General features: G+C 42.8%; 9 protein-coding genes and 1 long non-coding RNA gene across 14 annotated transcripts in view; 7 read left to right on the top strand and 3 right to left on the bottom strand.

Moving 5' to 3' along the window:
• Positions 1-2616: 2616 nt before the first annotated feature.
• Positions 2617-8897, top strand: bhmt (betaine-homocysteine methyltransferase). Of its 2 annotated transcripts, none has more exons than XM_062413437.1 (8): positions 2617-2799; positions 5018-5150; positions 5271-5383; positions 5951-6142; positions 6920-7067; positions 7732-7914; positions 8022-8250; positions 8333-8897. In XM_062413437.1, exons 1-8 carry the CDS (start codon positions 2740-2742, stop codon positions 8511-8513), a joined length of 1239 nt encoding a protein of 412 aa, XP_062269421.1. In that variant the 5' UTR covers positions 2617-2739; the 3' UTR covers positions 8514-8897. The 2 variants fall into 2 exon arrangements, with proteins under 2 accessions (XP_062269421.1, XP_062269422.1); XM_062413438.1 differs by lacking the exon at positions 2617-2799 and adding an exon at positions 4712-4854.
• A 6483-nt stretch (positions 8898-15380) lies between these two features.
• On the top strand, positions 15381-44518 carry jmy (junction mediating and regulatory protein, p53 cofactor). Its single transcript, XM_062412974.1, has 10 exons — positions 15381-16731; positions 24992-25165; positions 36033-36183; positions 36412-36581; positions 37074-37239; positions 37719-37909; positions 38016-38105; positions 39416-39511; positions 39598-40096; positions 40572-44518. Exons 1-10 carry the CDS (start codon positions 15871-15873, stop codon positions 40883-40885), a joined length of 2712 nt encoding a protein of 903 aa, XP_062268958.1. The 5' UTR covers positions 15381-15870; the 3' UTR covers positions 40886-44518.
• A 1472-nt stretch (positions 44519-45990) lies between these two features.
• LOC133975221 (homer protein homolog 1) lies at positions 45991-63664 on the bottom strand. Its single transcript, XM_062413123.1, has 9 exons — positions 62634-63664; positions 54153-54309; positions 52108-52239; positions 51379-51471; positions 48986-49134; positions 48366-48531; positions 48140-48250; positions 47968-48048; positions 45991-47113 (listed from the first exon to the last, which is right to left on the bottom strand). Exons 1-9 carry the CDS (start codon positions 62636-62638, stop codon positions 46925-46927), a joined length of 1083 nt encoding a protein of 360 aa, XP_062269107.1. The 5' UTR covers positions 62639-63664; the 3' UTR covers positions 45991-46924.
• A 1053-nt stretch (positions 63665-64717) lies between these two features.
• On the top strand, positions 64718-71398 carry si:ch1073-398f15.1 (cardiomyopathy-associated protein 5). The gene is made up of 2 exons (XM_062413122.1): positions 64718-65741; positions 67394-71398. Exons 1-2 carry the CDS (start codon positions 65617-65619, stop codon positions 69651-69653), a joined length of 2385 nt encoding a protein of 794 aa, XP_062269106.1. The 5' UTR covers positions 64718-65616; the 3' UTR covers positions 69654-71398.
• A 1731-nt stretch (positions 71399-73129) lies between these two features.
• Positions 73130-80437, top strand: tor1 (torsin family 1). 2 transcript variants are annotated; one of them, XM_062412937.1, is made up of 5 exons: positions 73130-73447; positions 75811-76076; positions 76188-76363; positions 78879-79006; positions 79094-80437. In XM_062412937.1, exons 1-5 carry the CDS (start codon positions 73204-73206, stop codon positions 79336-79338), a joined length of 1059 nt encoding a protein of 352 aa, XP_062268921.1. In that variant the 5' UTR covers positions 73130-73203; the 3' UTR covers positions 79339-80437. The 2 variants fall into 2 exon arrangements, with proteins under 2 accessions (XP_062268921.1, XP_062268922.1); XM_062412938.1 differs by lacking the exon at positions 73130-73447 and adding an exon at positions 73679-73980.
• Positions 80438-82291: 1854 nt separating this feature from the next.
• On the bottom strand, positions 82292-85403 carry nsa2 (NSA2 ribosome biogenesis homolog (S. cerevisiae)). Its single transcript, XM_062412660.1, has 6 exons — positions 85262-85403; positions 84045-84232; positions 83781-83931; positions 83442-83621; positions 83099-83291; positions 82292-82547 (listed from the first exon to the last, which is right to left on the bottom strand). The coding sequence occupies exons 1-6, from the start codon at positions 85262-85264 to the stop codon at positions 82480-82482; spliced, it is 783 nt and encodes a 260-aa protein (XP_062268644.1). The 5' UTR covers positions 85265-85403; the 3' UTR covers positions 82292-82479.
• LOC133974866 (uncharacterized) lies at positions 83459-84472 on the top strand. The gene is made up of 3 exons (XR_009924706.1): positions 83459-83599; positions 83715-83855; positions 84007-84472. It is a non-coding gene; the product is annotated as an uncharacterized LOC133974866 (long non-coding RNA).
• A 256-nt stretch (positions 85404-85659) lies between the features above and the next one.
• On the top strand, positions 85660-93800 carry gfm2 (GTP dependent ribosome recycling factor mitochondrial 2). Its single transcript, XM_062412373.1, has 20 exons — positions 85660-85911; positions 86004-86067; positions 88062-88107; positions 88183-88280; positions 88383-88508; positions 88599-88687; positions 88808-88896; positions 88976-89036; positions 89571-89756; positions 89847-89927; positions 90019-90167; positions 90966-91106; positions 91201-91300; positions 91383-91569; positions 91665-91741; positions 91833-91971; positions 92401-92586; positions 92998-93113; positions 93213-93395; positions 93478-93800. The coding sequence occupies exons 1-20, from the start codon at positions 85870-85872 to the stop codon at positions 93604-93606; spliced, it is 2289 nt and encodes a 762-aa protein (XP_062268357.1). The 5' UTR covers positions 85660-85869; the 3' UTR covers positions 93607-93800.
• Positions 93795-101404, bottom strand: hexb (hexosaminidase B (beta polypeptide)). Of its 2 annotated transcripts, none has more exons than XM_062412374.1 (14): positions 101094-101404; positions 100830-100981; positions 100200-100265; positions 99395-99441; positions 99180-99290; positions 98989-99090; positions 98771-98903; positions 98457-98637; positions 98286-98372; positions 98125-98197; positions 95308-95488; positions 94864-94954; positions 94244-94348; positions 93795-94140 (listed from the first exon to the last, which is right to left on the bottom strand). In XM_062412374.1, the coding sequence occupies exons 1-14, from the start codon at positions 101351-101353 to the stop codon at positions 94077-94079; spliced, it is 1653 nt and encodes a 550-aa protein (XP_062268358.1). In that variant the 5' UTR covers positions 101354-101404; the 3' UTR covers positions 93795-94076. The 2 variants fall into 2 exon arrangements, with proteins under 2 accessions (XP_062268358.1, XP_062268359.1); XM_062412375.1 differs by lacking the exon at positions 95308-95488 and adding an exon at positions 96003-96177 and having other exon boundaries at positions 101094-101401.
• Positions 101405-105896: 4492 nt separating this feature from the next.
• enc1 (ectodermal-neural cortex 1) overlaps positions 105897-114042 on the top strand; it is a 13832-nt gene continuing 5686 nt past the window's right edge. The window contains exons 1-2 of one of the 2 annotated variants that reach the window (XM_062412703.1): positions 105897-106031; positions 111942-113757. In XM_062412703.1, coding sequence (XP_062268687.1) covers positions 111948-113723 — 1776 coding nt within the window. In that variant the 5' untranslated portion in view covers positions 105897-106031; positions 111942-111947 and the 3' untranslated portion in view covers positions 113724-113757. Of the gene's footprint in view, positions 106032-106088; positions 106219-111941; positions 113758-114042 lie in introns of those variants that run through there. The other variant, XM_062412702.1, reaches the window with a different exon arrangement.

Raw genomic sequence — 114042 nt, 5'->3', positions numbered from 1 at the left:
CTGAACTATCCACACAGAAACATTTACCTCTGATTGGTCCTTGAGCATTTTATTGCAACACAGCCGCTAACCCCCCTGGATCAACTGCAGCAGGTTTGAACTGGACACTTATCCTGATAAGTGAAGTGCATTTCTAAATGCAAACTGAGAAAGTAAAAACGAACAACAACAAGGCTGGCAGGTTTGCCCACTGTTACAATGAGATTTTAATTAGAAATATTTTTAAAAAGGCCTGAAGAAATCAACACAGTACAAACCTGTAGCAGCGCTGAGATAAAGAGGCATCAGGTTATTGTCACTTCTGAAAAGTCTGTTGATTCTTTTTACTTTTACACAATTTTATTAGCATCATCACTTTTGTCATTTTATATATAAAATAATTTTATATTAGTTCCAAATTGAGTGTGTTAAAACAGCAAAGCTAATAGTTCAAACAAGTAATAAAGACGTAAACATGTGTTACACCATTTATCAGACAGGACTCCATCTGTGTTTGGAAACTTTATTCCCCCCGGTGCCCTATCATTTTTTTGTCATCTTTTCCAAACAAGTGCAGACAACATCAACGATGGTTTTTCAACACTGCCGTAAAGCGAGCTGTTGTCGGCCTGTGTCTCTCTAAACAACATTACAATTTGCCTGCATAAGCAACAGTAGAAATAAGAATATATGGGGCTCGACCAAGATAAATTGTTAAATAATGCATGATTTAAATTCAAGTGCATCTTCTGCTTCACAGCCTGACTTTTCATTTTCTTTGCACAAAGTCCATTGGTGTAAATGGTCAGCAGGTATGACGTATCCCTTGTATTTCTTGATGTCCATATTTTCTATCATGTGTGTGCGTGCGTGCTTGTGTGTGTGTGTGTGTGTATTTTCAAGTTGATGAAAACTTTCATATTTAATCTCATACTTTCAGGGCCACTATAGAATTGACCTGGGTGAAAACCAACAGGCTGATAACAACGTGTAAGACTGTGTTAAAATAATCTGGAAATCCTGGAAGAAATCTCAAATTATAAGTATTCATAATTCTATTCTGTTTACCATCAACATTACATTAACGTGGGCTGATTCATGCAGAACATCAGTGTTTCTATCCTGCCTTCTTCTTCCTCAGCTCATAAGGGACATCCTTCTCTGCCCCCACCCCCACCCAAATGTTACCCCAACTCTGACATACCAGTGGTTGCCTGTGTTGTTAATCTTGGCTGGATTACCAAAGAAGGAGGGTCATTGCCATCATAATCTGGGCTGAGACCAGGAAACAGAAGGATCTGCAATGCAAACTGTATTTCTGGACTTTTCTGAGTTGTCTGTTGATGATCAATTTGCATTTTATATGAACTGTGGGATGATTCCCCTGAACCAACACCATGGAGTTGCATCTAATGTTATCTGAAAGACTCAACAACTCAAACTACCTCCTCCTGGCTGTGTTCTATCTAGGACTCTCTTGAATAAAGGCCAATGATCTGAGTTAGACGGTTTAAAAAAATGATGAAAGCATTCAGAAGTGATTCATACCCTGCTTGCAGCCTGTATATTCTCCAATCAGACAAGGCTTTTTTCATTTTTCCTTTTTCATATTGTGATGGTGCCATTTCATAATGACATCATCATGATGCAATTTCAGGAATCAGGTTTTGTCTTTAAAGATATTGAATGTAAAAGTCAATGCATATTAGAACCCGTCATCTCCTGACTTCTGTGTGACGTCTTCGTGCCGTGACTTATCATCATATACGCATCATATGATGCAGAATAATTAAAGTGGAAATATTCAGACCAATCAGAGGTGATTTCAGCAAAACTGCTTTTTCTTTTCAAAAACACGACAGATTATGTCACATCAGTGAGTAATGGGTCTGGAGTCTGTGTTTTGGGAAGTTTTACATTACATTTCACCGTTCAGGATCATGCCATTGCGGTTGTGTGAGATATTTTTGTAAATGTGTTTTAAAGAGCGTTTTTGTCTGGAGTGAAATCCATCCCTACGTTGTTGACACAAAACCTTTAACCTGCTTCTGGCTACACCTGCATATGATGTGATTAAACATTCCTTCTCAAACTGGGTGGGAGGGAACACACTATCCCTGATTGATCGCTCAGGCTATCACCGCAGGAGACAGTCCATCGTTATCAGTCTACCTCCCTCGTGTGATTGCCAGCATATTCACTCACTTGGCAGTTTATTGGATTCATCAAGCTTCAATAGTCAAATACAACAGGCCTGCAATAAATCCTGCATTTAGAAGTTGTGTTGTCCAGTAGTTGTTTGAACTGTTTGTGATTGTGTTGTAGGATTTAGTGCGTGCTGCTGTTGAACTGAGTGAACCATCATTGATATAACAAGGGTGAAGCAAATACTTATACTGTCAGTGTAATGCAATACAGTTCTGCAGTGTTACAAGATGTTTTATCCTATAATACTATTTCTAACACTATTCCAACAGATAAAAGCCATACAGTACAGTACTGATAAACTGATAACTGCGTGTCTGCACGCCTCCAGCCTGAGCAGAGGTACATTTGTTTAACTTACTGGATTATTACAAATCACGTGGTAAAAAATAAACGAACTGTTGCCCCCGAAAGATTAAGAGACAGGCTGTGAACTGGTTCTGCTGTCAGACACACACCAGCAATTTCAAAAGGGCTTTTCAGACAGTGAAGTCTACAAACACAATAAAATATAAGCAGGAGAAAAACTCTGCTCGTGTTCACCTGAGGAGGTTCATGTGTGCGACAATGGGGACAACTGGTGGACAGGTGTGGAATGACAAGGTCTTTGAAAAGGTAAGGACAGATGAGACGTCATCGTTACATTTGTACATTCTGTTTGCAAAGATGAAAGAAATAACTTCGATAACTGCCAACAGACGTCACTCCTCCGGGTATTCATGTTCTTGGTGCAGGTTGCCCCATGGACGCATGATCCGTCACAGTTAGAAAGCTCCTCCAGCCTGTTCACAGACGCCTCTGGGCAGTGAGCGATACTCATCATTATTGAGTAACACTTCTACAACTGAAGCCATTCATTAAAAATCACTTCGAGGATTAACAGTGAATTCTTATGAAAAAAAGTGAATCATTGCTAAGATCTTGCCTCTAACCAATGACGATTTATTTTCCTTTTTTCAGTGCTTCTGTGACCTAACTTTAACTTCATTTATAACGCACCTTTCAAAGCAAAGTTACAAAGTGTAAACATGTAACAAGATAAAAAATTATAAGTCTACTTTAATTGTATGGTATTGAATGAATTTGAAAAAAGGAAAATCTCCATTCACTATCATCAGACAACTTTTGGTTAAATGACAAGAGGCAGAAAAAGTAGACGCAGGAAAAGGCATTTACAGCAGGTCTACTGAATCCATGAACAATAATAAAGGTTCAGATTTCGATATTCTCGAGTTTCCTTTAAAAAGTATTAAACTGATTTTTGTATATATTTGTGCAGCAGGCCAGAGCTGACATCTTCAGGGTGACACCACGAAGGGTTAAAGATACTACTCCAGACGTTATTCAAGACATTTAAAAATACTTTCCTTTGAATAATAACTGTTTGGCTTGTTCCCTTGTCAGAATTCCAACAAATCTCCTCCTTCTCCCTCATTCAAAAATCGGATGTTTCTAGGCGCCCTACATCCCTGTAACGCCCCTTTAGCCACTTGAGTCACGTGTTGCACGTTATCCTCACGAAAGATTGAACCAGACGTGGTTCTGACAAAAAGCTGAGAGGTCATTAAAGTCAGGCTCCACAGAACAAGCATGAAACTCGGATTTTAGTGGAGCATTGAGAAACTTTGTTCTTGCAGCAGATGGATGTGAAATCAGCCTGTAGAGTCAAGCTCTGTAAAGAGCATAATCGTTACTGAAACCTTACCCCCCCCCCCCCCCCCCCCCCACAGAATCTAATGATTTCCATTATGGAGACCTTTTTTATGTCCCCAAAAGGACGACAAGTCCACATAATGACACCATTTCAGCCGATTTAGGTTCATTCAACATGATGCAGTGAAGCTCAAACATCCAAGTGAAGTAACAAACAGCATCTTTGACTTAACACGACTTTACATTATATTATTCTATATTACATTATATAAATATATATATATATGTTTGTAGTCCATGTTATTCAAATGTTGTACGTGTGTATCTAAAGCCTCAGGTGTCTTATTTGTGTGACTTTAAGTCAACCAAACATCACCAATAAGCCACAATGTTGCAGTGGGTAATACATTCTGTTATTAACCATGAACACACGCACACACACACACACACAAACGTGTCCAATCAGTCCGCACAGTATAGCTCTGAACTCCATCACATCACTGCTACAGTCCCAGGGCTTGTACAGTATGTTCTCTCACTCACCACATTACATGGGTCTTTGGCATCATCCCAGAAAATAAAAAAAACAGCCACCCACAACACCATGGCTGCTACCGCCCCACATTTTCACCTGCAGGCCCGTAAACTGGAATATGCATTTAGTTATTTATTCAAACGATTCATATGTATATATGTCATATAGAGCCACTTCCACGCAAGTCAAATCATCTTCCCACATGTCGTACTGATTGATATCTTCAAAAGGCAATGTGCCAACAATCTAGCTCATCATTAGAGCTGACTCTTCATATTTCTGCTTGATGATGAACAGTGGGCTGCTCTGTGGAAACTTACAATGACTGCGAGGAGGGGGGGGAGGGGATTTGGACGTGACATCCAGGACGACCGCGCCCCTTTTTGGATTATAAATTGAGCATGGATGCCTTCACTGAGCTCTCTTCAAACTCAGAAGGACGCTGAAGCTGAAAAAACATGGCACCAGCCGGAGCAAAGCGGGTGAGTGACTGGATGGGACGTCTCGACTTCAGAGGACGAGTTCTCAGTCCATTGCGCTTGATTTTGTTCTCCTGCAGAATGAAAGTGGGTGTGCGCACTGCCTTGCGCCCTATAGCGGTAAAGTGTACCCAAACTTTGTGCGCCTTTCTGTGTTCTGACACAGGGTATTCTGGAGCGTCTGGATGCGGGAGAGGTCGTCATCGGGGACGGAGGCTTCGTCTTCGCCCTGGAGAAGAGGGGCTACGTGAAGGCAGGGCCGTGGACACCTGAGGCTGCAGCCGAGAACCCCGAGGCGGGTAAGGTCCCATCCTCTGTAATTGCGCACGACATTCTTGGTTGATGGCTGAGCCGCAAACCCCCTTTTTGTCAGGTACGCAATGAGCCACATCTGTGTCTCGCTTTCTCTCCTCCTGCAGTGCGCCAGCTGCACAGGGAGTTCCTGAGGGCAGGCTCCACTGTCATGCAGACATTCACCTTCTATGCAAGCGATGACAAACTGGTGAACAGAGGCCACACTCAGCGCTTCACTGTGAGTTGTGTTCATATTAAAGTTGTTATGTTATTTTATGGCATGAACTCCGGAGACTGTCCACACAATTGGGGGGTCTGGTCTCTCTCCGGAGTCTGCCTTTCACACATGAACCATGTAGCAGGAGATTATCCGGTCAAATGCATTCACGACAACACAGACATGTTGGGAGTGTGCAGGTGAGTGGGGGTGCAACATGCACAACGCAGGATGTAGAATAGCAACTCATGATCACTGGAGGATCTCCTGGTGATTTCTCACATGGGCTCATTGAGAAATCCTCTGTTTTTTTTGGGCCGAGAGAAGTTCTGGAGAATGTCTGGACCACACATTTGCATTCTCACATAGTGTCCCTCTTGAGAATGTCTGGAGTTTATCCAGAGTTCAGTGCATGTCGAAAAGCAGCTATAAAGTTTCCTCCAGCTGCTCAGAGCAGCTTGGCACCGGGGGTTTAATAGAACTCACACGCTGCCCACAGGCAAAGCACAGAAACAGAAGTAGCAATTCCATTTTCTCCTGATATGAAAAGTGAGCCTTCTTTTTCATTTTTTTTTTTTCCATCCACAGGGGCAGCAAATAAACGAAGCAGCATGTGACCTGGCCAGAGAGGTGGCCAATGAGGGGGATGCTCTGGTGGCAGGAGGCATCTCTCAGACTCCCGCTTACCTCAGCTGCAAGAATGAGATTGAAGTCAAGGCCATCTTCAAGAAGCAGAGCGACGTATTTGTCCAGAAAAATGTGGACTTCTTGATCGCAGAGGTACGTACAGGAAAGACTAAAGCTCAGTTTCTTTCACCCCATCGTAAAGTTGATGTCACATGAGATTAAATATCTGCAGATGACTCTTAGTCACAGTAAGGTTGCAAGGAGTCTTTTGTGTTATGGGCAAAATCTGTGAGGACAATGTCCCCATCAACTACCACAAGCTCCACAGGCGCTGCAGAAACTCCCATTTGCTAAATTGATGAAAACACCTTGTGACGTAGCTGGTGGAGACAAAATCTAAATACTCACTTGAAAGCCTCACTGCACACAACAATGACACCGACATGCGGGTCAGGTTTCAAACAGTCGTAATGACGTAATGCAATATGCATTACTTGTTCCTGGGCCAAGTTATGTAACATGTGAAACAAAGGACAAATGTGAATGTGTAGTGAATTGTCCGCGTGCCAAATGCAGCCAGAGGGACTTCCATCTGTCTCCACATTACAACTCATTAGAATGTCAATTTATCATTTTTCAGAGGGAAGTGATTGTTAATCTCCACCATCTTTTGGAGACAGTTATTATTCTGCAGTTTCACGCAAAATCTACAAATGCACTTGATCAAAATGTCACATCACAAATGTGTTTTGAAGGTGAATTCATAAATAATTGCATTTCCGAATAATCCTTTTCTTCCCCAATTTAGTTTTGATCTGATCTTTGACCTCCAAACTTTAGTTTTTATTTGATGTGAATGCAAAACGTATTTTTTCTTTAAGATGAATGATCCACTTGTTTCATTGACCTGGCTTGTCTTTTGCTCTGCAGTACTTTGAGCATGTGGAAGAGGCTGAGTGGGCAGTCCAGGTGTTGAGGACCACCGGCAAGCCAGTGGCCGCAACTCTCTGCATTGGACCCGATGGAGACATGAATGGAGTCAGCCCTGGAGACTGTGCCGTCAAACTTGTCAAAGCTGGTATGGCGAATCTAAATCCACTGCATTGCATGAGTCCCTGTCCTAGTGTGGAGACAAAGGTGAGAGGACATGTCAAGGACTGTCCCCGCAATAAGGAGAGTAAGGGGGGGGGGGGGACGCATCCTGACGATGCAGAAGTGAGGCCACTGTGCAGCAAGTAGAGAGATAATTCAATTTATTAGGTACATTGAGCTGAAACCATTGCAGTTGTCTAATACAACAGTTCGACAACAGTTCCTACTTTCATGGAGGATTTAATGATCAGTCCATCCCATTTATATCAATGAGAGTAGGCTGAATAGCTGCAATACAAACTAAAGCCTCCATTCAGTGTCTCTCTAACTGAACATTACAAAGTTGTGCAGAACTGTCATTAAACTGCACTATCTTTACCATTAACCTGAAAGTGAATCATTTTTAACTGTACAGCAGTTCAGATTTTATATACATGTGCAAATGCAAGACATTTTTTTTTCAAATTTAATGCAGCAGAGTCTGAGATTCTGTCTTTTATAATCTTTATAGTCTACAGTCTTTTTTATGAAGTCCATATCCAAAAAGTGCTGAATCCTTCAATTCCCACAATGCAACCTGGAGTCTTTTATATCGCCCCTGATGCATCCATTCTGATCCCTGATGATGACTTCCTGTTTCCTTTTCGTAGGAGCTCACATTGTGGGCATCAACTGCCACTTTGACCCGGAGACCTGCGTGAAGACTGTGAAGATGATGAAGGCCGGAGTGGAGAAGGCCGGCCTGAAGGCTCACTACATGAGCCAGCCGCTGGCCTTCCACACGCCTGACTGCAAGCGCCAGGGTTTCATCGATCTGCCCGAGTTCCCCTTCAGTACGCACACACTCTGACGACCGATGCGTCTCCACATTATTAGTAGTTTAACGGTTGTGATGGAAGATCATAATCCACACACTCCTCAACAACTGTTTTCCCCACAGGTCTGGAGCCGAGGATCCTGACCAGATGGGACATGCAGAAATACGCCCGGGAAGCGTACACTGCCGGCATCCGCTATATCGGAGGCTGCTGCGGATTTGAACCCTATCACGTCCGTGCCTTGGCCGAGGAGCTGGCGCCTGAGAGGGGTTTCCTGCCCGCTGCGTCCGAGAAGCACGGCCTCTGGGGAAGCGGACTGGAAATGCACACAAAGCCCTGGGTTAGAGCGAGGTAGGTTGAGGAGAGTCTTTGCCGCTCATTTATTTTTTTTAAGTTATTTTGTTTTTAAAAAGTACCTCATTCCTCTGCGCAGGGCTCGTCAGGACTACTGGGTGAAGCAGACCCCCGCGTCTGGCCGCCCCTACTGCCCGTCCATGTCCACACCTGACGGCTGGGGCGTCACCAAGGGCCACGCTGAGCTGATGCAGCAGAAGGAGGCCACCTCCAAGGAGCAGCTGAAGGTTCTCTTTGACAAGGCCAACAAATGCCACTGAGTCGTGTCTTCATCCCCCCCCCCCCCCCCCCCGCCCCCCAACCCTCCATCCCCACCACCCCCAGGCCCAATTTGAAAGGAAGAGGCCAAGGGGTGGGGGGGGAGTGTGAGGAGCCACACTCACACATTCCCTTCAAGTTTGCGTACCAAAATAATCCTGACATTGTTTCTCAATTAAGGGTTTATTCTTTTCTTCTTTTTTTTACTAACATTTCAGATTAGCTGTCCAGCCTTAACCAACGAGGAGTGTTTCAGTACGCGGTGAAATCGTGAAATTATAAAGCTCAAAAGAGCAGCTGTGATAACCTAACACTCCAAACCAGTGCTTCTTGTCTGAATTGAACTGAATTGTGTGTAGCAATAAACTTCCAATTGAACAAAACAAGCATGTGTGTGTGTGTGAGATGTTCTTCCTATTGATTTCGATGTTGATATATAAAGGGGAAACCAGTTTTATTTATCAAGCACATTTCCTTACACAGAGGTAGATTCATGACATGGCAAGTGTTAGGATTTCAATATTTTAGCTATATTCTGTGTCTGACTCAACTCTAAATGAATAAAGATAGAAGCAGTTTGAGCCAGATAAGGCCTTCACGCAAATGATTAATAATAACCTTTTCCTTCCAAGTGTTTAACCTTGAAATTAGAACGTGTGAGCGCCAGAATGTGTTTCGTTGTTTTGGTTAAATTTTTTTGAATGTCTGTACAAACAGAATATTGTTTTGATATAGCAAGAACACAATAATCTTTTCTCCAATTGTCAACACCATTGGCCCACATGCCATCAGCTGTGTCAAGGTCTTTCATGAAGAGAACATTTTGCTTAGCAACTATCAGAGTAGTAGCGTCACGGAGAGCGGCTTCTTGTCCCTTCCTGGATTCCTTGACAAGAGGCGGGGATCTACAACTGTGGACCAATAAGGGAGAACCAAATTGATTTGCGGTGACTCCCCTTCAATCTTTCATAACCAATCATATTAAATCTACTGTTATAACTATATCAAACCCCTTTGTTCGGGGCCATTATTAACTACCTATTGCTAACTAAATTAGCCTAGGCTGTGATAATTGTCCATAGCTATGTTGTTCAACTTTCATTGCATCTCAATAAATACTTAAATTGGACCAGTCCGGCTCTTCTCTTATTTAGGATAAACCAACACGCCTGACACAAGAGGAGTGATCTTCCACATTATCGAAACTGGTTTAACACCCTCACGGAAACTGCTTTCTATTATACGAGCTAAATATAACCTGGATGTGTTCTTGAAAATCTGGGAGCTATTCTGTCACATTCAAGAAAAAGTTAATAAATAACTTGACAAAACCATAGGTGAAGCCTAGAAGTGTAGACAGGTGTAACGTGTTCTGGTAAAATGGTTTTGGATTTAAATAACGCTTTTCTCCACTGACCACTCAAGACTCTTTACAGTACAGTTTTTATATTCACTCACACATGTATACGGTGCATCTATTAGCAGCACATTGTTCTATGAGAGCTGTGGTAAAATACCGTTTCCTGAATTTTATGTTGCAACTTTTCCTTTAGATTTTATTCTTATTTGTTTTTCTAAACTCTTAAGTGTATGTATTAAAATCATAAATTAAAAAAAAACTTATTTGAGGTGCTGCACTGAAAATTTAATTTTTAAGTTAAAACTCAAGGAACAATTTACAAATTTCTACCAACATTTCATAAGCAAGCACAAGGGGATCAAATAGAAAATGTAAAATAAGTTGGAGTGAAATAATACAAGTTAATGCTAACATGTGTAAAATATAAAATATTGAATACAATGATATATGACCCTGACCTTAAATGAAAATTAAAAGCTGAATGTGGCTTATCTTATCCCCCCCCATGAAGGACACATGCTAGCCTTTTATAGTAGATGACCAAAATAGTGGAAGATATTACCTCAACCATTTTACCTCAACTTTGATCTGATGTGTTTGATATGGAGGTTTCAACTTGTGAGATGTATTTGGATACTGTAACATTTTGGCCCTGTGCTTTAATTGTGGTTTACTTCAGGCTAAGATGCTGTGATCAGGTTAAATCAAACCTGTATCGTCTTATCCAGCTCATCTGATTGGTTGAATACGGTTCATTGATTGATTTTAATACTGGAGAACTATTCCCTTCAATTTTGTGTTCCTGCATATTCTTGGTGACATTTGTTCTGCTTTGTGCTCCACACTGTTTCCACTGATGATGACACTTGGATCACTGTTATAACAACGTGACATTTCCACTGAATAGGGTCAAATAGCGAATGATTTCAGATCCATCTCCTGCCATCGCTGACAATCACCAACTTTCTTAATCTCTTAAACAGCAGCTGTAATTGTGAGCTCTTCAGTTAGTATTTAAAACGTTTTGACGTAAACAAATTCTACTTTTAATGTCAAGTGGCTCCCTTGTTTTCAACAGAATATTTTATATTTGTTTGTCTTTTAACTCTCTGCAACATATATATTTTTTATTTTAGTACACTATTTTCTATATATTTTATTATATATAAGGGATAGCATATTTTCATTATAATTGTAATAACAGTAGCAACCGGTCAAAATAAGTCATCAATAACATTGTAACATATGATTGTACTCATATCTAATAATAATGTTGAAACTCTTTCATTAACAGAGATTTGCATGTGACAATGAACAATTTCCTATGTTGTGGATTATTCTGTCAATGTCGATTTAAAACAACTCGGTTGACTAAAACGCTTCACAAAGTAAGATATACAACAAGAGGACCGCAAAAAGTAATACATCAAAGATACCAACGGGGACAATAGAAGATAAAAGAAAATAGAATAAAACTAAATCTGCTAGGAAAAAAAAGTTCTCAGCTCCAAAGGAAGGGCAAATAGAAGAGATGGTGTTTTTAAACAATGATTTAAAGTGTGCTTGAGAGAGTGGGGCAGATCTAATACGGAATGGAAAGCTATTCTGTAATTCATATGAGAAGAACTGGGCCCCGGAGGCTTCCTCAGGTCAAAATGATCCTTATATTTTCTTTTATTCATCCAAATGTTCTGTTCTTTAGTACCACAAACACAAGGTGGCAGCATTGCACTACTTTAGGTCAGATAAGACTCTCGAGTCCAAATTGAAATTTGACCAAGAACTGCTGCCATCTAGTGGTCACAATAATAATGACAATATAAACATTGGGTTATAATGAAGTAATTCTATGAAATATTTATTTTAAATCATATCAGTGTGTAGAAGAAAGGTTTTTATCCCATACAGATGATTGTATGTTAAGCTCTAATGGATGACAGTATTAAAGTCACCAGGTGTTGTATTAGGCTGGACACAAAACCTGTAGCGTCCCAAGTCTTTGTGAATAAACCCAAACATGTCAGTTTAAAGTCTCGATTGTCTCTGCTCGATCTTTTATTTCCCAGAGATTAATTACTATGAGAACGATTTACTTGCATGTGTGTTTTTATACTGAAGGTCCAAAGGGACTTTTGATTTCCTGTGTTTCCTCAGCTGACGTCCTGCGTCTATACAAAGAGACATGGGAATATTACTATGTGGTATTACGCCCCTGGTGGACTTCATTAATACAAATAAAAGCATTACTTTCACCCTGGGAACAACATTTTAAACACTTTTCCTTATCTTCTTTTTACGTGCTCTCATGAGCCCTAGAGGCTCTGCGTCTTTATTTCTTATTCTTTTCATACACCGAAAGGGAAAAGCACTTCCTACCAGTGATTTGGATTCATGAATTAAATATAAACAGGCACAATATCTTCATCAGCCAGCCATCTATGAGTGAATAACAACACATAAGCCAAATTTATAGGCTCACATTATTCAGAGTGACTCACTAACATGACTAAAATGTACAAGAGAGAACTGAATAATCGACAGTAGCTGCTCTCTGCCTCCGTTTTGTAGATTTGATTAACGCAAAATACAATTCACTTATAAATTCTTGAAGCTAAATGTCTCTCATTGGTGCACATCCCTCCACAAGAAAAACCCAACAGTCAAGCTACACTAAATATCATCATATATACAAGTCATCGAAATGTGACTAGCTTTTTTTCATCAAGCATTCATCAGTCAAATTGTACCGACCTATAAATTTAACTGAAGGGAATTTGATCCTATGTATGATGTCAAACAAAAGGGTCAGATCATCATTGACGATATAGGCCATTAGTTCAAACTCAATGCAAGTGATTGTGCCTGTGGCTCCCAGTTAAGGTTAAAGGTTATAACATAACCTGTCAGTGCCACAGCTTCCTCCGTTTTGTCCTGGGTTTAGACTAGTGCAACATGGCTCCACGTGGTATGCAGCTCTCGGATAATGTAATTAACCAGGCTGAGGCTTCATGAAGACTGAAGAGGATAGGAGGACATCACGAGGCTACTGGTCATACTGTGGAAGTTATTGGAGATTGGACAGAAGCATTGCTCACAACCACCACATAACTGCAAGAAGAAAGTTCACCAAAGAAGTGAAAAGAGGCCTGCAGGATACTGGCAGCACATCCTCTGGTCAGAGGAAACCCAAAAATGAATTTGTCCAGATGAGACGGGTTCCAGTGTGTTTGGCTTGGATCTGAACAGGATCAGTGTGCCGACTGTGAAACATTACGGAGGGGCTGCATGACTGAAAGGGGTTTATAGATCTCCCTTTGAATGCAAGATGGCATGAAGAGATGCTGAATGAAGAGAGGGATTTTCCAACATCAGCGTGAGCCCAAACACACAGACACCAACAAAAGCCCCTCCAGGAGAGAGCAGCTGAAAAGACTCAGATGTTAAGAATGACAGAAGAAGATGTGAGCAAGGCTGCTGTCTTCCTCGTCCAGGAGGAATCAAAATAAAATAAAATAAGGGTGTTCGGGTTGTCTTTTTTTATTTGGCTTCATTCTTCTTGGACTGTGACTAAAAACAAATAAAATCCCACCTCCTGAACAGGATTGTATTTACTTAACATTTTATTGACACTAATCTTTCAAACAAGCACGTGGTCGTACACTTTCTTTTCCAGAGTAATATAAACATGGATATGAATACATATATATGTGTCGTTTCTTTATAGCGTGGTGTAGAGCGACATTTCTCCCTTTGTTTATGTCCAACAGTCTTTTGTCTCAGTCGGGTTTCCGTACAGCATCGTTCCCTGCGTGCTTGCGTCATGGATTTGCCCACGTGCAGATGTTTATGCTCCTCGTGCACGGCTGCGGGAACCAGAAGGACGAGAGTGAAACAAAGAAAGAGCCACAATGGAGGCAAATGAAGATATTATGCGATCATCAGTGTGAAATGACTGACAGAGAAAACACAATGTGGTTATTAACTTTGTCTGTTGTTTGCCTCAGGGACTGACGTTTGATTATTAAAGTCTGAAGTAAAGGGACTGTTGTGGTGCCTTCACGTCGTCTGGGAAACATGAGGATCATTCGGGAAAATATCAAAACACGCCATGACTCGAATTCCAAACCAGATTTTTGCGAGAAAATTAATGTACCTTCTAAAAGCCTATTTATAATATGCTGCTGGCTATAATCTTGCTACTCTGGCCTCACCCCTGCTAGTTCCAGCCACAATTAGATTTGCATACGACCTTTTAATACAAACGTGTCAAAAACATTCAACCACCTACAATCTTACACTTATAATAATAGTGACATATTACTCAGTTAGTTTCATGTGTAATATAACATATGTTTTTCCATCCTTTTATGTCAAATATAATTTGGAATATAAGTACTCATGTGTAATATGATCTTTTTTCCATCATATTATGTTTTTATTCCTTTTATCACTGCTCCTTTACTTTAAATTAGTTCACTGTCTCATACAACTTACTTTTTTTATTGTCATTTGTATTTTCACCTCTGTTAGGCTGATTCTGCATTTACTTCATGTAAACATCATAATTTTAGTTTTGACTTATAATCAATTTAATACTTTTTACTCTTATTTTCACTTAAATGATTTAGACTCAATTGTGTTATTCTCTTTACTCATTATTTGTTTTTATACTGGCACAATAATTTCCTTCATGGTTAATAAAATCTTGTCTTTTCTTATCTTATCTTGTCTTATCTTATGTTTCTGTTTTGTTTTGTCTTGTCCTGTCTTGTCCTGTCCTGTCTTGACCGGTCCTGTCCTGTCCTGTCCTGTCCTGTCCTGTCCGGTCCTATCTTGACTTGTCTTTTCTTTTCTTGTCTTGACCTGACCTGACCTGACCTGACCTGACCTGTCCTGTCTTGACCTGTCTTGTCTTGTCTTGCCTTGACCTATCCTGTATTGTCTTGTCTTGTCTTGCCTTGACCTATCCTGTATTATCTTGTCTTGTCTTGTCTTGTCTTGTCTTGTCTTGACCTGTCTTGTCTTGTCTTGTCTTGTCTTGTCTTGTCTTGTCTTGACCTGTCTAGTCCTGTCCTGTCCTGTCCTGTCTTGTCCCTTCTTGACTTGTCCTGTCTTGACCTATCTTGTCTTGTCTTGACCTGTCTAGTCCTGTCCTGTCCTGTCTTGTCCCTTCTTGACTTGTCCTGTCTTGACCTATCTTGTCTTGTCTTGTCTTTTCTTGTCTTGACCTGACCTGACCTGACCTGACCTGACCTGACCTGACCTGTCATGTCTTGACCTGTCTTGTCTTGTCTTGACCTATCTTTAATGTCTTGTTTATTCCTGTCTCGACCTGTCCTGTCTTGACCTGTCTTATTTAGTCTCACCTATTCAGCAAAGGACATTTTGAACAGTTCTCATTTTGTCTATTTTCATCATGTCAGTGAAGGCATCGTGTGGGAAGAGGAGGGGGGCTGCAGCGCTGAAATCCCTCCCCGGATTTGACACACGCGCACGCACGCACCTTGACTGCTTGTAAACACAGTCACACGTGACGGATCGCGGTCGCATTGTGAGCGAGCGGACAAAGGAACGATCCCGGTCCGCGACGTTGTTGTGACCGAGCCCCGGCGGCAGCGGCCAGGTGAGCGGACAAGCGTCATGACAACCGACCTCCTCTCAAGCGTCTGCCCCGAAATGAAGCCGAGTCGCCCGCTGCGTTCGCACCGCGGTGTCCGGTGAACTTCTCCCTCACGTCCGGACCCCGGAGCCTCCGGAGCGGACGGCGACGTCAGCTGCGCTCTCGGCCGCGCACACGCAGCTGGCAGCGGGTAAACAAAGCCCGAATCCCTTTGTGTGTCACCGCTTCATTTCAGCGGGTCTACTCGCCTACGCTCCGGTGCTGCTCTCCGGGCTGGCGCCTGTCGTTAGCTCGCTAGCCGAAGCCCTTTAGCCTCGACATTTTGTTCTGCCTGGATAACGTTTTAATCTGCTCGTCTCCTCTCCACTGGCTGGATGAGATGTCATTCACCATGGAGGACAACTTGGAGTCCGGGTGGGTGTCCGTCCGACCCCGGCTCTTCGACGAAAGAGAGAGGCACAAATTCGCTTTCATCGTGGCCTGGAACGACGTCGAAGGGAAGTTCGCCATAACCTGCCACAACAGAACCGTGCAGAGACGGGCCACTTTCCTGGACCCGCTCCTCGACTGCAGCCCCGGCGCCACTGTGCCTCCTGCCTCCGGCGCAGAACGACACGCTAAAAGTCCAGGCACCAAGAGGAGAGACGAGGCTAAAGTTAGACCCCACTCCGTCCCCAAAGGGAAGCCCACAACAAAGCCTGGTGCCGGGGACAAGAAGGCTTTAAAAGCCGGTGGCTCACAGACATTAGAGTGTATCAGCCACACGTTAGGGTCCTGGGACATCGTAACCCCCAAGGTGATAGACATCGAGATCCTGGAGCCCGTGGACGTCCTGCTGTCTCCGGATGACTCCGACCCGGGGGACCGTGACGCCAGCGGCCGCGAGGACTTCAGCTGGGCCGGGCTGTTCTCCTTCCAGGACCTGAAGGCAGCCCACCTCCTGCTGTGCTCCGTCAACTCCGACCTGGAGCCGTGTCTGCCGTGTTTCCCGGAGGAGCCGACCGGGGTTTGGACGGTGCTCTTCGGTTCCACCGGGGTGTCGCAGCGGGAGACGGAGGCCCTGTGCTACCAGCTGCAGGTGTACCTGGGCCATGCCCTGGACACCTGCGGCTGGAAGATCCTGTCGCAGGTGCTGTTCTCCGGGGGCGACGACACGGAGGAGTACTACGAGAGCCTGAGCGAGCTGAGGCAGAAGGGCTTCGAGGATGCGCAGGACCGGGCCAAAAGACGCATGCAAGAGGTGAGATCTGCATTTGAAAGTGCATCTAATGTGAGGAGAAGATGCTTAGTGTGGGAATCAAGGACGTGAATTATTTGGCCCATGATGTTGAGAGTTTCTAAAAGCCTTTATACACTAAGTAAAGTCGTTTAGGAAATGACAGGGGAACCACAGAAACCCTATAGATCTTTAAAAATAGGAAGCATCATAAAGGCACAAAGAGGTATTGAAAAAGATAAAAACATATCCTATTACCACAACCCTAACCCAAAACACAAGTTATAATAAATTAAAAACTAGAAAGTCTCCATTACCCTTGTCCCACACCTCTGACTCTGTTCAAAATCCATGTGTGAACACATCCATCCATTCATTCATCCGTTTTTTTGCTGCTCATCCGGATCGACTAGAGCAGAAACGATTTATTGATTTAGGCAATGGGCAGAAAGTAAATCTGCAAACAGTCTAGTATCAAATAAAGTATCAAACATTTGCTGGTTCTAGCTTCTTAAACATTAATATTTAGTTTTTCTTTGTTATATATGAGTTGAAACTCGATATATTTGGGTTTTGGATGTTAGACCAGTCAAAAAAAGTCAGTGGAAGTTGTCACCTTGGGATGAGAGGAACTTCAAATGGCACTTGCATTAAAATATATATATATAATTGACAAATTGTAGGAGAAAACAATCTGCAGAGTAATCAGTAATGAAATTAATCATTAGTTGAATCTCTTTTTTCAGTGATTAATACATAACATGAAGAATAATTCTTCAGAAGCACTGAAAGACAATGTGCACTTTAATTCTAGGTTGGTTCAACTGGTTTTCATTGATATCCTTCATGACTTGTTAGATGAGATTCTGTGTGACAATGATATGTAAGAAGTCTAAACTTTCACTTGGAGGAACCTGCAGATAACTGGTCCCGATGCAGTCTGTAGTTTTCAGGGCATAATTGTGCCTCTTGGTCAGCTCATTCTCCTCTTCCCTCCCCCCTCCTGTGTTAAACCATCTGTTGCTGCGAGTTCACAGGCCTGTAATATGATCGGCCCTGGCCAGACATCACACTCCAGTTGGCTGGGCAGTGTGAAGGGAGTCGCGCAGAAACCCGGGGGAGAACAATCAGAGGTGGAGTTACTGAAGTGACGTGTCAGCACAGCTGTTGGGACTGTTTCAGTTGTTGGTCCACAAAGCATTCAGCTCAGCCAGTGTACGACAAGCTGACAAATGTTTTAATCTATGCCCATTGTCGGGTTCTATTGACAAATCCTACCAGAGCAGAGGAGAAACTACTACTACTAATACTATGAAGTGTAAACACAAGCGGGGTCATGATGATCAGCAGGGAGGAGACTGAGCAGCAGGCAGAGTCTTTCACCTGCTCTGTGTTGTTTTTGTTCAGCAGATTAACACACAAAGAACAAACACCAGGGTAAGTAACCAGGAAGAGAGTGTTTAAAAAAATACACAATGTCTCACTTATACACTCAGAGGCCACTTCACTAGGTACACTGGTTAAATGTAGTTTAATCCCAGACAATAGCTCAGCCATCAATGTTCCCTTCGGGGAGATAATGATGCTCACTTTAATCTAACTTTATTCTTGTTGTTGAGGTTGCACTTTGTGGTGGTTTTTCTGAAGCCTTGCCAACACCCACAACAAACGTGTGGTTGCAAACTGTAACCTTCATAATAACTACACAGTTGTGTTCGGTGTAACAGAGCTCTTCTTGCACACGCATCTCAGAAGGAAATGGCCCCTGTTATTGTTGTTGAGTTTCCTGGATTCTCTGCGGAGAATTGGCCAGAACAAGGAGGAAATGGGAAGTTGAGTAATGTGTCTGTCTGGATGAGGACGACCCAGTGGAGTTGAAATGATACAGAGAAGAAGAGCTGATATGATCTGTTGATTAGTCGATTGGTTTTATCCACTGCAATTGTTTTTTTTTATGATAGATTATCCCAATTTTTTATAATGAAAAAGCTGAATATTCCAATTTCTCAAATGTGAGGTTTCTTCTGCTCAGTTTTATATCATTGGACATTAATTTTCTTTTAGTTTTGGACTGTTGGTCTGACAAAAAGTATCTTGAGTATCTTAATCTTCTGAAACGGCTTCCTATTGTTTGGAAATCTTGTTAGTTGCAGCCATAGTAAAACACAGATAATTGTCTCTGTATCTTGTCTCGTTGTTTATTAGATGTCTATTTTATATTTTTGTTTCACCATATACATCTGAACACAAAGTTAGAAACACATTGAAATCCCAGCCACTAACAACTACAGCCTCAGAAGTTACCACAGAGTTAATTAATTCCGCTCTGCTGAAGTGTGAACAACAACAGGACAGTTTTAAAAGAGTGCCTACATTTTCCAATTTCCTGGTCACGGAGTCCATTCTTGATAACCCTGGACTGTAGGTAATGTTATAAGCCCAACACTGACCTGGTGCCACTAGTTTGGAGGCCAGTGTCTAGATTTATTGGAATGTTGAAAAGGAAGAAATTAGGACACACACACACACACACACGTGTTACCTCTGGGAAGGTGGACTCAGGGTTTTTATACATTTGACCTGTGAGTTACAGAAATATGAGAGGTTACTCATTAATATAATGTTGAGCTGCATTGATTAATCTATACAAACCTAAATGGCAGGTACTTTTGATACTCAAACTAGAATGGTACAAACCTTGGCCAAGACCTAACTGTCCCCTTCTGAAACCGCATTGAAATCTGCTAGGTGCTGATCTTTATTTGTATCCAAAATCGAACGCACTCTTATATCATTCCCATTAATACGCCTGATGTCTTTCATCAAGATCCATTCATTTTCCCCGGTCAAAAACACTGTATCTCACAACGTTAAGAAAGGTGATGAAAACTTCCTGGTTCCTCCCCAAAGGGTATGGGGTTCTTTCTCTCTCTCTTTTGCCAATGTCTTATCCTTCCGCCAAGTTTTGTGAAATCTGTTCCATTGCTTTTGTGAAATCCTGCTGACAAATCAACCAACAAACATATTGACAGGGGTGAAAGTGTAAGGATTTGATGTCGTTCTTTCTCTAAATTAATCTTTTGCTATCGACTAGAACAAGCTGTCTGAAGCACATGAGTTGTGGGAAACCATGACAACCGTTTTATCTCCACAATGTTTCTGACATTTTCCAGGCAGTTATAGATCTTGCCTGGTCGTTGTGTGTGTGTGGAGCAGGTGGAGAACCACTGTTGTATCCTGACCACAACTTTTCACAAGATGCAGCCTCAGTCTCCTGACTCTGTGATGTGTGATAATGACTGGGGCCAAATATGCAGGAGGACGGATTGTGGAAAACAGTCATAAGATGTAGGGCATCTGTCTGTTAATCATTGACCACAGACACAGTTATTATCTGTGGCCTGTCTTTACACACAAACAGCACCCCTACAGTAAACCGGACATGCTGCAAGCTCTTTGTTGGTAATGGCCATGTAAAGCGTAATGAAAAATGATGAAACATTAACTAAACTGTTATGCAGGTGGGATAAAGTTGAACAGCATGATTCAAACAGGCTTGATGGTTTACACTGTGTTTGGCATCAAACACAAGACTGTTAATGTCAAGTTGGCCAGTAACAGCTTTCAAAGCACTTCAGGGCTTCAACGACTTGTTTTCATTATAGATTGATCTGCTGATTATTTTCGGGATTGATCAATTTGGTCTATAAGACGCAAGACAACAGAACATATTATTAGTTTCTAGACTTTAAGTTGACATGTTTAAATGCACATACCTTATTGTTTACCTCATCCCTCATGACAAAGGCTGCAGTGTGAGGTGATGTTGAATTGTGTTGCATTAGACCCAGACTTGGTTCTAATATTTAGCTCGCCCCATTTATATAAATTATCAGAAACACCTCAGGATAATGCAGTTTAGTTGAGCAGCACAATAAACTGCATCCTCTAAAGAAATCACACACTGGAATCAATGCCTCTCTAAAACAGTATCAACTAAAACCAAACATTATCCCCTCCATACAGTGAGGATGTATTGCAGTGCATTAGACTGCAGTGATAGTTTCCAAGTGGTGTCGTAAACCATCACCTGAGGGTATCTTTGAGCTGTCATCTACAGGTACTATTATTACCATTGTACTTGATCTGCACCTGCAAGAATACCAACAGTACAACAATGAGCCGAAACATTATGCCCACTAACAGATAAAGGGATTCATGTCGATTTTCCTCTTTGGGTTTCACATCTCAAGGTGTGGGCATATATTCAAATTTAAGGGAACAGTCGCCATAAGCCAGTTTGGCAAGATGGTTATTGTGGTTATATGACTCAGATAAAGCATCCCCCAAAACAGCAAATGCTTGTGGAGTGCTGGCGGTCGATGGTGGCGAGTACCTGCTGACAGTGATCCAAGGCAGAACAAACCACAAACCAGTGAGGCCGATAGCTGTGACACAAGTCGCAGAAGAGCTTCCTGACGTTTATTGGAGGGATGTGTGCAGAGTGCGTTGCATGCTCCTGCGCCTGGTGCTGTACTGACTGATCTCTCTGGTCCACTCTGATCATTACATGTTGGACAGAAATAAACCACGTTGCTGAAAGAATCTGTGGCAGCAGTTCTGAGCTCAGTTGATTCTCCATTGGCATTAGTCCTGTAAATAACCTGGCCACTGAGCGCTATTGGTGGAAAAGGTAACTGGCATTCCATTGTAGACTTACTTTGCTTTTGTCGACCCTTCGCATTCAGTTTCAAAAGAGCTTTTTGTGTCTGCTCGGATCACAGGGGAGGCGTGTTCCTCCTGTGAGATGTTTCAATTAAAAGCCAGAGAGAAAAGTGCTCCAGCAAGGCAGAGCAGATTTAGCTGCGACAAACTGGAAGAGTGAGTTCTGATGACAGGGCTGTACTGGCTACACTGTAGCTCAAATCACTCACAACATCCTGTAATTACCATCTCATTGCACATTGGAGAGCAATCTGTAGACTTAGCTAAATTTAGCACATGAACATTTGTGTATTTCCGTGACATCTTTCAAATAAGTTGGAAAGTTATAAATAAGTACATACACTCACTGCTTTAATTCAGCAGTTCTGGTCTGTATTTGTTTGGGATACCATCGGTGATTTATCAGCAACAACAATGAAAGACTTGAATTAGCATACTACTAAGAGATAATATGCTGCTATACTGGGTCGGTTGACATGGCTTGGCCTTGTGTTGTGCGTTTACACAGTGCATGAAGCAGTTAAAGTCACATCCTGTTGAGATGTGCATCCTGTTGCTAGTTGGTAGTGCGATGATTATGTTGAATATTAACATATAAATATGGTCACGCCAGGTCATCAAACGCGTTTAATCTTGTTTATTGTTTCATGGCAATATGGCGATGGGCATGCTGTTGAAGGAAATCACACGATTAGCACAACTTTATATTGTCGAGGTTGTTCTCTAGGGGGACTTCTTTAAAGTAGAACGTCTGCAAATAGCGAATAACAAGCAAAAACGACTTAATCCAAATGGGGTCAATAATGACCCTATAGCGGTAGCTGCTCTGACCCTGTAAAACACCAGACTGACGATTTTCATTTATATAAACTGGGTGACATTTTTCTAGTGTAATCGCCCTCTCAAAGCGTTTTTCACAAAAAAATCACCTTACCCATTTACACACGCATTCATACAGCGCTTCTATGTGCAGCACTTTTTGTATCACACTATCACACACTGTGTGAACAGCTGTCGGGGGCCTTTGACTACATTTACAAGAGTTTCAACAACATAAACAACGTTAGAGGCTATTAAAAGAGAACGATGTTGAAGAGCCTGTGTAGTGCCTTTGGCTGCAGATTGGAGGCCAATGGTGCCTCATATTGTGCTGCAAGTCTCTAGTAATAAACTGTGAACATTCAATGAACTATTATTTTATTAGTGTTTAATGACAGTTTGCTTGGAAACCATTATTTTGTGAAATAACATATAATTTCACCTTAATTTCACTGAAAAGCAATAAATAAGGTTGTTAAATGAACTTCGAGGTAACCTTCCATGATAAACACTCATCATGATTGATGAACCTGATGGTTATTATGTCTTTATTTTCTTTACCTTGAACATAATGAAAAATTGCCTATCACAACTTGTTGTGGCCCAAACTGACTTATTGAAATGACTGTTTGTCCTCCTAATCACAGTCCAGAACAAGTAAATGTTTAGTTAATATTCACTTGGGACAAAGAAAAGCAGAAATCCTCTGCACTGGGAAGCTGGGACTAAAGAATGTTTGGCATTTTTGCTTTTGATTAATCGACTAATAGTTTTGGCTCGAATTAAGACGTGTAATCCCGCTGGCTCAGCAGCTCAACACACTAAGCAGTCGCAGGCCTTCTGGCCCTCTTCAACAAACAGATTTGAACTTGTAAATTTACAGTTAAAGTATAATGTGCCATTATATAAAAATAATCTGCAAGGAACTGTCAAATTAATGACAGTTATTGATTCTAATTGATTCTAATTATTTCAAAGAGTTAGTTTGAATCCAAGTTGATAAAGAGAAAAGCCCTCTTTCGCTGGTGCCCAGGCCGGCGTCGACTCCATTATCCCAGGGGTTTTCCTGGCTGGCGTGGACTGCAGGGGCAGGGAGTCGGTGGACGTTGGGTCAGCGGTTACCACGGAGACGCAGGCCCAAGGTAAACAGTAGGAGCAGTGTTCGAGCTGAATAGCGCTGTGTCTAGCCGGCTCCCCAGCATGGAGGGCCTTGGAAAAGCAGCCTGGAGTTAACATAAGAGTGTCTATTCATATCTATAGAGAGAAGAGCACTTCATTCACTGCTCTGGACGAAGATTGGGTGGTGGTACATTTCAATATCAGACGAGGCAGACGTGAAGGAGGTGTATTGTGCTGTGTGACTCGGGTGCAGTGTGACTCGGGAGCTGCATTGTGTTTGTGTGTGTACAATAGCTGTTTTAATGGCGCTTATCTCATCAACAATGCACAGTCTGTGGATCGCTGGACATATGGTATGAATCAGCAACAGTTGGGGCCAATTCATTCTCATTGAACTGCACTCAAACAATGTATTTAATGGTATCACTCCTGACCACAATCACACACACACACACGTGCCAATGTGCCTGCACTCTCATACTCTTTACTGTTGACCATTGAAAATTACTTTAATCAGTAACTACTCTCTCTATTAATTATGTCTTAAAATTGTAATATATTATTAAATAAACAAAAATCTCTTGGTAATATCCTGGAGCACGAGTTGATATGTTGATGTCTTGTTTGGCTTAACCAAAACCCAAATTGTTTTCAGTTAACTGTTATAGACATTTCATAAAACCTTCAAACATTCACACACCGGAGAAGATGGAGCCAATAGACTTTAGAAAGTTTCTGCTTTTCAATCATTAAATCGTTCAATAGGAATCACAGGTCACATATAGGCTGAAAGTGATGAGAGACTGACTGATTAATCAATAAGTTGCTTGTCAACATTTTAAATTGATTTAAGTGTTTCAATCATTTTTTAAGCAAAAATAGTGAAACGATGCCAATTACTTGCAGTTTATTCTCATCAGAGTCAGGATTTGTTGTTAATCTTTGTCATATATCGTAAACTGAAAGTTTTGGGGTTTTGGACTACGCAATTGCATCGACGGACTCTTTTTGGTTTATGGTTCCCCAAGGGTTGAGCGTGTTGCAAAGCAATTCCCCGCCAGAACACTAGATGGAGTAACGTGTTTTGTCGAAGACGACCTTAGAGACGTCTTCTTTCTTCTTCGTTGACTGTTTATTTACATCCGCCAGTCAGTGACGGGTTATACAAGTGGTCATACTTTCGGATCTCGTCTGCCAAATGCTTTTCTATTTGGTCCATATACATTCTTCTAAATCTTCCGTGGTTTCTGCCGGTATTATGGGGAAGGAGACCGGAAACTAGACTCCAGACGGGATGTAGTAAGCAGACCAATCACAGCGTGAGGCTCTCGTCACTTTGTCGTATAGTTAGAAAAATTGGCCGACGCACGCAAGCATGCAAGGGGCTCTTGCGTGCTTGCGCGCCTGCGAAAAATCCAACTATAAATCGGCCTTAACTCTGCAATGTTGTGATGGAGAAGTACTGGAGGTCTAGTCCTAATCTTTGGTTTTTGTCATCTGTTTTATTGGATTTGTAGACAGACAAATATGAAACGACCCCAACCTTGTCAGGTTTGAAGTGGTTCTTTGTCTGCACCAATTTCCCAACCGTGTCTTTTGGTCTCTGTTCGTCTTGTCCCAGGTGTTAGACAAGCACAAAGCCATCGACAGCATGGTGGAGCTGCTGCAGGTGTACCCCGAGGAGGACGAGGCGTATGCAGAGCTGCTGGAGGCAACGACTCAGCTATACCACTACCTGCTTCAGCCTTTCAGGGACATGAGGGAGCTGGCAATGCTGCGCAGACAGCAGATAAAGGTAACACACACACACAGACGCACACACACACACACACACTACCATCTGTTTTAAGGCTTGATTTAAGTAGGTTTAGACCTCGCTGTAGCCTGGTTACTGGTGTGTCCTGGAACGCACTTTGACTTGTGTCATGCTGCCTCTCCGCTACACTGCACTCCACCAGTCACAATGCCGTCTCTTGTGGTTCGAAAAAGCCAAGGTTGGCGCTGGAGAGCGAGCCCTGAACCACTGCACGATGAAGTCCTCCATTGAGCCTGCCCTTCTAAGCCCACTTTAATGACATTAGCATTAGTTGCTGAGGCTACATGTGGTAGAGATGGTGTAGTGGCCGATCCGTGCTTCCATCTAGCTTTGCATCTGGGGGCTGTGGAGGGCAGAGGATCAGCCGGAGAGGCTTTCCCCCCACCCTGCCCAGAGCGGCTTAACAACCAGCATAAGTATTATTACAGCAGCCACTAAACCACTCAGTAATTCTGCAGCCTCAGCACACTCTTCTGTTTTCCACACTCTTTCTCCCCTCCATCGTTGTGGTTTTACTTCATTAGAGGCTTGAAAAGGGAAGTAAATCTGCAGCCTAATCTCTACTGTCTCTGAGCCTTCATAGAGCTGGGTTCAGTGTGAACAATTGCCTGGTCGGGGTCAACAGGTTACAGTCCTGCTTGATTAACGGCCCAGCAGGAGGGAGTGACATACTGCTCATCAAGGTGGTTTCTGAACAAATGCATGTAATGACATTAAAGTACAGTCTGAGAATGGATGGATATTTTCTAGCTACAGATACAAACAACTTATCCAACTGCAAAAATAGACTAAATTATTAAATCAGCATTATTTATATGTTACCCAGAACTCATGGATAATCAAATTACCAGTTTTAGTAGGAGTGGATGTCATTTTTTGTGTTTTAATAAAAAAAAAATTCTAAAAACTAGGAAAACCAGGGATGACATTTCAGAGATGGAAATTCTAAGAAGTTATTTTACCATATAATACTGTTACAAATGCGTTGACGTCTGTTTATTTTATATAATGAAGCCTGCCGAAATGTGGTTAGTCTTTAAACTTTAGCCCATTCATCATATTTGTTTACCTTTATTCCAAAATCCAAAATATCATTCAAGCTATTGCAGCACAGCAGCAGCAACTTTCTAACTGCTGCTGTTTATTTTTTTGGTGCCTTTGTTTCCATTTTGGCAAACATGCAGCATTAACAGATGCCAAATTAGCTTCAAGCAGTTTGTGTTAGCAGATGTACAGACAACTGTCACTGTAATGATTTTACGTAAAAGGATATCTTGAAAACCTGCTGATTATCAGATAAGTTGTGATGATTTGTCTTTTAAGCAAATTTACGGAGGTTTTTTTGCAGTGAACACCAGTACTATCCCTGGATCGGTGATCAAAAACAAATTTACATCAAGTGTGTTCATGTTTGACTTTGTGTTGACTCTGGGAAGACGCAAACTGTGGCCAAGGCATAAGTCTGTGTCCTGTGAGCAGCGATGTTACTGAGCGATGACTGGACACATGTTGTCCATATCTCTGCCACTGTGTCTGTCTTAGACTCGCTGTCATTTGCCCTCTGCTGTGCTGCGAGTACTTTCCCTTCTCTGAGATGCTTTGCTCACACAACATGCTTATCCAGCATTGTGTCACTAACCCGCACAACTGACTGCGTGGGCGTGTTAATGACTGTGTATTATGATGGAATTTGGATTCTTGGGCGGGTGCTGATCTAAGTTTAGAAATATAACACAATGACCAAAATGCATGTAGAACTTTCCCCTGATATCATATGTATACAAAAATCTTGTTATTGTCTATGAATCTCCAACAATGAATTGATCTTACTAACAAGGATTACGTGTGTGTCCAAAGCTTGATATATGTTACTCCTCTGTGCCAGAGCTCCATTGTTTTCCAAAAACTATTAAAAACAGATTAGTGGGCCAAGCTGTTGCTAAATGCTGTATTGGTCTTCCTCAGAATTTGAACTCTGCTCGAGGCCCAAGTTTCAAGATTTACCACCTGCTCCCCTCAGGCCGATCCAACGACTGAAAACAAAGCTGTATGCAAATGAATCCCTGATGCCGGCGGAGGCTGGTGGTTGCTCCCAAACTGATGAGTCAGGGAATCATGAGGGAGACTCTCGGTATGGGACTCAGGACGCAGGATTCTGAAATTTACATGCAGTTTGCATCTTACTTGATGAGGCAAAGTAAAGCTGTGGAAACAAAGTGAGCAGCCGCTGAGTATCAGTTGGTTGCTGTGGAATTACAGCCTGTTCTGTGTTTATCTGTGAGTGCACGTGACACCAAATGAACTGGAGTTAAGGTTAAGTCATCGTTTAGAGGGGTTCACTGTGGACTGAATGTACAAAAATATCTTTGTATCAGGAGTTCATGAAGTGTTTCATAGCTGTGGTAAATTTCAACCCTTTCAGGTTAACCGAGGCTTCACAGTCCACTGTTAGTTATGGCTATAATTAATAGTTATATTCAGTATTGGATCGTCTTCCGATTATTTTCTCTTTTAAATAGCTCATCAATTAATCTTTTGGTCTATAAAATGTCAAATTGAGGTGAAAAATGTCAATATCATAATCAAATTACCTCAACGTTTCAGAAAAGGAAAGAAATTCAGCTTTAAATAGATACAAATTGCAAATTCTCCCACATGAGACTTCTCAGAGGACAAGGTAACGTCTAAAACAACCTGTTTTGTCAGACCAGCTGTTGAAAAATAGAAAAATAAAAAAAGGAGCATGTCATAACAATACAAGATTGGCAGCTACTGATCATTGGGGAGTTTGGCTTTAAAAAATATATCAATTATCAATATAGTTACAAGTTTGATGAAGTGATCAGTTTCTTGTCTGATCTTTGCAGCATTATGGTGATAATTCAGCTGTGTCTTCCTGCAGAGAGGCAGCTTTCTGCTTGACTCGGTTTCAGACATCTCTCTTTAACTGAATCAGTCAATGACCCGGCAGATGGACGGATGAATGAATGAACACCTGAATGAGTCATCAACAAAGGGTGTCAGGTATTTGGTGAATGGTGCATTGTGGGACAGTCCTATTGCATGTCGGTGCGCCGCAGCACCGGTGTCCTGTTGCCTGACGGGTCTGAGTTCTGTCATGAATAAAAAATGTGGTTTCTCTGTGCGAGTCAGTTTGTAACACAGTGAGCTCCAGTTACTGTTTCACATCAACTCCATTATTAAACGGCAGCGGTCGCCATGGTGATCACGTGTGCTATTTTAACATACCCAAGGTGACTTTCTGTTATCAGGCTTCACTGAACCTAACATTGGTCAACCTGGATAAACTGTTCAACGACGCTGGTTGTCGACTCTCTCAGTTAACTCTACTACGAGCACATTCATGTGGAAGAGGCAGCCACATTGTCTGAACCCTGAATCAAGTGTGTTATACAAGTGTGTTATATATGAGAACAAACACTAATATCTGCTGGTAAGTTTGATTACAGAAACAGAAAAAAGGGACATTCAACATGGTGAGATCATCATATGATAAGAGTAAAAAGAAACACATCTTATTAAGTTAAACAAAACTGTTACGAGCTTGTGATACAGAAGTTGTGCAGGATAGACCACTAGTACTTTTTCATTCAGATCCATGAATCAGTCCCTGGGAAATCTTCAAAAATATTAACAGACACTTACATCTACAATGTTGAACAAAAGGAAAACTCCCCTTTGTCTGGAGTCATGCCAAAGTTTAATGGGTTCTTTCTTGGCCCATGTCCCGTCCTTTTACCAAATTTCCTGACAAACCGTTCAATTGTTTCTGTGTCATCCTACTGACAAACAAATAAACAAATGGACAGGGTGAAAAAAATGACCTCCTTGGCAGAGGTACAAAGCAGAAGAAAACAGGAAGAGAATTAATTATCTGTGATAAGTTCAGTGTGACTGAATTAATTTATACTCGTTGGAAACATTAAACAGTGTATGGATCATCTTTCTAATAAAATACATCAGCGGGTTTAGTTTTTATTTCAAATTATCATCACATCAAGTCTCAGGAGTTCTGTTGAGAATCAAAGAATTTGTTCAATGAAATCATTATGAATTTATTTAGTGTTATGAACTCTCCCTAAATTTGTTAGAAGCTTTGTTTAAAAAAAAAAAAAAAAAATCGACACATTGAAAGAAAAGTTATCAAAAAAGACATATCTGCTGCTCCTTATTATTTGTCACTTTATTGTAAACTCTTTTCTTGCTGTCAGGATCCTGTAGATCGATGACTCTGTTTTTCCAGTGATCTAAATGGTCACCATGTGCTGTGTCTTGAAGTTAACCTGCTCTGGAGCAAGTAAACTGTTCAGCATAAGTTACAATGGTGATTTACATCAGTAAGAAGTGCAACAGCTTTGTAGGAATGAAAACCCTGAGTTAAACCCGTATTTATCTGGCTAATCACAAAGCCTGCTTCGTACAGGCCCCGGTAGTGTACGTTCAGCTATGAAGAAAATGTGATTCCTTGTATCACAGGCAGTCTTTCAGACACGCACTGAACTCCAGATAATCTCCCGACATTCTCCAGAGGGACCGTATAGCTGTTTTTCGACCTGTCCTGTGGAGGAACTCTGAAGAATTGGGTCCACACTTTCCCTACAGTCCTCCTCTCACACATGCACAGCGGGAGATTCTCCACTAAGATGTGTTCACAACAGCAAAACGTTTTCAGGTGAGGGATGCTGCAGCAGACAAAGGCGGGATGGAACGTATAATTCCACTACAGAGATCACATGATTTAGTTCACAGCACATCGTCGGCTACTCTCGCAACAACCCTATTGACATCCTCATCTATGACTTCTACTCAATTCACAGAGGTGCTTTAAAACAAATGTCCATCTCAGTTTTGAGTCTATCGCTCATCAACCCCCCCGCTTGCGGACAATCCAGTGGGGATCCCCTGCTGTGTGTTCAAATCGGCCGAGTGGGTGTGATGACGTTTCTAACTCTCCACGCAGGCAAACCAAAAAAACTAAAAAGGCTACAAATATCTTACAAAAGGCTCTGTGCCATACACGTATTTAACACAGAAGAAGATGTCAGGAGAGATTTTGGTGATGAGGTGTGCTGTAAACAAATCCACATGTGATCTCTGCAGCAGAATGAATATGTTACATCCTTCCTCTGTCTCTGCCTCTGCACCACCCCTCATGTGAACGCTCCAGAGATTTCTGTGTTAGCGAAGAATCTCCTGCTGCGTTGTTCATGTGCGAAAGGTAAAACTCCCGGATAAAGTCTGAACCCAATTCTGCGGATACTTTTTAAAACTCTGATACAAGTATAGGGTTGAACCTTTCCATTTTTTGTCAACAAACCTCATTAAAAACCAAAGCCATCAAGGTGTTTTACTTTCCGACTCCTCTTCTCTGTCTGTGGCTCTCACTCCCCTGTCCACTGATTCCTACTAAATAATAAAAAAGTTAATAAGAGATGGTTAAAACTAACATGGTTTTATTTCTTAAAAAGACACAATAATTTCCTTTAGCAGATGGGCACTATTGTTTTCAGGAAACAATGCTCAAAACAAGGAAATGTGGCATCTTTTTCTGCAGTGGATTAATACTCATTTGGTGCAGTGATTAGCTCCACGAGCAGGATGTTATTTTCAGACTCAAGAAAAAGCACAGTGCCAATGTAACCAAGTGTTTATAGATGTTGGAGAACAATGGAGCTCGATGGAACAAGCCGTAGCTATGCGTCAATGGTTTTAACTTGAATCAAGTTATTGGACAACAAGAAAAATTGAGTTTTTTGAAATGTTTCTCACCACCGTTTCTATTTTCAGCTCTGTAGACTCATGGCAGTCGGCTGTTGCAGCTGCCTGATAAAGACTGCCTAGTATCTAAAACTGTGTTACTCACAAAAAGGCTTTTACAGGCTATTTTAACCAAATGAGATAAGGGCCACCATGACGGTGTCCTTGCTGTAATCCCAGCACTTTACCACGGGAACTTGCGTCACTTCTATTCTCAGTGAGTCTGTCACGTCTGTGTTTTGTCACCGGCAGCTGTTAAGCAGAGGTGCTAAAGGAAGTCATTCAATCACTTCTTCAATGCTGCCTCGCGATGAGGAGTCAATAAACAAGCTGCGGGAAAACCTGAAAACACATGTGATGCTTTATTATCCCAAACATTAAGAAAACATGAGGATTCTCCAGTTACCACGCAGATCGGTGTCTCAGCTAAAATACACTTTGAACATGTAGTGTTGTCAGTGACACTTCTCCCTCTTGAGTCTGTCTCACACTGTATGTTAATGAGCAGTAAGGAATGAACAGTGTTTACATTGTGCGGGTCGGGATCAGGTCAGGTTACCAGGTGCCATCAGGAGGCTGCAGCCGAGAGGGAAAGTGACCGATTAGAGACGATAGAGTTCTAAAGATGTTTCTCCATCGTGTCCTTCTGCCTCTAAGGAAGTGACTCACCCACCAGCTTCTTTATCTGTATCTCTCTGAAAGGTGTTCTGCTAAGCAACTAGCTGCGTAGACAATTAGGATAATTACATGTGTTTCCAGCCACTGTGTAATGTATACAAATGTGAAGTGTCACGTTCCAACTAGCTTTAGGCTACTGAACTTTGACAGGAGATGTATATTGCCAAAACAATCGCGTAGATTCCTTCTGCTTTGTTTTAAACCAGTGAATCAGACCATCTATTGCCGACATGTCAGCAGGGACGAAGGGAACAACAACAAAATGCAAAGAGGATGAAGATGCACAGGGTTGGGTCAGATCACTTTGGTTACCGTATACAAATGACATGGCACTTTTTCTAATGAATGATATAATCCACTGAATAACAATATCATTGTATCAGCACCTGATAAAACGTGTTTTACATATTCAGCATTAGTATGTTGGCAAGTTACAAGTTAAACCGTCTGCCATTATTATTCTTATTACTGTGGCGGACACAATAATCTGATGCGTATGGGAGCAAATGAGATCCTAATCGAATTAAATCTCACAGATCAGCACTATGGGGACAATTTGACAGAATCAAACAAAAGTAAAAGAAAAGTGTAAAACCCAGGGTAAGCCTATTCCCTATTTCAAGAGAGGTCGCTGAGAAGGAAACTCGGCTCCATTTGTTTCTTCAGAGTCGAAGGAAACTCGGCTCCATGTGTTTCTTCAGAGTCGAAGTTGAGGTTATTTCACCAGATTTTCTTTTACTTTCACAAACGACATCGGACGTAGACGTTTTCATGTTTTACATTTTTAAGTTGAAGATGAGGGGACACTGCGGTTCCTTCAACCCTCTATCTTACTTCAACACTGCTTCTTTTTTACCTCCCTGCAACACACTGGAACTCTTTTCTAATATACCCAGTACATCAGGCATACTTTTCATTAGTTACTAGCAAAAATCTTCAAAAATTACCATATTGTAAAGACTTAATCAAAATGTATCCTCTTGTAATCCTTGACCCTGCGTCTATAATGTCATCGTATTCTTACAAATGGAAACTGGGCTGATAATAGTTATTTATATTTTGTTATCTAATGATGTAATCCCAATTTAATCTGTTACTACCCACTGCTGGTGTTAAAACAGATGTTTCAACTGCGTCGTAGTGTCAAGACGCGGCTCATCTGCTTGTTGCTCTGTGGCTATGAAGTGTTGGGCCTCCTGTTCGATGGGTTCACATGTGGGTTCAGCTCTTTCACTGCTCTACGTTACTGTACTTACAGCACCATGAGCAGTAAACATATCTGAACAGTGAGATCATAGCTCAAAGGGACTCCGGTTCAATTTCCACTTTAATATAAAACCTTTTGCTCTTGCCTGCTCTCTTTTTGTTTTCTTTCTGATCTCTCCTCCCCCTCTCGCTCACTGTTTCACCCCTTTTTAAAAAGACCCCTCCCTGTTCTTGCCCCTCACGTGCAGACACACACACACACACACACACACACACACACACACACACTCTCTCCCTGGCCAGAGAAGTGGGTATGCTGGCGAACACAAATCAAGTCCTTTGAGTTTTGCTGGCGATTACCACATCCTTGTTTATTTTTGAGGACCTGCACACATCTGTTTAACATTGAGATATTAATGTATGACTCTGTGTGCAGGAGGCCCTGAGCTAAGCTGTGTACATTTTGTTCCTGAAGGTTGTGTGTTTTAGTGAACTCCCAGGACAGAACTCCACGTGGCACAGTTTTTTCACTGTTTCTCACTCTTTTCACACGGCCTGAACTGAGCCAGCGAGCTGTGAGGAGCCTGATTCAGTTTGACCCAGTTGTGCCTCATAACCTCAACATTCCAGCGTGCATTCGGATTTCTTTTGTTTTGTTATCAAAGACTTTTTTTAATGTTTTAAATATTTTATGCCAGCCCAGTAGGACACTAGGCTAGTGTGACTCCTGACGGAAACAAGCACAGGCAAGCCTCACAGTCAAAAGTCGCTTGTAGCACCATCTGCTGCAAGGTGCTGGTATTGCAGAGCAACTGTAGTCAGCGATCTGGACTGGTGGGTTCTCAAATTCAGGTGAGCTGTGGAGGGAGAGAGAGGCTCATGGGCCTGATGGTTTTTTTTAAATCTGGAAGATACTGTGACACGAAGCTCATAGAGGCAACTGAGCTACTTTAAAACTATCAGAGTCTGATTTGTGAATATTGATTCAGAGTAATAACTGGGTTAAGGGAAGTACTGAAACATTTTACTATAGTAATAATACATTTACAGCTATGTACTCAGAGTAATAATGTAGAAATAACACATTCAGTTTTTTTACTTGAGTAAAAGAATATAGGTACTTGCATTTGAATGTGACATCTATTGCACTTCTGTCCTTCCTGGGAGAGGGATCCCTCACTTGTGGCTCTCTCTGAGGTTTTAACATTCTTTTTACCCTGTTAAAAGTTTTTTTTGGTAGTTTTTCCTTATTCTTGTTGAGGGTTAAGGACACAGGACGTCACACCTTGTTAAAGCACTTTGAGACAAATTGTGATTTGTGAATATGGGCTATAAAAGTACAATTTGATTGATAAAGTGAATCCTATACCCTAATGCAACGGCGTACAGTGTCAACTGTACCTATTGTATATTGTGTTTTAAAAAAAAATATATATATATATATATATATATATACACAGACTCGTTAATAAGGAATACTACCAATAATGCCACAGAAAACCCCTTTGTATCGTCGTATTAAATCATGGGTTATTGGTCTCTTCCAAATCCATATCTGGTGTTATTTTAGCAGTGATGCTGCAGGAAATGCGGCATAATGTTTCCTGCCCGCTGTGATTGGATCAATGGACCAATTTCGCTCTCATTATTGATTTAAAAATAAACGCTCCAGCCCTGTCCAGCTCTTCTCGTTCAACAGCTGGTCTCCTGGTACCTCCTCCATAGTCTTGAGACTGCGCTGGGAGACACAGCAAACCTCACGTACGGACGTGTAATGCTGGATGAGCTGGACTACCTGTGCAACCTGATCGGAGTGAAGGTGCCGCCTCATGCTACCAGTAGTGACAAGGACACTAGCAGAACACAAAACCAAATAAGATCATTCAGGAAGGATGAGGAGAGAGACTGTCTGTAGCCACCACATGTAAAACCATTTCCTTTTTGAGAGCTGTTTTGCTTTTGCGTCCATTGCACCTGTTGTCACATTCATTTGCACCAAAGCAGGTGATCAAAGCATCATTTGTGCTTCCTGAAGTTGAACTGACTTGGTGTTTCACTGTGATGTCTTTCCCTTCATTTTTGAGAGCAATGTATGTTCATGCACTGCTATTTTATATTTCAAGGACTAAATGAAACAGTGCTTGTGGTATGTGCAGCAGTTTGGGCATCCCACCAAGTCAGTACTTAATAAACCCCACGTTTGGGACTATGTTTCAGATCTACACACAGATTTTCAGTGATGTTCAGATCAGGTGACTGTTGCAGTTCCAAAAGCTTCAGCTGGTGTTTCTTCAAGTGGTTTAGGTGGATTTTGAGTTCTGCTTTGGATCATTGTCGTGTTCTAGGAGTCGGCCTCTTTTCAGTTACACTTTCTTGATGGATACAGGAGATTCACATTCAGGATTTGTAGATATTTAGTGGAATCCATTTTTCCCTCATATCTGTATAATGTACCCTGTTCTGCACATGTTTACTATTTTCACATTTTTTACGTTTTAACTTGTTTCTGCTCTTGGTAATATAGTTTAGCCAAAACATTTGCAATAGACGTGTATTTTGAGATTCAGTGGGACATTAAGGATATAATGATCTAAAGTGTCCATTAAGATCCCTAAATTTGTTTTGACATGGATGGAAAAAGAGATGCTGAAGAGTTTCAGAACTGGCCCAAGAGTGAATCATCATGTTTTTTTTACTTTTCTTCAGTTCCTAAGTAACTTTGTGATTGTTCTATGTGCATCCATGGACACACTGCAAGCAAGCTGACTTTTAGTGGTGCCAGTTGTCCAAAATAACAAATAAGCAAATAGAAGACAGAAGAAGAAACTGGGCTCAATATCTGCAGCTAACCCAATGAATCCATAACAAGAATATAATCTGTTTGTATCCCCCCAAAACTGAGGGTATGAGTATCTACCGAAGAGAAGACAAAGAATAATGAGTGTGAAAAATCCATTTAAATATAAAGTTTTGTCATGTTTCACACCACGTAGATAGAGTATTGTTTATTTTTCATGTAGACTATCATATGGGGGCACAGTTGTCTTGATCTTGTCTGAGGAAGTCCCACAGTGTGTGTCAGATTTTGAAAGCCCGTAATCTTTACCATAGGCTGTGAGTTAAGAGATTTATACTGACTGAACTTTGTTGACACTGTTCATTTGACCTGTTTTAACACCATCAGATCTCTCTGGAGACGGAGCGGCTGGGTCCTCGTCGGGTGGAAGGCCTGAGGAGGGAGGATGAGGAGTGGCAAAGGAAGGCCCAAGCTGCCGTGCTCTCCATACAGGACCTGACTGTCAAGTTCTTCGAAACCACGTCTCGATCCCAGAAAGGTAAACACAGAAATTGTGGATTTCAAACAGACAGGGACCTGTACAGGACCCTTATCTCTGACCTAATGCCAGTGTTCTCCCAACCTTGCTCCAACAGTATTTTAATCCACAAACCATCTCAGCTATGCAAAGGAACAACTAAATGCTGTTTAGCCAAGAAATGGGTTTCAAGTAACTCAGAGTTATTGTCAAACCCTTGATCCACAATCCTTTGAATCTGTGTTGCAGCTCTGTTTGAGCGGATGCGTGCTGACCAGAAGAAGTTTGGCAAGTCGGCGTGGGCAGCAGCAGTTGAACGCATGGAGCGTCTGCAGTACAATTTCTCTGGAGAAACTCTGCAGCTCATGAGGGCCAAAGAAATCTGCCTGGAGCAGAGGAAACACGGCCTGAAGGAGGAGGTAAGGTGTCAGTCATGTAGACCAAGTTGTGTGTGTTAGTGTCAGATTGTGAAGTTTAAATGGGTTGGTTTTTAAAGAGGTGGCCATGCTCAGTAAGTTAGTAGCCCTAACCCAAAAGCCCCAATGACACCAATGAGAAATGAGGACCTGATAATAGTCATGCTGAAAGAATGACCTCATGGCTCAGACATCCTTTGATGGAGTCCATAACATCCTGGTCTACACCAGTGGAAATGACTCAATGGGAATGACCGCCGGGGTAAAAACATTTCTTTAAAATACTCCCGAACTCCAGTTAACCTTTTCTTAACTACTGTGGTGGAGCTCAGCACTTAGAGAGAACAGCAAAAGTGCATCAAATTCTTTATCCACTGAGCCACTTCTATTAAAACAAATGCACATCAGGTAGAGTTGCAAAGCCCTTTGGAAAATCTGCTAATGTGCTTTTTACTCCTGTGGAAGTGTAACATGATCATGTGTCTGTGACTCTAGATGCAGGGTCTGCAAGGTGGGGAGGACGCCATGCTGCGTCTGGACCAGCTGGAGGCGCTGTACTACGAGTTGCAGATGCAGCTGTATGACATCCAGGCGGAGGTGCTGCGCTGTGAAGAGCTGCTGCTCACCTCTCAGCTGCAGAGTCTGCGCAGGCAGATGACAGGTGAGCACCTGCGTGTACTGAGCTCAGATGCTTTCTGTCTGTGTAGGCAAAAAGAATTCATGTTCATATATTATTATTCCATAAAAAGTTTTTAAGGAACGTGTGAAAATGCTATTTTCCGTTTTTTTCCAGAACCGTCTTCAGGTTGCGTATATCTTGTCCAAAACCCAAAAGTCATGTACCAGAGCAGAGCAGAAAATAACTTTAGGAGATATTTTTGTATATTTGCTTAAAAAATAACTGATTATCATCGTCAACCAAATCTACTTGCTGCAGCATCAAATGAATCATTAATTTGACTTCTACACTCCTGATAAAGACACAAATTAAATAATTTATTGATAATATAACTTTTTTGACCAGTACACATCTCGCAGCTTATAAACGGGTAATTGTTTGGTCACAGGTCACAGCAGCGTTTTGAACTAAGGACCTGTACACGGCAGCGTTTTGACGAATCTCTTCTCATGTTGCACCAGAGCGTCAGGATGAGGTCGTGTACTACGATGCCTTTGAGAGCGCCGACGCCATGAAGGGAGTGGAAGACCCCGCATCGCCGCCCTCTCCCGTCAGGGACGAAGACCTGAGCGTCCTGCAGCAGAGGACGCGGCAGCTCGAGGCTCGCCGGGGTCGCATCACCACCAAGAAACTCTACCTCAAAAACAAGAAGGTCAGCAATGAAGACTGACGATGATGTCGGGGTTTTGCTGCGGGGATATCTGGAGAAAGTGCAGCTGTTTTTATGATCGGTGTTTTATTTATTTTTCCATTCATAGGAAATCTGTATAGTCAATCACAAGCAGAAGATACAGCAGCGAGGCCAAGGTGACCCGGCTGACAGCAGTTCCCCTCAGCCACTGAAGCAGGTAAATCACAGAAGATTCATCATGGAACACACAATACATGAGCCTCTACATATTTACTGCATTGTGAAACAGAAGGGTGTTTTGTGCCAGAGGGTTGAAGCAGGAAGTGTTTGGTTCTGGGATGAACAAGATGAAAACTGTGTCTGTGACCTGACCTCTGCTTTTTGCTATGACTCCATGGAAGGTTCTGTTTTATTTGAAGCTACAGGAGTGAGAGGTTTGATGGAGATCGATCACGGGCAGTAATTCTTTCACATGTTTACAGTGAAGTGGGCTATTGAGTGGGTCATAGGATAGGATCCATGTCTGGTTGTTACAGAAATGCGAAGCCCAGATGCCAGAGGAAAAGTTGACCCAAAAGGTGACACAACTGTCCTTGGTCAAGTAGTGCTGTTGTTTTGCGAGTCAAATACAATTAGAATATAAAAAAATATATATATATACTTTTGCAATTGGTTATTGCAATGCAAATGTTTATTAATAACCTAATGTCGGTGTGCCCTCTAGTGGACAGAACTTATAACAACCACATACATAAGGTGGTAAATAATCAGATTTTTTTAAATTTAAATATTGAAAAAAACAGATTCACGGTTGGTGACATCAGGAGATGTCACCAAAATCGTTTTCAATTCATGTTATGATTTGGCAAATTATCGTTTTAGATGTTGTCATTGTCATTGAGTATCTTGTGAGCCAATAGGCTGTCAGCTGTAAGCACAGAGTCATGTTAAAGGAAAGTCCTGCTCAATGTTGCCAGGGTATTCATTTATTTTCTCTAATAGGCTGAGGCTCATGGACAAATCATTTATTATGAGCATTAATAATTCACACTGCCACTAGACCATTAAATGTGATGAACAGGAAGTACAGTGAGGGAAAAGGTTGGGCCCTTGCTTTGTTGACGTCACTGGGGGTTTGTTGTGTTTTTAATGAGGAACCGCTCACACACAGGGAATATTACACAAGTACAACTCAAACCTGTTTGAACAGTTTTGCTTTCTGACTGATATTCACAACCCTTGTGTGCTGATGTACAGGTGTAGCTGAAGAATTTGCATGAATATAAAAATCCTTTTTCCAGTAGTCCACTTTAAAAAAACAGTGTTAAGAAATCAGGGGGGAAATCTAGGATTTTTTCCTGACCTATACCACATCCCTCCACTAGTGTAATCCGTCCTGTAGTTTTTGTTTAATCCTTCTAACTTTCACACAAGCAAAAAAACAAACCGACGGAAACATCACCTCATTGATTGAGGTATTTAATAACCCCTCCTGAACCCTAAAACAATCTACTGTTTCCTGTCAAGGGAGGCGAATATGAAGCGGACGATGAGGCCAAACAGAATGCCCGGGTGAGTCAGGATCGGCAGAGGACACTGGACAGACTGCGAAGCCTCAATCAGGTGAGAACACTCCGCAGTCTGATGTCCGACTCAAGCAGCCTCCTCTGAGCTGTCATCACCGTTCACTCTGTCTGTTCCCCACACAGCGTTACCCGGGCCAGGTGACTCTGAAGTCCAGCCGGCTGCGTCTGGGTCACAGTCGGAGGAGGGCGGGCCAGCAGCCGGACACGCAGGCAGCCGGCGTTCAGACCTACTGCACCTCCGACCTCCCCCGGCTCTCCGCTCCCCCGACGCCCGACGCCTGCGCCTGCGACGCCGTGTCACTGCCGACGGTTGACCTCAGAAGCCTGGCCTCTTCGCCTCCCTTCCTCTCGCTGCCTCCCCAGTCAGCGGGTCCTCCTCCACCTCCTCCTCCTCCCCCCCCTCCGCCTCCCCCTCCACCGCCTCCTCCCTCGGATCAGCAGCAGGGCGAGGACGGGCACAGGAGCCCTGCAGCAGGCAGTCCGGTGCCGCGACACGAATCCGAACCCTCCTCGCTGCCCCTGGCTCCGTTTTCCCCTCGATTCTTTGACAGCAGCCAGCTGCTGAACGCGAGGACCAAGCTGAAGAAGACGGCCTCGCTCGACTCCTCACAGTGGAGGAGAGGTGAGGACGCAACTCGCAATCCTGACTTTTATGAAACAAAGATATTGTGTTTAGTTTAAACTAATATTGGCGGGGACAGCCAAGGGCACTGACATCCTCAGAAAGTTTGTCAAATACTTATCAAGCAGCCGTCAAAGTTTTGCCTTCCACATTTGTCTCCAGACGTCTGTCCACACTATAAAACCAGAACAACGTCCTGATACTAATACCAAACTGTTTATGCTAAAAAGCAGCACATATTTCCTGGTATATCTCCATATGCAAAATTAAGAAAAGACAAATGTCTCCTCTGATATAGTTTAACTTTATGTCATCATTTCAACTTAATTTCCAAAAATGTTTAAAATGTGTGAATAGAGAGACCGTCTTATTTGCAGCTGATAAAGACTCAATGTAAACCAGCAGTGATTTCAAAGGTTCACTCACACGCTGCCTCTATGTGAAGTCAATCATTTGTCTGTGTGTGTGTCTGCAGCGAGCTCCCCCATGGACGAGGTGCTGGCTTCTCTCAAACGCGGCAGCTTCCACCTGAGGAAGGCCGAGCTGCGCGTCCTGGCACCGGACCCGGACGACGACAGCGAGAACATCCTGGCCCAGATCCGGCAGGGCGTCCGGCTGAAGAAGGTCCGCACCCGGCCGGAGCAGCAGCAGCGTCAGGCCAGGAGCTTCCTCCACTCGGCCGACGCTCTGACCCGCAGCATCCACGAGGCTCTGAGGAGAATCAAGGAGGCCTCGCCCGAGTCAGAGTCCGAGGACGAAGGCCTCCCGTGCACTGACTGGGAAAACTAGTTCCTCAGAAGGATCTTTTTCCTCTTTTTTTTTATTTTGTACTTCTCTCTGTCATGGATGTGTGGAGCCAAAATGAAGAGTTACTGTACAATGGCTGAAGTTAAGCGGACACCTCAGAGTTTCAGCACCCGATGATACCTCGGTGCAATTTGAACAAGAAAACCCTTGATTCACTTTTTTTAAATATCAGACAAGCGGCTCAATTAGTTTCATACTTGTGCGTGTGGTTTGTAGAAGAAGGACCACTAAGGTTGTTGTTGTTTTTTTATGTCGCTGCTGTGGCGTTCTCGGCGAGGACACAACCTCTGACCTCCCGGGGAATCCATCCACATGTCGTACTGTACTGTAGCTTGCTGTGATGGGTTTGTTTGAAGAAGTGAGTATTTTGTCTTTTCTCTTCACCTCTCTCTCTCTCTCACTGTCAAAGCACTCGGACTCACCACCGATACCTTTTCTGTATGATTTTTTACATTACAAACATACAATAGGAAATGTCAGTGCATAAGAAGGCCCAAACATGTACATGTATGCGGGACAAGACCAGAAGTACTGCTGTTTCTCTTTCACACATGAACGACACAGCAGGAGACTCATTTCATGTGTGAAATCAACTTTTCACAACTGACACTTGTTCTAATGGTCTCCGCTAGAGTAAGTGAGTTTCCCAAAATGTTGACCTGTTCCGTTAATTAGTCTGATATGAGAAGTGGAGCCGCACGACAGAAAGTTGCACATTTTGGTTTGTGGGTCCTTTTCGTCACGCCAGAAGCAGCACTGCACTGGTGTATTTGGAGAATTAGCCATAGTCCTTAAAGCATTTTCACTTTTAAAAAAGTCAAAATATGAAACACCTGAGGAAGGTGGTTGTGACAAAGATGCAGCTTATGAGGAAAGTTACATTTAGAGGATCACATTCTTTCTCTGGGTTAGAGCTCAGCATAGGATTGTAAGATTCAGTGCGACCTTTAGTTTACAAATATATAACTTTACTTCCGCAAATAATTAAATGATCCTGGAAAAATACAGACACCAGCAGAACTTGAGCCTGAGAATTGTCACATTCTTAAGTTTTTTTCAGGATGAGAATAATCCACTGATAGTCCCATGGCTACATTGCACAGTGGAACTTCTAATAGGTCATTTATTATATTTTAAAAGGATTTTAAATCTGACAAAATCTCAACAAGCATAGGCCAAAAAAACAACTTACAAACAACCTAGAGCTCAAGTTTACTGAATCCAGGACATTATCTAGACTTTATACTATAGCAAATACATAATGTAGCTGATGGAACTGTAGTGTAAAGTGAGATCCTTCATATGAGGTTATGATCCTAATAACCAGCTTACCTCCCACACTGGATCACACTGAAGCTCAGCACTATATAAATATAGACCACTTACAGCTCATAAGAGTATATATATTATCAGAGACATTTAAATTCATCTTTTCTGAAGCAGCGTAGGAGACATTAGCTCGTCAGCTCGTTTCACTGATGGTTATTCATCCTAAACAACTTTTAAAGTTGCCCAAACACAGTTATAATTGTATTCCCTCTGATGACTAACAAGCTCCACAGTGGTCACCCTTAAGTTACTCTTCAACACATGACCAAAAGGAAACCATCCCAGTAAGCAGTCATAGTAAACTGGTGGAAACTGATAATGAAAACGAGTTTTCTCAACGTTAAATAATTCTTAGAATCGCTCGACAGAAGAGCAGCAGTTATTTTCATAATCAATAGTTTTTCCATGCAAAGACTATTCTCTGGTTTCAGCTTCTCAAACGTAACCATTTCTGTCGATTTGACTGTTTTATACTGTAAATTAAATATATTTAAGCTTCTGACTAATGGGCGGACACAAGGACATTTATAGATGCCACCCGGGCTTTAGGCATTTTTTTTACAATTTTATACAGAAAATCAATTAGTTGAAAAAGGCATTTATGAGGTCTTGAAAAGATCTCCAGGAAGTGGGTAAGTGTTAAAAAGTTTTTTAAAAAGCAATTTAAAAAAATAATTCTTATCGCACATGTACATCACAGACTCCAGATGTGGAGCAGCATTACAAACAAACATGAAACGCACTGGACTGAGTTCATCACCCTCTGCTGGAGCAGCTTCCTGCTCGCCACACCCAACGCTATCGGGATCATACGTGTTGTTTACCTTTTTATTTTGTTTGTGGTTTTTACTCTAATTTTTATTTACCCGAGAGTCTCTCTCTCCATCTCCACTGCCTTGTGTTTTTTTCCACGTTTGCTTTCTTCATAGAGTTGTTTCAGTTTTGCGTGTGTGTGTGTGTGATGTTTTTTTTTTTTTATCATGTATGATCTGTGTCAAACCTGTCTCCAGCTGAAAAACACATGCTCCTGTAGTTAACACGTCAGTAGGCACTGAGCGGCATGGCTTCATTTAAAGAAACAGTTTGACAATAAGGGAAATAAAGGCTCAAGAGTTAAATGAGAAGCATAAACAAATCCAAGGATCCTCTGAACTCACAAATCAACATCCTGTGGTTGGACTATGTCAAACCACATTAAGGAGTTCACCTAAAGAAATAATATTGTTTAGCTTTTATTAATTCTAAAAGGTGATGCAAGTTGTGGCCCCTGTTGTGTATTCACATTTAGACACAATTACAAGCTGCCACAGCCCATCAGCAAATATTCACAAAGAAACAGGGACACAATCTGAAGGGTGTGATGATGAAAGATGTATTTCTCCTCATCTCGTGTTATTTGCCAGGTCTTTTACACGTTGTTATGGTAACCCATTTCTACAACAGCGTGTTAGAGCTATAAAAAACTTTATTACTAAATATTACAGAGCTGAGGTATGGGGTGTCATATTGTGAGGGGGGGAACAAATCTTCTGGCCTCTTGTAAATGAATGACTTTAATGTCGTCATTCAGTTTTTGCTGCTTTAGAATAGAGCCCGGCTAACAGTTTCTATCTGTTGCCAGTCTTTATGCTAAGCTAACTGCCTGCTGACTGAAGTGGTTCTCGATCCTCTCATCTAACTCGACATCAAAGCAGAACGAGTGCGTTTCTCATCCTGCTGAACTTTGTGAAACACACAAGAGTCACTGTTGCCAAGTGTAAAACATCATTCCTACTCAGAGTGTGAGTGTAGTTCCTCTTCTACACACACACACACACACCTTTACTGATATTAAACAGTAGATTACCTGTTTGACCTTCACCTCCTCACACTGCTCTGCTTGCTTTTAATTTTTCCCGCTTTTTGTAGAATCCACGTTGTGACTGGTAGTTTTCCCTCCATCTTTTATTTGGACCTTTATGACCTTATGCATGTGGCCGGTTCATGGACGAAACCCATCACAACATAAGTGCAATAATGAAGATAAAAGTCATTCTATGGATTTTACTGTAACGAAATGTAAATCATGTCAAAAAAAAACTATATCCGCATGCCTAAATGTATTGAAGTATTTATTGAAGCTTCACATTTTAAAGAATTTTTAAAGCGTACAAATGTAAATGTACTTTATAAGCTTTTCTTTTTGTCGCTTTTTTTGTTTCCTATCATGACATTCCTCTCTGCTTTCTATATCCTAGTTATTATATATATATTTTTTGTCCTTTTGAAAAATAAAAATAAAATAAACACCAAAGTATGTTTGAATGTTCTTCACAAAGTCACACTTGATTGGTCTGTGTGTAACCAGCATATAAACACTTAACTGTAGACTTGGGCAGGCGTTAAGTTCCTTCACATTTTTACATTACCGTGGCATAACCTGGAGGAATTCTGAGTTTTAATATGACTGAAATGTTTTAATAGGAAAATAACAATAACAATTCTAAAGCAGAATCGATAATGTGATATCTATTCAATGCACTAGGTTTATTTCAGGGTTTCGAATAATTTTTATTGGCAAATTTTCTCAAAAGCAGCTTCGACCTTTTAACTGTTGTCGTTTCTGTCGCTTCTCTCGCCGCGTCAGAGACAGTGTGGCTGACTCATCCTCTGATGTAACACCACCTGCTGATGTCTGTCACCGTACACTCGACACGTCCAAACTGCTACCCTGCTGACTGGAGGACTTGTTGGTGTTGATCGGCTCTCAGAAACACAAACCTTCTCATAGTGGGTGACATGAATCAATCCAGTCTGAAACTAGAAACCTACACGCGTATGAGTTTTGGGGAAAGAAATTGGGGCACTGCACACCACAGCCTTGAAACTACTTTGAAGCAACTTATGTATGTTGAAGCGTCGAGTCAGAAACTGATCCTGAAAACGAACCTGACCTGGGTGGGGGGGTCGGTTTCCGTCAGAAAAATCCCAGCAGATTGCGAAAGAACGACACAACTCAATTTTCATTTCTGTTTTTACTATAAACTCAAAATTACAATTTGTGTTTTTAATCATGTGGTATAATCAACATTTAAAAGTATTATTCAAATGGTTTTTTTTTTCTCTCTGTTTCAAGCTGCTAGAGTCAACGTGATAAAGTCACTTCTAAAATCGTTCAGGTCTCCCAAATGTAACAGAACCGACAACAAGCCCTTAAGTAGTGTTCTTCAGGTGCACGTACCCTCTTCCTCTCGGCGGCGCTGAATTTTTGGCAATAGTAAATCCCACGAAAGAAAGAAAGTACCGCTAGTTAGCCACCGTTGATGCATCTCTGTACCAAAGGCAACGTCAGCAAAAATTCTGTACAGGAAAACGTCTTTTGGCAAAAGAAACCAACCAGATTCTTTGCAAATTCAAACTTCCGTCGCCTGGCATCTCTCTTTTCATTTGCTCTGATAAATAGTTCAAAAATATTGCCAGTTTTTCCCCAAAAAACTCAAGAACCTCAACACCCACGTACCAGACTATAGAAAAGATGAAGTGAAAAGGAGATGTAAATAAAGATCTTAGCTTTTTTTTCGTACAGCTTATCATTAGAACGAACTCAGCTCTTTGAGTAATAAATTAACAAAAGAAGAAAAAGGATAAAAATCATTGCACTTCAAGTAGCAACAGAAACAATAAGGGAAAGAAGACATGATCATCTGATTCACCCACACACACACAAACCCCATTTTTACAAGTGCACTATGAATTTGTTACAATAATATTCTTTTAAAAAAAAAAAATTGATAGAAAGAAAAACTATCGAAGAAAATCCCAACTCGCGTGTGGTCTAATCAAGACAGGGGTAAAAGTACCTGAAAGTGAGAGTGGGAAGTGTTTATTTACCCTCAGACGCTCCCTTTTTGTATTGCTCATATATTGTATAAGAATATAAGACATACTGCAGGTCCTCCAGGGCCTTTTTTGTTTGTTTTTGGCGGTCCAACAGTGGATTTCAGTCAGAGGAGGAACATCAGTACTTAACTCTTCATCACATTCGACCCTCCAGAGTTTCAATAATGAAAAAAAAAAAAATATCACTCTCAGGGTGTAAGAAAAAGCCAGAGTCGACTCATACAGTGTTCATTTGGCTGACCATGACCCCTGGTGGCTAAGAAAAGTGAGGAAGAGATAGAAAAAAAAGAGAAGAAGACGGGGGAACAATCGCAGGCTCCGCGTGTTTACAAAACTGCATCAAAGCGAAGCCGGAAAAAATTCGTAATGAATGAAGGAGCAGAAAGCAAGAAGAAAAAATGTAACGTCTGCTCGAAAGGAACAACATTCAAAAAAAAAATTCCTAAAAACAGATTCATTCCGAGTTTCTGTGTGGTCACAAAGTCGAGAATAATCCGGAGTGGAGCGAGCGGAGGGAAGGCATGTCCCGAGCAAAGCCCCCTGCACTTTGTAAACGATGCGGTCCTAGCAAAATGTGTGTATACAGTTAATGCATAAAGTGTGTAAACATACTCTTTTACACGTATCGTAAACATGTGGAACTTAAAGAGAAGAGAATTCAAGTTGTTGTACATGTCTGTGATTATGTGAGTGCCAACATGCAGGTGAATTCTTTCATCGGAGCGCCTCTCCGGGCCACACAGGCTGCCGCGCTGACGTCGGTGGAAGCGTTTGTGTGTTAGTTTGCGCGTGCGTGTGTGTGGATGTGTGTGTCTAGCTCCCCTCGATGAGCTTGGCCAGCGTGTCCCGCAGCTCGGTCAGCTCGAAGATCTTGGTGTCCAGCAGCTCCAGCAGGGAGCGCAGGCTCGTGCGAAAGGCTTCTCTCTCCAGCTGGCTGCCCTCCAGACGCTGCTCCAGGTCGCTCAGCTGGGCCTCCAGCGTCTGGTTCCTCGTCTCCGTGTCCTGTCACAAACAACACCACCTTTAATTCATTGACTCATTGGTCGGAACAGATGAAGCTAAAGAAGCAACCAAAAATAAAAAGAAGAACCTGGCGCTCAGTGTTTTTCAAACACACTACTTAGTAGTAGATTTCATTTGAAATTGATCAAATTGACATTAAATAAAACCTGAATTTCCCAGATTCACAAAGTGAATCATGATGTAGAATTTTGTTTCAAACTAAAAAAATATCACAGCAACAACTTGGTTGTTCACATTGAGAAACAGATTTCTTATAACTTACAATGTTAACATGTTGAGATGTGGTCAAAATCAAATACTTTCACTCTTATAACTTTTTAACTAAAAATAATTCATGAATAAGTAAAGAGGCATATTGACAGTAGTAATGTTAATACTGGATTTTAGTTCCACTGCACTACTGGTAACAATGGGTTTGCCGCCCCTTCTGGCTCCAGTTTGTTGAACAAACAACGATCACTGTCCGCACAAGTGTTTCCATTCGATACTAACACGCCTGAAAAACAGGGTCAGTAACACTTGTAATGGATTTTCCGTGTTGTATTCGACACTTGCAGCCGAGGCTGAGGCCTGTTGTTTTTAGCCGTAGAGGATCATGTGATGAGAGCCTAACGAATCAGCGAAGGCTACATCGTCTCCACTAGAGACCTACTTGAGGGTCTTCTTTACGTCATAGTTTTTGTGACTTCAAAACTCTGGAGCAATGTGGACTCCAGGTTTATCCGGAGCAGAGTTGATACATTTTGTTGCTTTATTCGAGTTTTTCTCTTTCAAATTTACTGTTTCTGTGGCAGAATTTGCAACATGTTGATGTCAGCACAGTGTTTACTCGCCTGTAGTTTCTGAGTGAGAGAGTCTCTGTGGGACTGAAACTCGTGGGCACTCTGCACCTCCTCTTTAAGCTGCTCCAACTCCTGAAATGTGTAGAAACGAGAAACTATGAAGACCAAACAGGATGCTTATGTTTGGGAGCTGACATGACACCGACAGGTCCACTGGTCCCACCTCCTCTTTGGCCCTCAGATCCAACTCCAGCTCCTCGATTGTTCGGTTAAGTTCTGTCTTCTGAGATTTGATGCCCGTCGTCTGACCGCTCACACACTCCAGCTCCGTCACCTGGAAAACAAAAAAGAAACCTTTGTCACGGTGTGGGAAAGTTATCCCTTATATATCTTATATTGTTAGAAGTCTGACTCTTTCTATTTCTGTGGTTTCTGTGCACGGTGATCACCCGTTTGTGGAGCCTCTCCGCCTCGTCCTGATAGGCTGCCAGCTGCTGCTTCCACTGTTTGACGTTGGCTGTGGACTCGAGCAGAGCTGCTGTCAGTTTGGCGTTGTTCCCCTTGAGTGCCTCGAGCTCCGCCTCCCAGTGCTTATTGATGCTGGTGGAACTGGAACTACGGAGGAAAAAAATAAAAAAATAAGAGTGTGAGCGAGACAAACATTTATTTTCATTAGGATTAATCTGCCCATTCATTTCACTGCTAATCGGATTTTATTCTATAAAATGTGTGAAACTATGAAAAATGTCACCATTTACTGAAACCACAAAAAAGTTGATAATCTGATTAAAGCCGTAACCGACATTCCTTTTAGTTTTATAAGTTTATATCCTTTATGCATAATGATGAAGTCAGTTATTATTGCTGTTCAACTGATTTTTACATGTAGGCCGAAAAATATAGACGATGGACATGTTTTGCATTGGACAAAGAAAATACAGGAACTGTGCAGAATTTCAGAACCAGAAACTGTTTGGGGTTTCAGTTACAGCCGGATTCTGAAAATGAGATGAGCAGCATCACATATAAAAGGTCACACAAAGGTGGCTGGTGCATTGTCGCTGTTTACCTGTGTGTGAAGAGCAGTGCATTCTGGGAAGGCTCTGCTCTGGCTTCAGCGGGTGGCGGTGGCGGCGGCTCTGGTGTGACTCTGTCTTCGTCCGTACCGTTGATGCTCTCAGGGGTCAAAGGTGACAGCAGGTCACCCGGGGCCGACTCCTGATTTGACATTTTGGTGAGACAAGCCAAAGACATTATCTATTAAATCAACATTTAGTCAATGGGCTTCTTCCTTTTCATACCGAGAGCTCGATGAGAATATTCACGCCACTCTTGTGTCTGTCCGTTGTGTACGAAGCCAGGAGAGTGTTAGCTTAGCTCCGCCGCAAAGACCGTAAAGAGGGGGATGCTGCTAGCCTGGCTCTGACCTCGAACACTGACATATTATCACCTCACATTCCCACAGTGCTCTGTCAGACATGGGATACTTCACACTGCCCCACTCATATGTTTAGATAACATCTCTGTGTCTTTCCCACGGAGGGCGTCCCTGTTATTTAAATCCTCCATAATTAAGAGCCACAGTATTTGGCATCTGGTGCAGGAGATGACAGTGGAGCACTGTTACTACAGGGAAACACATTATAAAGTCATGAAGGCAGAGGATTGTTCCTCACCCTCTCACAGGCAGTGGACGTTACAATGTATTTCCCCACTGAATTCACTAAAGACCACCGCTGCTTTAAATTCTCCCGTTGGTGTATGTTTGATATTGTCACACTGTGCAGGAGCTTGTTGTCTTGGGAAGTGCCTTGAATGAAATTTGAAAGTCTCGGGACGATCTTATTTTTTTTTTAAGCTCTCCTGCTTCGGTCGCAGCTCAAGGACACAAATATTTTCCATTGACTGATGAGAAAACTGCTTCTTTCACTGTGTTTCTGGGTATTGACATGAAATTGATGGATTTAGCACAGAGGACAGATCAAGACAGCATTGGATTCAGGCCTGCACAGCGTGGAAATTTAACGACTGACTACTTTGATGTGCAGCTCATATTTCTCATCAATTAAAGAAATTACTCATGACATGCTGATTGCTGAGATTCAGGTGCTGGTGGGTGGATCTAGTTCCCTTCAGGTTAGCTGTTTCCCACTCTTTATAGTCAGCTAAGCTAAACAGCCGCTCGCTGCAGATATACATTACATGTGTAGCCATGAGAGTGGTGTTGATCTTCTCATTCAATAAGTATATTTCCTGAAAATGTTAAATGATTCCTTCAAGCTTGGATTTTGAGACACAACAAGTTTTTGGTGATAAAGTGTTAATTACTCCATGCTCTCAAAAAATCAACCAGGTTTTCAGCAGAAATGCAGAAAAGGGAAGTTATGAGCCTTATCATCTCTGAACAGTTCCAACTCCTCATGACTACTGGACACAACACACACTTCCGATCACAGGATGTTTCCGTCTCAATTTGTTGATTTCAATAAGCTCCTTTTGTTTATTGTGTCTGTTTACTGCCAGTTAACGTGTCAGAGCACAAACATTTCAGAACGGATTTCAATTGTGACGCCGTGTCTCTGTTTGTCTCTCCTTCTCAAACATCCCTAATGTTATCCGACTTTCTGCTTTTTGAGAGCATGGAAGGAGAAGCGGAGGGTCGTCAGCGGGGGGTTCTGGGAGAAGGGGATCCTCGGGTTGTTACTCTAACTTCAAGATGATGGATGAGGTTGTTAGAGACCGATGACAGGGCGGTCCCCGGAAAAGAAAGACCGGGCTTATTACACCAAAACAACATCGTATCACTAAGTGATAAACCTGGGACTTATTCTTATGCAAAAAGCCACAGATCCATCGATGTGCACTCACAGCTTAGACAGAGTATTAATGCTTTATGTTGCACGGAAGACAAATATATGGCAGGGGAGACACCAGGGGGAGGTGTGGATCATTGACTGGGGGCAAGACTGGGAAAAAGGGGGCCATCGGATCAGAGTCATGGAAATGATTCTTTCCGTGTTTTTCCTTTTACCTTCTTTTTACCAGGTTTGCTGACTGACAACACATTCCTGTTGGCAGCTCCGCTCTGAGGAGGAGTGGTTAGGGAGGTAGAGCAGGCCACAGGGGGTTTGTTTAGTGGCTGCAACAGCACAGTGAAACATAAATCAACTGGTTCCATTCATCTCTCATCTATATGTAATGAGCATGGATTCACACAGGTTGGCCGATCACTTAGTCATTATCAAGATGCCATGTGACTTGAACCCATGTAGCCCTAACAGATGTCATTCAGCATGTGGAGGTAATTTACCTTTTTCCAGTAAGTTGTTTTAGTAAAAAACATAAATAAACATCAATCCTTTTCTACCCATCTGTACCATGCTGCAGACGTTCCCTTCTTTCAAGAGGCCTCCGAGTGTAAAATGTGTGTGAGGCAGCAACAATGAAGATGGTGTCTTTTACCTGAGAGGGAGTGCTGCTGAGCTCCATCTTCTCCTGAGACTTCTCCTTCGCTGCCCGCGCTGCCTCCTTGAACTCAGCAAACTTTTCTGCAAACTAAGAGTAACAGGAGCAACTTAGAAAACTGTAAAAACACGAGCCTGAATATGAGACAACCTCCTCACCCACTCTAATCTAATATCTTGTTTTTCATGACAATACCTCTGATACTGATGATAGGTGTTATCATGTTTCATCTAAGATTCATCTAAGGACAACAACACTGAAGCCTTTTGTGTTAGATAATGTTAGATAAAGGGTTTTGTTGTTCATCAAGTGTTTGTCGTTCTCCGCTCATAAACAAGAGCTTCACTCAGGAGCAATAATCTGTCTTTAAACTTGAAAGAAATAATCATGTTCCAGTTAATCTGATAACCATTGATATCAACTGTTGTGAAATTGTCAATCTTGATATAATATTTGTCTTTGTATATTAGTGACAGACAAAACTGAGGCTACCAACAACCCATCATTACACACTCTGCAGAGAACAGAGTTACAATGGAGCAAACGTCATTCAAACACATTTTTTACATGAAATTGTCTCATTAACAAACATAAGAAGACCCGCACTCAAACCTCCTTTATAGAAAGAAAAACATAAATCCCTGACAGAACAGCTGGATTCCTTCAGACACATCTTTATGAGAAAGTTCCTTGGGGCCGTACTGGGTCTGTTTCCTGTGTCCTCACCTTGACCAGGAGACTCTCAGACGAGAAGCCGAGGCCATAGACTGTGTTCGCCCGGCTGTCGGCCCACTGGCCGAACTTTTGTGACGTCTTGGTGAATGTCATGTTGGGGGTGATGGTGCTGTTGATGATGGCCTGTGGATGACAAACACACACATGACTGACCCCGGCTTTTCAAATTCAAAGGTAAAAAAATAAATGTTGGACGGCTTCATTGGGCTGGAGCAGCTGGATAGCTGATATTTGCTGGGACAGTGTGTGTGTGTGTGTGTGTGTGTGTGTGTGTGTGTGTGTGTGTGTGTGTGTGTAATCAAGCCTGTGTGTGTGTGCGTGCATGCGTGTGTGTTGTATGTTTTTTTGCGTTCCTACTGTAAACAGGAAGCAGTCAATGAGGAGTCCTAAGGCGACTGTTCTGTTATTGATGGTTGTGAGGATTCATAGTTTCAAAAATGAACTGCTGCTGCTGCCTCTCAAATATATTGCAATGCAATTTATCATAAAAACAATTGAGCTGGACAGTATATTCTTGACCATGGAAACACTTTCCATGTTTCCAAACACCTCTAGGGCTGATTTAACAGTCAAGCTTGGAAACCAAAGCTGACATCACGGCTGAGCGCTCCAGCTCCAGTTTGTGTCCACGTGAAAACCTGAGTCCAACATTCAATCGAAAAATCAATACAAAAATGATTGAATCTTGAACATGTGCATTATATGGGGGAAAAGGATTGTAAATGTTTTACTTTATAATATGTAACTATAACTCTGGGACACAAACACTACATGTTAATAAGGGGTTTTCATCCAATTCAAATACACAACTTGGAAAACTCTTGACACTACACCAAAACCATTGAGTTTTGCAATTTTCTGAAAACCTCAACTGTGCTGAACCCTGCACATGCAGCGTTTTCATTTTCAAACACATGTTTGCGCACTTCTAAAATCGGGGAAGCAACACAATCAGAACGATTTGCCTTTGTGTTGCATCTGTCTCTGTGTGCGTTCTTTCTTCTTCCCTGCTGAGAAGACCTGTTGTTGTGGGGATGATGATGTCCTCCAGCACCAGCCCACCCAATCTCTGCTATTTCCAGCTGAACCCAGCACAGCTAACTTGCTGGTTCAACAACAGACATAGTCGCCCAGAGAGGCTCTTGCGTAACCAGGCTAACTCCACCCCTGCACCTCTCCCAAGACTAAAATAATCACTGCCACATAGATCCGACCGGCCCGGACGCCCCTTCACTGCGTCAGCACGGAGAGGCCAGGCCGGGGCGCTCGAGGTGGGAGGTTCTGATTGTTGATGTTGATTAGTTCAAACTTGATTGATTCCCATGAAAATTTAGGTGGAGATTTTCATGGGAATCAACAGTCATATAATTGAGTTTAAAGAAATTCCTTTAAGTTTGCAGTATCTCTATATGTGACATTCATATGTTTTTTATGTTTAAGATATGGTTACAATACGTAAATCTACAGGTGGATATTAGGGTCACCTTTAGTTATCTGTGTTGTCTTCTGTTTCAGGCAGCGTTTCAAAAGGTGTGTGTGTGTGTGTGTGTGTGTGTGTGTGTGTGTGTGTGTGTGTGTGTGTGTGTGTGTGTGTGTGTGTGTGTGTGTCTGTGTGTGTGTGTAGTGTCAGTATTGATCTAAAATGAGCACAGCTTTCCAGATTCCCACTCACAAGCAATTGATTAACTTTTTCAAATATATATATATGGTCATGACGTGAGCAACCTCCAAAACGGTTGAAACTACATAAGCCTTGGCTAGATGGCATTATGAGCCATGTTTGACCCAATTGCAATTAGAGCCAGCGTTAATGTATTTCATCAAACAACAGTCATATAATTGAGTTTAAAGAAATTCCTTTAAGTTTGCAGTATCTCTATATGTGACATTCATGTGTTTTTTATGTTTAAGATATGGTTCTGAAATGTGAGGACCTGTCCACTGAGTCGTGTTTGAACTGAACTTTTCTACGGAGCAGAGATGCTGTGATAAAAAAAAAACATCCCATTAACTGAGGAAACGACCCACAAACAGACCTTAGATCCATCCAGGCTTATGATTCGATACACATTCCTGGTACTGTCGAAGAAGTAGGAGACGGTGACAGCGTGTTTACTGGTGGGAACCCAGTTCTTCTTGGTGTTCGGGTCAATCTGGAAGACGTGGGCCCGTGTGCTGAAGATGGGCTGCTCTCTGCAGAGGGAGGAGAAATGGGGGGGGATCAGCATCTGGTTTCACTGTAGGGCTTTAACTCGGTGGTCAACCTGCCGGAAATGTACAGCGTGCAACACAAACACTGGCCTGCGAGGAGAAAAATACTTTAATTACACAGACAACAGACAAATACAGTTTGTGTGTGTGGGAGCTTCTGTCATCACTGCCGTCTCAGACATTCCAGCAAAAGTATGTTTTGAACAGCCTGTTGTTTTCGGACCTTCCCGTGAGTTACAGTTGAATAATGAGAGATTACCTGCAGAGCTGTAATCATTATACACATAGTGATGGTGATCACATACATGTACAACTTCAACTAAAGGGAGGACCTAGCTCCATTTTTAAAAAACAGTATGGACAGAGTCAAAAAGTCTGCACCCTAAGTTATCTGTGCCTGCTTCTTTTTATTTTTTATTTTACTGAAGCAGATTGTTGGCCTGATAATTGCACGGATACTCCATTAGCTCCTGTATGACATTACTTTTTTACTCACACCAGCCTTTCTTTGTCAGATGATGATCAATGATTGAATTTGATTTACTGACCAGTAGTTCAAGAGGACATAAAGTGGACATAATAACAAAAGACAAACCAATGAACCATGAGTCCACAGACATTCAGCAAAGTCTTTAGGGATCATCGTCAGGGAACCATGAATATCAGCCTAAGTGGAGGTGTTGGAGATATTTTACAGAAATACTGGAAACTTTGACCTGCTGCAGGCGCTAGAGAAAAGTCACAGAATCACAACTGTTGTTGGGATTTATCCACTGAGGAATATAAAACCACAATCCAATCAGAGGTCAAAACTAAGTAGTGCACCAACCAAACTGTAGCAGCCCCACCATCACAGCTTAAAGACACACAGGCAAACATGCTAGTAAAGCTACACATCAAATACCCAACACCAAGGAAAGGAAGAGGGGAAGTACTGAGGAATTCGATAATTCAGAGGAGTGAGAGACAGCTCCCAGATTCCAAGACATCCATAATTCACTTTCCTGCTGTGTTGTTGTATTATCAGTGACTGGAAGAGTGTGGGGGGAGGGGGGAGGGGGGGGGGGGGGGAACACACTGCAGAACAAGTGTGCTTGTGTGGCAATGTGCAAATGTAAAAGCACACGTGTACACAACTTCATAATCACATGTCATGTTGTTAAGTGGCAACCCACGACCTGATTTACATCTCGTAAAAAACATGGAAATTAAGAATGCCGGCTCCATTCTATGTGCGTGTTGTAGTTTTTCATAAAAACAAATAAACCACTGCAGAGTCATAATCATGTATGCAAAAATAAAAAAAGTCTATCACGCAAACAATCGTAAAATCAATATTTATGCAACATGAATGATATTCAGTGCATCTAAAAACAGGCAGTAACACTGAAGAAATAGTTCAAAAGTTAAGAAAAAAGGCCTTGGATAAGAAATGCAGTGTTCTGACCTTGAGGAAGAAAGACACAGTCAGAGATTGGGGCGTCTTTCTTTAAACCTACTGCCTCGAGTCGGCGGATGGGATCAAAATTCAGGGAGGAATCGTGCATTTTTTAAAGAGGCAAGCTGAAGGGCATTTATGCTAATTTATTTCTACTTTGAAAAATAAGAGAGGCGGCGCCCACACGGACACGGTCGACCATCACCTCCCTGTGAGCCCAGGCCGTGGCTTTCCAGAGCAGGTTGCATGACAAAGGGAGGATCAGACCGATCAACAGACAACAGGTCGATTGATTGGAGCCAACAAGACCATGCGGGTTCAGATCGATACTGTGCACATAGTTTGTACACATCAATGTTTCTCTCACTGCTAGCGTTTGGGCGTCAGTCATTTCCTTCTGAACACTACTGCCATACCTGACAGAGGCAGCTCCCAGTGACCGGCTCGGAGGATTTTACCTAGAAAATCGGCAGGCTGCTACAGTCAGGTCTTGTATGTGTGGGCACGTGCAGGCCAGACTTGATCAGCAGAGCGTGTTCCTGACATGAAGCGGATGAAGCCATGCAACGATGCCAAAGGTGACCTGGAAGCACCTGTGCTGACATACAGGAGGATCAGCGGGCCCTGGACGCCCTCCAACCATTGCTTTGGATCAAAAGCTCCCAGGGTCTTGGATTAAAGCAAAACAAGCGATACGAGTCTGGTTGTGGTTTGGATGCTCATGGAAATCCAGAACGGACTCAGAGCAGATTTGTTTTGCCTTGAGATGCACAGACTCAGGAACTATCCCAACGCATGAACAAGTCATCTCTTCCAGCTCAATATACGGACAGGGGATTTAAATGGATATTGAAGCTTAACAACATAAATGGAGAGTAACGTTAGCATAACCCTCAATAAAAGAATATACAGAGACAATTCATTTCAATTTCAATTTATCAATATATCGGTTAGTCAACTGACAAAATATTATATCTCTGTTGGCTCTGTGACATTGGGAAAGCCATTTTTGGTTTGTTTCTCAACATTTTAAAGATTAAAAATGTTATCCAAAATCTCAAATGAATCAAAAAATGATTCATCTCCTGAACTAAATATTCAGAGCAATTCTGCAACACATACACAGCTATTATTTCTTAATCATTTATTGAAAAGTTCTGATCACAGCTTTCCCAATAGATCAATGTCTCATCTTGGAATATATTCTTCTGTCAATGGTGCAAAAGCAAAAATGATTCAGTTCACAGTAATACTTAAATAAATAAACAGAGATAAGCAGCAGTACATTCTCAAACTACAGCAGCCGGATCCATAAAATTAAAGATTTCCACAGTAGTTTCCCATTAGTTTTCTGTTGGACAAGTCATTTAATTGACTTATTGTTTCATCCCCTAAAAAACAAAAACAAATACACAAAGGTTATTGAGCTCCCTGCTGAGGGGAACATAATGTCTCATGGTGGCACCAAAATAAAGGGTCAGTCAGAGTCATCATTTGCAGACCATGAATCTCTGAACAGACATATCTGATACAGGTATCAAAATGAAAATGTGCATCCAAATCGATCCACAGATAATTGAGATCCTGCCGTTTTCTGCATTCCAGGCCAAACAAACGAGATCCTACAGGACAAAGCAGCTACAGCCATGCTAGAATTACAATGAATCATTGAATCTAGATGTAGCCAGGTGACAATACAGGCTATTTATTTTGACATTGGGATCATTCAAATCCCTAATGAGACTTCCAGGGAAACCAAATCTGATTGCTTGAAGTAGTGTCCCTGGTCGTCTTCTCTGGGACAAGGCGGTTGTTCCCCTCTCTGGGGAGCTCTCACCACGTCCCAGTCAGTGTGTTCATTAAATCAGTAGAGTTGAGACCCGGCAGATGTTATTTAAAGATAGACGGTTAATCAGAGAAATGGTGGCAATATGCACCCGGGAGAAACACTGGATCACACCCACTGGCCGCTCAGCAGTGGAGATGGTAAGAATACACTGTACTGTAAATATTAATATGTGTGTTAAATACACCATGCAGGATATTTCTGAAGTACCCTGATACAGAGAAGGGGGAGATATGAAAATTAGGTTATTAATGCTGGGGAAGTTTAGTGTGAGTCAGTGATCATCATGAACACATTTCTTTTTTTCAAACATGACTTGCCGACTGAAAACTCCCTTTAATAATATCAGGACAGGTTGGAAAGGGTTTAAGCTTGTAGGTGATAATAATTCCTTGTACATTTTAAAACAATGAGTACAGCATGATCCAGTTTTACAGTGCAGAACTAGGAAGTCCTGGTATTTTAGTGCAAAGAGAAATAAAGACTGATAGCGATCGTGTTAAATGGGGGGGGGTTCAAAAAACAACGGTATTTATCCATGAGTAGTTATATTTATTATAAGGTTGCTCTAATTGCTGTTTGTCTGATCTTTAATAACAGAACTACACACAAACTATATATTGAAACTTGATGGACAGATGGGCTTTTGGCCAAGGAAGCAGCAAATAACTTTCGGGGAGCAGATTCAATTAAAAGGGGCAGATCCAGGATTCTTTTTTTTTCATTTTCTTTAACATTTCGAGTTAGTACATTTTGACATTTAAGGGAATTTCTCAAAAAGAAAACAGTGGTATTGAATAAAAGATTTTTACTGGGCAGGATGTTATACAGCTGGAAATTCGAGCTGTCAGAGCTCATACAAACTATGTTGCTGCTTCTGGATGGTTTTAATGGAGCAGATGTGATTAGATGCTGGTTTGGATTAAGTCAATTGAACTGTACTTGTGTTTAACACAGTGGTCAAGTCTCAGTTCTCAAAAGGTTGCCCTGTCCAAACTGTAGCAGGTCATTTTTATATTCAGGGTGTTAGTCTGACAGCGTGGCCTAGATCAGAATCTGCTCGCGGCGGTGTGTGTCTCAATGAGAGTGTGTGGTGATTGTTAGCCCATAATCCCTTTTCACAATGAAACGTACTGAGGCATTCAAGTCTCAATGACAAGTGCTTGGACAGAGGAATCTGACCGCAGATGTTATCAAATCAGCAGTTCTCCGCTTACAACTCGCACACGAACAGAGGGTACACACACACACACACACACACACACATACACACGTACACAGGTGTTTGTACCGAAGCATACAAAGATATGTGCTGTCTGGGAATGAAAAGGTAACATGCTCAGATTGCAAATCTTTATGAGTAAGTTGATGATGAAGTTTGACTTCTGCTTTTTCTGAGACCTTAATTATTCATAGTTTTCTCATGTATAGATACTATTTATAGTAAGGCTGCCATTTACAGCATTATCAACATCTAACGTCAACAGATGGTGAAAACCATCCAATACAATTACATACAATATGCAAGTATGTGGCATTTTTCACTATTCTTGCTTAAAATTCACTAATCGTAGACCATGGATCATGATGGATCAACCAGATCCTGGATCGTGACCGTGATGGAGGATGGTGATCGTGGTGGAAGCTGATCGTGCACCACGATCCACGGATTATGAATAGAACTAGATTACTCCCTTAAATTCTGTCTGGCATTTTCCCATGTATGAATACTTTAAACATCGAAGCACTTCTGTGCGTCCTGGGAGCGGGATCCCTCACATGTGGTGAAGGAATGATCACTAATTCTAGGCCATTTGATCTCTGTTGGTTTTACATCATGCTTTCTGGGTTAGTCTGTATAACCGGTTTTTAGATTGCATTAAAAAGGGGCAGGTGCCTAACTGCCACTGTGTGTGACTAATCAATAAACCGATTGTTTCAGTTCTACTTCACGTTCTCAGCGATAATAATTCACGTTACGGTTATAAAAGACTCAACCTCTCATCCGCAACATTGTCAATCGAAGTAATCTGACGACAACATGAGCAGACGTCGCGTCTATCGCTGGAAAAATAACCCTGCATTATAGCGGCTGCCTGCGTCGTCATGGAAACGGCCCACGTGACTCAGGGCTGGTCATGAGCCGTGAACATCTTCCAACTCTGTCTCTCCCCTGTCCTTCCCACATGCTCTCTCGCCCAATCCAATCCAGTCGGTTAACCCACTCGCAGAGGGAGGCAGCGGGGGCTTGGCAGGGCACAAACCTCCAGCTGAAAACACCCATATGTCATATGCAGCACTGTGAGGCTTCAGAGGCCACAGGAGAAGGATTGTTCATAGGATCATATGCAAACACCATCTTGGTAGAAACTTTCTTTTTTTTTTTTTTTTTTTTAATTAAATGTTTAGTGCCATGTCCATTCCAGCACTTCTTCCTCTTTGTCTGGATGTAAAAATTCAAAAAACAAGGGAGTTTTCAGATCACCTCTCTTTGACATATCATAAAGACCTTGTGAAAAGTGTTGGCCCCAGCCAACATGGCCATGCACCATTCAACCAACATGTGAACTGTGTATCATAGTTCTGTCATAAGGAGTTTCTCACAGCTCCTGCATCCATCACTTCATCCCTAGCATCACATTTGAATGCACCGGTGATAAAAAAAGAGTGTCCTATGTTTCATAGATCGGTAAATAAATACATCATGCTTTTCTTTTCCTTCACTGTGACATTAAGACTAGTCAATCAATGTTAACCAAATTATATTTTCACAACCAATATTTGCAAACCACTTTTGGCCTCATATAGGGCTCGACAACCTGTACAAGGTGTGAGCCTGCTGTCTTATCCCTCGACGAGGCTGAGGAAAAACTACGGAGAATGTGTGGTGATTTGTCGTCACTAGTAAATGTCATCCCCTGGTGACTCAGTCCAACTGGCAGAGGTGTGTCAGGGAATTATCTTCTCACGAACACTGTGGCTGAATGGGACTATGACACTAAGTTTACAGGTTGGAGTTTGTCTGAGTTTTTTGTTTTCCATCTCAATCCTCTGATCTCATTTACACTTGTATCAACGTGCTATGGTTGCATCTGCCTAAATTGTTGCTGCTGAGTAACAACCTATTGTACTTGTTTCTTTTGCCACTAAAGGATTTGTATGAGCTGTCTGTTGTCACCATATGCATAACGTTCTGTGAATACTGATTGCAGAATGCATCTTCCCGCAAAGTATTCCTTCCTCCTGTGTTTTTATTAATGATATCATCAGCAGTTAGTCAATTTCAACTGGACACACTAAGAACTCCTATGTCATCACACTTGAAAACAGTCAATACTGATAAGATTAGATGATTGATCCCCTTGGGGGATATTGGACTATTCAAATCAATATTTGGGAACGTGCGCTCCAAAAATATGTGTCTGTTTCCACTGAGACCAGGCTGACTGCAAATCAATCTCTGACATGCTGGCCTGACCGGTGCAGAGGAACCTATTGCCTGGACAGTTTTATTCCAAGTGCCAGCCAGGGCGACAAGCTGGTTTACAATCATCTATTATACAAGAAAAGAAGCTCCAGCACTTCTCGGAGCAGCCAAGTCTGACTGGCTAATTAAGGGCTGAGGGCACAGGACATGCTCTCGGCCTGTGTCGGAGGAATTGGTGGTGAACCGGATTATAAACCATTGGCCTTGAGAATTACAGAGGATGTGCTTTGCATGAGGAGGTAAGCACTTCAGCCCACCCCTGCCGCCCCACCCCATCCTCCAAACACAATACGACCACAAACCAATCACATGCTACATCATCTGCTTTCATCTGGAGTAAGAACTAGGTCGCTCTTGATCAGGAGAATCACCATACATCTGCAGGTTGAGCCACATGCATCGCATGAGCCAGGGGTATGAGAGATCATCACCGTGTTGATGCTGATGTAAAGAGGTTTATCTCTCCCTAGCAGCACAACATGAATTTTAACACTCCTTGATGGCTACATTTCCTGTACGGGACAATCAAAAAACAATAAATGCGTGTGTCTTACTTTCCAAAACCAATTTCCATTACACTCAGTCATTAAGTCAACAGCAGTAGCGTGTACTTCTAGACAGCATAACCATATCAATTTGTCTGCAAATAATGATTCTGTTTAAGATCCTCTATGTATATCTTTTGAATTAATACATTTGGTTTATGAAACATCAAAAACATTTCGCTGGAAAGGATAAGGACATCTCTCAAAAGTCCTGGAAATACACAACACCAAAATATGTAGTTAATATTGATAAGTGACACAGAAAACGGACAAAATCGTCTCTTATTGAGATCATTTGTACCATCTTTGATTGATTCTGATAATTTTTCAGTACAAAAACGAGTTATCATCATCCATATCGTTATTATCAAGTTATTCACTGCTCTGACCCGTTGTCTGACATTAATTAACCAATATAAACCTTCTACAAACCATCAAGCACATGAACACCTATGCAACTAACGATTATCTTCGTTATCCTCTACTCTGCTGAATATCTTTTGAATTAATCGATTACAGATGTGGTTTATGAAAAACAACACAAAACATTTCTCTGAGCATTTACGTCGGTCAAACGTCCAGGAAAAAACAAACCCACCCAAATAGCTTCAGCTCCACATGTGACTGATCAACCTCCTACACCGAATAAATCACGTTATTGTTATGACTAGTTATTCCCTGCTCCGACCTGTGGTCTCACATCCAAACAGCAGCCTGCTTCATCACAGGCTGATCTCTGGGCTTCTGTCACCCACACGTCCCCGTACGGAGGCAGAACGTGGGCACAACAGGCTAGTGTTGTGTGTGTGACACTTGGCCAGGTCCGTGCATTCTTCCGCTCGTTATTCCCCTTGTGTCGCTTACTTCCCAGTAAAAACAGGGAGAACTTCGCAGTTAGCACGAGGTGGCTAACCCCTTCCCGCTGAAAGCTCGCCTCTTACAGTCCCCCGCACCCTGACACGTTGAGGGGAGAATAACCAAGTTACCTACCCCATGTTGGCTGGAGGTGGAGGCTGGAGGGGCTGGAAGCTGCTGCTCGCCGCTGGGCTCCGGAGGGCGATGTGAGCGGGGTTAGCTGTCTGATCCACCCCCCACCACCTCTGTGTGTGTCTCTCTCTCCCCGCCTGGCAATGAGCCGCTGTGAACGCTGCTGGGACTTCGCGGCCGATGGAGCCACGGTGCCGTTGTCAGTCCGACATGACTTGTTGTTGTTGATGTTGTTGTTGTTGTTGCTATGCCCTTGGGTGCATTTTGGTGGCTGGCGGTGGTTTCACCCGAGCTCGCGCGCTTGCATGGTGCCCGTGAACGCACCGCAGTCCCTGGCAGTAGTGGATGCTAGCTAGCTAAAGAGAGAAACTCCTCCTGAGCCCAGGCGGGGATTAGCGACCCGGACTCCCCCCCGGCAGGACCGTGGGTTTACAGCTCGATTCCCCTCACAGCGCCGGAGCTGCCTTTGAGAAAACAAACAAGTTCAAATGTCGGGGGGAACCCGCAGCGTTCACTTGCACCCCTCCGCCGCTCGCCCGCCGTCTGTGAGTGCTGTCCGGAGACTTATCCCGAACCGAAGACAGCCACGTCCATTCCTTCGGTCTCAACACACCCCGCTGTTCACCGACCCTGCTGTCAGTCCCCTGGTGCTTTCGTTGCTTCTCCGCTGTGCCATCAAACCCCCCTCCGCCTCCTCCTCCTCCTCCAGCGCCCCCCCCCCTCCTTCGACCCACACCGTCCGAGATTAGCGGGTTTCACAGCCGCCGAGCGAGTCCTTCAAAGCGGACATCTTCTTTCATGAAGGGGCTTCACCTCCCCTGCTCCGTCTGGAGGGAATCGGCGCATGATCCAGGCTCCGGCATCACATCCTCAGCGGCGGATTGTTTAACGGTGAAAGTAACGCCGGTCGCTCGTCTTAATTTCTCACTCGGAACGGAGCTTCGAGTCGGTTCCAGCAGATGTGGTCGGAGGCTGGTGCGGATGCTGCTGCTGCTGCTGCTGCTGCTCCTCCGGCCGGCTCATCCTCTCGTCTCGCCCCGGCCCCTCTGCTCCCTGTCAGCCCCTCTCGGCTCATTCATCGTCCTCCTCCGCCCTCGGGGACCGTTACCATAACGACGTCATCACGTTGCCGAGTGAAGTTTTGATGTCACTGGTCAGACTGTGTTCTCACATCCGGTGTGCGGCCAAGATAAAGATGTGTAGTTTGCAACGTAAGGCCCAGAAATATGGGTAAAAAAAAACACAAATCACACTGCACTATACCACAAACATGGCCGGATTAAACTTGTAGGGGGTCACCGGGGTAAAAATGCCTTGTTGGGCCCCCTGACTGTGCAGGGCATTTTTACTTGGAGTGTTCGACTTTATCACTGTTTCTCAATTCGGGGCCGCGTCCTTTTAAATACTGGATATGAGGACCGATTGCAACACAGCGGCGTGACTTCAAAGGTTCCTTTACATGCAGCCAATAAATGCGTTCTTCCATCCTCAAGGCTCCAACGGGTGGATCCATAGCCCAGCCTATCCCCCAGTGACAAACCGTTTTTCAAAGAGGTAACTGCAAGTGACAAGACAAGTATCACGCTTTAACGCAACCAAAGAAAAATAAAGGCAGGATGGGAGATGCTGATCTTGGACAGCCTCGGTACAACAGCGTGTTTCTTTTTGTTTTGGATCCAGGTTGACCACTTCCTCCGAGGGATGAAGCCCCCTTTTGATTTAGTTGAGATGTGTCCACGACTGCCTCTTTTTTTTTTTTACTACCCTGCAGCCTCCAGAGTCAAACCAAGTCCACTTATTATCTCTCCCTGCCAAGAACCAAATCATTACTCTGTAGACTGGTTTGACGTTTACAGCCGTTTACAGTGGGAAAGAATGTCACTACAGTGTTTGGCCTAAAATAAACTGGCATTCACTTGCAAACTTGTGTGGATAACCATCATGCCCATAGACTGTATATAAGGACGACACATCTCCACATCATCCCACTATCCAGATATAAAACATAGTAATTCTGCCATCTTGTGCATTTTGATTTTTTTTTTTTTTTTTTATTTAACTGTACTTAACTACAATGCTTCAGGAAATGTTACTTAGTTACATTTAACCACTGGGATTTGATACACTCTAAATGAGGAATAACATTGAAGTAATAATATAACAGATTCAATTATGTTGTTCACGGTTACAGATTATGATTAGGTAAGTGGGACTTGTTTGCACACAAGGACAACTTTTGCCCAGATACGACCTGTTGACTGAACCCTCTCCAGCAACTCTCTTTCATTTGCCATGTTGTCTCCCTCATACTGCAGGACAGACAACAACAGACATGTGCTTCACATTTTCATTTATGTGTCTGTCAGGAATCAAGAAAGGCTCATTGTTTACATAGAGTATAGAAATATTGAATTAAGAGTTGAATAGAAGCCCATGAGTATAAGTTATTAAGGGGAAAGTAGTGATAAAGGTAAAGGTGGTGGTGCTCAAGCTTCCTATTTTTGTATTTTAATTTCCTAACTGTCAACTGTTAAAGCTTAAATTTTAATTTGGGTGATGTCTTATTTGTTGTTGTGCACACCTAAGGACCAAAGTGTTCCCACTCCCGATCTGCAGGCGTGCAGACTCTTGACACTGGATACAGGCTGGCAGCAAAAACTTATATTTAGACCAAGACATTTACTTCATGCGACTGCATTTTATCTCTACATTTCTGATTAGTCACCGACTGCAATTTATTAACCCAGATCAACCGGCTTTATAGTGCATACCAAAGACATGGGTATAAAGAGTGTGAACGGATGACAAATTAACCTCCCAACATGTTGCAAATGCTCCAGATGAAACACTGGAAGGCTCGTTTTCTATTTCAAGATTAGGCTGAGCATGAAGACCAGACTCAGACCCACTCGCTTAGAATGGGATCGACCGGGCAGCGCTGAGTTGTGGTGAGAGGCTGGAGAGAATTCATCAAGATATTACAATAATGGATAGTGTGACGGAGGATTTTGCACGGTCAGATGTTGACACTGAGATGACGGCGTTGACGCCTGAAGATATTTCTGAGGAAACCCTCGACGCCAGCGATGAAGTGGAGAACCTTCGGAAAAGGTGAAGATCAGGAGCTGTGATTCTTTTCTGTGGTTTCACTTAATTGTTGTTTCATGTGGTAGTTGAGTGAAATCACCTTTTTCACAAATCCAAAGTATTGCTCAGAGGACTCGGTTTATTACACAGTGATGATCAAATAATTAAGGAAATTGCATCATGGTGACTGACTAGTGTGTGTGTGTGTGTGTATTTGTGTGTGTCTGAGGGTGTTAGGTAGCATGTTTGTACATTCAGCTGCTAGATTGTTAGTAAAATGCAATCCCATACAGTCAGTAAATCATGTGGGTTATTGTGCACTGTTTTTGTAGCGGTGTCAAAAAGACGTAGATTGAACTTTGATCCTTTTGGAAGATAAATTGTTCCTATTTATTCCCGTATGGTTGCATTGGTCTTAGCCAGCTGTAGCTAAACTGGTGACTGTGTGTTTGTTTGAGATACTGTAAATCTGACAAAAGAGTCTGGACAAAAACTCATTAAAATCAACATAAATAATTGACAACATACAGGTAATAGAAGTAAAAAATGACCTATGTCTCCCCCTTCTCAAAAACATGAGAGGGGGACGGGGGAGAGAATATATCCCGAGGAGGTAAAAAAAAAAAAGAATAAACAAAAGGGAGTAAAATATGATTTAGAGTCAATGGTTGTCTCTTTCATTTTCAGCAACAAGTTTCTAAATCTAAGTTGAAATAATTATGTCATCTAGCCGTTGGGAGAACTGCTCGTAGAAGCACTTGTTGTTATGAGGAAGGTACTAGAGAGGCGGTGGACTAGTGGCAGAAACTTGGACTATGGGCAGAAAAGGTCTTGGGTTCGTCTCTGGTTCGACTCCACGGAGAAACAACAAAAAGACAAACCTGGATTGATCTGTCCAAAAATCCAAGAGGATTCTCCCTACCCTGTCTAGTGCCCCTGAGCAAGGCACCTTACTCCCCCAACATCTGCCTCCCGGGCGCCGTATAGGTTGCTCACTGCTCTGTGTGTCCTGCACGAGATGGGTCAGAAGCAGAGGTTAAATTTCCCTACCTGCATGAGTGTGCCTGTGCATGTCTGTGTATGTGTTTAGGACAAATAAATGCATCTTAATCTTAGTGCTTTGTTGCATTTCCCAATTTTCTCTGCAGAATGAACACAATTTATGCGAGGTCCAGACCTGCTGTTCGGATCTTTGACTCAGGAATGATACTCCCTAAAGCTGAATGAGTTTGAGTTTAAAAATGATGTCATTGTTATGCAGCGGACTCTGTAACAACACCTGCTTTATTCTTTTTTGTATTGTCCATCTCAGTCACTGTCCCGTCTCATTAACTGTCAGAGACTGCTTTGCTTTAGCAATACATTTGGTATATTATCTAACTTCACATTACACCAGTCCTGCTTATTGATGTCCTGGCAGTGCTGGATTGTGTGGTGTCATTGGCAGCTCAGAGCTCATCGGTATTTTCAAAAATATCAGGTCCCTTCATATCACATCATCATCTTCTCATTACAGCAGCAGAACTTGAAACACACGTGGTGAAATTTCCTCAACACATGATGAAACTGACTGCCATCGTTTATACATGGGAGCAATATCTGGCATTACCTGTATATAGATGTATATTGAGTGGTTTCATCTCACTGCCACATTGTTTGTGTTTGTGTGTCTTCAGTTTACGTGAGGTTGTGCACGATGACAACGTGCAACCTAAGATGCAGTGCCTGATGATGGACTCCTCATTCACCATGGTAACCATGCAAGGAGAGGACAGCGGGATCGCATGGGAGACGACCCCTAGTCGCTGTAGCACACCATGGGCCTCCGAAGCTGGATCGTCAACTCTGGATCTCAGCTCTACGGTTGTAGTACGGCATGCACAGCCTGGGTCTGTTCCAGCAGGGAAGATAATCTTTGTCATGGATGAGGAGCTGATTTCCAGACGGAAGAAAACTAAAGAGAGGGCAAGCGGGCAGAGGAAACAACGAGAAGTCTTGGCAGAAAGCTCTGAGAACATCTCCGGAAGGCCAGAATTAGTGGGAGTGTCCGAGCCAAACCTGAAAACCAAAAGAGAAGGACCTGAAGAAGAATCTGCCGAGCCACAGGAAGATAAAGAACAATGGCTATTCAGCTTAGTGTCTGAAGGATCTGAAATCCTTAACATTGTTGTTCCACCTAAACATGATACTGTGGATGAAGCGGAGAGCAAAGAAATGGTGGACAACTTGTCTTATCTGGAGGATAGCCCTGCTCCTAAAGCAAGCAAGGAGACCAATGATAATGAAATAATGTTCTTAACAGACACTCCTACAGTGTCAGTTGAACAGACGCAGCATTCATTTCCCATAGGTCCACATGGAATGGATCCACCAGGGGCTCCAGTAGCCAGACCTCCAGGCAGAGGAGCTTCAGGACATGTGGACTACTTTGAGGCGTTCCACCTGATTGATGCCCAGGCTCCAGGAAGTCCTGCTGTGGTGGCAGAGAGACAAGTGGAGACAGAGGTCGAGGGTACCGCCGACAGCCAGGATCCTGCAAAACAAGCGCAGTCTGAAAACACCACAGCAAATCCTGTGAACCTCGACAGGTCAGACACAGTCAGTCTAGAGGAAATTAACATCGAGCTTCTAGATGAGGTCTTCTACGGTGGTACAGATGAGTATCTCAATAAAGAGAGAGCGGTCAGAGGTGGAGATGCCAAAGGTAAGCCCTTGAGGCTCCCGTCAAAACCAAGTGGTTCATCTTTATTTGGAAGCCAAGAAGATATGCTGACACCGATCTTTCTACCTGAAGGACCACCCAAAATTATTGACCCCATTTTGTTAGAGGAGCCTCAAGCCATGGCCTTCCTGTATACCGACCTGTATGAGGAAGCAATCGGCAGTCGACAGAAAGAAGAGGACACAGAAAGTATGACCTCGGAGAAGTCCTTCCACAGTAGGCATTCAGACAGGGAGGCCAGGGGATATTTGGAGAAATATGCCCTGGTAGATGAGACTCCTGTGGTGGAGATGGTTGCAACCGATAAAGAAAAAGGCCCAGAAGAAGGTTTTCGGACATTGTGTCAAGAGTTGTATGATTTTGATTGTCTGTCCAAGCCTGAAAAAGGTGAGGTGCCAAACTCAGAGGAAGAAATAACCGACTTCTTCAGGTCTAGTGCCAATTCTTCTCCGTGTGATATGGAGCCCCTCTCTCGATCAGTAGAGGAGGACGACACGCAACCAGCACAAAAGACTAGAGCTAAGACCAAGAAAAATGTCACCATATCAGTAGGAGAAGTCACTGAAATCCCAGTAGACCCACTTAGCATCTCCAGCTTTGAGTTTCCTGCGGAGGAACCAGACTGGGGAACTACAGATGATCATCCAACCACCCTGGACGAGAAAGATATCTGCGGCAATTCAGATCAGCAACTGTGGAAACAAGATTTGGAAGTGCAAAAACCAGTTGCCCCTCCCAGGAAAAAGGCAGCAACCTCTCCTAAGGCAAGTCTGGACCTGACACCTCTGACTCCAGTTGATGCCATTATACAGGAAAAAGAAGAGGCTGGTGGAAAGGAGCAGAGGGAGGAAGAGAAAGAGACCGCATCACCTGAGGAGACTGCTGACGAAGGAGACGGAGATGGAGAAGAGACCATAATGTCCTCTTTGGAAGTCTCTATGTCTGAATATGCACTGGCTGCAGAGGAAACTGAAATTGTGAAAGAAAGCAATGAAATAACAAACACAAAACCAGCGGCAGCCGAGGAGGAAGACACCAAAATAGTAGAAGAGGAACAAAGGGAAACCGCTACCAAACAAACTGAATCAGAAGAAATAAATATGAAATCACCGGATTCGGCTATAACAGAAGTTAATCCTGAAAAACAAGGAGATAGTTCAGCTGCTTTATCAACGGAGCCAGCTAAAGACAAGGGACATTGTATAATACTTTAGAGAAGCAACAGTATTTTTCAATGATATTAATGTCAAGTGCCTTGCCCTGCATTGAACTGAGTCTTAAAACTTCCAATATGATGGGTGTGAGATATAGATTTAAATGTTTCAGTCTAGTTTTTATAATTTGCACCCTGCAGTTCATTTAACGCATTAATTCAATTGTTATTACCACTTATTTCGAGATTAATAGAATAGTTGATCAACATGAAAGACAATCAGCAACTATTTAAAAAAATCTAACAATTGTTAAATGGATTTTTTCAAAGAAGAATAGTGAAAAAGTGTCAAATATTTGCATTTCAGCAAGTGAAGGTTGGCTTTTTTTCAGCCATTTATCATTGTAAACTGAATATTTTTTATGTCACCCTCAGCTAAGGGACATTTTTAACCGTTTTTTTATATTCCATAAATTATATTATTGATTACAAAGTTTGCAGATGTATCGAAAATGAAAATAGTTGTTAGTTGCAGACCTATATTGATCGATTATATTCATCAGTCTGTTCGGTGTTGCAGGGTGGTAATAATGCATGAACCGTGGAGTGTTTGAAGGGAGAGATATGGGTTATGAGTGTGAATAAACAGGGGTAGAGTGCATGTGTTTGCGTGAGGTTAGGGTGGATCTTCAGCTATAAATAAGCCTCTCCCGATGTTAACCTGACACCTCGTCTCAACCAGGAGTCTGTGAGCTGTGTATCTACTTGTAAACAGTCATAAAGGTGTGGAATACATGCAGACGTGCCTATAGTCACACTAGCACTTTTTTACCCCTGACACATTGTTTAATCCTTAATGTCTCCAAAGGCTGCCATGGCTGTAATGTATGCTAAATTAAAACCATTATTATAAACCTTTGTGTACCTGTTTCCACATTATCAAAAAAAACAAAACAGCTCATGATCTGCAAGTGGGATGTTTTCCATCTAATCAAGAGGTGTGGAGTTAAAGATCTTTGTCAGACATTTTCACACGTTACTTTTATTCTTACCCTATATTTGAAAGATCCATAAGCTATTTTTTTATTCAAAAGTTGAATTGCTGGGCACAAGATGTATCTACTACAAAGCCATAGTTTAAAGGAAAGTATTCTCAATTTCTGATTTAGGGTGGGCCCAGACAGTTTTTTCTACAAGAAAAGAAGAATCTTCTAGAAGAATGTAGGAAGGCCTTGTGGTGGCAAACACTGATACTGAACACTGCACTGCTTATCCAACACATGTGGTCATTAAAGCGGATCCATGTCAGGCAGTATTTTCAGATACCGTTGCTTCCAGGCCTGAATCCAAAAGTTCCCATCTGGAGCTCAGCAGTGGCCCTGCTGACCTTGAAGAGGAGACTGGAAACACACCCTCACGGATATTGACACACACACACAAACTTAGTGTGAATGTCCCTGAAGTAACAATGTGCATCACAGTGGTACTTTGCATTAGCAGAGTAATGTAAGCTTCAGTAACCAGCCTTAATGTTTTAAGGCTTCAGTAACCAGTGATCATCTTACAAGATTCATATTGTCTTCATATTAATTGGGCTTTGGCGACACCCAGTGTTTCAAATATGAATGTCCATATTTTCTAACCTTTCATAATCCACATCAAAAGGTTGCAACTACGCTCCAAATCAAGTTTAAGGCCAAAGCAATATAGTGGATGTGCCGATTTCCTTATTTGCTAATAAATGTGTATATTCCAATCTGTTTCCCAGCTTAATTATGTAGTGGTAAAAATGGAACCGTACATTTACACCAGTGTGCAAAAGTTATGGCTGTTTAAAAATAAATGATGAAACAGCAGTTTTCTGTAAAAAAACAACTTCTAAAATATGCGTACAAAGAGCTGAAAGTGTCTGATCACCATTTGATATTAAAGCTTTATTTCGAGCCTTGCCTGCTAATTGCTCATTACGGTCCACGTCATCATTTGCACATCACGGTGAAAATGTTTTGTAAATCGAATGATAGTTGTAAAACAAAGCTTACTTCCTGTTGCCAGTAGGTGGCGCCATCACTATCATTACCTACAGACTTATAGGTCTGTTCAAGATTAGAGCCGATAAAGCAGGAACACAATATTCTTTACTCCAATGAACAACAACACTGACCCACAAGGTGTCAGCTTGTGGGTCGAGTAGAGTAGGTTACTGACTATCTTGAACAATGCCCCCCCCACTACACAGAACTCTCAACGGACAGAGGAGCATATTCAGTGGCAGACTCCTGTCAGTGCCATTCTCATCGGACAGGCTGAGGAGGTCCTTTGCCCCCAAGCCCATTCAGCTTTATAACGCCACGCATAAGGGGGGGGGCGGGGGGATGATCTTCCCTGCATGAGTCTACCTCAAGTCTGCCCTCCCCTTTTCTACTCTTCTCATCTCATCTCATTTCATTTCATTATATACCAACCTACTGTCCATCCCTTTAGCGTCTATACTAGCCCCATGCACAGACTTTACCACTTACATATTCTTATATACTTACATATATCTTTTTTTGTTGTTGTTTTTATAGATATCTTTTTTTTGTGCTTTCCACTCCAGCAGCACAAGAACACTTTCCTTCTGGACACTGACATGATCATTGCATTCTGTAACATAAGGTCAGACCAATTCCTCTATCTGTAATTTGTTCTCCCTATGTATATGTGATTTATGTATGTATGTCGGTGAGGTGTATGTGAATAAGTGTATGGATTACCTAAATTTCCCACGGGATAAATAAAGTATCCATCTATCGATCTATCTATCTAGCTGAGTCAAGGCTTGTTCATGTGAAGATTCGCCCAGCAACTACCAGAGGAGGAGCGAGACTGGGAGCTGCTCCTCATTGCTTCCTGATTCTAGTGCCAAGCGGCTGGTACTACGGCTGCACAGCATCAAGGAAAACTCCCCCTTGTTATTTTCCAATCAAGTTGTTATACCTACTGTTATAAAACATTACAGCCACCGTCCGTGCGTTGCGATTCGTGACTGCCCAGTTCTGCTCGAGGGCCGTGGCTGTGCGTTGGGTGCCCATTGTTTTGCTGTAACTTTTCATACCTTTTCATTGCTTATTAATAAATACTTGTCGAACCAAACCGAGACCGGCACTTCTCATATTTGGGACAAAAGAACACGACAGAACTCATAACATGCATTTGGCTTCTGCTCAGGCACAACAAAGTTTGGTTGCGCTAGTCTGTGCGTGGCAAGTGTTATAATAAAATAGAAAATAATAAATAATAATTAAATAATAATTACAGTTATTATTATTGTTATTATTAGACCACAGCATGGTTGTGAAGCGTTCTTTAAAACTTTGGAATCACTAAGTCCACTTTGTGAAAAGGTTTCAATCCCAAAGGTGTAATTGCACCCCCCCCCTTCTCTGGTGTTTTAGCTTTACGGTAAAAGGAAAACTAAAGAAACACCAACAGGTGAGCCGATAATAGACGGACCTTCGGTCCGTGACGTCACGACACCGCGCGTGTTCTTAACAACCGGCACCCCCCCCCCCTCCAGTGCAGAGTTCATCCACTCTGTCTGTACGACGTGTTCGAACCATTGACTGTGTATGAGGACGTTTCTGTGGATAAACAGGAGACTTGTGTGTGAAATGAGACCGACGCAGAGTCCGGTCCTGCTGCTGTGGCTGCTCCTCTGCTCCGGGGCCGGGACCGAGGCCATAGAGCCCGTCAGCACCACTATCGCGTTCGGCGTGGTTGCGACCCTGACGGCATTCCTCACCAACTACAGAACCATTTTCAACTACTACTATGAGTGCTGCCGCCCCGAGTGGATTGTGTTCAACCGGACAGGTAACAGGACTCATCTCTACTCTTATGTCACCCTTCAACTGCTTTAAGCTAGCGTTAGCCAAGCGGGCGTATGTGCTACATTGTCAGTTAGCTTCCCGAGTGCTGCAATGGTTTGACGTATATCACAAACTGGCTGTTGGCTTCTGAATTGTTTTATTTTGCATTATTTTTTAAACATTTCCGGCTTTGCGATTCGTTGAACGCCTCCTCCTGTTTTCGTCACCTCTTGATGACGTATGCGGAAGTTCGGCGTTGTGAAGGCGCTCGTTACTTCGGCGCGGATACACCGTGGGTTTAATGCTGGTTTTAAACACGTCAAACAACCGATGTGCGGGATTTAGAGGTCGAGACGATGAACGTTGCACGTATATGTTTGTTGCTGCACGTTTTGTCGACAACCTGCGCGCTGGCCAACGCGTTCGATCCCTTCACAACAACCCTTGTGATCGGTGCCACTTCGATCGTGAGCCGGACGGTCTACAATTATTTCCATGAAAGTTGCGACCCGAATTGGATAGCCTTCAATGCAACAGGTAAACGCGTTCACCTGCGATTCACGTGACACGGGGGGACGGATGTGTAAATCAATGTACAATTTAAATGGCAGCCGAAGTGCCATGGCGTGAGTTTGGGTTCATTTTATTCCGTCAAACCCCCTCCCACTGTCCTTCAGACTCTGTGCTTCATCATATTGACTTCTTTAATCTTAGTTCTAAAAAAAATTCCAGCAGATTTACATCGATATACAATGAATGGTGTGAGATGAAGTCTCTGACAGCACACACTACCCTGCACAGGTTATGGGTTCAAAGGACAAATACACATGGAGCCAAACACAATCCTCACGTTTGGTATTTTGAGTAAAATCTTCTGCAGTTGACTGAGATCAGCCTCCTCCCGCTCTCTGCCTTGAGTCGGGTCTTCAGCTGGTGGTTTGGCAAAGATCGCTGTCCTGCTGAATCATACAATGCAGTACTGTACCAATATAAGGCAGTAGCAGCCTGCCTGAGGACCTGAGAGCAGAGCAACGTTTATATATTTGTATAAACGTAGTCAATGTAGAGCCTACCTCTAATACCTGACTTTTCCATGAGACTACTTTAACGCCATTATGTAAATGCTAGTTGACAGCAAAACTCTGCACACACTTTTTAGCCTTGAAAGAGCAGCTTCAAAATTAGTTTGATGATACACTGGTTTGGAGTGGGGAGAATGATGCAACACGATGCATTCATTCACATGCCTTATCCTGCCTGTTCTGTCTTTATGTGATGTTGTTGAGTGGGCATGATCTCCGGTGAGAAGTGTGTAACTGACTAACTCAATTGTCAAAATCAGCTCCAGAAACTTCAAGAGAATTGGAAGTCTTTATAAACAGCTTTTATGTCCGATATTCAGTCAGGATATTTTGGAAATGGGAATAATTCTAAACAGAGTCTTGCATTTTTGGAACAGCATCCCATGCTGTATCAAATACATGGGTTATAGCCACAGTTCTTTTTCTGTTCGGTGAATGTGACCAAATAGCATGAGATTAATTCACTGTTTTCAATAACTATGAAAAGACCCCGTTATCGCTTGGACACAGAGCGCAACGGATCACCATGTGTGGCTCCACAGGCTGTGAAACTTGTTTGGTGTTTTATTTTGTGTGCATTAGTCATGTGGCTCATATTTATCTTGGCAGCTTGTCACCCCCAAGACACTTCAACCCTGATTAGACCTGGTATAACATACGTTTTGAATGATCAGATTCACAAGTGCAGCTCTAACTTCGAATGTGAACTCACCCACAACACATTGAGGACACATTTGCGATCCGATCACTCAGACCCCATTTAAAGCGGGGCCGGGATGCGTATGGCCAATGGCGCAACAACTACTCAGCTGACGTCCTGTGACTCGCTACGGTTTCAATGAACAAAAGTATCTCTACATTTCTCAATGTTTTCAAATGGGTAAGATCTTATTTAATTTTAAAGCTGCACGGATTGATCCACTCAGCCTCTCCTGGTGTCTCTCTCTCCATCTCTCGCTCGTGCTGACACACACACATTGACAACAGACACATCTATAAAATCTGAATGGCCAAAAACAAATTCTTCTCACCCAGAAATGATGAACTTAGCACGGCCCACTTGTGATTGGATCTCTCCGAATGGATGTTATCACCAGGTGTGAACAGGGCCTTCGATCGACTGTTGCTGCACAAATTAAGCTTGAGTTCTTGTATATGAGTGTTTTAATTGTTGAAGCTGTCTCCTATTAACTAAATGGATTATGTCTAAATATTCAGAGAAAGATGTTTCAGGCAGGTGTTTGCAGACCCTCATCCTGTTGACCTTCTGCTGTGTACCTTCTAGGTCTCGAGGCTGACCTGAAGAGTAAACTGTTCGGACAGCACATCGCGTCGCGCATCATCTTGAAAGCCGTGGATGGGTTCATGAACAATGACAACCCGAAGAAGCCCCTGGTGCTTTCTCTGCACGGGTGGACCGGCACAGGGAAGAACTTTATCAGCAAGCTGATTGCTAACAACATTTACAAGGAGGGAACCAAGAGCAGTTTTTTTCATTTATTTGCATCCACGTATCACTTCCCACATTCAAGTCAATATGAGCACTATAAGGTATGTATAAGAGTCCATATAAGACATCTTTTACTATCAGTTGAAACACAGCGGCATTGTTCTTTTTCAGCCGTTCTGTGTTAACCGAAATTTGCTGCTGTTTCTCCTCAGTATCAGTTAAAGCAGTGGATCAAAGGGAACGTCACCAACTGTGAACGCTCCATGTTTGTCTTTGATGAGATGGACAAGATGCATCCTGGCTTGATTGACGGCATTAAGCCATTCCTGGACTACTATGAGAATCTGGATGGAGTTTCATATCGGAAAGCAATCTTCATCTTCCTCAGGTGAGAGGCAAAAATTCTGGCCATGTCATAAACCAATAGATTTTACATTTTCATCTAGTGCAGTGCCCGTTCTAAACCTACCTGTTTAGAATGGGCTGTTCTTGTCCTGTGTTAATGCTCCAGAGCTACGTCAGAATTATTCCTTGTCACAATTGCAGAGTGAAGTTAAAAAACCTTGGTTTTATCCTGCCTGGTTCATCTGCAACGAAGGTTTTATAGTCAATGTTTTTCATAAGGTGTTTTTCATAAAGTGTGTGGTTTATATATAAGTTGGAATGATTTACTTAAGTGGTCGTTTAACAAACAACACCGTCTTCAGATTACAGCAACAGAATGAAAGTTGTGCTTTTGCTTTGAAGACAACTTGTGAAAGAGGAAGTGTTTCAATGAATGTTGCCACCGTGACAATGATCAGCACCCTTGAATGCCTGTGTCAGTCTGGTATGGTAAAATCAATTTCGATTCACGGTTTGATCCAGTTCTCGACCACCGCTTTTAATCGAGGATATCGAAGAGGAAATGTTCAACACTGTCCACATACTGAAGTGTGACAGAACGCTGGTGCTTGCTTATACAATTCTTATTAATATTGAATGTAGGGGTGCAACGATGAATCAACACAGTCGACAAAAATCGATGACAAAAATAGTTGCAGATGAAATAAATAGTCGATGATTCGTTGGATACGTCATAGCCAAGGGGCAACATCCCGGGCTGAGCGATGAGACAAATACAGACGTGCAAGAAGCTGCAGTTCACTCGGTGGCCACGGGAGGCTGGCTCCAAGACGGAGACAATTCCCTTCTACTCCCATGTTAAAAAGCCTGACTTTAGAGCAGATTTAAACCTGTATACAGCCTGGTTAAAAAAACGGTTTTAGTCTTAATCACTAATTTCTTCCTTCATGACAACTCTGAGGGGAATGAATTTTTTTCTAACTCACTCGTTTAAATTAGGTTTGGTATTATGCATTATTATCACGTGATGTCACAGTCAGCTCGTGACTCCAGCTCCTAGCCTGTTGCCGGCTCGGCTTCACCTGAGTTAACCTGCTAATCCCCGTCACTAAACACGAACTGAGACTGTGGAAAGGGTTCCACTCACATATCGGATGGATAATATGATTTGATGTTCGGCTTGTTTTTCTGGCGGACAAGTTGAAGACATCTGCGCTCCCGTTTCTGTGGTAAGTAAAGTTTAGTATTTTATTTATGTGTTAGTAGTGATTCGCAGGTATGGGTGTCTGTGTACCTTGCTTGTTATCTTAGCTTAGCTCAGCTAGCCAGCAGGAAAGATACCAGCAGTAATGGCGATGCCAATGGGACCGTACGGTAGTTATTACCAACACACAGAAACAGATTTACTGTGATCAACTGAAAGAGTATTTAAACTCGCATATGCATTTTAATTTAAATTGTAGGAAGTTTAACTTTACTAGAATAGACAGTCACATGGAGAGCCTGAGGCTGATGTCCACCACATATTTCTTAAAGCTGAAATGAATATGATCTGGTGAACTTTGAAGTAATCTAGCACATGTATCACTTTACATATTTGTGTATTTGTGCTGAATGTTTCTCTAGGATGTCCAACCTGAGACACAACTGGAATCCAACCAGACTGAACACTGAGTTACTTTTATGTTTTCTATCATTTTATTAGGGACTGACGAGCCTGAGGGACACAGCTGTGATGACCGTGTTCTGTCTCCTATGGCAAAGAAGAATAATAAAACACTGGGTTTTTATCTAAAGTGTATCAAATCGGAAAGTAAAAGATAAACATTGTTCTGATAAATGTTCATTTTTTTTAACCAACCATAATGAATATAGAAAATAACTCTGACTGCCAATTCTAAACAGTTGCAGTTCATCTTTAGTTAACGGAGGAAAACATGAAGCTGGTGCAGGTTGTCCTCATGTTGACCAGCCTGAAGCTGCCGATCTCCACCATGTTGCTGCTGCCACAGTGGATGCTGAGGACATCAGGTGCTGCAGTGCTTCATCTAATGAAAAGAAGACGCTCACTCTAAAATAATCTTTTGTGTTGTGTATGTTCCAGCAAAGACTGGTTCCTACAACTTATTCTGCGTTCAGCAGGTGGAAGCACCACAGATTTCCGACTAATGTACTGGGCTCTGATTTTGTACCCTCATGTTTAAATGCACATATTGTAAGACGCTTTGGATAAAAGCATTAGCTAAATGAAATGTACTGAAAGAAATAAAGCATTGTACAAATAGATCAAATGTCTTTCTACCTCATCTGTAATATACAAGGTGATAATCTCCCCCAGAGCTGTTGATAACAGTCCATATCAAGTCTCTCCACTTCTCAGTGTGAATACATAATTATTTTATTAAAGAGAAGTGTTTACAACACGTGCTGGGAATGAACTCATTCTTTGTTGCGTTCGTTCTCCTCAATCTTGGTTTGTGTTGTCTTCATACAACTTTCCTACCGGCCAACAGATATTTCAAGGCAAATTTTAACCTACTTTCTGATCTTCTTCACAGCAATGCTGGGTCCGACAAAATCGTTGAAACAGCATTAGATTTCTGGAATTCAGCAAAAAATCGAGATGAAATCCAGCTGAAAGACCTGGAATCCTTGCTCTCTAGGTCAGTGTTCAACGACCAACAAAGTAAGTATAAATTGCATGAAAATGTTGTCATTATCATTCAGAATATACACTTGATTAAAAAAAAACAAAAAAACTATCTCCCTCTAGGTGGATTTTACCGTACAAGTTTGATTGACAAGAACCTGGTGGACTTCTTCGTCCCCTTGCTGCCTCTGGAGTCCCAGCACATCGTCCTGTGCACCATGGCCGAGATGAAATCCAGAGGAATGAAGCCGAACCAGAGTTTGGCAGAAAAGGTGGCCAATGATTTAATCTATTTCCCCAAAACTGAAAGGGTCTTCGCTGCGACAGGCTGCAAGACGATAGAAAGCAAGCTGGACTACTACTTGTAACGTCCCCACGGGATGGACGCTCCCTTCAAACACTGCACTTTTTTAAATGAGAACCGCTCTCAGCCAAATGACTAAAGAGGGGGAGTCAAGACACCTGTAGAGGGCTTCTTCAGAGGTTTTTGCGTGAGCCCGTATCATCTTCTATGCTACATCTCGCTTACACTGAATGACGGGCTAATGGAAGCACACAGTGCCAGCTGAATGAAGGAAACAATAAGATAAGACGGCCATCATTTGTAATGGATGAAGAGGCTTCATCTGTTTTTTTTTTATGTCACACAACAGTGAGTTTTAAAGAGGCTGTCATTTTGCTGATTGTCTTAAAGGTGCCCTGAAACTATGACACGCCCCTTTTTAATGTGTAATCTATATTCGTGGTTTCCTGGTTAACAGTTGCCTTAATTCTTACGGTCATGATTTTCTTAGTATCTGCTGTCCTTTTTATAAATGTCCACGAGTTCATTAGCCGTCAGACTGAAACTCTCACTGTTCAAATACAGAAGTATATGATGCAAAAAATTGTATTGTATGTCATCGGCATCACCAACAGACTTTTGAAAGTCAGAACATTGCAAAATACAGTATGAGTGATATAGTACATTATTGAAATTTTTGTTTACATTAATTGGGGGTAATGATACAGAACATATTTCCACACAATGTCTGGAGGTGTGTATGAACTCAGGATAATATAACTGCAACACAAAAAAATTAAAGCTACCAAAAATATTTTTTATCATTAAAAGAAATGCAGATGTTTCACGATACAGAATTAAAATGCTACTGTATATAAGATGAATTTTCCTTTTACTGCGATTTTAAAAAGAGTAAATATTATGCCCTAGTTTACCAACTGTTTTTTTTAATCAAATCACAATACTTTTTGTATTGCAGTTTCTTTTCATAGTCATACACAGCCCTGCCTAAACAATGTGAAACATGTCTTCTGTTGGTTTTTCAAAATCTGCATTGACACTATAAAAAAAGCTTCAGCCAAATCTGTGACTGTGCAGGTGTGGATGTGAAGCTGACGTCTGCAAGCGTCTTTCTTGTTTTACACCACCTGAAAAACAAATCTTAAATAAAATAAGACCTTTTACCTGTGTCACTGTTTCTGATATGCACAGCATGACTCCTGGACAAGAGGGTGACGATGAAACCTACAGTCTTTATTGAATGGTGTTTTTGCTTTACTGAGAGAAATGTCTACTTCTTCTTCAGAGCCTGTTTTCCTAATATACCTGCCAACAGAGCCCACCCATCTATTATCTTTCCTATCCTGAGGGTTCTTGGGGCTGACGTTGAGTGAGAGGTGAAGTCAGGAACTTTAAACATATGTCTAAGTTCCTGATCAGACGCCATGCAGGCTGTAGTCGGATCCATGTATGGACACGTGGTCAGTCCGACTAGATAACTTTACATGCATGCATGTGTTTGACATGAGGCCTTTTACTTGAATTTCAGACCGGTTGGGAGGCACCAACACCAGAGACATGGGGATCTGTATTTGTACATCATTATGATACATGTAGGTAAATAACTAATGTCTCTCAAACCATTTACTTCTGTCACCAGTCCTGTAGAACCTAGTGCATCCTGCCTCAAACTTCAAATGTGAGACATACTGTATTGCCTGTCATTCATAAAATCTATATAATTTATGCTAACAGGCTCTTTATCAAATCTGCACTGATATATATTCAACTCGTTTTAAGTGATACACTAGGACTGTGTATAAACTGTGGTTGTACAGGAAGTGAAACGGCAGTATTTGGTGGACTGTTGTTAAATATCAGCCCCACCGCCCACGTCAGAGTTATGTAACAATCAAACAGCTGAACGCCACCGTGCAAAGTGCAAGTTCAGCGCCGAGAGAAAGCAACAGATATCATGGGGTGGATGCAGCTATATGGCGCAGCGGTCCTATGGCAGTGGAGGGGACGGGAGTGCAGCATTTTACATGGAGCTGAAATACAGAGGTCAAAGAAAACACTGGTAATAAAAGGTCTTGATACAATAAAATCATAAAATGTGATTTTATGCCTCCTGTGCTGCTCCTGTGAATCCACAGGTTAGTGCCCTGTTAAAGCTGTATTGCAGTTTGTCATGTAAATGATCCACAGGCGGATATGTGATGTGTCCACATGTCCGGTTGTAACGGTGTGGCTTCCTGCACTTTTCCTCCGTCAAACAAATAGGTCCCCCCTCATACACTGAAAGGAAGAGGACGAATAACCAGCCTGAGAGGTTTTCAGCACGTACGTAGATTTATAGCTGAATTATGGACAGCTGATAATAGGGAGTTCTATTTCAACAGAGGGTAGGAATGTGGTTAGGCACAATGTTCAATTATTTTGTTAATAACTGCGGCAACTTTTCAAATATACCTTCCCTTTCTTGTCTGGTGAGTTGGCCCACTCGTTTCCCTCATAAAAAACACTCTGCCAAGTGTAATATACCGTACATCTGCTCACATGTTACTTTGGGTAATGGGCAGTTTTAAATATAAGGACCCTGTTATACCTCAACTTGAACACAATAATCTGCCTGTCAGTTTGTCTGTGGCAGCACTGCCCTTGTTCTGCCATTTCACTTTGCGGCTTTTGATGAAAATAAGGCTTTGATCTGCTGCCGTCAAGAAATAATTCTTCGGAATACATTAATTACAGTTGAGTCACTTTGTTAATCCGCCCATTTCCAGTAAGAATATCTTATCATGAGCGGCTGTGGCTCAGAGGTTAGAATGAAGTCAGTCCACCTGTAACATGAGCTGAATGAAAGACTGACAGACAAAGCACTAGATACAGAAGCAGTGTGTGAATGGGTGGACGCCAACTGTACTGGGAAGTGCTTTAAATGATCTTTATTTCTTAGCCTTCTATATTAAAGAAAATATATTATATCATGAAATAATAACAAATAATAAATAAGAAGGCAACAAAAAGAAAAAATGTATCTGTCGTCATTAAGTTTATTTTTATCAAATGTTATAACATTTAACTCATTTTCTTTTCCTCTGAGCTTCCAAAAGCTGCATCCACGATCTTCCTGATGTTCCGTTCATTTGCAGCTCCTTACTTGTTGCATCTTTGTGTTCTTTGTGTAAATGTGAGTAACCAGGCACAGTCTAGTGAGAGAGTCTTAAACCAGCAGAACTGCATTAATGCAGCCGTCGTTCTCTGGGTTATTCGTCACCTGGGCATATTTACCTGAGAAGTAGAAGAAATTGTGTTATAACATGGTCACATTACTCACTATTTACATTAAGTATCACACTTTTAAAGGATCAATTATGATCATTTAAACATCACCCTGCAGAAATCCAGCCAAGACCGTAAACCATGCCAGGTTCATCCAGAAATACAGTTGTGTACAATACACATAGTACACATCTAGACTCCTGTGCATCATGCATACACCCTTATCACAATTAATCTGCGCTCGGAACATACAGCCAGAGTCAACTGCCGAAACTAGAAGAACAGTGAGTCTAGCAACAGATGGTGTGGCCCCCACAAAGCCCCCCACTCCACCTCACTGCCTTAGTTCACAGAAGTAGTCAAGGCGTTTTTATTAACTGACCCGTTATGAGAACCAAGCCAAAGTGTCCGACAAAAACGAATAACTTGATGTAGTCTGGATTTATTGTTTACTCAAGTGTTTCAGAGTTATCCCACATGTGGGAGTAAACAGACTACTGCAGTGCATCTGAATACACTGACCCACAGGTTTAAGGATTCCCAGCGACCTGAGCACTTACCCCAGATAACTTTTCCGCCTTGTGTGACCAGGCCGAGCTCACTGACGTTGACTTCGATGACTGTTCCCTTGGTGATAACTCCCAGGGAGGTGTAGAGGGGTGAGGAGGGGTTCTTCTTCACTCCGAGGATGGGGAGACAGAACGTTGCCTTCAGCTCGGGATGTGTGACGTGAGCCTTCTTAAAACGCAAACCCTGAAGTGGACAAAGGAGAAAGAGATAATTTAGGCACCTCAATTAAAACAGACATGCGCAACTGAACTTTAACTTTAAACCTGAATGCAGATAAAATGTTGCCATAGTGTAGAATGTCACATTAAATTCGAGCTGTGATAAATATCTCACCATAGGTCTGATGAAACGCTCGTATTTTGGAGGTTTGCGAGTGAAGCCGTCGCCGACAAAGCAGACTTTTGTGACCATTCTCTTCCAGGCTTTCTTTTGTCTCTTTCCAGTTTTGATGACCTTCAGCACTTCTGTCTCGCCCTGGGCGCGCACTTTTGGTAGGGGCACCTCCCATTTGCCCTAAACAAAACATTACACATTTGTATTTGCCTTACACAGATCGATATCACTTGCATTGCGTTAATAACCATATTATTATGTTTCATATAAAAGCAGAAAAATCTTCACTGTGGAATTCTACCAAAACAAGTGGGGAGACTGACAACAGTGGACACTTACAGCCTTCTCTTTCCTCTTCTGCTTGATCATGTTGGACAGAACCTTGGCACGGGACTGTCCCTCTCTGTCCAACAGGTAGGCTGGCACTGCTCCCTCTGGTGTCTTATCATCACTCTTCTGTTTGGTCCTCCTCTGTTCGTGCATTTTGATGCTGTCAAAGACACAAGTCATTATTGTTCAACTGTTAGTTGAGTTCTAATGAGTTTTTTTTTTCTAAACCAACAAGAGAACCAGCACAAATCCAACGTCTCCCCCTGTACTCACGTCTTCTTCATCTGGATCTTCTCTGAATGTCTCTGTTTGTGGTACAGCTTGGCCTTCAATCCAATCAACTTCCTGGCTTTGTGCGACCGCTCGTGGACCTCACGGCTCTCCTTCTTCCTCTTCCTCTCATGGTGGTCCAAGCGCTGGCCATGCCGCTTGCGGTGCAACTCGATGTGCTCGTTCTGGGGCTGAAAAAGACAATATAAAGAAACATCCAATTTAATTCAATCTTTTGATGAACTATAATAAATGCACAAATCTAGTTTCCAGTTCCAAATACACATCAACAGGAAGGAGGATGTATAAAAAGCTCTAATATGAACCAACCAGCTGTTTAATTGCGCTGACTCATGAACTTGAGTCAGGTTGCGTTTGTAAATTTGAAATATTTAACCTGGAGAAATCATTAAACTGTTCTTTCACATTAATCGTGGGTCCAACAGTTTGTTTTCATGATCTTAACTGGTGCAATCCCTCTCACTGAAATTCAGAATTACTCTCGTCACTGCAAAAAAAATGAAGTAGCCATCCTGTCTGTGTATTCACACAAATCAGAGAGCGGTTTAAAAGGACAATAAGACATATAGATATATATATATATATATATATATATATATATATATAAGAAAAGTATGTTCTGGTGTAACAAAAACTGGCTCATTCGTTATAACTGTATAGACAGTGGCGTTGATATTTGGATTAATAGCAACCATTATGATCAGCAGCTTGTATGGTATTGGATTAATTGTGACAAACTGGTCCCAGTTTCTTAAATGTTAAACTCTGCGGCGTCTTTTTGTTTTAGAGCAAAGTGAGTGAATTCCGGTTTGTGATGTTTGCACAAAGTAAAATAAAATAAAGAAAACATTGTTTAATTGCAGTCAAAATGTAACAGTTCCTCGTTGACTGGTGAATTAACGTGCAGCATGTTTGCCAACAACACGTCCCACAACAACTCCGTTGTTCTCACTGTTCTCGGACCGAGTACATTTATGGAAACTGACAAAACCCGAGTTTTGGTGCTCACACGTCGAGTTGTCACAACCGTATCTGTCCGTAACGACAGACCTCTCCCACATGAACATGAAATACACAGGCACACGTTCCTCCGCACGAAGCGTCCCCCTGCCACATGTGAACCGAAGCTAATGCTAACACAGCATGCTAACTTCGCAATAGAAGTCAAAAAATGGAGAATTAGGATGCCGCTCTCCTACCATTGTGTTGTCGAGGTGTTGATGTTACAATGAAAAGTCGCGGCTGGTGCCAGTCGACCCAGACGCAGGTTACTTGGTGTTTTCTTCCTTGGGGCTCGGGCTCTTCAGGTGTTGTTTTCCCCGGAGCCGAAAACTTAAAGGAAGTACGTCACACTGAGGAAGCGATTTGTCCGCACATTTATCAGAGACGGCTGATCCTGACACAAGTCCACTGAACGAAGGGATTATAATATCATCAATTAAAAATATCTATTGGGTCAATGATCACTGTTTTATTTTATTTATAGACAATACATAATTTTCAAGTCGCAAATATTAACAGAATCGCTTTTGGTTTCAAACCCGGAACTCTATACGTCACACGTCAGTGCCTACGGATTTATTTTGGAGGTGGACCTTATGAGAGCGTGACATTCTTGACAGCTTTAAACATGACTCTGTGTTGAAGGACAGCCACCCACTCTTCCCGCCTCCTTCTTTTTAATTTCCACGGTGTTACCACAACAGAGCATTTATCGGTTATTTGAGCTAATGCTCCTCCACCATGGCTCACCCGAGGCTTTGTTTCATCCCGAGGAAGAAGCTGGGAAGAGACGCAGACATTAAACATGTGTGATAGGACGTTTCGCACATTCAGCAGGATGATGTTGGTGAGACCAGGATCTGACTCAAACATGGGCTGTTAGTGTCACGTTTAATCAAAATCCTGTTGTCTAGATAAAAGGGTCCTTGTCTTTCACAGGGGAGATATTTAAAACGATGCAGGGTGATTTATCAAGTGAGGAGACACTACAGCTTCCTCCCAGGTACGTTGGTTTAAAATCAGATCCACTGACATGTTAATTAATGTATCAATTGATTGTTTAATCTGATACCAACTAACGCATTCAGTTATTTGTTAAAACTTCTGTTCCTGTAAATCTTTTATTTTGTTGACAGAATAATCCAAGTACCTCTAGCTCCATTTAGTAGCTGCGGTTTCTGATCTTATGACATGATCAGCCGTCTTGTTTGACCCGTAGACATGGAAATGTAGATGTTCATTTTCCCATTGTTTTCAGAGCATTTATGGGAAGTTGATAATCGCTGACTAGGAGAATATGTGGTAAATTCATGGTAATGTATAATACAAATTTAAAGACTATTTACGAATGATCCAAAAATGCACCAAAGATAAAAAAATAAAATTGTCACACATTGAATGCAGTTCTGAAGGGGTGAGTTTTGACTAGAGATTGTAAAGGGGACATGTGTGTGTGTGTGTGGGGGGGGGGGGGGGGGGGGGGCTCTGTTGTGACAGGAGTGAAGGCTACGTGGGCGGGTGTGGTAGTGGAGCATGTCTGTGAGGCAGGAAGAAGCCTGGTTGTGTGGGTAAGGAGGGGGGGGGGGTGAATGGGATACACTGAGGGACTGGGAGCCAGTGGAGATTCTAAAGGGGTGATGTGGTCACGGGAGCGGGTGAGTAGACGAACAACAGAGTTTAGTGAGGACTTTGGAAGATGCTATTGCAACAGTCGATTCTAGTTGTGATGAAGGCATAGATCAGGGTCTCAGTGGCAGATCATTTGAGTGATTGATGTAGACTAAGGCTATGTTTCTTCGTTAAAAAAAAAGGAGGTTCTGGTTTAAGGATAAACATGGTGATCGAAAGTCAAGTCATTGTGCAGGGAGGCTCCAAGGTTGCAAATGTGCTGGGAGGGAGACAGAGTGGAATGTTGAGGAAGAAGTTGAGGTGGATCTTTTGAGAGATTTGTGTTCATGAGGATTCTGTCCGATTTTTTCACCGTTAAATTTGAGGAAATTGGCTCATGAACGCTCCAGAGATGCTTTCAAATGGAAATGTGGAGTTTGAAACTGAACAGATCCTCTTTAGGTTTTGGTTTTAAACAACACAAGAGCTCATGTATTAGTGAGTTTTTACTTTAAGATGAAACTCTCACTCTCACTCATCGTCATCCGCTTATCCGGGGTCGGGTCGCGGGGGGAGCAGCTCAAGCAGGGGGCCCCAGACTTCCCTTTCCCGGGCCACATTGACCAGCTCTGACGGGGGGATCCCGAGGCGTTCCCAGGCCAGTGTTGAGATATAATCTCTCCACCTAGTCCTGGGTCTTCCCCGAGGTCTCCTCCCCACTGGACGTGCCTGAAACACCTCCCAAGGAAGGCGCCCAGTGGGCATCCTTACCAGATGCCCGAACCACCTCAGCTGACTCCTTTCTAAGTAAAGGAGCAGCGGCTCTAATCCGAGTTCCTCACGGATGGCTGAGCTTCTCACCCTATTCCTAAGGGAGACGCCAGCCACCCTTCTGAGAAAACTCATCTCGGCCGCTTGTACCCGCGATCTCGTCCTTTCGGTCATCACCCAGCCCTCATGACCATAGGTGAGGATAGGAACGAAGATCGACCGGTAGATCGAGAGCTTTGCCTTGCGGCTCAGCTCTCTTTTCGTTACAACGGTGCGGTAAAGCGAACGCAATACCGCCCCCGCTGCTCCGATTCTCCGGCCAATCTCACGCTCCATAGTACCCTCACTCGCGAACAAGACCCTGAGGTACCTGAACTCCTTCACTTGGGATAAGGACTCATTTCCTACCCGGAGTAAGCAATCCATCGGTTTCCTGCTAAGAGTCATGGCCTCAGATTTAGCGGTGCTGATCCTCATCCCAGCCGCTTCACACTCAGCCGCCAGCCGATCTTTAAGATGAAACATCTAAGATAAGGGCAAACAATAGTCAGTAGTAGAAACACGTACACAGCATCACTGATTCAGTCAGATCATCATGATTGTACTTTGTGTTCATAGATGACGTAAAATCTCTGCGGGCTGTGGTCAACCCGGATGTTTCCAAGTAAGTAACTGCATCCAGTTGTTTAAAATGCTCTTTAGACTGTGCTCCATATAAACCTGTGTGCTGTGTTTGCAGGATCCGAAACATTGGCATCATGGCCCACATCGATGCGGGAAAGACAACAACCACAGAGCGGATGCTTTATTATTCTGGCTACACACGGGCACTGGGAGGTGTGCAGGAGAACCAGATGTGAACATTGATAATTCTTCATAGCCAGTACCCGGCCTGTTTGCTTCTGTCTCTCAGTCCCTTTCTGTCCCCGTTGCATTTAGACGTCGACGATGGCGACACGGTCACAGATTTTATGGCTCAAGAGAGGGAGCGTGGCATCACCATACAGTCGGCAGCAGTCACGTTCGATTGGAGAAGTCATAGAATAAATCTCATAGACACCCCAGGTAGACATATTGTATGAAAGCATCCTTGTGAGATTAGAAATAACCCGGTGGGAATGATCCACTCAAACCAGTCATTTTGTGTGATTGCAGGACATGTTGACTTCACTCTTGAGGTGGAGCGTGCGCTTCGTGTTCTTGACGGGGCTGTTGCAGTGTTCGATGCCTCTGCCGGTGTTGAGGTTAGCCTGTTGTCGAACATCTTCCCTTTTTATGAAAAACAAACAAACAAACAAACCCATGTCTTAAAATCGTCTGCACTCTGAAGACGGATTCTTTTGTTTCCTTGAAAACTCAAACAGGCTCAGACTCTGACTGTGTGGAGACAAGCAGAGAAGCACCACATCCCCTGTGTTTGTTTCCTGAATAAGATGGATAAACCCAAAGCCGAGTGAGTGACTCATCTGATCAGCCACATACCACTTATTCGCAAAGTTGAACTGACATTTCTTTTATTTGTTCTCTCTCAGTCTGAGTTTTTCCATCGAGAGCATAAGACAGAAGCTGAAAGCTAACCCAGTCCTCCTGCAGGTAGGCCTACAGAAAAATAAGACAAAAATGGAAAGCATCATATGTCTGTATATACATGTATATTATGTTATACCACCATGATCATTGGTTAATCTTAATTAGCTGTAGAACATGTCTTTACTGTTATTGGCTACGAAAGGAAATGCAGTACTACACCGTATGACGTAAACTTCTGACTTCATGAAGTCCTTCTCTACCATATAATCCTAAATCATTTTTCCATCTTTATAAGCTTTAAGTCGTGCCTATTGTCCCACATGATGCAGGGTAACCTGGTAAAAATAAATGTTTGATCTACGTCATTCTTTGTGACTTCTTCAGGACACAATTTATCATATGGGATCATGTGATGAGATTTTAGTTTTTCTGACAATATTTTTTTACCAATCAGCTCCAAACAGATGTAAACACTAACAAGGGAAAAAAATTCAAAAGAGTTGAAGCAGCACTCAAACTCTATCAGTGTGTGTGTAAAAAACAACTAATGAGTGTATGTCTTCGAATTTCATTTGACTCATGTATCTTGTCTTGTAGATTCCTGTTGGCAGCGGCAGGAACTTCACGGGTGTGGTTGACCTGTTGACCAACCAGAAGCTGATCTGGAAGCCAAGATCGATAGGAGATGATGGACGAACGTTTGAAAGCAAACCTCTCGACCATTCGGATGAGCCAGAACTCCTGCAGGAGGTCAATGAGGCCAGGGCAGCTTTAATTGAACAGGTACACATCATCAATATAATATTCAGCAGTCAGGATACAAGTTCTTCAAGAGGAAATTTAAAAATATTACTTTTGTGTTCTCTTTCCCAGGTCGCTGATTTGGATGATGAGTTGGCTGATCTGTTGCTCACTGACTTTAGTGATAACTTTGATGCAGTTCCTTCAATCAAAGTGAGTCATGTATAATTCCTTTCTGTAAGCCTGTAAAGCAGCACCCGTTGCTTGTGAAAACAGAGTAAACCGTTTTTTAATGTGTCTCCAGCTACAAGAGGCTGTGCGGCGGGTGACTCTGGCCCGTAAAGGCGTCCCGGTTCTCTGTGGGAGCTCGTTGAGGAACAAAGGGGTTCAACCTCTTTTAGATGCCATCGTTGCCTATCTGCCTAACCCGAGTGAGCGGCACCACGACCTGGTGTGAGTAGCAGGCTTAGACCAGCACTGTAACAATTGTAGAGATCATATTTACAAATCACAGTTTGCAACATCCACTTAACTCTTCACTAGACTGAGAGAACATATCCCCCACCCCCCAAATACACCAAATAACAATATTTACGACACTGATGAGAAGCGAGTGTCTAAAACAAATGAAGCGGTGTATCAATGTTTAAAGTATTTATTCTAAACAAAATGTCTGACAGACGAAGGGAACATCAATGACAAATGTAATGATAGCTGTAATTGCCAATATCGGTAGTATATGTGAGTTGGCCTATTCTAAATCTAAATAATTTAGTTATCACGACCCATAATGTGGCCGCAGCAGCGATCTTGGATCTGCATTGATAAAGCACAAGGACTCAGGGGAGGAAGTGAAGTCAGTAACATTTGTGATGATGAGAAAATTAATGTGATGAAGAGGGAGAGGAGGACAGACAAGCTTCATGTATCCACTGATAGTCAAGGCCTTTAGCAGAATAACTAAGAGCTGGTCCAAGGCAATCCTGATCTATCTGATGCTCTTGTGTTCTGTACACTTACTCATTTTGTCAACTGTGGTTGTTTTTTCTTATAAATATAATTTTAATGGGGATACATTTGTTAAAAAAAATTCCTTCGAGCACAACATCTTGTGTCGTGGTGTGTGCATTATAAAAAAAGAGCAATAATACTCCAGTAAATGTAACTTGCTTGTTTGAAAATATCTTTCTATAGACATTCTGCCATTTTTGTCTCGATGGTAACCGCTGAAAATGCATCATCATCCCACAGGCGGTGGTACAAAGAGGACCTCTGTGCTCTGGCCTTCAAGGTTCTCCATGACAAGCAGCGGGGTCCTCTGGTGTTCCTCAGGATTTACTCTGGTACTCTGAAAGCACAGACCGCCGTCCACAACATCAACAGGAACAGCATGTGCGTCACCTCCGATACATTAATGCAACCCTGAGTGACCTACAAATCGGTATGAGATGTTAAAATAAACAGTTTTGTGTCATGTTGTCTGCAGCGAGAGGATGAGCCGGCTGCTGGTGCCGTTTGCTGATCAACACGTAGAGATCCCCTCGATGACGGCGGGGAACATTGCACTGACTGTGGGACTGAAGCAGGTACAACGTGGTTTCCCATGTTCCTTCTCTGCCTCATTCAAGATTTTCCTCAGGTTATTTAAGTTTCCTGCTTTCACTCAAGACAGTCACCGGGGACACCATCGTCTCATCCAAGGCTTCAGCCGCAGCTGCAGCCCGCAGAGCCCACAAGGACAAAAGCACGGGGACGAAGCACGGGGAACATGCGTCTGTGGTGCTTTCAGGAGTGGAGGTCCCCGAACCCGTCTTCTTCTGCACCATAGAACCACCCACCATGGCCAAACAGACTGGTCAGTGATAGATTGGTTACACGTGCACAAGCTCAGCTGTTTACCGAGACGTCCTTGTAGCCACTCACACGTTTGTGTTTTATTTATCCTGCAAGATCTTGAGAACGCACTGAACAACCTCCAGAGAGAAGACCCCAGTCTTAAAGTGAGGGTGGACCCTGATTCTGGCCAGGTATTACCATCACCGGACTAACCAGGGCGGTCTCTAGTAAGTGCATCTGCCACCATGACTCAACTTAATGTCCTTCACTCTCCCCCCTCAGACTGTTTTGTGTGGGATGGGAGAGCTGCACATCGAGATCATCCACGATCGAATCAGAAGAGAGTATGGCATTGAGACTCACCTTGGACCGCTACAGGTGGCTTACAGAGAGACCGTGCTCCACGAGGCCTCGACTACAGGTACAGCAAATATTTCTCAAACGTTCACACAACATGTGTTTAGCCTGATTTTCTACTCGCTGACAAATTTTGGAGCTCGCTGAAATAGCCCCAGATTGGAGCCAAATGGGCGGTCGACCAGCAGTCACAGATCGCTGTGTGAGAACTCTTTTCCAAGAAAAGATTTGAGAGGCTCACATCCCCTGATTACATTTCTTGCAGGCTACACAAATCATTGACAACTACAGCCAATCTGGACCTTACCATTTAATCTTGGCACTGAATAGTTAATGGCAAAGTTGAGAGTAATTATCATGATTAGCTATTTCTATATATTTCTATTCATTCTGTCGCAGGATCAAACAAAAGAGCAGACAGATCAGTCTCACTCACAGTGTCCCTTCTCACGTGTTGTTCCTGTATTGATTTTCCTCGGTGCTGATAATGTAGATACACTGGACCGGACAGTTGGCGAGAGAAGACATGTTGTGACAGTGGAGCTGCAGGTGGGACCTGCGGACTTGTCCTCTACCACTGCCTCATGTGACCTAGCATTCACAAAGGAGGTCGAGGGGCAACTATCGAAAGAGCTGAAAGATGCAGTGGAGAATGGAGTGCACAGCTCATATCTTCAAGGTGACACTGACTCCACCCATTTATTGTTTTTATTAAAAAGGCCCCTGAAACCAATGCTGAAAACTCATTTAAATATATCTCTCAATAACATATAATATATATGGCTAAATAAACAATATGGTTAAACTCAGAAAAAGGGGCTGTATGATTTTTTACAAGACTGTAAGTGACTGTAAACAGGACAGCTCAGCCACACAGAGCAGTCATCACACACATTAAATAAACAGAACTGTTCAAACTTGGGAAGAACGTTGTGTTCATGATGAGCACGATCGCTCATTGTTAGAAGCTGAGTGAGAATCATTATTCCATGCCTGTAAAGAAGGGGGGAGGGGGGGCGATGTGACTGACTGCACTAGTTGCTGTGTTTTGCACTCACTCTTTGTTTGTACGGTCTGCTTACACCTCCAGGTCCATTGCTAGGTTATCCTTTACAGGGCGTAACTACGCTGATCCAGAATGTCAACATGGAACAAGGAACGTCTCCAGCCATGGTGTCCGCCTGTGTGTCCCGCTGCATGCTGAAGGTAAAGCATTACAGGCTCACATGTCGTCCGGACGCCAACTAACAGGGGTTGGCAATAGATGAGCTACAGTTGTGTGTGTGTGTGTGTGTTTGGCTGCAGGCCCTGCGGCTGGCAGGAGGTCAGGTCCTGGAGCCGGTCATGTCCCTGGAGATGACGGTGGACGAAGAGCATCTCAGCTCCGTGCTGGGGGACTTGGCCCAGAGACGAGGGACCGTCAGCGACATCCAGGGTCGTCACGACCACAAGCTGCTGCTAGCAACCGTGCCCTTGGCAGAAATGATGGTGAGATCAGATCTGACTCGAAACATTTCGCCTGAAGGTTTTCGGTGTCATTTATTTTAAATTCTGTTGTTTCCTGCTGAAGGGCTACTCCACCATCCTGCGAACGATAACATCCGGCAACGCCACTTTCTCTCTGGCGCTGGACACTTACGAGGCCATGAACCTTCAGGACCAGAACATCCTGCTCAAAAGAATGTCCGGCCTGTTGTGATTCATGTTCTGGGATGGATCAGGAATGGGACCAAGTGGCTTCCGGGACAGAGGAACAGCTGCTGCCCAAACAGACTTTTCCAGGACTTTCACATCTGACTGAGTAAAATATAATTACAGTGTGACTATATATGTGTAAAGTTAATGTGCACCCAATAACAGTTTTTTAATAAAACAACAGACTAGCACTTAAAATGTTAACATTTTATTCACAATCAGTTGTACAAACATTAATTAAAAAAAAAAAAAGAATGCAGTTTTTAATTTGGGTTATTTGATATGATTAAGTTTGATCGAGCGTTCTGTAGAGCAGATTGGAAAGGCAATGTGTCTCAATGTAATCAGTGTCTCGACAAAAGCTTGCTCCGCATTTGATTTCTCAGTTTTAAAATTCAGGCATGAAGCTGATTGCATATGGATTTGATTCCTTTTCCCTTTTCCGTCCCCAATGGTCAGCTTCTCCCCTCCCGGTCAGATACCTCGGTACTCATGGCGACAGTAGCTGGAGAACAACGGCTCAGCTGGGATCCCGCGCCTGACGCAAAAAGAAAAGGGATGCGTTTTATAAAGTATGGTTTTTATAAAGAGACTGATATAGAAACAAATGACTAGTTTAAAAAGAGGCTGCAGATGCTTACTCCACCATCCGACAGCGGTGCATGGACAGCCTGTTGAAGGCGTCGTTGATGTCCGTCACGTTCCTGGCGCTCCACAGCCGCTCTGCCACTGCACTGGCCCGAGGCCTGGGAGTGATGGACAAAACAAAAATCAGCCTGACGTGATGTGAAGGTTCGAGGTACATTATGTATCTGATAAGAGTTAATCAAAGGTTGTCTACAAGCACATGATATGTGAACCCGGCTACCAAAACAAAGAAGCTCTTATAACACATTGATTACAACACCTTCCAATCCTCTCAGCAACAGAGTCTTGTGACCCATCGATCATCAAGGATAGTGATTTGAGCACATGATGTCACGTGGGGACAAAGATAATCTATCTCAGATTAATCTTGAGATAGATTTGTCTCACATCTAAAATTTCTATCTGTTTTGGCCTTTTATTTAAAATCCAAAAGGTCAAAAGTGTCTTGTAATCGATGACGAGGTCCCAACCCCTGGTTTTGGAGCCAAAGGGGGGAGTTGTGGCTTCATTCCCAGCTCAGGGCACCGTTTCTCCACTACATCTTAATGGTTGCTGGCCGCTGCAGTATTGTTTCTAAATCTCACACATTTGAAAGGGAGCACACGATCCATACCAGAGTCTGGGTGTGAGGTTGGTGGCGTCCACATATTCTCCCCACAGACAAGCTTCTCCACCAATCACAAGTTTCTTCTGCGCCTCGGTTCCTGTTTTCAAAATGTAACATTTGATGAGATCAGGCGGCCCGACCGACGTTCAGAGAAAACTAAAAGCTCCACTCCATTAGAAAGAGATACCAAGCTTAATTGAACTGAATTACAGTGGTGTGGCGATTCATTGGCATGCGTTCCCTCTGCTCATTCAACAGGCTTACACGTATTTGCACAAGACTGACAACTTTAAGACATTTCAGATCTGTCTAGAATTAAACCGAGCAACAAAACAATCGCATGACTGAGGCGAACTCCAAAATCCCTCATGTGAATACTACATAAAAGCAATGTTGCAACATGGATGGGACGGAAAAAACTCTTGCTGAACAGATCATGCAGACACAAACCCTTGAAATCCTGGGGGTCAGCCTTGTAGGCGACCATCCAGTCCTGTCCGTAGGAGATACGGTTCAGGTACCAGGGAGTGGACAGCAGGGTCTGGTACCCTGACGACGTAATATGTGCCATCTCTTCCTGGTATTGCTTCTGCGTCCCTTTCCAAACGTGGATTAGTGTGTCTGGTTTCAGCTACACAGCACACATACATGCATGTATTAGAATTGGGGAGATGAACAGAAATTGGGAAGGAAGGAGGCACGAGGACGAAAATGTCCCGAGCCTTTTTGACTTTTGCTTGTTCATTTTGCAGAACACGCTCTGCTTGAGGACATTTACATGGAGGACCAAACCCGACTTATTTTGCCTTATGATTGTCATGGGTTCCAGTCCCCCACCCACACAGGGGGGAATGTGAACATCCCCGCCATGCCACATTGTTTGCTCATTATTAACTGGGTTCATTTGAGCCTTCAGTGTATTGGACTATTGTTTGAAATACACCCGGCTTGGTCCTCCACTGTGGTGAACTACTTCGGCCCATGACCCACACTGACCACACTGCCCCGGGTCACTGCAGGTCCGTCTCTGACTCTGTAATCCTTGTCCAACCTGTGCAACATTGTAAGCCTGTTGAAATCCAGATCGTTCCTAAATCAAAAGGGCTGATTTGACATGACATACGTGAAGAAAAGAGAAAACTGACCGTTGAAGTTGAGTGGCTCAGCCTTGTAGTACTTCTGCCAGTCCTGTGCGTAGCTAATGTAATCTAAGTACCACGGGGCGGAGAGGATGGTTTGGTATCCTGCTGATGTCACCTTGCGCATCTCCTCGTTAGACCCGCTGCCGATCCACACATGCACTACTGTATCTGGCCCTAGCTGGAATTGTTACAGGCCAAACTACTGCTCTTAGGTTACATACTACAAGAGTCGTTGGTACTGGTTAAAAGGTGAAAACAAATAGGTCAACATTTTGGGAAATATGTTCACTCGATCACACTACAAGCCTTTGTGCTCAATTCGGATGTTCTCTATTTTATGCAGCTGTTCACATCATGTTTAAAATGTGGAAGAAGAATGAAGAGAAGGAAAGCTGAGAGTTTAATTGTGTTTTTTTGGCAGCTCCTTCAGTACAGAGGTGTGTGTGGGATCGTGACATGAATGGCTTCAATAAAAAAACTGATTTCATCTAAACGTTCAGGATGTCGGAGGCTACTTTTAACTACACCTGGCAGCGCCCCTCAACAAGACTTCGCTTGCACATTATTATGTGGAGTGACCTGAAGTCGTACCGAATTACCATACGGGTCACATGGCTGTTCAGACTGAGGTCGCGTTTCAAAGAAATCTCATCGACATCTGATTTGGAACCACATATGAAAGTGGACTAAATCTGACTTGAATAGATCAGATTCCATGTGATTTGTGCTGTTCGCACTTTCTTAGTGAATCAGATCTGGTGCCGTGTTCCATTATACCTTGGAGCTCGGCCCTAATAATGATGTCACACCCGAAAAACCAGTTGATAGGGTTCCAGTTGAACAGGAAAAATGTTTACTCTGATCTCCCTCTCTGTCAGTGCAGAGAGGGAGATCAAGAGCAGGAAGAACAAGTTTAGAAAGGGGACGCAGTAAACAGACCACAAAGTTAAGATACCAACACAGCCTCTGTTGGGCCCGTATTCATGGCAGGGGACTCCTTAGTGATAACCCATAACTAAGTAACTAGTAGTTGTTAGTAACTAACTGAAGGTCTTCTAAAAAATTTAAGAAATCTGCTGTTGTTCATTCTGATCAATCATTATTGTACAATAGATCACCACTAATTTAATTGGGCTGCTTCTGAAGGTAACACTGTTCTGACAAACATATGTTGTGGTGTCAAGCTCATGTTTCATACTAGTAATTCATTAGAACTATTTATATTACGAATTAAATTAATATCTATAGAGAAATATTGAGACACCGGGATGTGCCACCCTAAAAAGGTCCCTGATCCTAGAATCGCAGCTGACACAACGTATAAAATCCCCTGTGGAAATCTCTTGACAATCTATTTTCACGTGTGGCATCGCTTTTTCATTTAAGTCACTTATTTCGCTTTTTGCATTTGTCATATGTTAGAAGCATCAGCACGAGCCCACCTGTGTAGGTTTTTTCGTTTGGATAATAAGCTCATTTTAAACGTTTGTTATCTTTGGACAGAGACACAATTGCTGTTCAGCTCCTCTAATAGCCTTTGCACATTTTTTTTTGCGGCTGCTGACTCCGCTTTACTTTTGTGTTCAGACACGAGTGGTAGATCTTTGTATCCAACTTCTGTCAAGAAAGTAAAAACGTTTCCCAAAATGTCAAACTATTCTAACACAGGATAAAATATGCAATACACAAATAACCCCCCACAAAATGTTGATACATCCTAGCTGTGTCTCAATTCAAGGGATGCACCCTGCATCTGGAGACTGATTGCGCGACATCCAGATGACTACGCTGTCTCCTGTGTCAAAGGCTCCTTAATATAAGTTACTGACAAATCCTTTCCCCGAACAACAAATTATTCAACGGCTGAATCCTTCTCAAGCCAAACTATTCCAGGATTAATTGAGGGAAGTTATGAAGCTATAAAGCTAGCTTTAACGTTGGCAGCCAGGCGACGCGTTCAAAGTAACAGAAGACCACACGTCTTTTTCTTCGGTTCTACTCCTCTAAGAACTAGCCTTTGTAGGACTTCAGGAAGCAGCCCCTGGATTAGGACACAGCTCTGTTTGTTTGTTTATACACAGAAACACTCGTTCTGATATAGAATTACACACAATGTCTATTTTACCTTAACCCCATTATCAAAGACCTCCTGCCAGATCATGTAGCCCTTTTTGGTAGAGGCGACGATATCCAAGAGTCTGTCAGATAAAACAAGGAGAAGAAAAGGAATAAGGAATAAAAACCTGGAGCCCAAGCAGTTTACTCGTGTACAAATGAGAAACACACTTTTGGATGTAGAAGGACTCCAGTTTGGTGTAGTCTTGTCCGAAGCCTTGCTGAGCCATGAACTTCGTAATGTCCGGGTTGGACTTCCTGCAAGGCAAAGGACAAACCTCAGCCAGCGTTCACGGCCTGTCGAGTCTCGAATGCGGAGATGTTTCCAATATTGTGTCTCACCAGCAGCTGAAGTCCACCTCATCCCCCCCGAGGTGAACGTAGGCATCGGGGAACACGGAGCTTATCTCCGCGAAGAACTGCTTCATGAAGCCATACGTGGTGTTCAGGATGGGGTTCACCGGCCCGAAGGCTCCGGAGGGTGCGGAGCCAGAGTAGCAGGGTGTGAGCAGATCGGCTTGGCCTAACGGGAACGACGGAGGCTGGATTAAGTTCTTCACTTTCTTCAAACTTTTATGAAATGATGCATACAAAAAAGGGGGGGAAGGGGGGGCTGACTCAAATCATTTCCTTCAGCCAGTTCTCGCAAAACTCACCTTTGCCCCACGACTGTGTGTGTCCTGGGGTATCAAACTCCGGGACGACGCGGATGCCTCTCAGGCGGGCGAACTCAATCACCATCTTCACATCAGCAGGTGTATACACGTGAGTGTATGGGTGGTAGGCTCCCTGGGAACAGTTTAGCGAATGAGCTTCTTATTCATACAGTGTCCTACTATTTAAAAAAAAAATTCTAACAACTAGTCTCACTGACCTTCTGGCTCAGCTGTGGGAACGTTCGGCTCAGGTAAGGGAAGGATGGATCATCCACAATGTGCCAGTGGAAAACGTTAAATTTGTTCATCGCCATCGTTTCCTGTATGAATGAACACAGAAACAGTGTGTTGATATATTGACACGATAGATCAAATTTGAAATGAAAATATGCGGCTCTCGTTGACGCACCAGGTTAGCCAAGATGACTTTGACTGGCAGGAAGTGCCGAGAGCTGTCCAGCAGGATGCCTCTGTGGGCGAATCGGGGGAAGTCACTGATTGCTGTGGAATTGATGCTTTTCTGAAAAACACAGGGTGAATGGAGTTAAAACCAGTTTCATGTACATACAGCACACCTGAGCAAGTTAGAATGTCAAATTAGATTGCAGTCATGTTGTCACTTACGGCTCCATATTCATCTTCATACAACAACTGGCTGAATGTTTCCAGACCTTAAAAACACATGAGAAACACAAACTGTAATTTTAATTTAGAAAGAGCAAGGTTTGCACTACATTGTCACAAAACGAATAATGCCACAGAATCCAAGTTTTATAACCACCCCAGCATATTCTCATTATCATGGAGGCTATGTTGTAGTCTGCATTGGATGGTTTATCTGTCCGTCTATTAGTTAGCACGGTAACCCAAAAACTACTAGATGGAATTATCACAAAATTGAAAGGATGTGGTACGAGTCAGGAAAGAACACATACAATTTTTGCAGCAGATCCAGATCAGTGGGACAATCCCAACATATACTTCCCCCTTTCTTTAATATTGTAAGATTCTTTAACATTTTCGTTGATTTCTCAGAGAATAATTCATGGATCTTGGTGTCAATTTGTGTGGAATTTGTTGCTGATCCAAATCAAAATCTGGATCTATTGAGTTGTTATACAATTGCATAGTTATCTTGAATTCTTGGGTAATGATAGTACTGTAACAAAAATCTGATGTTGTGAGAAGTGAGATTTATTTGAATCGTATCATTAATGAATTAACTTTCTTTTTGAGAGATATATAATAGGATCAACACCACTCTTTAGTAGTGCTGATTTACACTGAGCCCGGCTTTATGATATATTAAGTCAATAGAACAAAAATTACTGCATTGACTTTATGGTGGTTCATAAATATTGTATCCAATTATAAAAGAAGGAAAATAATCACTGTGTAATGGTTGAATAACAAAAAGAGGAGATCTTACCATGCAGGGCTCCCCAGACCGTCGGTGCTTTCAGGATGGCAAATGGCTGATCCACAGACAGCTCATCTGTGGACAGAACACAGTTATACATTGCACGCATATTTATAGTCCAAGCTCGGCAGGTGGGGTCACTGTGGTACTAAAGTCAGGGCCTTAAGGGGGGGGGGGCTTTAAACGGTCGTCCTGGATTTACCGTGCTAATCCTCGTATCTGCCGTTCAGGTTATCTCTAAATCTACGGGCAAACGGCATCTTCTCTTTCTCTGGTTGTAAGATGCAGTTCGAAGAATCAAACAGTAGCACCGATACCATGATGTAACATCATCCAACATAATCAACATAATCAGATACTGAGGCTCAACACATATATGCAGTGTATGAGTGTGTGTGAATAGGTGATACTGTGCTGTAAACAAGCGCTTTGAGTGGTCATCAGGACTGGAAAAGCTCTACGTGAATACAGACCCTAGAATTACCCTGTGTTCAGTATCTCTAAAGCAGCTTTAGAGATAAGTTTTGAGTCTCAGGAAATGGAAACAACTTAAGTCAAACACATGAGTATTCGAACTTTGTACCTGCTTGCGCCACTGTTAAGGGACATGAGTTCAATGAGGAAGAGAATGAGACTCACATGACTCGTCTGATGTGATACCGGGGTAGCCGTCACATTCGGAGTCAGGTGAGGTGATCCGCACCTGCAGCTCAGGCAGCTCGGATCGGCCTGTCTTCCTGCTCCTGCCCTGCCCCTGCCTCTTAGGGCTGCCGAACATGTACTCATAGTACCTGCGGACAAAAGGCACAGAGGTGAGAGACCTCGATCATCAACAGGCGCCGTTCTCTCCTCTGATCGCGCAGGAACCCCGCCTGCACGAGACCGATCCATCCCTCCGCTCACCTCCTGTACGCGTCCTGCAGGAGGCTGCAGCTCGCGCCCGCGGACGAGTCTTTGGCGTCGACAAATCGGAAGCTGGAGCCGATCAGCTTGAATGGAACCTGCGAGATCAGCACTTTCTGCGGCAGAGGCCACAGGGAGCCGGACTTCGAAGCCTGGACCACGGGCTGGTCCTCCTCGTCCTCCAGGACCAGGTTGTGCTGGAGTCCCGAGCAGACGCAGAGGAGCAGCCCCAGCGCACCGAGTTTCAGAGGGGCGATCATGTTGGCGGACGGCGGCGGAATCACGAGACCTGGTCTCACCAAAACATTTTGTCGGAGGCGGGCGGGGCGGGACTTGATGCGGAAGTCAGTTCCGCGCAAACATTTAAAGGTGAAGTGCGTTAAACCAAAAATCAATGCCCACTCCTCTACTGACGAGAGGGGAGCTACGGTGGCCCTCGTGTGTCAAAACGCCCTTTTCTCTCCATTGTGCCATTCATTGCGACAGGAAACGTTACATTTTAAGTTGGCTTAAATGCATTGTTTAAGATAAGGCTCAATCCATCTTATTTAGATGGATTGATGACAGATACTTTATTGATGCAGAGGGAAATTTACTTTTTGAATGTTTGATTTGACTGATCAGTCGCCTCCCCCACCACATCTTTTTACAGATTTTCCACATATAATAAACAAGATTGACAATATTGTACACTCACCATTTCCCCTTGAACCCCCACCCACTACAATATCTGTACATTAATAATAGCAATTTTTATCAACGTTGCCAGAAACACCCCCCAACTAATAATAAAAAGAAAAGAACAAAAAGAAAATGAAGACAATCCGAAGCACACGAATACCAAGTACTGACAGTACACTACACATAAGTGATAAAAAACATACAAAAAAGAAAGTCTCTGCTTCTTCATATAACATGTTCATATCCACACCAAAGACTCTCTTTACATGATCTGTCAATCATCCTCTGGATTCCTGAGATTACTTACAACAATACATTTAAAATAGAAAGTGAAAGTCCTCAATACAACTTCGTGGTGACCTGCCTATCCCTGTTCTGTTAATAAAGGGTCAGGGTTAGGGGCTTAACCCTATAAGATAATATATGATAGCTATATAATAGTTCATTTTAATTTAGTTATTTATTTCCATTAGTAATTTAGCTTCAGTTAGTAAATGGTAATTCTACATTCTAAATTGAGCTTTCAACTAATTGATTGATAATTTAGAAGTTAAAATCATGTTATTCTGATTTAATGTTTTTTCACAGAACTCAAAGAGTTAAATTTGTAACTGAAGTATCTATAATATGCCTGTTATTCTTCTTCAGACATTATTAATTTATTTGTGTTTTTGTTTCCACAGCCGATTCTTACTCCTGCTTATTATCATTTTATTATTTTTGTAGCCTTTTAACTTGATGAACATAAAATTGAAATGAATACAAAAAATTAAAATTATGATGCAGTTACAATTGCTCAGTTTTCCTGCAGAAAATAAACTTTGAATAAGTTCATGAAAACCCCACTTAATAATTTAACACTTTTCTGATCATAACATAGGTAGAGAGGATCCCAGTGATGAGCCATTCTTTCCACTAGGTGTCTCTCACATCACATATATGAACGCCTTGCAATTTTTCTTCACAGGTAAACACACTTCTCTCAGGATCGGTGTGCTGCATTATCCTAAACATGAAGGAACAGTAAGTGCGTAACGTTTTTTTTCATAAACAGTTGATGGGGAAAGAAAAGAAAATGCAAGTATATAATAACCACTCATGCACTGGACTTAAAAACAAACATTGACATTTTCTCAAGGTTCTGCTAAAGAGTTGATATGATCAACAAAGTCTGCAGATGTGACTCACACATGATATCCAGGAAGGAAATGGAACTCATCGTTTCCAATTACCCCAACCAGGGGCTGCAGTGTCTTAATAATCATATTGGATCTACACTGTGTCTGTGGCATTAAGTGGTAGGTTTGCGCTTACTTGGTCAAATACTTTACGTTACTAAGAACATTATCCTAAGTGCTGTATTGAAGTTATTCACACTTTACTTGAGGATGTCGTGATTTAAATTGTGTGAAAAAAACAACAGACAGCTTTTTAAAAAACAAATGAAACCAGTGTTTCCGAACATTTTTGGCTTGTGACCCTTCATAAAAAAATCCCTCTAGTTTCCTCTCCTCCAATATTTGACACACATTCTTGCCAATGAATCATATAAATTCTAAAGCCGATAGAACAATTAAGTAAGAATAATAATGCTAACCTCATACTTTACTTGACGCATTAACAAAGTGTCAAATTTTTCTTGCGTACTTATTGATGTGTTCCTAGAATAAGTCAATAACCTTTTACACTTTTTTGCAAATGATACTTAAGATTAATTTGAATTGTGTAGTAAATTGGCATATGGCTTCACATCCATGACCAAGGTCTGGTGGCAGGTAATACATTTTTTTTTTATTTATGAAAACAAAATGTAGAACATTACAACCGATCATAAAACCATACTGAGAGATCTAATGTAATTTATTTTCTTAGATATATTCTTTGTTATTTTCTCTTATATTCTCTGTTGTATTTCCTGCTCAAATAAATTCACAAAACACAGGCCGATCTAAGAATTCTTATTCACAGAATAAACAAAGAACAAAGAATTTCCATCACAAAACTTGGCGACGAGGATGGGATTGGACGCGTGATCTGGACACCGAGGGAGGGACAGAAGGTCCCACTTGGAACATCTAATTCCTCCCAACGGGTGAGAAGCTGTCCTCCAGCGAAGCCCGGACTGCTGATCCAATCCAACGGGTCTTGTACTGTTGTGTGCAACAACAACAAGCGTAGTGTCATACGAGGAAAGAAACGCAGTAGGACAACCAACTAGATAATGGTAATGGCCTTTGTAAAAAAACTGACCATCAAGACAGCAAAACCCTAATTCTGCCACTTTTAATGAAACAAATGACTGAAACCTATCCAGGCAGCCTCATTCAAATGACTGAGTTGGTTCAAATGTGACTACCACGAAGAGGAAGTTGAAGTAAAAGACAACTTAAGAAGTTAAGGACAAATTTGACAAGAGAGAGACAAAAGTATCACAGTGGATTCAACAAAGAGGAAGAAGAAGACAGTGGATGGTCGTAATGCACCCTGATGTTGGTTGCATCCCCCCAATAAACAGAACGAAGAAGAAGAAGAGATTTTAAACGGTCATCACTTTTTCAAAGGGCTGTTTGAGGGTTACGACTTACTTTTAGGGTTAGGGTAAGGATATGGAAAGGGTTAGGCAATCAATTTTGATGGTTATGAGTGTCCTCACAAAGATGTAAGTAAAAGAAGGTGTGAATGTGTATTGGGGCAAAAACAAGTAACCCAAATCAACGTACTTTAAGGTGAAGACATGTTCCAAGGTTAGGCTACGTTTAGGTTCAGGACAGGCTAAGGAAAGTGTATGTGTGTGTAGCAGAATATATGGACAAGGCTGGGTTAAGGTTTTTTAAGGGTTTTGATAAAGATTGGGTTTAGGTTCAAATAGGCTACGTTTGATAGTTAGGCAAGTTGAACCTTTTGTTAGGGTTAGGTTTAGGCTCAGGTTAGCATTAGATAAAGGTTAGGGTAAATGTAAGGGATGGGCAAGTGTAACTATGGTTGGGGCATGGTTAAGGACGAGTTAGGTTGGAATTCCTAGGAGATTTTCGGAAATAGTGTTTGCCGGCAATGCGAAGCCAACAAGTGGACCCATCACTGCTCATGCAGCTTGCATGCCTCAGCATGTGGTTACATTTTGTGTGGGGTGCAAGTCAGGGTATGGCATAGGGTACATGATAGAGATTCGTTAATTTTCTCGTGCCCGCGCATCAGGACTGTTGCATAGGCTAATGCAGGTCACGTGAAAAAGGGTCCAAAGAATCGTATCCGGCAGAAGAATCATTGATCTGAAGACACGGTCGGGAGGTGAACCATTCGTTCATCTGCCGGCTACGAGTCTTGGGATCATTTTTCACGTGACCTGCATAGGCTCAGAAGAGGAAATAAAGGATTTGTTTACCTTGTTCACTTTCGCGTGACTAGGTCTAGCAAGACTTGAATGCTATTCGTTCACAAGTAGTAATTACAGGTTTTGTTATTTTAACTTTTCTGTACTTTCCTTACAGTTCAGTGCAGCGTAATTGTTTGCCGTGATAAGTAAATGATAGTGTGATAATAAATGACCATTTCAAATCATCCAAACTGTCATGATACATTATTTTAATGCAGGAATTTCATGCAGGAATTTCTTCCGAGATTCAAAGAACCAAGGCGGCAAAATGATCCGAACTTCCCATCACTAGTGTGTTGTGTGCGCGTGCGTGTAGGGGCTGGGGGGGCTGCATCGAAGACCCTCCTACCCCTGTCCCTTCACTCCTTCCCTTCCCTCCCCTCCCCCACCACGTTTCCTGCAAGAGGTGGCGGTCCTCCCCCAACAGTAAACACACCCATTGATGAGAGAGCGAGAGAGAGAGAGAGAGAGAGAGAGAGAGAGAGAGAGAGAGAGAGAGAGAGAGAGAGAGAGAGAGAGAGAGAGAGAGAGAGAGAGAGAGAGGTGGGGGGGACCAGAAGGAGGCGGAGGAGGACTGTCACCCAGCAGCTGAGTCCGGTCTCTGCACAACTGTGCCCGACCTTGGTAGCAGCAGCCTCGTCTCTCAGTGCGCGCGGAAGCCCCGATGCCCGCGAGTCTACCCGCACACGTGTGACCTGAAGTGCAGAGGAGAGCGGCCTCAGCCCGACCTAGTTTCCGGCTTTCCACGGGAACGAGCACGGACTTACCAGCCCACTCCCCCCCTACGCCCCCCGATCGCGGGGCTCGTATCGTGGCTTTTTTCACGGGTGGCATGTTCCGGGGACCCCGCGGGCGCTGTTGAACTCCTGCTCTCACCCGAAGAGGTACCTTCTTTTTCTTTTTTTACTAGCGATCAGCTCCCAGCGCTGGGCTGCTCCACACCCACACCGTGGTTTTCATGGAGCCGCTGCTGCATCCCTGACGATGGGAAACTAACAGAGACACAAGAGGGAGAGAGCGCGCAGCAGGACACAGGCGAACACACAAAAGATTGTTGTGATCATGTCAGGGGTATGTTATTGCGGCCACCTACCCAGCACACTGATTGTTTATGCGTGTATCTGTGTGAAATGTGCCCCCGGATCTCCTCCTCTCCTCCCGGGTGTCCTCTCCGGAGCGCCTCGCTCCTCCGAACTCATGCACGCCCGAGATGTTTTGAAGGCGACATCAGGTGTGACCGTGTCTCCCCTCTCTCCTCCATTATCCCCTGATAGCCAGTAGTTAGTGGGGCTGGTTTAAACCCAGTTTCCCCCGCGGACAGCTGGCGTGAGACTGAATCTCATTCGGTTCGATTTGAATGAAGATGGATGCAGACGATCAGATCGATAGTTGCTGCTCTGCTCTTGTTTTTGAATATCGCCCCCGCCCCCACCCCCTCCCTCCCCTTGAAAACGGCAGATGTATACACTTGGCCCATATAAGCCGGTTGTTTACTTTCGAAGTCCCCCCCCTCCTCCATCCCTCTCCCTGCAGCCCCACGGATGACTGTGAACACCTGGCAATGATTTTTATACAGAGGGCAGCCAGGCGAGGCCACAGCCAGTCCGCAGATCGTGCATGTGTCTGTTCTTCTTGTCATACACCGTGTTCTTTCTGGCGGTGTGGACATCTCTCACACACATCCACACACACTCCCGGGGCACGTTGGAGTGAACGTACTGGCTGGGGTGTTGTCACAGAAGCCGGGGCTGTGAAATCAATCATGGGCTAACTACCATGGGCACTGGTCGTTGGCCGTTACTTCTGGTTGGCCTCGGGGCTGGAATTAGTAATAATATTCGTTGGTGTATTGATCAGTGACACTCCATTGATACGTGCTTGTTTAGTCTGCGACCAGCAGCCAGCCACCTAAAGCTATTCGCACATGTGACAAAGAAAAGCAACGAGGGTCTGAAGCAGAGAGTGGGTAGCGCCTTTTCCCTTTTTGTGCTTGAAAACGACTGAAACCGTTTGTCAAAATATGTTATAATTTTTTCTGTCAGGCATTTAATGCATGCACATTTCAGTGCTTGTTGGTTTACGTGGCAAAATAATATTTTTTTCTGTTTTATTTTATATATTTCTTAAAATTATACATTACCAGGAATACGCCTTAGTAACCTCTCTTGACATTCATTATTACAACTGGAATCAAAGTGAATGCGAACGCTCATAAGGTAAATAATGATAGAGCAAGATGAGGCCAAAAATCAAACAGCCCCACTATCACATTATGAGTGCAACACGAGCAATAGGGTGAAGTCCAGTATGTGGAAAGTTCAAGTACAAGTTAGGTAATTGATAACCAAATTGTCATTCGATTTGAAAATGTTTTAAAATCAGACCTCAAAGGATCTTTTCAAGCAAAGTGAGGTAACCCAAATGTTGCGGATGTTACGTTCCCTCCAGTGGATACAGCTGAAAAAAAGTCATTGATTTATCCTTGGTTAGAGGTGAGATTAAAAATAATAATGTCAGTGGTAAGATCGCGACATTAAGCAAACAATTCAAATGTTTTTCTATAATAATAACATAACAACACGTCATTTTCAATATTCTTTCAAAGTTTGTAATTTTCAACTCCCTCGCTATGACTAAAAACTCAGCCAGTTGCTGACTGGTGCTGCAGGACTGCGCTGTCTGCTTCACTGCTTAAATCTGCAGACGTTGGTCAGGGTGGTTGCAAGAAATCCTCAGCAACAGAGAGCAGGCTGTCATCGGAGCTTCCATGTTGAGCTGCAAGTTATAAACTCTGGAGTGGGGACGTGATGCATATTATAATAAAATAATATATTGGCTACTACGTCAAACTAAGTCGGCGACAATTCCCTCCATAGCTTTTGTGTTTTGACTTAGGATGTTAGCACTTGCTGTAACCCGTTTTCTCAGTCCCGGTCACATTAACAGCAGTGACTGTTCTAAACCTGCCCGTGAGCGTGGCCTGTGATAATGCTGCGGAGCAGAACTAGTCCTGCTTAAACTGTCACTTTTTATTGTTTGTGTGCTGAACAGAGCCTTTAACTAAACCGTCAATGATGCAGACGGAAGTAAGAAAACTGGTTTTAAATAGATGCTTTTATTTTTTCACACGTTGCCTTTAGGCTATTCCAGAGGACTGTCGACACAATCTTCAGACCCAAGTTCACAACTTTTTTTAATTAAAGCATGACATGACTGAGATCCGCACCGGTTGCGTGGTCAGTCCATCTGTGTCTGTACCAGTCCTACATGATGGTTTGACCCAGTTACCGACCACTGATGTGGTTTATTTGAGGATGCAGAAGAAGCACACTTCCCTGCAATAGAACAAGAAGAACAATAGAATTAAATATGGCATACATGTACAGATAGGTAAAGTATAAATATTTTTACCAGAATATATAGGTGTGAGAAAGTAGTGAAACATCTGTAAGAAAAAAATGTTGCTAACAAGCTTATTTATAACATAGGACAGAGTCACATTTAAATTACAAATGGATGAACGAAAGGTTTTCATGACCTGCAGGCCTACTTGTTTCCCAGGCTTTATAATTTGAAATGCAAATGGTGTAAGAATGTGGCTTTCTGCTCTTCTCCTTCTCTAGCTCTCCCGCACTCACTGCATGTATGAGTGCGCTCATTTAACTCTGGTTAAGAGTTTGTTGGTTGTTTAATAAAATGCAAAACTTGGATTATGTAGGCAGTTCACCTCTGGTTACTGTGTGGGGGCGGTATGTAATCGAATGGGACAGTGGCAGCGGGATAATACAGCAATGTGTGAACTCAAATTATCATGTTTTAGGCCATGAGGTAATAAATGAAAAATATGAGGTATTATAAAAGGTGGGGTTGATGAATAGAAGCTGTGTCAAAAAAAAAGAAACTCCTGATTCTCTGTTTTTCGGAGACTTGGCTTCAGAGTTTTCTCGCAGTTTGCCTTTCACGCATGCACAGCGGGAGGTTTGCTTAAAAGTCAGACACATATCTCAGAAAGATAAGAAGGAAACTTGGAAGGACAGCAATTTTCAGCAACAACAGCGCAGCAGCAGTGACTTTTACTCACTGCAGGAAAGTCTTTGGTTCTCAGTCTTATCACTGTTTTCCCCCATGAGACGAAAATGACCACATTCTTAATAAGGACAACTGCCGTGCATCAAATTATTCTATTCGATCATGTGCAACAGCTCCTGCACCGCTGAAGGGGACACTTATTAACATGCTAATCATTGGGATACGCAAACCCTTGCAAGATCACTGGCTTATTTATTTGGGTCAATTGCTTAAATCATCCCATTTAGAACTTCCAGAATTCATGAGCTCCAGTCTTAGTTGTGGGTGTGTGTATGTGCGTGTGAAATGTGACATGTGTAGCAGGTGAGCGTTATAGTTGCGCCAGAGGCTATGAGATGACAGGTTATTAGTATTGTCACTGGAATGCAATAAATCCTGCATTTCATTAAGTTGCGATGACTTATATTCTCCCTCTTATTATTATTGTCAAATATAACTGGAAAGCTGTTGGTACATATAGCTTTTCCAAGTCTTAATTTAAGCTAACAGGCTGCCGGCTGTTGTTTTATATTCAGCATGCATGAGAGTGGGATCCATCTTCTAATCACACCAAGGGCAAGAGAGTGATAAATAAGAGTCAAACTATTCATCGGAAGCCGCTTTATTGGCTCGCGTCTCTTGAATTCAATTGGACAGATTTATTTCATGACATAACCACAGGATGTGCTTTTTTTATCGTTATGGTTCTTAATAAAATTGAAATCGGGCATCTAACATCCTCAGTATCTTTCTCTACTTGCACTATTCAGCCTCACCTTAAAGGCATAAAAGGTACGAATGCATGGAATGATAGTTTGGCTGTTGTTGTTCCAGCAGTATGCTGGCAGTGTAGGTCGTCCCGGGGCATAATCGATGTCTGGATACAAAGAGCTGAATGGGGGAACAGGTCGCTAAGGATGTTGTGCTACATGTCATACCTCTAGTTTCTAATGCCAGCAGATTTAAAATCCTACACAGGGCAGAAATATGCAGGCTTGAGAGGTTCTGTGTAAATGAGCAAAGCATTCTGAGCTCCTGCTTTCAGACATGCCCTGAACTGGGCCTGATGGTGAGAACGCAAATGTCTGAGTCCGGAGTGTCTCCTTCCAGATCCCTAGTAAAATGCACAGTGACAGAGTGGGTTTATAACAAGTGACGGATGCATAACACAACCCAAATGAACAGAACACAAATATCTCAAGATGAAAAAGAGATGCCCGGCCCAACTCTCTGGAGTTTATGTCTGAAAGCAGCTTCAACGTGAGACTGTGTAAGCAGGAGCTACATTTTGTAATAAACGCTTGAGAGCTTTGTTATTAGCTCAGATACATTATTTTGCATGCGACAGGTTTGTGAGGCAGCAGTAACACAACAGCCAACCTGAGTGTTGTGGAGGAAAAACACAAAGTTGCTTTGCTTTGGTTTCAACTTAAACAGTAATTTGATCATGTTCGTTGGACTTATGCCGAGTAACAATGCAGCTCCGTTGAAGCCAAAGGTGCAAGGGACGCCTGATTGTGTGTTCACGTGACAGCATTCTGAGGATTCTGTAGCAGATGATGCAACTGGTGGAAAATGGAAAGTGTGCTCCGCAGCTGGGTGTATGACACCTCTGAATGGTTGAACTCTGGAAGTGTTGAAGGGAAATTCTTTCTTTTGAGTGTCCACAGTAAAATTGTGGTTCGACTTGACCTTGTCAGTTAGAATGGATGACGAAGGATGTTTTCCTGTAAACAACCTTGCCTTGAACATTATTCGTCAGACGTCAGCTTGCAGAATTAGATGAGTATAATCCATTCTGAAGGTTTACTCTTAAGATTTAGGAATCTTCTTTCACTGCTCAAATAATTTCCCCAAAACTATAGAGGGTTAGGGTGAGACCTTTAAACGTCTGCTTGAAGAATCTGTCAGTTGTGGATTTAATAGGTCAGACAGCGACTCAGTATTTCTGGAAACACACGGCCGCAGGCACTTGACATGTCTTGAAATTGGGTGGGATGAAAGTGAGCCCCGAGCGAGGACAGGGCAAGGACTGTGAGGATTGGAGCTGTGACTTTGGAGGAGGAGTAAATTCTGTGCATTTCTCAGAAGCTTAAAAGAAATCCTGCTCTCCCTTTTTTACCTCTTTTTTATAAAAATCATGGCATCTCAACTAGAGGGGGATTAGTACTGGTAAGAGAGGACAGTGGAAAAGCCTCCTGCTCTCTGAAGGGAAGACAATTGTTATCTGCTTGACCTTCACAACTACCAGATACATGCTGCTCATACTTTTAATCATCAAATGTCTTTCTATTTCTTAGAAAGGAACATGCTAAAGGTCAACGTGCAATATCCCCTGCTGAGGATGCAATGTAATAATGCAGCCCTAAATAAAACTAAAATCTACAGCAAAATCTGCTGTTTACACTTAAACTTTAAATCAAGTTTCACAAATAAACTAACTTGAGTATCAGTCTTTTACGTTCTACCAACAGGGGAGATCTTGGTTGAATTTGTTTAGATATCTAATCATACAAGATAAATTGTTATGACAAAATGATTTCCATAACCAAACTCCTTGACTATATTATTACTGAAAACCTGCTTTCTCTTCAAAAGAATATCATTTTGATGCTAGTAAAAAGTTCAAACTTCTAAATGTTCTACAGCAAGCAGACACGTTATGATAATTTACTCAAAATAGTAATTGCATTAAAGAAAGATTTTTCTTGTCTTTTCTCTCCCAGGATTCAATGAAAATGTCTGTGTGCGTCCATGAGAACCGGAAATCAAGAGCCAGCACCGGCTCTATGAACATCTACCTGTTCCACAAGTCTTCCTATGCCGATAGTGTCCTCATGCACCTCAACTCACTGCGGCAGCAAAGGCTTTTCACAGACGTCCTGCTTCATGCCGGCAGCCGCTCCTTCCCCTGCCATCGTGCAGTGCTGGCTGCCTGCAGCCGCTACTTTGAGGCCATGTTCAGTGGTGGGCTGATGGAGAGCCAGGCCAGCGAAGTCAACTTCCATGACTCCATCCACCCGGAGGTTTTAGAACTTCTGCTGGATTATGCATACTCATCACGTGTAGTCATCAACGAGGAGAACGCAGAGTCACTTCTGGAAGCAGGGGACATGTTGGAATTTCAGGACATCCGAGACGCCTGTGCTGAATTCCTAGAGAGAAACCTTCATCCGACTAACTGTCTTGGCATGTTGTTACTCTCTGATGCCCACCAGTGTACCAAGCTGTCAGAGCTCTCCTGGGGCATGTGCCTCAGCAACTTCCCAGCTATTTGCAAGACAGAGGACTTCCTCCAATTGCCCAAAGACATGGTGGTGCAGCTTTTGTCACACGAGGAGCTAGAGACCGAAGATGAGAGACTTGTTTATGAAGCTGCTCTTAACTGGATCAACTATGATGTGGAAAAGAGGCACTGCCACCTACCGGAGCTTCTGAGAACGGTCCGCCTCGCCCTGCTGCCGGCCATCTTTCTGATGGAGAATGTCTCCACAGAAGAGTTGATCAACGCCCAGGCCAAGAGCAGGGAACTGGTGGATGAAGCTATCCGCTGTAAGCTGAAAATCCTGCAGAATGATGGTGTCGTAAACAGCCCCTGTGCTCGACCAAGAAAAACCAGCCATGCTCTCTTTCTTCTCGGAGGGTCGACTTTCATGTGTGACAAGTTGTACCTGGTAGACCAGAAGGCCAAAGAGATCATCCCCAAAGCTGACATCCCAAGCCCCAGGAAGGAGTTCAGTGCCTGCGCCATCGGCTGTAAGGTGTACATCACCGGCGGGAGAGGCTCGGAGAACGGTGTGTCTAAAGATGTATGGGTCTACGACACTGTCCAAGAGGAGTGGTCCAAAGCAGCTCCAATGCTCATCGCTAGGTTTGGCCATGGTTCTGCAGAGTTAAAACATTGCCTCTATGTAGTAGGGGGCCACACTGCAGCAACGGGCTGCCTCCCGGCTTCTCCGTCCGTGTCACTCAAACAGGTGGAGCAATTCGACCCAGTGGCGAACAAGTGGACCATGGTGGCTCCCCTGAGAGAAGGCGTGAGCAATGCAGCGGTGGTCAGCGTCAAACTCAAGCTGTTTGCCTTCGGAGGAACCAGCGTTACCCACGACAAGCTGCCCAAGGTGCAGTGCTACGATCCGCAGGAGAATCGATGGACAGTGCCCGCATCTTGCCCTCAACCCTGGCGCTACACAGCTGCCGCCGTGCTGGGAAACCAGATCTTCGTCATGGGCGGGGATACAGAGTTTTCAGCATGCTCGGCGTATAAATTCAGCTGCGACACCTACCAGTGGACTAAAGTGGGCGATGTGACAGCCAAGCGGATGAGCTGCCAGGCTGTAGCATCAGGGAACAAACTCTATGTGGTGGGTGGGTACTTTGGCACACAACGGTGCAAAACTCTGGACTGCTATGACCCCACACTGGATGCTTGGAACAGCATCACTACTGTGCCGTACTCGCTCATCCCCACTGCCTTCGTCAGCACCTGGAAACATCTGCCTGCATGAGCCCCACACCCTCGACCTGCACCCTTTTCATAAGGTATGTCTGATCTCTCATGTCTCTTTGTCTGCATTCTACTGCAAGTGAAAAAATTATATAAGCCCTTTGCTCTAGTGCTTGAACATTTTAATAGTCTGGGTATGTGGTTCTTCAAAGAAGTGAGATTGTTTCATTTGATGCTACTAACTAAATGTGTTTTTGAAAATGTAAGTTAAACGATCTGTACAACAATGATTCAGTAGCAATTTTTTTATAACTAATCTCATGGATTTTTGGATTGGTGCATTAAGTAGGCGGATACTAGGATCATAAGTATCTACTGTG

Source organism: Platichthys flesus, chromosome 19, assembly GCF_949316205.1.
Source record: "Platichthys flesus chromosome 19, fPlaFle2.1, whole genome shotgun sequence".
Taxonomy (NCBI): domain Eukaryota; kingdom Metazoa; phylum Chordata; class Actinopteri; order Pleuronectiformes; family Pleuronectidae; genus Platichthys; species Platichthys flesus.
The sequence above is the reverse complement of the archived record's forward strand: the minus strand, read 5'-3'. Positions and strand labels throughout refer to the sequence as shown.

Excerpts from the sequence above, each read along its gene's own strand:
- hexb (XM_062412374.1), bottom strand. The coding sequence starts at position 101,353 with ATGATCGCCCCTCTGAAACTCGGTGCGCTGGGGCTGCTCCTCTGCGTC. Across the intron at positions 99,291-99,394 it reads ATGAAGATGAATATGGAGCC|AAAAGCATCAATTCCACAGC; the intron begins GTAAGTGACAAC and ends TGTGTTTTTCAG. Across the intron at positions 98,373-98,456 it reads GAGGTGGACTTCAGCTGCTG|GAAGTCCAACCCGGACATTA; the intron begins GTGAGACACAAT and ends TTTGCCTTGCAG.
- tor1 (XM_062412937.1), top strand. The coding sequence starts at position 73,204 with ATGAGGACGTTTCTGTGGATAAACAGGAGACTTGTGTGTGAAATGAGA. Across the intron at positions 73,448-75,810 it reads GATTGTGTTCAACCGGACAG|GTCTCGAGGCTGACCTGAAG; the intron begins GTAACAGGACTC and ends TGTACCTTCTAG. Across the intron at positions 76,077-76,187 it reads GTCAATATGAGCACTATAAG|TATCAGTTAAAGCAGTGGAT; the intron begins GTATGTATAAGA and ends GTTTCTCCTCAG.
- si:ch1073-398f15.1 (XM_062413122.1), top strand. The coding sequence starts at position 65,617 with ATGGATAGTGTGACGGAGGATTTTGCACGGTCAGATGTTGACACTGAG. Across the intron at positions 65,742-67,393 it reads GTGGAGAACCTTCGGAAAAG|TTTACGTGAGGTTGTGCACG; the intron begins GTGAAGATCAGG and ends GTGTGTCTTCAG.
- jmy (XM_062412974.1), top strand. The coding sequence starts at position 15,871 with ATGTCATTCACCATGGAGGACAACTTGGAGTCCGGGTGGGTGTCCGTC. Across the intron at positions 36,184-36,411 it reads CACGTCTCGATCCCAGAAAG|CTCTGTTTGAGCGGATGCGT; the intron begins GTAAACACAGAA and ends TCTGTGTTGCAG. Across the intron at positions 37,910-38,015 it reads TCTACCTCAAAAACAAGAAG|GAAATCTGTATAGTCAATCA; the intron begins GTCAGCAATGAA and ends TTCCATTCATAG.
- gfm2 (XM_062412373.1), top strand. The coding sequence starts at position 85,870 with ATGTGTGATAGGACGTTTCGCACATTCAGCAGGATGATGTTG. Across the intron at positions 88,281-88,382 it reads CTACACACGGGCACTGGGAG|ACGTCGACGATGGCGACACG; the intron begins GTGTGCAGGAGA and ends CGTTGCATTTAG. Across the intron at positions 93,114-93,212 it reads TGTCCCGCTGCATGCTGAAG|GCCCTGCGGCTGGCAGGAGG; the intron begins GTAAAGCATTAC and ends GTTTGGCTGCAG.
- LOC133975221 (XM_062413123.1), bottom strand. Across the intron at positions 51,472-52,107 it reads CTGAGAGTCTCCTGGTCAAG|TTTGCAGAAAAGTTTGCTGA; the intron begins GTGAGGACACAG and ends TGTTACTCTTAG. Across the intron at positions 47,114-47,967 it reads CTCTCACTCAGAAACTACAG|GACACGGAGACGAGGAACCA; the intron begins GCGAGTAAACAC and ends TGTTTGTGACAG.
- bhmt (XM_062413437.1), top strand. The coding sequence starts at position 2,740 with ATGTGTGCGACAATGGGGACAACTGGTGGACAGGTGTGGAATGACAAG. Across the intron at positions 7,915-8,021 it reads TCTGCCCGAGTTCCCCTTCA|GTCTGGAGCCGAGGATCCTG; the intron begins GTACGCACACAC and ends TTTTCCCCACAG. Across the intron at positions 8,251-8,332 it reads AAGCCCTGGGTTAGAGCGAG|GGCTCGTCAGGACTACTGGG; the intron begins GTAGGTTGAGGA and ends TCCTCTGCGCAG.
- nsa2 (XM_062412660.1), bottom strand. Across the intron at positions 83,932-84,044 it reads AAGATCCAGATGAAGAAGAC|CATCAAAATGCACGAACAGA; the intron begins GTGAGTACAGGG and ends TGTCTTTGACAG. Across the intron at positions 83,292-83,441 it reads AGCGTTTCATCAGACCTATG|GGTTTGCGTTTTAAGAAGGC; the intron begins GTGAGATATTTA and ends TGTCCACTTCAG.